The sequence below is a fragment of the Macrosteles quadrilineatus genome, unplaced genomic scaffold (assembly GCF_028750875.1).
Source record: "Macrosteles quadrilineatus isolate MER2022 unplaced genomic scaffold, UCM_ALF_1.0 Scaffold_2__2_contigs__length_208266976, whole genome shotgun sequence".
Classification (NCBI taxonomy): Eukaryota; Metazoa; Arthropoda; class Insecta; order Hemiptera; family Cicadellidae; genus Macrosteles; species Macrosteles quadrilineatus.
Window position 1 is genome coordinate 197,065,644 of NW_026542595.1, and position 144,179 is coordinate 197,209,822.

Consider the following 144,179-nt stretch of genomic DNA (forward strand, 5'->3'; position numbering starts at 1 on the left):
CAACAGCAGTATTGTAGTTTGAGAAATGTGTAGACATACACTCTTGAGATGACCAGAATGTGCTGACGTAGCCACATATGACACATATAGAGTATCTAGTATCTATTAAACTTTGAAGGAGGGTCACCAATAGCAGTATTGTAGACTAAAATTGTGTGGACATAAACTGTGGAGATGAACAGACTGTGCTGATGTAGCCACATATGACACATATAGAGTATCTAGTATCTATATAACATTGAAGGAGGGTCACCAATAGCAGTATTGCAGTCTGAGAAATGTGTAGACATACACTCTTGAAATGAACAGTCTGTGCTGATGTAGCTACATATGACACATATAGAGTATCTAGTATCTATAAAACTTTGAAGGAGGGTCACCAATAGCAGTATTGTAGTCTGAGAAATGTGTGGACATAAACTGCGGAGATGAACAGACTGTGCTGGCGTAGCCACATATGACACATATAGAGTATCTAGTATCTATAAAACTTTGAAGGAGGGTCACCAATAGCAGTATTGTAGTCTGAGAAATGTGTGGACATAAACTGTGGAGATGAACATACTGTGCTGACGTAGCCACATATGACACATATAGAGTATCTAGTATCTATATAACATTGAAGAAGGGTCACCAATAGCAGTATTGTAGTCTGAGAAATGTGTGGACATAAACTGTGGAGATGAACAGACTGTGCTGGCGTAGCCACATATGACACATATAGAGTATCTAGTATCTATAAAACTTTGAAGGAGGGTCACCAATAGCAGTATTGTAGTCTGAGAAATGTGTGGACATAAACTGCGGAGATGAACAGACTGTGCTGGCGTAGCCACATATGACACATATAGAGTATCTAGTATCTATAAAACTTTGAAGGAGGGTCACCAATAGCAGTATTGTAGACTGAGAAATGTGTAGACATACACTCTTGAGATGACCAAAATGTGCTGACGTAGCCACATATGACACATATAGAGTATCTAGTATCTATTAAACTTTGAATGAGGGTCACCAATAGCAGTATTGTAGACTGAGAAATGTGTGGACATAAACTGTGGAGATGAACAGACTGTGCTGACGTAGCCACATATTACACATAGACCATCTAGTATCTATAAAACATGAATGGAGTACCACCAACAGCTGTATTGTAGACTGAGAAATGTGTGGACATACACTCTTGATATGAACAGGCTGTGCTGACGTAGCCACATATAACACATATAGAGTATCTAGTATCTATAAAACTTTGAAGGAGGGTCACCAATAGCAGTATTGTAGTATGAGAAATGTGTGGACATAAACTGTAGAGATGAACAGACTGTGTTGGCGTTGCCACATATGACACATATAGAGAATCTAGTATCTATAAAACTTTGAAGGAGGGTCACCAATAGCAGTATTGTAGTCTGAGAAATGTGTGGACATAAACTGTGGAGATGAACGGACTGTGCTGTCGTTGCCACAAAATATATATCACATAGACTATCTTGAATCCATAAAGTAGCGACGGAGTACTACAGACATCATACTATATCATTATTGGTATAAAAGGAAATTGGTGAACATAAATTGTTGAGATGACCTAACAAATGGTAAGGATACTGTATATGTGCATTACGTAAACATATATATTTTATTTTCAGTATCCAAGATTGACTAAAACTTGTCTTTAGGATAGGTGTAGGCCTATAGTTTTCTCGAAATTATTTCGTACCCAAGCTATGACTGAAATTATACTTACTATAACTTAGTTTGAAGACAATTGACTACCCAACAATATACCTTTCATTAATGAACACCGTCGTATCCATCCATAAACACAAACTATACTGTTTTAAACAATATATGTGGTTTATACAGGTAGTTCGGACTGTGAATCTGTTTAACCAGGGGAATAAAAATAAACTGAACTGATTGATTTAAAGTTTGACATTAAGATATATTATATTATGTTATATAGGGTGACAATTAAGTCTTATAGGACGACTATATAACTTTAAGATGAAAAGATATATCATAACTAAATTTAGAATAGATATCATAGCTTGTAATAATAAGTTAGGCTAATTAATTAATAGAACGTTGGGGTGCGAGCTTGTCTAGTGGTTAGAGCGGGGGACTTCGGTTCCTGAGGTCCCGGGTTCTAATCCCACCAAGTCACCAATGGATTTTATCTAAGCTATAATGCCGCAACCCCTGGGTCTAGTCTTAAGTAATGTGAAAAACAATCCCGGACTCGTGCCTAGCGTCCTAGGACAAACAAATAGTAAGTTACTTGTTAGTGTAGTTGGTGAACCTATAGGGGGGGGGGGGGTGGCTCATGGGGAGTTAGTTGAAAATCTTTGAGGTAAGCATAGGTTAATATGTACATCAAATTAAAGGTATTGTTAACCTAAAACAATAGCGCCAACTGGACCTCAAAAGGTTTATTCAGTCGGAAGTTATTGTTGTTTAAAAATGTTTTAATACGACATTGTAAATAAACGATAATAAACGGTTACAATTTGAAGGCAATACTTACTGATCTTCATTCAAAATATCATGTCTACTTTGTTTTATACCGTTTATGGTTACATTTTCAATCTTATTTTACCAAGCAGCTGATCTAACTAAAACAAAGAGATTTGTTTAAGTAGTACCAAAGATTACATATGCTTTTAGCATATGTAATCTTTGGTAGTACCATTGACTATTGAAAGGTAGTACCTACAGTATAGTTGAGTGAGTCCACAATCATATTTATGACGTGTGTTTTCCTCAGTACATTTAAAGAAATACATTTTTTCTGGGTCCAAATCCCGTTGCGAATCAGGGGTTAAATACTAACTATGAATAATTTTTAGGTTTCCTCAGATATACTTGCTTATTACCAGTAAATGCCTTCTTTAATGAAACCTGTTTTACAAATTATAAGCTTGTAGAATTTAATTTATTAAAACCTATTTATTAAAAACTATATTTTCTATACTTTCTCAATTACAGGAACATGCAAATAAAACAATTCTCCTGTTTTTCTTCTCAATATATATCCTGTTTAGTTACATAGTCATAAATTGTATGTGTGCTTGGAGCATAAACTTTCAAGAGGAAAACAAATTACTAAATATTTACATGGAAATTGCCCGCTTCACCCCTTTTTATACAACGACAACTTCAACGTTTAAACTGACAATACATGAATATTTATAACACATTTTCTAAACAGTATTTCTTTATAATTTTTACCTCTATGGATGAATTACTTCTTTATAGGAATGTTCTACAAAATCGATATAAACTAATATTCTTCAGTAGCTTCCTCGTAAAATAACATAGGGTAATTTTCTTAAAACTCTTAAATAAGGTAATCAATTGAATTTATTTTTTTCTTATTATTTAATTATTTAGTCATTGAAATATGTTAATTTAACTATTACTCTTACAAAATCAACTATTTACCACAGATAAATATACTGGTTAGTATATGTACGTGCTTAGTCAATGAATTCTTTTATTTCCAAACCTAAGTGCTGGTTGAGATTTGGGACTTATCAATGGTTTTTTCTGACCAGGAAACAGCAGCATAGATTATGCGTCCAAAGAAATCAAGGGGTTGTACCTGTTAGGTATAAGGAGTTCACCTGATGTGGTAGAGCTAAATAAGAGAGCCCTACCAAAAACTAAAGCTTTCGTGGATCCTGACGGGATTGGTGTATTATTTTTAAAATTCACTGCGTTGAGATATTTTGGTTTTAGTTACGTATCTTACCTGTATTAAGTCCATTGAAACCTTATTTTCATAATAATTCAGACTTTTGAGTTCATAGCTTAAGGCTTAAACGTAGTAAAATTATTAGTTCAAAGAGGTTTAGTAAGGACCTAATTGACATTTATGAGCCATAGTTATTCCATCCTAAAAGTTTATACTTTTTTTGCTTTTTCTACATGTTTATTTATTTACGTCTTCAATTCTTATTTTATAACCATAACATATTTTTTACTTTTCAACCTTTCCTATGCTAAATAAATTCGTAATAAAATGAAAATGTGTATTTCCCTATTGTGGTCTATGTTTATTCAGTAGGAGTTAAGCTAAAACCTTGTTTAAACTTTTAAACAACCTGTCGAAATGCAATTAATATGCAAAACACCATTTACCATGTTTTGGTGGGCAAATATTTTTCTCAGAAACTTCTTTGGGATGCAAATTCACACGAATGAAAAATTTACACATCATTTCGCATTACTTTTTTTGTTTGAAAATAAAATAATAGATGGGGAGAAATGTTTTGTTTTATATTTGTTTGTATGCTTGCAGAGTTTTCTTAAACATTATTCTTTCAAGTCCTAATGACAATACAACAGTTTTTATCAATAAAATATGTCGGAGCAATGTGTTCAGAAAACATTGAAAAACAGAGACGTTGAGCAATCACTAACACTTTTTGTAAAATTTGTTCACAGTGAATATAGTTCAATTTTTCTTTTCAGCTTTTTCCCACGTTCGAATTTGGGGCGTTAGTGTTGAAATAACCACGTAAGTTCATTTGAAAGCAATGGTTGAACACTAATTTTGAATGCATAGTTGTATGGCAAATTTACGGGAAATGTAGGCCTACGGTATGTTGAAATTTTTTTAATTTTTTAAACATTTTTTAGCTACTATAAGTTATCTATATCCTACGCAGAAAATAATGAGATTTTAAATTCCAAACTGAATTTTGGCAGAATATATTATGCAGGAAATGAAAGAATTCAATAGGATGGTTGATTCGATTTGCCCCGGATCTGCAGGAAATCATCTTGCTCTCAAAGAATTGTTTATTTGCGATCTTTTCATGTCAGTGTCTGACAGAGGCAATTTAAATCCATACTCCTACACCTACATATTCAAGTTTTCTTTTACTTAGATGTAGTCATAATAACATTGGAGATTACTTTTCTCCACTATAAAATGTTTACGTAATGCTAATAACTATGATTAAGTCAACCATTCTGAGGATGAAATATGAAACTAACTATTACTACCCACTCACAGTTAACCTAGACTATGTAGTTTATGCAGTGTGTATTTTTTTATCGCTTACCATCCTTAGATTACTGATCAATACGAAGATAAACTTATATTGCTTACACAAACAATTGAAACAATATAAGGTTGTTAAGGTTGTATTTGAGGTTGTTGGTTTTTTCGTGTTTCTTTTGTACCTACAGTTAAAAAAATAAATTTCAGTTTTTATAAATTTTTTTTTACAAGTTGAAATTAAAATTGATCGATAGGACAGTTTTGAAATTTTCTTTTTATGTATAGCTTAAGACAACTATGCATTGTTCTAAAAAATAATTGAGCAGAGCGAAGCGAATCATCTTATACTACACTCCTGGTTTTGTTTTACAAATACTCCTCCTGAATGGCTGAACCCATCAGCACAAAATTTAGCACAGTCATAGTAACCAACCATGGGAAGGTATAAATCTGAAATGGTACAAATCGCACAACGGGTCTTTCCCCTATTGACTTTGGTTACTGTAAATAAAACATTCTAATTATGTAAACCACATACATCATTGACATTGGATATTGCAAGTATATATCTCAAATGCGATAAACAGATGTAGCATTGACTTTAAAAAAGTATTGGATTAATATGCTAGCTCCGCTCAATATTGCAAGCAGACAACTGCATTGTACACCTAATTTAGTATAGAGGTTACTTACTGTATGGCAAATTAATTACAGATTTGTTTTAATTTTATTTTATTTATCCATTACAAAATCAGAAGTTGTATACATTCCAATTATTAATATGTTTCTTATTTGTTTAAGATTTGATTGAGGATTTTCTGTTGTAAGAAAATGTGTCATCTTAGGGGAAATGTATCTTAAAATGAGTATTAAATTTAATATTGAGTTTATGAAGATAGTTCTCTTCATTCCATCAAAATTTCTTAGCACACCTGCAAATACCCATCATACCTTATTAGGAGTATCCAAAGAGGCATCCGAACAACTGTTAGTCTTATCGATAGTTTTATCATTTCCTGAAATAGGTCTGGTATTAAAAATCTTGTTTACAGACCACTGGTTGAAATCATCTTTTCTATTTTTCAATATTTTAAAGTCTATTAGTCGACCCTTGTACTTTGAAAATTGCTGTTTAAATTTCTTAGTGAAGCTTTTGGAGTTTGCTGATTCTTCAAAACGGTGTTTACCATCAGTTGATACAGCGGGACATACACTATATTTATCTCTTATAAGAACATCATGCGGATTTAACATTTTCTTTGGAGAACCCGGTTGATCAGCAGGTGTGGTTAATTTACTTGAATCTTTAAAATCTGGTTTAATATATATTGTCTGCATACTCTCTACTGAATCATCGACCTTTTCATCAGACATTAAACTAACTTGACTAGGATTTTTCTTCTCACTCACTTGTGTACACTTAAGACAATGTGGAGAGATTTTTCCATTGAAATTTACAGATGTGTTATTTATGTGGAAGTCACAAACAGATTTCTTGACATCCTTTTTGGTGATAGCTTGATCACAGATAGTACACAAAAAGTTTGGTTTTCCTTCCCCAGAATTACTACTTAAGAACTTATCTGTGTTTTCCAAATTACTAAAACAACATTTAGTACAAGTACAACTTCTTAGTGGCATTTCTGTTGGATACCTGCCAGACTTCTTTTCAGAGTTATATTTTTCATCCACTGAGGAAAAAACGTCTTTGGGTCTGATAAAATTGTGAACACCAGATCTTCTAAGCCCTAATAAGTTGGGCATTGACTTAGCTTGTCCTTTGTATAATAAGACAAACTCTTTATCTTCTTCTACCATATTCCTTGCATATTCTCCTGCGTTATTTTCAGGCAATATCTTTCTTTCATTTTGTTTATTTAAAATCTTTGGTAGTGAAGTCAGTGCATTCACTCTTTTTGGTAGATTTGATGTGTTAAATTTTGTTCGTCCATGTCCTTTGTCATATACCTTAATAGTCTCTGAACCACCAGTAACTGGCAGTTGTGGAAGGATTTTCATTGATTGTATGGCTAAATTTAGTCTCTGCAAATAAACGGTCGTTTCACTTAACTTCTTTTTTATGTGCATCAGTGATTCGTTACATTTTTCACTTGGTATTTCACCCTCAACTTCTTTTGAAGCTGGTAACTCTGTATGTCCAATTAGTGGACTTTGTGTAGATTGGTTAAGAGATGACATCAGACTTATATCCATCCCATTTATGACTGACCGTTGACCACAGCACGAATCATGAATCTCCGACTTATCAACACTAGTATGCTGTGTAATTGAGTTTTCAAACGGTTCATCAGATTTTGGGATTTCACAGTTCAAAAGCTGAATATTCAAATTGGAACCGATGTGTGTTTGCAATGAATCATTCTTTTCTTCTTCCATGTCTCTAAATAAAGGAGTGTATTCTGTTTTAAATCCTTCTATGTGGTCAGTTTTTTCCAGAGATGACTTTTCTGAACATTTGCCATAAACTATAGATTCTGTTTGAGTTTGATGACACTCTAAGGACATATTTGAGAATTCAGTGTGTTTAGCCAAGCATTCAAACTCTTGTTTATTATTTTCAGAGCAAGATGTTAATTTAATTGTTTCCTCTTCTCTATACTCTGAATTCCCAACCAGGCAATGGTCAATTGTAGCTAAATCATTAGTTTGAGTAAAGCTATTGGTAAATGATACACAATTTTTTAGAGTCTCTGTAGACTCTGTATTGGTTTCTTTGGTTTTCATAGATTTTTCTTTGTCGAAGGAAATTAAAATATCTTTGCTGTATGTACTTAGTTCACTTTCTTTGCCTATGATTTGACTTCTAGTTTTGGCTGATTTTAGACTGTGGTTCAAACTGATATTGATAACATAATCACCAATAACTATTGTGAATGGCTTCACAACAGATTCTGCTTTAAACTTTACAACTCCGTTTCTGTTGAGAACGCCATGATAGAAAACGTTTCCTAGTTTTGCAGGAATTGTTAAATTAACCGTTTTATCTTTGGCCAATTTTGAATTTGCAACAAATATAATGTTAGGGTTTTGGAAGTACTGTGTTGAGCCACTACAATCTTTATAAACGTGAAAATTAGGAACATTCTGATGAACTTCACTCACATCAGAGCTGATTCCATTTAATCTGGTATTGAGATTTGGGTTTAATTTTGTCGGTGAATGATTCCTATTTTCATTTGAATGTTGATCTTCTGAAAAGTATTGAAAATTTGCAGTTAGTTTTTAGTACTAATAAACTAACATACGCAATTGAGATGAGGATACCACCTTAGGTGCGTATTTTAACCCAAATACCTATAAGTGAAGGATGAGTGCAACTGAGATTATCTGTGTAACTTTGTTACTGATTAGGATCAACTGTTTCATCAGTCAGGATCAATTAAAAGAACATTTACACAGTTTAACTATCTGAACTAATGAACATGTCCCTACAAGAATTTAGAGATGCTCTAGCTTTACACTAGAAGGGTAAACACTAGTAAACCTCCCTTAAAACTATGAAGGATGCGGACATGAATTCAAACTTATTCATACTTTTAAATTTCCCAATGGGGTCTTTTAATAAGAAGACACAATGAAGTAAGAGACACAGTAGGTAATATGATGGACCAAGCCTGGGAAAGTGAATTAAAGATCCCTTTATAGTGCAAGGCAGTCATCTAAATGAACATGCACTAAAGGCTGATTTAGCTTGTCTGCATATGGGAGACTCAAATGGAAGCATTGTTTGATGTGTGTGTTGTTGACACTGTTGATGCTCCATCAAGGCATTCTTAATGTCTAGCATATGAGAGTGAGCTGGTCTTAGGTAGAGCACGAGGCGTCATTCCCCGAGGTTCCAGTTTAAAATTTGGCCAATCACAAATGCTACAACCCCTGAGCCTAGCCTGAATCACTGTGGGAACAGTTCCTGGCTAGTCTCTAGGATGTAAAGGTCATGGTAAAACCATACACTAACCAACACAAGTAGACTTCTCATCCATACGAATTGTGTATATTTATAGGCATGCACTGTGGATGCGATACTCCCTGATGTGGATTAACATCCCCACGAGTGAGTACTACGAGTATCCGCAGTACTATCCTGATAATTAGACCAATTCGTGTATACCGAGGAAAAATGTGGTTCGGATTCCACTATAAACTGTAGGTCCCTTAGTTACCATTAGCTGTATGGGCTATTAATTAACAGCTGTGTCTAAGGAATGTCGGTCTTAATCACTAACAAGACTACAAGATTGCGCCACTCACGCTACACTCATCTCCATTCATACTTGGCTTAAAATACCTACTTTGTTTGGTCGCCATTTCATTGAACAGTATTAACAGTAACATACGTTTATATCCCTCATCGACAAGTTCAATGTATTAAAAATGCAGAATACGACAAAAATAAAATATACATAAGCTTGTGAGCAACGACATGCATCATTTACTCCACTTATCACGAGTGTTGATTCAATTTCCAGGAATGAATTCCTTGTGTTTTTAATGGTTATGGCTGAAAAATTATCAGAAAAATTGAAAAAACTCATACATCTTACAAGTTAACAACATTAAGTTACAAGTTTACAACAACACTAATTGCATAAGATCAAGAACAATTTGTGCAGTTTTCAGAGCAACAAGCATTAGTCTGAGACGAACAAGAAAGAAATGACAGTCAGCGAGGGAGTTTAAAAATGGAGCAGGGATTCCAAATTGTTTAAAAGTGTCAAATTTATTGTTGGATTATAATTACTTGTAATTGTACTATACTATTTTCTGTAAATATTCCACTGTAATTTGAAAATTGAAAAAAGGTTAAAAAAATATTGTATCTTACTAAAAAAAATCTGGCGTTTGACAAGATTTGAACCCAAGCCAATTGGAAAATGTCCTGCATGCAAACCACTAGTCAACTACTTGCGACCAAGCATAACATTTTCTAAAATGTTAAATAAGTACCTAGCAAAATATAAAAACTTAACAGCTCACCTTCATTAACCTGGTTTAAACTAGGACAAACATTTTCTTTCAAATAATCACTGCTGGATTCTTCTTTTCGCAATATACTAGAGTCTGATGAAAATGTTATCAACGATTCAAACCCAGTAAGTGAGTCAACTGTTTTCACAATAATTCCTGTGTCTGTCTTTTTCATATAAGCGTTGTATCGATTTTTCTTCTTAGAGAACATTTTAAAATTTAAAAACAACTAGCCGCAAGGATTTAAACAAAATTTATAAATGATTATCCATAGCTAAAACTCAATAAATTAATCCTTTGCTTTAGTAAATGGACATTGATTTACCAAAGTCCCTTTTTTGACACTAACAAATATTTATTTTGATCAAAATTCATATTTACAAATAAACAATTAAAACATTCCTATTTGTGATAATTCCAGCTGATAGAGAAAAAGACAACCAGGAATAAATACTTGAAACATTAGTTTATGTTTAGAATTGGATCTTATTTAGACTTATTCGTACATAAAATCTCACATTATGAGCAAAAACTACTCATATCATTAATGCAAAACTAAAGCAAAAACTATAACTAAATAGAAAATCCTAAAAAAATATAACAATAAAAAACTTAGCCTAAATTACAAATGAATAAATTAAAATAAAGTACCGGTACTGGTATGGAATTTAGTAAATTAGTATAAACAACCACTATTGAAACTCAAACTTTACATAGCTATACATTTAGAGCAGGATTAAATTTTGAACAAACATCATACTGGCTTATCCAAATAAATTGATTCACTTAATATAATAAGGGTTTTATCTGTAATAATCCTTTTTCACCCAACCTACTTAAATTATATTTTATAGTGTAATTTTAAAGCTTAAATTTTGCAGACATACAAAAAGATGATTTCAATACTTTTAAACAGTTCAACAATATTATGGGGATTTCAACAATAAAATCACGTCTCTTGCTCAAAGTTATAAACCAACTACTCTCCACTGATACTAAGGAAAGTACAGTACTTTGTTTTTAGTTTTAATTGACATTTTCTTTGGTAATCCTAAGGGTGCATATTATCACAAAAATTAAACACAGCTTACTCAATATACTGCTTTAGTTCTGATTTAGAATCGATTTGATTCATTTGCCTTCAATTTACAAGAGATGTTACCCAGCTGATTTATGTCAGTAATAATTAACTAATTAATCTAAAAAGATTATAAATTTTATCTTGAATCTAAGAGCAGTCAATGATAAGTTAGATCTATGAAAAGTTGAGTTTGAACCCTTCCTAGTTCATATTATGTTTCATATTAAAGTTTAAATGCTAACAAAGGAATTTTTATAGATTTTTACAGGTCCAATAAAACATATAAAAATTAATTCCCATTGAGCCTGAGCTGAATAATTTATTTCATATAATATACTTATTATGTATTCTTCAACGCAAGAATCAAGAATATTACAGTATATGCATTATCTCAAGGATGTGAAGAGTCTCAAAGTATCTTAGAGATCTCAATAGCTATTGCACCGGGGATGAAATATTCATCAATAATGGAATAAGTTACTTAAGAACTCAGACATGTAAGATATCCATTCTTGATCTAGGTCAAATAATGTGTCACAGGAACTACTCCACAAATTGGTAAGTTGTTAAGCCCCAACAAACGTCAAAGTGACTGTAGAACATTGATTACTCTGTTGTATACTAAACTATCAATGTTCGGGTCCCACATGAAGCTGAGATGAGCAAACTTGTACTTTGGCACTGAGTAGGCGAGAATTGTGTTTTTCAGCTGAGATGCCAACCATTCCACATCCTGCAACATGAGATATTACTTAATTGAACGTTCAATCTTGAATTATTTGGTGTTAGGTGATAACTTTGTGATGATTAATTGGTGTTAGACACAGGTATAGCTTTGTGTACTTTTTTACTCTAGTTAAATTTTCAAGGATATTTTCATGAGAATAAATTAAAGAGAAATTTACCCCAGTCGTTGTTGGCAGAGGTAACTATATACACGTTATTCATGTTGTTTGTTCTTTGTGGTGCTTTTAGAATACTTACATTTCTTAATGCATTAATAGTGAAATACATTACATGCGTTAGAAAACTATTATTAATCAAATATTTCTCAGAACAGTGACTAAATCATTCGCTTTCACCCCAAAACTATCTTCTGTATTCATTAGGGGGTATTCATCTTCGGCATTTATACAAGAGTTCGTAAACAGCTTTGAGCTGACATAAGAAGTTCACTTTCTGAATTATGTACATGTCCTGCCAACCTGATTCTGTTTAATTTATAGTTGTTATTGATTTGTATGCAATTTCTGTCCAAAGAATTGTATTATTTTCATGAGCTGTAAATTATCCATTAAAGAGAGTGATTCAGTAATTAGAGCGGTTTTGAAATATCTTCTGCAAAAGGCTGATCTGCTGGATACAAATCCTGCCAACAAAAAATGGTTTTTTAGGTATGTAATGCAATTTCTCGATAGTAGATCGCTCACATTATGCTGTGGGTCCCCCTACAGCCAACTAATAACCATTTGGAATTTAGTTGCTAATAATCGTCCGTCATTTACTTTCTGCAAGACTGGTAAAAAGTTGTCAGATATCGCAATTAAAATGTTTAACACCAACTAACCTGGTAGCTGACCATTGTGTCCCAGTGACTGTAGAAGATGGCCACAGGAATATCAACCGAGGACAAATCATATTCTGGAGGAGTCGACCTGTTGTACCTCAACATGTTGTCTTCCGGACCATAGTCAAACATGCAGAATCTACCTGGGGATGTAAAAACTGTTGTAGATCAAAATAACATCAATAGAAGATGGAATCCGACTGGATGTATTTTGACAAAAAAGGATTCAATAATAGGTGTGCAACGGAGTGAGCTTCATTGTATGGTTTTGTTACTGAATGAGATCAGCTGTTTCCTTAGCCAGACCATTTAGCAAGGCACAAAAGAGCAAAAAGACTGCTCAATGAATATTTATCATTTCATCAACCACGGGGTAGGTTAGTCACCGGTTTACGATGCACATCCGATTATAATTCCCACATCAACCTACTATTTACTTTATGTTATCAAACAAACTTACCCTTACAGAATAAACTATTTATAAATCATTCACTTATAACGTAATATATACCATCGGGATAAACAATTGAACATGTATTCGATGGACCCACCATCTTGCTGTAGCTGCAGACTGATGTCCAACAAACTGACCAATCAGAGGCCACTGGGGATTGGGGTATTACACACAATACGATTTCTGGTGCATGAATCTTGCACTGGTGGAAGGAAAAAATGGACCTCAGTAGGAGACAGGTCTGGACAGAACGAAACATTTTCTGCACAGGTTCTGCACTGGTGCACCGGTACATATTCCCAGAACGCGCTCAAAATGAGTGAAGAGTGGATGTAGAATGGATTAAAATGACTTATGTAACTTTGCTACTAAATAAGATCAGCTGTTTTTTTTTTTTTTTTTTTTCAGTCAGGCTAAATAATTATGACAGATTGCTGGGTCCAATCAAAAAGTTACTGTGATATTGGTGATGAATACTGCAACTAGATGTCTCATCTTGTTGTAAAATCTGATAAAATGGGGAATGGAGCAGTTTTGTTGTATTAAGTGTGCTCAAAAGATCTATATGTGTTTCTCTCATATTTTAGTATGAACTTTATATCTTCATCTCTATCTTTTGTTACAATACACGAGGACAAGTAGATCAGATGCCTTACAAATAGTGTCTATATTTTATTCATATATTGTTTTAGCTTGGTTAACAATAAAACACATTAGCTAAACGAATATTGCTTGTCTTTACCTGAGTTCATGATTTGCAGGAAATGCACAACACTTTTAGTGGAACCAGGATGAGGGTAGTGTGCAAAAACCTTTTGCAAAAGATCCTACAACCAAACATTTTGATAAAATATGAAATAAAATGTTATATAGGTACGGTATACTAAATGTTTAACTTAATAAATTCTAGTTTAATAAACTTTTAATTTTTATAAATATACAATGTCTCGAACCAAGGTTCCACAAACTTAAGATAACTTATGGAACAACAGAATGTATGTCACAAAAATTCGTGATCTTGACTGAGAAGTGATCTGTTCAGTAGATACTTAAATATAAGATGAGATACTAAAAGATCGTGCTAGACCCAGCACCTCGACTAAGGTATTGCGGCCTTGGGTTGATTCATCTTAAAATAATTTATCATATTATTAAAGCGATACATATAAATTTTATGTAAATGGTTTAGAACTAAATAAAAATATAGGCATATGGCACATCAAAATGAATCTCAGAGTGTGTAGATTTTCCGAAAAGTGTTGGTATGATCAAATTCTCTTAGGGCTCTGCCCCAAAGGCCAATTTCCAAAGGGCCACGCCTTACACGTTTAAGAAGTTTACGTTACTCGATTGATTTAAAAATTAAAATTAAAATCTTTGATTTTTTCAGGCAAAGTTAGGGAGGGCCCTTTCTTACACTTAACCTGGCATTCAAATTATAACAAAAATAATGTTACATTGGGATAGCTTAATCTAAAACATAAAAATATTTAACAATTCAAGTACCTACATATCTCAGAAAATAAAATAAAAAACATACAAATTTAACAAATAGAAAAACACATTTACACACTCTCGCATACATGCATCAGCAAACGCGCAAAGAAACAGTAGCCCGAGGACAGGCCAGCCGAGACCATCTTCTCAAAATAGAGCTTTTTCAGTGCCGCCACAAACTGGGAACGTTTTTCAAGTGTCTTAATGTGCAGGGGTAGGCAGTTCCACAGACGACAAGCAGTAACAACAAAAGCCCTGCCATAAGCTGTGGTCACATGATGAGGTATACGCAACGTGATTTAGTGAACAGCTAGACAATGCAGTTGACAATAATTTGTAGATTTATTTTTTTTTTAATTTACTTTTATGTTCTTAAAATAGGAGTGGTTAACACCGATACCTACTATTTATAGCCGTTTAATACAAGTGAGTGCTTTGGTGTTTGAAAATGATGCATATGAGACAGAAAATACATGTCTGTTGGTCATCCAAGAGGTCGCCACCGATCTTTAACAGGTCATCGTGAAAGAGAGCGGCAAGTTTTGCTACAACCGTACCCACCTCAGGACGAAGGTATAAAGGTTCCACTGCTTCTAGCATTCCTTCTTATGAGAATTTTTGAACTTATGCCCTTTGTAATATAAATGAAAAATTAATTAAACTTATTTAATGGAGGTTTTTGAATTGTACACCCACGGTTTTACGGATAGAACCTCTTGTATGTTTTTAAATAAAAGATTATTTCTCCTACACAATTGCAATTTCGCAATTTATAGAACCAAAGTGAATTAATATAAAATATATATGTGTACAGTACTAGCTTCAAACGATATAAACCTTTTCCAAATCTGTACACACCTTATTCCATAAAAAAATAATCGCATAACGTACAACACTTGTTCGCGAAAAAGTACTTGAACAGAATGAGTAATTTCACCAGCCTAATAGTTTTTTAAATAAAACTCTCACTTTTTCAATGGTGAAGACTATACTCTCAGTAGAAAACATGAGTGAGGCACACAAGAACGGCCCAACGTGAGGCAAGGAACACATCCAGGCCATGAAGCGGTGAAATACATCCACTCTCATGAAAGGAATCCAGGATACTCCTGAATCTTTTATCAGTCTCTGAAAATAAACATTGAAATCTTTATATATGATATGTGAAGGCAATTTCTACGAAACACTACTCCTCCGTTAATAATGGTCGGTTTTTACAAACTCTGTGTCAAAACTGAGTATTTTCTGTGTAGACACCCCCTTTTACCAATTCCTGTAATAAAATTCCTCGGGTTTTGCCCCACAGACCATCAAAATCCCAAGTATTTATCATGAAGAAAAGATTTTGTTTACTTAAACAGATTATAGCGATGTTTAATCTGAATGAAATAATATCACCACTATATGAACGAATATTTTGATAAGTTTTATTTACAAAAAGAATGAAGAAGTATGTTGAATCATAACATAGACAAAACTGAACAGTTTATAACAAAAAAACAAGCAACAGCTGTTACATAGTAAATATTGCAATAAAGTATAGACTAAAGGCAACACAGCTGTGGCTAAGTTGGCCATTAGATGAATAATTTGTATTCATTGCAGCTGTTCGTAGTAAACACATGATACACACAAGAGCGTTTTTTTCAGAGCGAGTTTGTTTTCAGTTTCGATAACTGTAGTGGAGTGATTGACTACATTATCTTTGAGTTGACTCTTTTAACTCATCGGAAATTGTGACTGTAAATTCGCTTTAAAAAAACGCATGTAATAATTTGCAATTGCTCGAATTCGAGCAACAAGTGCACTAGTTTATCAAAGTATTTGATATTATTATCTTCTAAAGATATTTACCATGCATAACCAGTAGGTATTATTTCAGAATGTCCGTGTCGTCATAGTACTCGCCTTCATATTTGATGGTTATTGGTTCAATCTCAAAAGTGTTCTGGACCTAGATAGTATTTGTCAGCGGGATCAATCATTTATGGTGCAAACTAAGAAAAGGTCAAACCTTTATGTTAGATTATAGCAATATCAGAGTGTAGATGGCTCCCTTACAACAACAAAATAAAATTCAATAAAAAAATATTGTATCACTAATAGTTTTCTGAGGGATAACTAACTTTCTTCAGACACAGTTAAAGAATATATTTTTTATGGAATCCCAACAATTATTACAATCAGTATAGCTTGACCCATCCTCCTTTTCTAACAATATACATTGTGTTGACATACCCTTTAAATGAACTAATCTTTGGTTTTCCTGACAATTTGTGTTTCCTTTTTAACAACCACATTATTATTACCAGTTAAGGTGTGCTACCTAGGTGCTTGTAACCCAAACATGAGTGAAGTATGAGTGTAGGATGGAGTGAGATGATCTGTGTAGCTTTTTTTACCGACTATGACCAGCTGATTCATTAGCCAGGATCATTTAAAGCCTGTTTCGAACCTTCAAAAGTTACTTACTTTTTAGGATAGAACCTGTGATCTTTTGATTACCAGGCGAGCACAATAACCCAGTGGTCAGTAGCAACACCCAGTGGTGGCAGTAGTGAGCAGTGGTGCTCAGTAGCTACAGCTCTCTACATACAATTCTAATAGTTTATTTATTACGATTTTTCATCTTTGGCTAAGTTTGTTGGCTAAGCAACCTTGTTATGTTTTAGGTTTCCAAATCTTGAAACATCACCAATAAAAGTTATTTATAATGGCCACAGTAATCCCTCAAGAGACAAAACAATGATCTGTTCTACGAGTTTTGTACGACTCACATAAACCCACCGCCAGTGAGGAGCCGCTCGTTTGACAATACTCCTTGTGTACTTCAAGCGAGAGGTCGGAGCGAGGAACACAGCTCCAGAGAGCTTCTGGTTGTACTCCGGTCGTAGAGATAAGCCTCCTAGAACAACGTTGCCAGCCATCGACAATCCGACAATCGACACCTTACTGCTGCCTGAGACAGCCAAGACGTAGTCGATGATGGCGGGGAAGTCGTAGAGAGCGTTCTCATCCCAGCTGAAATCAATGAGGATCTTGCCTTTACCCGGTAAAGATTTGTATGGAATTAACTAAAACATACGTTCACTAACTAGCATTATTTTAAAGTTGCTTTCTTTGAAAAAAGCAATAATATTTGGTTATGGTTTCCAAGAGAGATGGATTAGATATATGATTATAAAATATGAGCCTCCCAAAAAGTAGTGATAATAGGATGAACTTACAGCTTTGATTATCATTAGAACTAGACATCCTGTGTTTTTGCCGACATAGTTGAAGTGAGCTACCGACAGATTGCGCTAGTGTAAATGAAATCTTGCAGACTTTAACCAAGTCAAACTGATGGGACGAATTATTGTAATCTGTAGGGTCTTGTATGACACAACGATTTTTCACGAAAATTGAGATAGGAAATAGAATTTCAGACTCTAGCAATCTGTGACTGGCTCACAGAACTATGTTCTTTTTTAAAAGTATTTGTGACAGCTGGTCCATATAGATGAGATATCTGATTCTTTATCACAAAGTCAATGCTTAAGCCGCGATTACACGAGACCAATAGAGCAGGCAGGTTAAGGGGCAAGTTACTTGCCTCTAATGTATTTGAAGTTACCTGAAGCAAGTAACTGGCCTCAAGTAAAGGTGTGGCTTTAGTGTGTGTCCCAATGTACAAAGCTAGCAACAGCCCAGAGGCGGGTTTTGAATTACTGACTTTTAGAATTTGTTTTACTGAATAAACTGATTTGCAAGCTGGTTGAAGTATAAAGTTTTAATGGATAAAAAGAGGAAAGTTGTATTTCATATTTGTAATTTTAGATCAACAATAAGATTAACATTTTATTTCAATAGCTTAATTGATTTCGAGTTTCAAGCAATATAATGTAGACTGATCATAGTGATAAGAAATTGGTAAGTTTATGCTGTGTGTGTTGGCATACACATTTTCCAAGAGATGATAAAACAATCAATCAGTCACCAGTCATAAGACAAAATTTAGCTTAATAATTAAAAACTACTAGTGTTAATTCTCACCTAATTACTAGTATATGTCCCAATACATCTAGTAAATTAACCAGAAGTCCATTTTTCTAGAAATTTTACCTGAAATCCCACGGGTTGTCTTTGGTAACATTTACAGTGAGTTGACTATCTGCGCTTCCTCTCAAATTTGGCAACCAGACATCAAAACCAGCTAGCGACATGAGAAACCCTGTAAGTTTTTAGATGTTATATTTATATGCCTATCGGTAATTCAACAATTCTATTAATTAAAACATTCATTTACTTAACATGTAGATTTATTGATTACTCTAGCTGATGAAGCAGACAAAGGTTTGTATCTGCCTGTAGGGTTTTAAAGAATAAATTAAGATATAAATTTTTTGTTGCTCCAATTTTGTGCAAAGGGAGAAAAATTGAAATGTTCTCACCCAGTCCCTTGTCCCTTCCTCTGATCACAATGTCAGTAGAAGACCCAAAGAGTCCGTGGAAGTAAATGACAACTCGGCCGTTGGCAAGTCTTGTGGATGGAGGAATACGGTGAATCACGAGCAAGTATCCATCTTCAGTAACTATTCGGTGTTCTTCAGCTTGGAATCTTTCCGACTGTATCATGTTAATCTGTTGGACATTAAATTATACTAATAGTAGGACTAGCTTACTCAAATTATTCGTGTGGTACATAAAAAGTTCGGGATTTTGAGGTGTTTACGGTAAAGCACAATAGTTTCCTTGCGATTATTGTCAAATGCAAGATTTCATGCGAGAGTACTGATGATAACAACTTTATGTGTGAGTCTCAATCACATCAACGGTTTTTTTCAACATTTTAACATTTAAATAGAGTTTTAGGTAGGCCTATATATAGTTGGAATGTGTAAAATGTGAAGATAAAACTGCAAATGTTCACATTGTTTCCTTAGAACATAAAATATTTGTCCTAAATTATTTGTAAAAGTATTCCTATCCCTACCCTAGCACTATGTACAACCAAAGTCATGGTTCTGAAATATCCACCAATAAAACAACATAATTAAAATTCAACATAGCGTAGCATTACAAGGTAAACATTTAACTCTTACTTTGTCCAAAACCTCAGAAGACTTACAAAACCATAAATTTTACGACAACCAGCAATTAAATTCTCATCGATTTGTTAATCCCGCTGGTAATTGAGGTATCTGTGTTAAGGTTACAGAGAAGCAGTAATAAAAAGTTACATCAGTTGGCAAGATTTATGGTTTGACAAATCATAAAACTGGTTTTCCTAATTTGAACCGGGAAACGTCAGTCTTTTATTTCTGTCAGATAGCTGCCACTTGAATTTCAGAGCAGAGGTCTGGAACTGGTTGTCCTTGAAGGGTCAGTTAACCAGCTGGATACATGAGTGGTGACTATCGAAAGTAATTGTTACCTTTGTACTTTTTTGTGCAGGGGCATTGGTCGTAAAATTTCCCACACTATGATATAATCTTTTTCGTCAGGGTGTATGACCTCTAGCACACTGACAAGTAAATTTGTAGTGTCGTATTTACTGGTGAGTTTGCGACATTTTTTCTACGGCAGTCATATTGCTACCCTGTTTCTAGATTTTTGTATATGTATACATGCAAATAAATTACTGATGTTTGCAATATTTACCTCAGTGTCTGTGTGTGCTTCTGTGCAACCTTTAGCTAATAACAGCAGTGTAAACTTGTACCGTTTGATATTAATTGGCAAATTAGTTTTTTATTACAAAACTATAATATTTTGTTTAAGTGTAGGAATTCAAAGGAAGACGATTTTCTCACAATCTATCTTCTATCTATATATTTAATTCCTTAAGTAAATCGGTCCCTACGAAATATCTCGAGCTAGGAAAAAGGTAGCATGGCTGTGGAGGATTCATTTTAAACCTTAAGGTCCAAGGTCGGTGGGGAAAATATCAGAAGTGTCCAAAATTACCCCTGTTCTGCCCCACATGCCGTCAGAGATCCAGTAATTTTCTAAAGGAAATACTGGTACAGTGTTTCTATAGGCTGTTTTAAATGTACCAGCTGATGTAAACATTGCGTATTTGTTTGTTTATTGTTTTTAGTGTTCTGTTTTTAGGTTAAAATAGTAATTCAGTGTTGAAATGTCCACGTGTTAGGTAAAGACCGTGACTACGAAGGAGAGTATTTAGGAATGGTGCACAACATGTAGTAACATAGAGAATGGTTAAGGACAGGGCGGAAAAATAATATTGTTTACGGGAGATTCAAACCAGATAGGCATGCAGTTCCAAGCAAAAGAAGGTTCAAATAATATAATATAGCATGCTTAGTATAGTATATTAAAGGGGAAATTAAATATAAAAGTAAAATCTGGAAGTAGTTTACGTTTCTTAAACTAACTAAAATATACGTGTCAATGCCGATGAAAAGAGAATTTGGTGAGTCGCTTCGACAACTGGGAAACGGAACCCTAACCAGTGTCAAAGCCTCATCAATCAGTCACCAAACTGATGAAATTCCATTTAATCATGTTAACAATACCAATTACTAACAGTAATATTTGAATTAAAACAATAAGTCAACCAGACAATTAATGAGCCTTTAGATCATAATTATAACCGTATAATTATACGGTCTTTGGGTATAACAGTGTATGGTTGTTTGGTATTTAAAGTTGATAATTTGCGATTATTTAGCAAATAATCGATGTTCTTTTACAGTATGTACCAGTATTTTAACAGTAAAACATATTTACTCACAAAAAATTACATTTGATGCCTTTAGCAGATTTAAAACACTGGAAGAAATTAAATTATTTATTGAACATTAATAACAAAAGCTAAGACAAAAAAGAACATGTTTTCACTCAAAGGATATGGTGTACAGAGATACCTGGCACCGAAACATTGATAAATTCATTCTAAGTTTGTTTAAGTTATACACTAATTTTCTTTACATTTGAGATTTTTGCGACTTCTGTCCCTACAAGCCACCAGTTGGAGATTATTCCATTAATTTTGTGAAAAATTTGGACGAAATAAGAGTTTTTAATTTCATTTTGTGTTTATAAACGTAGTTGTGTTTTATGCCTGGTTGTACCTCAGTAAGCTCCTTAAAACCAACTTTCTCTTTGTGGCAAACTTAACTCCTTCTTTCAAAAAGAAAAAATATATAATCTCGTGAATTTCTTTTCAAAAATATTTCATAACCAAGTTTTTTGTGTAGAATGGTATCATCAATAAGTTTTATTGTTGTATTGCATCATGAATACTAGTTTGAAAACCAAGAACTTGTATACCTTGATAGTTAAAACTATAACATAAGTAAGTGATATTCTGGTCGCTTGCGGTTTTTGTCACCCAAAGGTTTTGACCGGTTTCAGAGTTTTTATTGGAACTGGGTGGAGTCCAGATGTAGAATTCCAGACATTCTCTAACAAAACATAGCTTAAGGTGATCTACCAGATTTGATCATTTTCGGTTCAACAGCATTTCAATTAAGGAGGCAGGGTTAAAAATGTTTAAAGAATTTTTTAATTTTGATAAGTTTTTCAATTTTTAAGCTCCAGTTTAGACTAATATGTCAGAAAACTAACCAGAAATCTCAAACAGGAAATCATGGCTAAAATAAAAGTACTCTCAGAATTGTGTATAGCCTGGTATAAATAGCTTAGTAGGTTTCTGAAAGATTTTCTCTCCATCAATATGTTTTAAAATCGACAGTTTTATTAGATTTGAGTAATAAATTATTATATTTACATTAGTATTGTTTAAAAGGCACTATGTTCTTTAATTAGACCTATCTGTAGTAGACTTTTGCTATTTTCTACGTATAGATCAATTAAGTCTGTCTCTATATCAAACTGTCTACAGCCATAGACAAACCAACACAAGTATACCTATCATCTAATTCTATTGTAAAACGTCTAGCCCTAGCCTGCATCTCTAGCATATCCAGTTGTTTTTTTTATTTGTTCGAAATTTTGATTTTTAATGGTGATTTCCCCATGAAAACCCATAAAATAACAGAACATTTTGGTTTTCTCAAAAATAGCCCGAATTATTTTGAAAAAAAGTATGTTATAGTCATTTAGTAGATTCTGAACAAAATTGTACAAATCCCATTTCCGTAAAAATACGGCTCAAAAGTTATTGCAACTATTTTGATTTTTTCCTACAAAACTATCTAGTTACTTCCACCCATGATAAATGTTGTTAACAAGCTTATGGGAGAAATTATGTGTCAGATTGCTGATACTGTTTATTTTTCTGCAATTTTAGGGTTAATTTCATTATTCGGGCTTTACTGATTGGTTATATCACTATAAAGGGGACGAGTTCACCCCCAGAATTCACCATTCACCAATGTTATTATCAGAATACCATTAAATCTACTTTTGAATTAGGTAAGACAATCTTTAATTTACTGCCACATAATGGAAAATGCTTAGATGATAAACGATTCAAAGTGCATTTGAAATCTCTATTGATAGAGTTAAGTGTGTATGATGTTGACGAATGTATCATTTATTTAAGGTGTCCAGTTATGTAAATAGAAATTTATTGTAAAATATGACGATGCCATACGTATGTTTTGTATGTTTTACGGCAATAAATGATTTTATTTTATTTGAGTTATTGCTTATGATTAAACCGTTTTATATGGTTAAACGTGGTTTTAAATAACAGAAATAACAAGACATAACACAATTCTAGTGGAACCGCATGGATCTAGCAATACATTTATCATCAATGTTTAATCTTTTGCTACAGCTTTACTTTTAGAGTAAGTTGTCTTATTCTTTATGGAAACAGTTTCTCATCAAGAGTGTATAATGTATGTCCCTTACCAAAATCATTCCTCTTGCAAATTTAAGGAAATATGAATCTGAAAGTGGAGAACTGAAGGATAACCAGTAAAGATGAGGAATATTTTGATGAAGGCTTTCATAATTTTGTAATCATGGGTATTGATCTCAGTATACGAAAATTAAGATTATGATCTTATATGATTTTGCATGAGTGATCGCTTGAACCTTTATCAATTAATAATGTTCAATCGTTGATTATATTGTTTATTTACTCCACAAACCAAATTAATGAAACGATTTGAACAATAGTTTACAAAATATGTACTGAGCTTAAATTTCTAAAATTTTTACTTGTAAAAATCTGAAAAAAAATTTTAAACGAGTACGGACTGTGTTTTATCTATGCGCATACTATCTTACAGTATGTATCATAATTATTTACTTTTAATAGTTTACCATCAGTTGAGTTTTAAATAAATTCAATTTAAAAAACCTTTAAAACTGCATACAACATAATCTTAGAATGGAGCAAAATAATCTAACTAAAATATTCTTTAAATTAACCTTTTGAACCAGTCAGGGCTTTTGTGCTTGTGAACCGATTAACCGATTAAACAAAAGTATTTCAGTAATAAGAGTGACAAAATCATTGGATTAAATGTTACATTTTAGAAGAGTAAACAAATATGTTAAAAGAACAAAATTAAAAAAAATCTATATTTAAAAAATTATCAAACAATTAAGTCATCCATGTTTTACATTAACTAACTTTTTTCTGTTACTTTTTTGCTTCAATTACTTTGTATTTATTGAGATTTAAAATACATCCATAAACAAGCAAATTACAATAGTTCTTAAGAATGTATAGGAATTTTAAATTTACAGTTTTTTTTTATTTCTCCATCTCAATAAGTGTACATACTAAATTATTTATTTATTTTTTAAGTCTACATAACGGGTTTAATATAAATTACTAAATTTAATAAGCACAACGGGCAAAATCTATTTTTACACATAGTCCGATCAAGCTGGTTCACCAACTCATTTGAGTAAATTTAGATTTAGACGTTTGTACTAAATTTAGGTAAAATATGATGACGTTTGTTTCAGTTATGCTAAAGGGCACATGTATACATGAATTTGAGCGGATGATGTTTTTGGCCTTTGGGGACATCAAAACTGAAAAAATCTGTCCTAAATCTAGTTCTTATCATAAAACTTAAGACCTTACCCTACATGAAAAAGCTAAAATTTAAACTATTCTCAAAACCTAGTAAACAAAAAACTTCAACCCAGCTTGACACAAAGTATAGAACATAGATAAAACATACTTGTGTTAGTCTATGGTTTAGGATTTATCAAAATTACTTACAGTTGGGTGTACAGCATGTAAACTCGCAACTGAAAATATAAAACTAAATAAGCCGCAGATGGGAAGGTTCATTTCGGCACACGGCTCCGTCCCTTGCCCCCAACACTCAGCACCTAACTGAGGACCGGACAACCTTGTGACTGTGATGAGACCAAGCTTGTCCTATCAGTTGGACATTTCCTTACAGGTACTGTCTTACCCACCTTTGTTTATTCCTCATTAGTAAAGAATAAATTACCAGCAAAGAAATCGGTTTTACAATGTTTTAGCTATTTATTCACACTCTAAGAGTTTATTGGAGAGGGCCGAAAATGGTTTTATTATGGTATTAACTAAATGGGTAAATGCGTTTACTGATTTAGTACTAGGTGTGTTATAATGTTTATGATTAAATTATTTTCTATGCAGTTAAAAATATGGTGTGTTTGTATGTAGGCATATATTATTTCTTATACATTTTTTATTGATGAAAAAAAATGAACTTGTTAAAATATCGTTGAGGAAATAGTTATTTGTGTAACTATAACTTAGTACACATTTTTCCTATAGTTTCTATAAAGCATAGAAATAATAAGTCTTTCAAACACTAAACAACTTGTTAAATCCAAGCATTGGACAAAATGGGAAACACTGCACCAGCTGATCGTAGTCATAGTATCTAAGTATTGCCAACTTATTTTCAAGCGTAAACGTATTACGTGCCTAATGAAAGCACACTGTTTAGTGTTGTTTGGTTGGAATACTGGAGTGTGGAAAAAATAGAGTGCGGCAAAAAATTGGGTGCGGCAAAAGTAAGATGAGTGTGGCAAAAGTAAGTAAATGTAGAAATTAGCTACTTTGCGTGCTATAATCAGTGCAAGAAAGCTCGCTTTGTCAGGTAAGGAAAACAAAATTTTGCATTGTTGCAAAAAATAGGGAAACACAGCTGATTGTAAATTGCATTACTTGAAACATTGTAATCAATGTGGGTATTTTTTTTATTGATTTAGTTTTTTTATGACTACTGATAGATAAAACATACTCCCTTAGTAGATTTCCCATCCTTATGGAACAGCTGAAGCCAATTTTACTGTTAGTTCTGTCCGGTGTACTGTAGAGTCGTGTTTTGTTTACAATTTGTTTCTTTCAGTAATTTTTCGATACTTCTTCGAATAATAATTCAATATTTCAGTAACATACAACCTCGTTTACCCGAATAAAACTATCTAATCATAAGCAATAACAACTTGTTCACTGTATTGCTATATAACCAAACAGTGAGGCACAAATCATGAGAAACTAACCCTAAAATAATATAAACAAAGTGTAAACAAAGCATGACATCTACCGGACAGAACTAACAATTAATTATTAATTATTGTAATGGAGACAAATCTTTATGTTGCACAGTTGAATTTAAATGTCAAATTCCCCTTCCTGTTTTTATACTTAAATACTAGTTTTTTTTTAGTTACTGTTTTTTATAGCTTAATACTTTAACCGATTGTAAGGGTAAGAATCAAAAATGAAGTCCAATGTTTTTGTTGTGTAGGCTACAGTTTAATCAATAAAACAAACAGTACATCTGTTGACTTTTTTTACATTTAGTTACTTATAAAAATATCAAATTCATCGATTTTCTTACATTGTGTACTTGAACATACTCGAGGACATGACGTGCAAAAATTTAATAGAACTGAGTTATGTATTAATTTATAAATATGTTTATAGTAAATTGAGGGATATTCTTTTCATATTTATTCTTTCCTGTTTTTTTGGGAATAAAAATCATTTCATATCACATTAACAAAATCTTAAACAGAAAGTGAATGTGTATACCAGCTGTATTTTCATATCTTTGGAAACAACAAACAAAAATCATAACATTCTAAAGATAAATCCACAAATTTTGCCATGGGACTCACAATATCCTACCTGCGACTCTCAATATCCCTGCTAACTTGGCTTTTCGCAAAGGAGCTTGTGAAGATCCTGATGGTCGGTCTGGACGCGGCTGGGAAAACCACGATCTTGTACAGACTGAGACTGCCTGTGCGATATCGTTGCTTCGACCCTTGCTTTGGGTACAGTTGTTTCAACCTGGAGACTGTGCACTATACAAGAATATCAGCTTCACAGTGTGGGACGTCGGAGGACAAGAAATGATCAGGTTGTTGGAGACGCTGCTTAGAGTACACCCTGGGACTCATCTTCGTGGTGGACTCCAGCGACCGTGACAGAGTGCCGGAGTGCGAGAAAGAGTTGACCAGGTTACTCCAGGAGGAGGCTCTTAGAGACATCGTGTTGCTGATCCTGGCCAACAAACAGGACCTTCCCGACACGCTGAGTGCTGCTGAGTTGAGCCAGCTGTTGGGTTTGGACAAGGTGAAGAACAGATGAAAGATACAAGAGACTTGCGCCAAGCAGGGTCGAGGCACCGGGCAGAACTAACGATTAAATTGGCTTTATATGTGTTCCATGATGGGTAGCCTCTGGACCATACAGCAACAATAATAACAATAATAATAATAATAATGTTATCCTTGAATAACATTATTTATATGTTCTATTAGGATGGGAAACCTTATAAGGGAGTGTGTTTATCTATGGTACCGGTACCTACAAGTTCATGACGCTCAATTTGGAAAGAAATTAGTATTCTAACCCTATATGTAGCCTACCAGCAAAAACAGAGAAAAGAGAATGAATGAAAAGAGAAAAAGAGAATGATCGCTCATGCATGGAACACTGTTTTTAAGTTTCTGCAGTCAATGATTTCTTCTAGGCAGCTGCATGACTGTGTGCTAACTTTTCATGCAAACTAAACAAGAAGAAGAAGATTGATGAAATAGGATAGCGCTGGGTTCACAACGATATGGTAGGCATTCGGTTAAATATCGAGCTTGTTTTCTACCGGATGACAGACATCGACTATTAGTATCGGCTCTGGCTCTGGCTCACCGGCTGTCTCATGGTGGAAGTAAACTATTGCCTTGGTGCGCTTTGTGCCTTCTGCTGCGCTGCAGCTGCTCCTAACTCCTATGTCTGTCGTCGAACGTCATAATGTGGCCTTGACGACGGAGGGCCATAATTTAATTCACGTACAATATTACAGTGAGAGTGAATGCAAATAAATAAGTACAACATAATATTATCTGAACCTGGCATAAAATTTTCCAATGAAAATGTTTATTATCCAATTACAGTAAGGCTGATAACCAGCATATGTATAAGAACTTAAATTACGGAGGAATCTATCTGTATATATAACTAGCTGTGTACCCGTTCTACGCACGGGGATCTTATAATATTCAGTTGAAACCTTCTTATATAAAGAACAGCAGTTGGTTTGCATATTTTAAGATATGCTGGCCAAACTATTATACATAGCTTCATTTTATGTTGTTTTTTGTTGTTCCGGATCGGTATGACAATCAATAAAAGGTTAAATTACCTCTGTGTCTGCCGGTCGATCCTATAACGGTAGGCTTACTTTTATTTTTACTATCTGATCTCGTTTGCATGGCTCAATCACGTCCTGGTTGAAGTTCGTTCGCTACGCTCACTCACCTGTATGTTGGAGCTCGTTCGCTGCGCTCACTTTCCTTCAGGTTAGCTCGTTCGCTACGCTCACTTGCCTTCAGGTTAGCTCGTTCGCTACGCTCACTCGCCTCCAGGTTGCAAATTAGCTGTTGTCATAAATGTAAAAGAAATAATAGTGCTAGTGCTGCACCCTGTTGGTAATCCTTGTAACTTTAATGCTATTGAACATCACAGAACAGAACCAACTTGTTTAATTGAAACAGCTGTTAAGATTCAATAATTTCATTTCTCATAAGGTTAACATGGGCTTCCAGAAATTCCACGTCAAAAATCGACAAAAACTTGATTTTCAAGGGTTTACTGTTAAATATCTAACTGTCTCATATTCGATGAAATACGTCTAAAACCATCTCATATATGTATAGTATTTGGAAAATAAGTTTCAGGCGGGACAGTGCTATAGTTATTGAGGAGTAGTTGTAATAAAGTGCGTATTTTAGCGTTACCAAGAGAATGACAGATAGACAGACAGACAGACAGACAGACAGACAGACAGAAATTGAGATAAGGTTTGATTCGGTTTCTCTGACCTATGAAATGTAAAAATAACCAAAAAGTTCATTATTCTAAGCAATGTACAGACAAAACTCTAATTTTATTTATATAGATAGATACGTGAAGCCGTATTTTGTTAACGCAACTCCTCCCTTATTTGTGGACCAATTTCAACGTTTAAGGTGTCAAAAGATTCGTCTCAATATGAAGTTTTGCAATAAGGTTTTAGAATTTTAAAATTCCTACTCTGAAGGGCGTGAGACCCTCTCAAAGGTCGGGTTTTCCCCATAAGAAATACATAGGAGAAATTTAAAAACCAAAAACAGCTGTTTATAAAAAGAAACTCATTAGCTTTTTGGGAGTAAATATTAATGTTTGTAATATTCAGTAGGTTAAGACCAAGTTAAACCGGTAATCAGTTTTGTAGGAAGAACAGAAAATGCCTCAAGTTCAAAGAAGAAATATTGAAAACGTGAGTAGGAGACAATTAATAATAAGATATCTTATGCGTATGAGGAGAGTAGAAATAGAGAGGCCTGGTCTAATAGACACCCATCCAGATACACATTCACTTGGTGATATGTATACCTAATATTTGCCAGTTCTGCTATACATTGATGGTTCTGCTCAGCAACTCACTTTGGAAGTGAAAAAATGTACGAAGCACATAGTGTTGTCACGGTGGTAAAATAAACTTGCCTAATGTCAGATCAAATGAATGCATGCAAGAAATGTTTACTTCTGACAATGACAAAGCAAGATATTTCAAAACATTTAGTATAAACTATATTTAATGCCTTGACTATAGTTCAAGTAGTAAGATTATACCAAATCTTGGCGGACCTTATATTTTTATTGTAAACTTTTGTATTACTCGCTCTACTTCAATTGAGAAAAAACACAAATGGATTGTTAACTTCTAGGTTATGTTTCCAGTTCCTCGGGAAAACTTATACAAGGTCTACTAACTGAATTTACCAACACAACCCAGACATTTCAAGTCAAAAATAAGAAGTTTGCTACAACAACTCATTTGCTATTGAAAGTTTTAGAGGCAATATTAGACCAAACATAAGTGAAGGAATTAGTGTTTATGTATTCAACGATCAAGTTGTTACGGTCAAGTTTATTTTTATGATTTAGGAAAGGCAAATAATATATTACGCTGTTCAAAAAGAGAATTGCTATCCAAATCATATAGCTACAAGAGTTATCCAACCTATTTCGACAAATGAATCCATACTTTCAAAACGTTGGGAGTCCCAACGTTTTGAAAGTATGGATTCCCAACCAAGTATGGTGTCCCAACTTGGGACAGGTATTTAGAGAAACTCCACTGAAAAACGTGAGACTGACAAACAACACGTTGAAATATGTTAACCAACTTTCAATGGTGTTGCTGCTTTAGCTAATTCAAAGCCGATTATGACAGTTAAGTTGGCAAAAAATGGACCACATGAAATAGTTGATATCACCTAACTTTTCAGGGTTCTCCACGAAGAAAATTTGTTTGATTAGGGGGATGTCTCAAAAGAAATAAAATGACCCAAATTAAATTACTAAACACTGGTTATCAGTAGGCCTAAGGCAACAGTTTTCTTTAATTCTCAATGCTGGAAAAACTTTTTTGCAACATGTTAACTCGAATTGAAGCAGATTGTTTAGCATTCATTAGAAGTTATCAATTAAAACTGAGAGCAGAAATAATGTAGGTGAACCTTGACGACGCAAACAGAGATATTTAAAATTAGTTTCTAACAAGTGTTTAAACAACTCTAAGCTGTAGCTACAATTACTCGAATTTAAGCATAAAGTTTTCCTCGGCGTTATGTTTCATACTATGCGGCTCATTGAGCCGCACGGGTTCTCTAGTTTTAAAATTAATATTCCAGTAACTTACGCAATTAACGCCAGATAAATTACCACCCCCTTACTTTTAAAAGCGTTTAGATGTCCTTTGCATATTTCCTCCATAATAATGCACCATGCACCATAAAACTGATCAAAAGGAACAAAGTTGGAATAAATTAAATAACATAATTAAATAAACTATTTAGCGCTATGGAATTTTGGTTGGGTGGCGCTTTGGAAGCCAATCGATTTACGATATTCGATAGTAGTTCTTTTCAGACTAAGTCGATCGATACTTAACCGTATGCCTACCATATCGTTGTGAACCCAGCGCTATCCGATGAAATATTGTTGTTAGTTGTTGTTGTAGTTAGTAGTTGTAGGTTATGTCATGTCGTCGTCGTCGTGTTGTCGTCGTCAATCGTCAATCGTCAATTCGTCATATAAAAACTAAAAACTTAGCTTAGGTTATGTTCTTGTATTCAAATTTAAACAAACCCTATCTCATCTATTAAGTTAAGTGACCGGTAATGAATTCGTTTTGCGTGTAATACATAGTTTTATAATCGAAAAATGAAATGATGACTTGAAACTTTTAAAATTAGTATTGTAGGCACCCATATCAATAGGCCTACTTCAATCACAATGTCTTTGTTAAATCCACCGAAATTGTTGTTGGGTAGATGCATATTGCCATCTACTCACCTAAAGGATGTTTTCAAGTGGTGCAGTATTCCAATTAAACTGTCTGAGGTAAATATTTTGATATAATTAAGATACCCTAGATCCTTTAACAGATGTAAAAAAAGAGGTGGCGGGGATACACTTCCATACCTGTTGGCACAAACAACCGAATGAAAATATCGCTCGATATATCGATTATTTGATACATAGTTTGGTTAGTTAGGTAAGGTTAACCTAACCTAGGACCTAAGTTTAACTAACACAACGATATGGACCTATAGACGATAGGCCTACTTAACTTACCTGTATTGAATTAAACAATTGAATATGCGGCTGCACTTTACTTGACGTCCTACACTCATTCGATTGGTTTTTTCGATTCGATATTTTCATTTGATTCTTTCATTCGATTTATCGTTTGGTTAGTTAGGTTAGGTTAACCTTACCTAACTAACCAAACGATATATCGAATGAAGTAATCGATATATCGATCGATATTTTCATTCGAATGAGTGTAGGACGTCAAGTAAAGTGCAGCCGAATATGCTAATAAATATTACTCATTCGGTTGTTTGTGCCAACAGACATGGAAGTGTACCCGGCGGCTGCACTTTACTTTACGTCCTACTCTCATTTGAATGAAAATATTGATCGATACTTGTATCAATTATTACTAGCAATGGTAAATGAGGGAGAAATTTGATCTTTCTTGAATTCTCTTATGTAAAGCATAACTTGAATCACCCATTGATTGAAGAAAGATCGTCAAGGGCAGGCAAATAAAAATAGGACTACAATAGACTGTTAAATAACTTGATTTCAATAGGCTTACATATCTTTGTAAAAATGGTATCATCGTTAAACAAATAAATTAACAATCGCAACTGAGCTAAGCTATTTAAAACAAAACGTTCAATCATTTGTAATAAAGTACCGGTAAGTTATCAAAACTGCTATTAAACATGGCTTAGCCTAGCCTAATTAGATTATTTGTCATACAGCTAAGTTAAGTTTAGGTTTGTTCAAGCTTATTTATCAGCACGTAGGCTACTTATTTACTGTAGCCTATAAATTACTATCCATACTGTTTAAGTGGCACGAACTAGAAAATAATTTGCAATCCTAAAATCATTTAGACCCAACGACCCAGACAATAATGGTCTGACCAAAATGAGTTAGTTAGCCTACACTTATGATTTCCTCAAAGGTTATTAGACTACTTGTTTAGTGTCATTTTATAAGTTATATGTAAATTTACTGTACCAGTACTGTTTTATGGTTTCAGAAACTATGCACTACTGCAAGAGCCGAAGAGCAAGATGTAATTGACAATATATTTCCTGATGTTAAAGGAACAGCACAACCAATCCCAAAAAATTATTTCAAAAAGTCAAAAAATTTGAGGTCTGGCAAATTTGAAAACGACCCTAAAAATAATAGTCCAGGTGAACTTGCAAACAACTCTAATAAGGTAATTAGGTACCGTACTGTAATTTTAGCCAAAATAATTAGTAATACTCCTGAGGTAGGCCTATGTCAACATGTGCTATGTCTTCAAATGTTTGTTTGTTTGTGCCCTAATACTTTTTAAGGGTAAATAGTTGTAGACAGCAAGGATATTTGGCTGCATCACAGAGAAGTAAGTTAGTAGGTACAAATAAATCATTCAATGGTATAATTAAGTGGTTTCTAGCACTAGTCGCTGATGTCTAAGACAAAGTCCAACACTGCTTCTCTTGCCCTCATGTAGCCCACTACAAGGTTCATGGTGGAAGAATACCCTGTGCCACGATGTAATAGGAATTCCCGCATAGTGCTCACCGCTCGGGCTCTTCCTTACTCATTCCAAGTATATTTCCAGCACATTATACTTAAAGCTAAAAAAGCACTCCATAGGAAATGTACCTTACATCTCTGTGACTGCATCAATAGCCTCTCCAAATTGCACAAAAGGGGTGTAAGTTTCTTACTTTAAGTTAGTCAGTTATTGGCCAAGGCCTGAGGTCTTCAGTAAAATAGTAGACTGCTGTTGACCAAAGTGGTCCACTCAGAACCCTGTATCCTGTGGAAGTGTAGACAGACAGGTACGCCAAGGAATTTTCTTCAAGGATCAGACAGTAGACTAAACTTTTTCTAAAAGAGTTTAGCTTTATTTAAGGGGAATCTTAAAGTTCTACTAAATTTGTGCTGGAGCCTATTGGACTAAGCAACAGCTAATGTAGGAGGGTAAGATTTTGAAATATATTATTTTTATATTTTTCAGCATGCAATCATAGAATGTAAACACAAGCGTTTAAATCACTACATTAATCAGAAGTATGACAAGCTTGCTGCCATACCTCTGGCATCCAAGGGATGGTTTAACAAAGAAGCGAGAGGAGACTATTTTAAAATAAATATTCTACCTGAGGTGAGTCTAGATTCTATAGATATTTTACCCCTTTTAGGTATCATCCTTTATGGATCATAATCATTTCAACCTGCTGCCCGTATGTTTAGGTCTGGTAAAACTTGGTTCATTGATGTCTCATCGACATCAGGTTCATTGACACTATTGTAATTCTTAACGAATGAACAATAAAGAATATTGTATTGTATTGTCTTTGTGTAATAAAAAAAAATTTAAACTTAAACTTAAGTTGAAAAACTAAGTTGAACTTGCAACAACTATTGTTCAACCTCTTATATTATAATCAAAGACTATAGTCCTTAATGTAAAATTACCCTAAAATATAAGGAAACATTTAAGCCTAGTTGACATAAATGTGATCAAGCGTTTATCAGACTTGAAACTTATGCCAAAAGATGCTTAAAACTTTTCCATAAGACACAAGCAGAGTACCCGTCCTTCGTCATGGTTGATAATAGTAGTTAGGCTTAATTTAAAATTAAGATTTCAAAATGTATGAAAAAGCAATGGTGTGAACATTACTTCTCTAGAACTGGCAAAAATTTACAAAAATATCTTTGTTTTGAAGGAAAGAGACATTACCGTACTTCATAGCTTAGTATGACTGTTAAAATAAAAGAACAAAATATTAACCACAGGAAATCAAAATGTCCCAGAAAAACATTTTTTTATTTATTAACAGTAGCTTACTTTGTGAACGTCATAAAATCCAGCAAAACATCAATAACTCGACTCCCAAGACTCGACAGTCAAGAGCTAACACAGCGCTCACTCATATTTGGGTGTAGAATAGAGTGTGATGATCTGTTTAGCTTTGTTTACTGACTAATATCAGCTTTCATTAGCCAGGATCATTTATTTAAAGCCCAATGATCAGGGACCGCTGGATCCAGTTTCAAACCATCAAAAAGCTACTGACTTTTCTCAGGATCGATCCGGCGACCTTTTGATTTTTATAACCACTCAGCTACCCAGCCAGTTAATTCAATATCTTGTCGTGCCCAGACCCGGGAATAGAACAAAGACGATATTTAAGTCTCTAATACGAGGCATATTTTTTAAGTAAGTACCGTTTTTAAACTTCTCCGTTCCAGCGCTGCGATTGGCATTTTGGACATTTGCGCTGTATATGTGCATCTATTGGCAAGCTCTAGCCGGAAATTCGACAACAATCGGCCGTGTTTACCTCCGGTATCGAGCATTCAAAATGGTGCCGCCAATTGAGACTGCCGCCGACTGTGACTTGCGCGCTGTAATTAGATTATTATGTTCTAAAGGTGTGAAAGCCATTGAAATTTGTCAACAGCTTATTGAGGTGTATGGCGAGAACATTTATGCATGACGGAATGGTACAAAAGTGGGTAAGGGCATCTAAAGACGGCCCCACCAACGTTCATGATGAGCAACGCACTGGGTACTGGGGACAGTGACGCTGCCCAGTGCGTTGCTCATGATGGACGTTGGTGGGGCCGTCTTTAGATGCCCTTATGTGTTCGCTGGCCCTTACCCACTTGCGTACCATTCCGTCACTCATAATGTTCTCGCCATACACCTCACTAATCTGTCGATAAATTTCAATGGCTTTCACACCTTTAGCACTTAAAACTATAATTACAGCGCGCACTTCACAGTTGGCGGCACCATTTTGAATGCTCGATACCGGATGTAAACACGGCCGATTTTTGTCGAATTTCCGGCTAGGGCTTGCCAATAGATGCACATATACAGCGAAAGTGTCCAAAATGCCAATCGCAGCACTGCAACGGAGAAATTTAAAAACGGTACTTACTTAAAAAACATGCCTCGTATATTTAGGCGATATTTAGTTATTGCTAATGAATTTTACACTTTGTCTAGGTGGCATCCCCATCTCAAGGATAGCCTAAGGATAGACCTGTTCTCTGTATTCTCCTATCATTCCACGTCCCTCATAATCATTGCCTTCATTATCCTAGGATTCTCTCTTCTTACATTCTCAACATGCCCAAACCATCTTAGTTTAGCGTTAAATAATCTCTCTCTTAAACTATACTCAATTACCGGTATCCCCCTTCTGTTCTCTTTATTTATGTTTATATGCTGCAGGCCTACTACTTATTTGTTTTATTTATTATTTTTATCTGTACAACCCTAATAAATTTGTTTCCCCTGTTTTAACACCTTTATACATTTCCAGGACAAAAGAAATGACGTTTTCTGGTTCGATGGAATCGATTCTTTTGGCTGTTTGGGGTTGGATAAGAACATTGTTGAAACTTTAGAGAAACTTGGGTTTAGTAAACCCACTTATATTCAAGTAAGGATAAAAAAATACACAAAAATTATCTAGTATTATTATTTTAATCTGCTAGTAAGTTTCTTCTAGGCTTTAAAGAACCATTTTTTTTTCTGTAGCCGTACTACATCACAAATCTTGGAAAAATCTCTTAGCCTAGTTAGGTTGTGAAATTTTCGTCATGGCTTTGTTGGTCTACTTTTTAGCAGATGTAAAAATCTTAGGTTTCAAGTTTCAAAGTTTTATCGGTCCTTTTATTTACACTTTGTTTACATTACACAATAAGTTTTCCAACCTAAAAGCTAGTCTGTTTTTACAACCTTCACGCAAAGATGAGTCAATTTTCTTTTAGTCGTAGGTTAAGAAAATTGGAGTACAAAAGCCTAGGTGTTATGGATTGTTGTCAGAAAAACTTGCGAAGCATCCTAAAAGCAGTGAACTTACCACACAAAAATTATGTAGGGCCTAATATATCACTGACACTGGTACCTAAATGAAAGAGGATGAGCCATATTTAGATGGATGAGTATAGAAGAGGTTTATCAGAAAACCCGAGACTAGAGTTTCAAAATCAATATTAATGTTAATTGTAAATTATGATTGATATTTTAAAGAACTTTAAATACAATGTCTATGTGGATTAATATTTTATTTGGTTAACTTTTGTGGTTTTAGGCGTTTGGTATCCCGGAGGTGTTGAACAACCAGAACACGCTGTTAGCCGGAGAGACGGGATGTGGAAAGACATTAGCCTACTTGATACCCCTTGTGCAGGAGATCATGCGATGGAGGACCTTCACACCTAACCGTAAACTCAATTGTCCCTTGGCCATCGTGCTGGTTCCTGGCAAGGAACTTACCTTTCAGATAGCGGTGAGTGACTCAATTTAATTAAATGGTTATTATTTAAACATTCACCTTTACAAATCTGTCTCTTGATAATTCAACACTTAATATTCAGGACACGCTGTAATCTCACACTGGGATTAGGATTAGTGTGAGCATATCTGGCCTCACGGACAAAAACTTTACACTAGGCCTATGTACAAAATGATTAGGTTGGAATGTTTCACTTGTACTAGTTTGGACTCTTTCCCATTCAGACAAGCCTTATATGCTCTCACAAATCCTAATTGCAGTGTCACATTTAAATCCTAAATACCTAGGTCCTTGTGCTCCCCTATATCATCAACTATGATTAGCAAGTCATAGGGCAATAACTGTAGGCCTACAATAACAGAATTTGATTCTTGTCTTAACAGCAGTCTGACGTCCTTCTAGTCTCGTTGTCCACTTGATTGTTAATAGTTTTAACTTAGACCTATGTAATTTAGGAAGGTGATTATCTAACATGTGAACCCAATAAATACATTAAATTTGCTCAATTAGCTTCAAAGATAAATCAGAGTAGCTTTAAGAAGCTGCTTAAGCGGATTAAAAGTGTTTTCTGGACTGGAATGATGATGGAATCACTGACAAAGTGTTACAATTTACAATCTATCAGTTTATGAGCTAAATAAATTTTAGTTTTACAAATCAGTTTGATCACGCAGGATGTAGCGGATCGTCTAGCCAAGGAGCTCCTGTTTGACATTGAGGTCGCCGTTGGTGGCCACACTAAGAGGATGATATCACATCCCAATTTCAGACCTGTGGATCTTTTCGTCTGTTCTATAGGGGCTGCACGGAAACTTACAGCTGCCGGTAAGGTGTTAGGTCTCAAATACCAAAAGCTTTTTTTGTTAGTGCGTAGGCCTAGTTGAAGGACTCAAGTAAGGGAAAGGTGTAAAAATACCAAACCGTAGCGGTATGTGGATACATTACGCATCAAACCTGCCAATGTTTGAATCCTGAGATTTTACATGTTTTGAATTATTGACTAAAGTAATAGGCCTATTTTATAAAAAATAACCATTTGTCTAACCCCTCCCTCCTCTCAAAAGATCTATGTTTGCTGTCTATAGACCCTATATACTAGGATGAGTTGATTGATGAATCCATTGCCTATGTCTATTCTCATGTGTCATAAATCTTACCAGTATTTTATTTTGATAGGGCTCAGTCATACTTGATAGTTATATTTTGCTGTGTTTTTTACAAAAATCCTATCTTAAAATTAAAATATCCCTAGAGAGAACAATTAATTTATAATATACGTAAGAGAAAGTTTCACTGTTTATATGTTCCAGGTATATTCAACATGTCCTATGTGCGCCATGTGGTACTTGATGAAGCCGATACCTGCCTAGATGACAGTTTTAATGAAAGTCTTGTCAATTATCTAAAGTATTTTCCTGTAAGTTGAGTGAATCTCTGAATAAATACCGAGTTCTTAAAAAAAACATACGCAACTTCACTCCCACATTTTAACTAGGCTATTAAATGACACCCTATAAGAAACCCAATTAAATGGTCAGAGAAGCAAAAGCGGGGGTCAAATTAAAGAAACAAGATCAAAATATTTGAGACACTGATCAAATGACTTTTGGTCTGTGTAACCAACTATATTTTTCTTATGCCATTCTCTCTGTTAACTGATGAAAAAAAAGGTATACACAATGTTTACTTTAAAAATAACTCTCAGTCTTAACCTAACCTAGAAAATTAGCCAGATTATAAGTTAACAGTTGTTTCCAAGCAATCCAATTGATCTGTAACAATTGAGTAAATTTACAGTAGACAGCCTCCTATCAACATGACAAGCATTGTGGACTATTGCCGTGATAAGTTAAAGTAATTTGAAAACCGTTTCATTTTTTGGTTGCAAAACAAAAAGCTGAGCAAAAAATAACCCGAAAACAGTATATAGTCCTACTTTAAATTTTCTACTAAGTAGATCGATAGAATTGTTTGTTTAAGTTAAAATTGGTTGTAGTCCTTCAGATATTTGTCAGTTTGCTATGTATTACAAATTGTTCCGTTTGTTAACTAGATTTCCTTCGGAAAACACCCAGGAGATGAAGTGAATAGATTACCTCAGTTCAGTAAGCTGACCTTAGCCAGTGCTACAATGCCCACCAGCATAGCCCCGATATTGGGCAAGATAATACAAGTGAGTTGTACCATTGGTTATATACACACATAAATGTAAGGCATAATCCATCGTTCTTTATTCAAAGTAAGTAGTGACTCAACTCATGTAACCAATGAGTACCTGCCGATTTTGCTTGTTGCTAATATTTGAGTACCTTTCTCCTTGAGTATTGAGTTGATTTCAACTTTAAATCTGTAGGAAAGCAAAGTCATACCTCTTAACTAGTGATTTGTCTATTCTCGATACCACCGATACTTGGACATTAGTATCGGTATCGAGAATTGGTGTCAAAAGATGATGTTGATACCCGACACCAAAGAAAACATACTACTATAATCCAGAATGCCAACCGCAGTCAGAATAGCAACGCTGGTGGCGCTGCCTACGAATTGACAGGCAAAACTCTCCCAAAGTACTTAAAGCTTTTTACCATGGGGTTGGCATTATGGGTTATAGGCTAGTAGTATGTTTTCTGTGCCGACACCTACAAAAAGATCGTGCTGTCGCAAATCTGGGTTTAGTTAGAATTTGTAATTGCCGCATTGATTTTCTTTAGGCTACTTGAACTATCACCCCAAAGTTACTCGATGGAAGGACATAAAGATGATTGGTGTAGTATAACCAATCCATATAGGAAATTCGGTAAAATTAAAAGAGAATGGTATCAGTAACGTGAATAGATTTTTCATGTAACGGTATTGGTTTTGTGAAATGATAAATTTTGTTATGAAAACATTACTACTCATAATGTTGTTTTAAATTTTAAGGTAACTATGCGGTCTACATAATCTCAATTCTTTTTAGAACAACAACTGAAAAGACGATTTGGGGACTTCAAGGTTCCAAATAAACAAATTTGCATAACTTTAAGTTATCTTTTATTACCTTGTGAATCTTTCAAACCTTCTAATTTTTGGTTGCTTAAGTGTTTTTTTTTTTTTTTAATTTTTTGACCTCCAATCTTCAAATATCTCGTAGCCTACAGTTCTATCGGTAATTAATAACTTTCAAATATATGGCTGTTGGTGGGTCTCGAAGTCACGGAAGTCTAAGTTGACTGTAACATATAAATAAATTTTTACTGACCATATTATGTTCTAACTAGTTAAAACATAATAGTAGCTGTTACCATAAACTATTTGTTCAAAGTGCCAATTAATTATCAAATCATTTCAACATAATAACTACATAATACTCCATTCTTTTATAAAGCAAATAAATATCTTAATACCGGTAGCCAACATTATTTTCCAATTTTTTTTGTGCAAAAATTCAATTGAAAATATATCATTTTTCATTTCAATATTTTCATGTTCTGACTCTCCATAGCCTAGGTTATTTGGTGTCAAACCCTCTTTCCATCAGGCCTCTTTTATTTTTTTAAATTGTTAGCAATATTATAGTATCCCCAATTTTAGATTTAGGCCCAATTTTATTTAAAAATATGAATGAAAAACTATTACTTACGTGAATGAAATACTTTGTATCGGAAGTCATCTATGTATTGCTCATTGTAAAATACAACCTTGTCGATACTAGCTTCAGGGGAACCTCTCTCTTGAAGCCATTTTTTCCTGAAAATGTTTTTACTTGTTATTTGTTCAAGAATCAAGAAATTGCTTGAATCAGTTGACTTTCTTGGATTCTTATAATGTTTAGTTTGTGACTACAATTTAGAATAAATTGAAGCTATTAAGAGGTCTATCATTTAGATTTGATGATTTTCTTAGATTAGTTCGCTTGTTTGGATGTAAGATTTTTAACTCAACATCCTAAAATGAAAACGCTTTTTCAAAGGAATTGTAACAAATTAACTTTTTAACATTACAACACACTCGTTTGAATATATACTGTACCAAACCTTGGCTAGAAAAAACCTTAAGGCTCAAACTTCTTCTTATAAGCTTGGTAAGAGTTGAACAATCAAATATCAGGCTCGCTGGCTAGAAACAATCACACCATCTATTGTATCTTACATGTAAGGTACGTAGTTAGCTGGTCCTTCAACATAGCCTCTCACGGTGTGGTTCTTTGTGTAGACCACGTAGCCTCGGAGACTGTACTCTTCTGCTACTCTTTGGGTGTACTGTAAAGGACTAGTAGTTCACATGATACACACAACTCGCAAAACAAGGTTTCAAGCACTTGAAAAGAACACTTTTAATGATTATTAACATTAAACATTTCACTACCTCTTCAATGGGATTAAGGGTGAAGTTTGCGACTAGTATACTAAACTACTAGCCTGCTCTAAAGATCTTCTCTTGGAGGGATTGAACATCATGTTAAATGTTATGAATTTTTTATGTGTTTAACACAGTTTTGGATGGATCTTAAATTAAACAAATTCAAACATTGAACTAGTATAAATTTGTTGGGATCTTTTTGCTTTTATTCAATCCAGATTTCTATACAAGCTGTTTATTTTCAACAATTTTTGTTGAGGAACTTTGGATTTACAGTAGACTCCCTCTTACCCGGCACCTTATAACCGAACATTGGTTTACTAGGACTACACATTGGCAGGAAGTGGGCGGCACAGAAACAATTTTTCTCGTAGGAATGATTTGAGGCCAGTGATATAGTTTCTAAATACAATGCTCTCCTAAATTTAAGTAAAATATTTGGGTTAGTTTTCAAGTGATTGATGTATTATAGGTTCATAATTCAACAAATTTCAAGGGTGTCAGTTTAACCTGCAAACCCATTATTGGGACTGGTCTCGGTTCCTAGGAGTCCGGATAAGAGGGAGTATACTGCATTAACATCGTTCTATGAAACTCATACAATGATCCATGATCTGATGATTCATTAAATCTATATGACACAAGGCTTAGGTGCTGGGTTAACACTGATATACTATTTTGCTCCTAATTCAAATCAAATCCTCATATTAGGAGATCTTCAACTGTGGTAAGAACCTAACATATCAAACACACTCCCCAGCCCACACAGAGTTTAATTTAGGAACATGAAAGTAAGAATACATTTGTTTTGAATAATTTACTTTTCTAAATAGGTCAAAAGTGAAATCCAAAACTAAAATAAAGACAACAAAACTTACAATTCATCCCAGTCTAAACATTTCTTAAAATTTACTTGCCTCTTTGAAATTCACATCTGAAATCAAGAAATTTCATCAGATACTAACCAATGTGATCAATAAAATTAATTATGGTGTTGTGCTTTCAAAACAATAAGGCAATATAAAAAAAACTTTATATTCTAAATAGCTGTACTATATTGAATCAAATTGGCAAAGCAAGCAAACTTATTTAGTTTGCTTACATCTCTACTTCTGTAATTAAACTCTTATTGTAACGGCAAGAGATTAGTTTTGTAAATCCTTCTTACTTTGAACATGGCCAAATACTTCAAAATGGAAACAAGCGATTCTGTAAGGCTTTGGTCCGGGCCATCTCCAACTAGAAACTCCTTGTAACAAAATACAAACAAAGCCAACCACTGACACTACAGTACATGAATGTAACACTGGGTTTGACATTGTTGCATTCACAAAACTGTACAACAAACGACATCTGATAAAGAGACACTAATTGTCAGTTACTACATCACTGTGTCAAATGTTGAAGTTAAAGTTATATTTGTCAATAGGGGAAGTTCATTGTTTGCTTGGTTGGTTTGCACCGTTTTTACTTTGCCAAAAATAAATTAATAAGCTTGTAACTAACTTGTAATATAGTTCAAACTGGTATTTGCTTCATGGAGTACTTAATTAACTTCTTACATTAAACTACAGAGTTTTTAAATATTTTAAATTTAAAATTAATCCATTCTAAGTTTTATTGGTTACAAACACACAACGGTTCTTTATTAAATCATATATTAAGGTATTCGTATTCCATTTAGATATCTCTAATGATAAACTAATGAAAATCTCTTTTTCCTACAGTCACCCGACAAAGTTGGCTTCCTTGTACTGTTTATAGTACAGAAAGCTGCTAATTGCTGCATATTTATACTTTGCCGTACGGTTTATACTATGCCGCACATCAGGATTCCAACGAAACAACACAAAACAGCGTGGTTCTATTATGCACGTAATCCGTGTAAGCTTGGAAATAGGTTGGCAACACTTAAAGATCTATGAGCAGCTGATTGACTATTATAACTACGATTTAACCTGTCATTTCGTGTTTATAGTTTCGGTATTTCTGAACTTTCTGGACTTTTCTTTTAAACGTTTTTAAAACGTTCCTACGATCTTAATAAACAAGAAAATACCTTTAAAGCATTTTTTTAGGCGCGGAAACCACTTCAAATTACAAAAACATACGAAACTATATTCTCAAAACGCGGAGCACATTTCTTGCCGAGGAAAAATAGCGGAGTGATACGGACCGCGGGTACTACTTTCTCTAGGGCACCATTTGTGTTGCCAGCTGAACCTAAAAACGTGTTGTATAGTGTTTGAAAGACTAATTATTTATATGCTTTATAGTGACTGTAGGAAAAATATAATGTGTAACACAAGTGAAAAAGGCCTTTGCTGCACTCGAGATCAACAAACATTGCTCTCGTGTGCAGCAAAGTGCCACTTTCACCACTAGTTACACAAATAACTATATAGGGTGGATTGCATATTTATTTATGCCTTTTAGTTATCTTTTGATATTTCAGCTAAACCGCTGCCATTTTAGTAAAAAAAAAAAAACGTTTTAAAATATTGCTTTAATGCTTATGTTCTGATATTATGACAAATTGTAAATGGGTATGTTATTTTAGTGATATCTGTAAAATCTACCCTATGAAAAATAAGAAAAACACCTTTTAAAAATTAGTGGGCTTAAACATAGCAGGGTATGAAAGGCATGATAAAACTGGCTTCAGATTCTATATTAGGATAAGAAGAATACTTTTGGTATATTCAATAAATGAACTCATTTTAAGAGTTGTAATCGTACATAATAAAAGGGCGACGTTGGATATTAACAAGAACAGAGTTTAGACCCACTCCTTACATATAACTGATATAACGTAAAAAATGTCAATAATGTAGGTAAACCCAAAATAAAAATGAATATGAGTGATCATGTAATTGTTTTTACGGATAGTAAATAAAAGATACGTCTAATAACACTTGAAACATATATTTACGCTTATACTGTAAACTCACAAGAAGGTAAATATACATAAAAGATGGTAAGTGTTGATCAATTATTTCGATTGGACACTCCAATCATCAGACCCAATATGCGAATTTTGTTGGTTAATATATTTTTTAAGTGATACTAGACGAATCTTTTGTTTACTTTCCGTCAATTTACTAACACGTACAATGCTAATCAAGAAGTTATTTAATTGTTTTTAGTCCATACTTGGTGTCTATTCTCACCATTCTGAAGTACAATTATCTTTGTTTAGCCAGAGTCGCTGGTCACTGTTGAGTCCCCCAGACTGCACCAAGTGTTGGTCCATGTCCCTCAGATCTTCCACAGACTGGGACAGTCACAGAAACCTCCAAAACTGTTGGAGCTCGCTAAGAAAAACGCTAAACAAGGGAGACCAACAATCATTTTTAGGTTAGTTTCTTATTTTAACCTTTAAGACGTTTTAACTAGATTTTGTTTTAATTGAATAAAGATTTTTGTTTTTTTAATTTTTAAGGATTTTTGTCTTGTGATAAGCTTGTAAATTGTGAAAAAAAGAAAATGTAAATAAAGCTCAACGTATAATAGATATTCTTTGCCAAATCAGCATTATCAATTATCAATTATCAATTATTTAAGATGGGGACGCCACTATGTGGGTATTTTAACCCAAATATGAGTGAAGGATGAGTGTAGAATGAGTGGCGCGATCTTGTAGTCCTGTTAGTGACTAAGGCCGACATATTCCTTAGACACAGCTGTTAATTAATAGCCCATACAGCTAATGGCAACTAAGGGACCTACAGTTTATAGTGGAATCCGAACCACATTTTTCCTTGTAATTAACGAATTGGTCTAATTATCAGGATAGTACTGCGGATAGTCGTAGTACTCACTAGTGCGGACGTTAATTCACACCAGGAAGCATCGCATCCACAGTGCATGCCTATAAATATCCACAATAAGTGATCTCCTAGTAGCTGGATTACAGATTATATCCTGTTAAACATTTACTTTGTTTATCCAGTACACATAAAATATTTAGATGCATAAGCCTAAGGATTTTTTAGTAAAAATACAAGGTTGTAAAAATAAAGATAAGGTAAAATACAATACTTACATGCAATGATTAGAAATACCTCTCACCTAGGCTACTGCTGGGCATGAGAGATTTCTTCAGGAAACATTTGAAAATAAGAACAAACGGAGAAATTGGTAATAATTTAGTATGAAAAATGATTTTCTTATTTGGATGATTGGTTCAACTGAAACCCAAGCAAATCGAGGCAGGACTCAGGAAAAACCAGAAGGCAAAATTATACCATTTTGCATTGTTGAACATTTACCATTTTATCTTCACTATACACAGTTAAACATTTGAAAATCTGTTTTTCTTATTAATTATCTTGTTCCGCTGAATATTAACCGTTCTGTCATCATTATGTACACAGTTGAACAGATACTTTAGACATTAAATAGCACCAAGACCATTTACCACCATATAAAAGTGCAGGTGGCGTGAAGTACTAATAAACTTTGTTGTTAAACAGTAACCGCTCTAAAGTGTCTGACTGGGTGTCCATGTTCCTCAATGAGAATGGAATCAGCTGTGTGAATCTTAATGGAGACATGCCTGTAGACATTCGAGCTGGCCGCTTCGACCAGTTCCAACGAGGATTTGTCGACTTCCTGTCATGCACAGATATGGTTTCTCGTGGGCTGGACACCATCAGGGTAGGTTGCTGTGTTTCAAATTTTAGATCTCATCATCAAACCAGAAACAGCTCCCTAGCGATTTTAGGGAGGAAGATGATTCTAAAGACGACAGGCAGTGACGGTAAACGCTCTTTATATAACCACAGTTTATGACAGTTTGTGGAATATCTGCCATGAAATGTCTTGTTTATTAGCCATTCCCGGTTAGTGGCAGCACAAAAAAATATGTTTTCGTTCATATAGCCATGGTTTGGTTTATCCTAAGGGACATGTACACATACAACATTGTTGACACTCCGGCATGGTTCAAGTGGGTTGACTGCACTCTGATGGTTTGCTGCATTTAACACATTTGTCAACTCCACATACCCACCAAATATACTGCAACCCCTCATGTCTCAGTATCAGTGAAAACAAATCCATGATTGAGTGAAAATGTATCTCTTTGAAATTGATAATGGCTTCAACGGGAAACTTAGTAGTTTCAGGTTCAATAGAAAATAAACTTAAATCCTTGAATAAGTTTAACGACAGAGAAACCACTAGTTTAATAATTTTTACAATGGTTCCAATATTGTTTTTTACTTTTACGTTTTCCGACCATGCCAAGACTATACTGTGTAGTTTATAAAGTGTGACTTTGCAGGCAAAACATGTGCTCAACTATGACTTCCCAGTGTACATGGCAGACTACATTCACCGCTGTGGCAGAGTGGGTAGAGTGGGACACATTGACAACTGTATGATTACCAACTTTGTAGCTAGCGACTCTGAGATTGAACTTGTCCGAAAAATTGAGGTAATACGATTGGTAATAACTTTTATCAATATTTGAGGATTGTTAAGTTATAAAAACTTATTTTGAGTGCCTAACTGGCCAGGAAACCTGGGAATTGTATGTGAATTTTGATCAACAGGAAACTCAGAACAATTCCTGATAGACTATGGTCTAGTGTCCGTTCATTAATAGGGTTTTATGTTCTCCTAACTTTGATGTGGTAAGATACTGCAATCACGGTGTTGTCGTATTTGCAGATGACAATAACGGATGCTGCCACTATTCAGGGTCTGACTTAGGGGAGGTACAAATGAGGCATTTAGTTCAAAATTCCTCCGTGAACAGCGCTGTAGTAAAGAGCACTTTGGCAATGAAGGTTTACTAATCGCAAAAATAGTTTTGTTCATAAAATAAAATTATAAATGCCTAAAATTCAATTTTATTAATTTTTAATTATAAAATTAAACTATCATAACCTAACCGAACTAACCAAACTTGCTGATAAAGAAATAATATAACAAAAGTTTATAGTAATCGGAAAAATAATTCTGTTTATAAAATAAAACTAGAAATTGCTCAATTAAAATTTTATAATGACTTAAAAATAAAATTAAACTGTAATAACCAAACCAAACCAACCAAACTTGCTGAAAATAAAAAAAATCTTGGACAAAAAGTTAATGCCACCGGCGGGATTCGAACCGGGGACCTACAGTTGAACAGCCCGGCACGCTAACCATTAGACCACCGAAGCCGATGGCTATCGATCGTTTTGTTACGGTAATGGCGTTCCCTCAGCTAATAAGAAGCCCTCAGCTGTCATCGTAGCCTCTTCTATACCTCCCCTGAGTAAATACCCACTATTCAGGTGATAAGATTTTGTGAAAATTGTGGAAATTCTATTTTGCTGTGGGAAACTAGAAAGACATTTTCTGAACTGGTGCAAGATTTATGTGGTCCTAATGTTGTGGAATACTTTAAGAGTCCTTGGAGCCTAAACGTTCTAACACCAAAAACATCAAACAACTACAAACAAAATTTCTAATCCCTCAGTGCACTAGATATTTACACTACCATCACTTTGGTTTGTTTGAAAAATATTTTTTGTTTGCGATAGTAATTATAATTAACTCTTCAGCAGCTGTTTGAAATTATCCAAGATCTAGCCTCCAAGGACTCTTATGGCTTATTCACCTGTGGCTTTAGATTGGTCAGTTATTTCTGTATCAGGATTCAGGAAGAGAGGGTCTTGTTGAAATCGTCCTATTGGGTTGGGAACTTATAGTAGTGCTTGAAGTAAGGAACGTTGGTCTCAGATTTGAACTAGGTTGCTTGGCGGCGATGGGAGCTCAATGTAGACTTTAATTTACAAACAACCCTCATATAAAACAAAATAAAATTGTTAAGGCAATATAAAACTGTTACAATTGTATCCTTGTTAACTTCTATTTACTGTTAATTATGTTCCAGACTGCAGTGAGAACCATGAAAGTTCTGCCCAATGTGAATGCAAACATTACAAGGGTAATTCACCATAAAATAATGAAGAACACACTACCAAAGTAATATGTCACGGAGTTTTTTGTAAGTGACTGTAAATACATTTAGCCTTATAAATGATTGTTTATTTCAATATTGCTACTTCACTTTAATGCCCCTATCTAATCGAAATCAGACTTCAGTGTATTTTACATGATTGTAGTATTTTTTTTACTATAGGCCTAAATTCATATATTTACTATAGGCAATGAGCAAAAAAATAGAAAAGAAAATTATAACATTTGAAAACAAGGTTCTCAGGAAAATATATGGCCCGACGCTCGAAGATGGAATATGGAGAATGAGACACAACATCGAGATTAGAGAGCGCTATAAAGACCCTGACATCATAGCGGAAGTCAAGAGCAGAAGATTGAGATGGTTTGGTCATATTTCGAGAAGAGAGGAAGACTCCACTACGAGAAATGTACTTCATAGAAACCCCGAAGGCAGGAGACCACGAGGCCGTCCCAAACTTAGGTGGAAGGATCAAGTGCATAAAGATGTAAGAAGACTGGGAAGGAGTGAAAATGACACCAAAGACAGAGACATCTGGAGGCAGTGTGTGGGCGAGGCCAAGTACCTCTTAGGGTACCAGTGGCCACTCCAGTAAGTAAGTAAGTAAGTATAGGCCTAAATTCAAACTTCAAACTTTGTTGTGAAATTTCAATTGCAAATCTCAGTACAAGGTTTTCTTTATGTATACATTCACATTTTTTTATTATAATCATTACCTATCACGTTTTTAAACACTGTAAGTAAGATATTGGAAAACAGAGTTTCTTCTTTTTTTTGAATCTTACAATACTCAATTGATAAACTCTTCTAAATATAGTAAGTAGGGATGGACGAGATTGGATTTTTAGTTCGAGACGAGACGAGACGAGATTTTTTATTTCTCATAAAATTTCGAGACGAGATCGAGACGGGATTTCCCTTCTTATACACAACGGGAAATGCACGTTCAAAATTTTTACCTGATTTTGTAACATTGTAAGATGACTGTTTAAATACAAAAATAATGATAATAGGCAAGAATATTTACAATATTTTATTGAAAAACATCAGCATAACATTTTTTTATTAATCACGCCTAACTTATTAAAAATGCCTACGATTAGGAAACATAGTGATATCAGTTAGGATAGAGTTCAACTTATCCTAAAATAAAATATAGTTTCAATATAGCGGCCTTTTATAACCTTTAATGCCAAATTTCATCAAAACCGTAAATTTTAAGAAAATTGTTTTTCGAATCAAAAAGATAAAGAATTTAAATCCAAATCAAATGAGACCTTGTTTGTTAAAATCAGATGACAAACAACTGAGTTATCAGTTTTTTCTAAATTCGGTTCCGCAATTTAAGGGGACTTCCATATTGTTTATTTGTTATTATTTGCAACTTTGATATGAAATTTGAAATAGCGTATAGTTTATATGGTGCAACAAATGTTACTAAAGAAAATATTAAGGGCCTCCAAGAACGCATTCACGTACCTCACAATGGTGCATATAGAGAGAGCAGAATGCAAAACAATATTTGTAATTTTCTTGCGGCTCCCTAACAGTAGTTTTTTTTTGTTTGTATTTATGTTAAAATTCAAACAAATTATGTGGGTGGGTGTTGTGGTTAAAAAAATCAAAATATATGTTTTCCCCATTTTCCCCTTAAAACAAAACATTTGGCAATTTCTATCCAAACTATTTTGTAGAGCTTAAAAAAAATAAATGAAATATATAGAAGCGTTGTTGTAAGTCTATCAATTACAAAAAAATTTTAAAAACTTTAAATTTAAAATTCCCAAGTTGGTTTTATGGAGAATTTTAGCAAACCTAAGTACTCATAAAAATTAATGTTTAAAAAAACATTTACCTGACTATTTAGGGGAATATTTTTGTGAAAATCCAACAAGGTAAATGAAAATTTGCTTAGTCGACAGGTTTGCTGCGGGGGGGGGGGGGTTATTTTAATTTATAGTTTTTTTCCTGAGTTGAATCTTTTGATTCTGCCACACAGTTTGATGCAAATACACAAGAGATTTTAATCTAAAAAAATCAATGAGTACGATTGAGATTAGCCTGTATTAGTATGGTAAGTGTGTGTAACGGTTTTTTACAGCTAACTTTGAGGCCCACATTATTCTCTTAAGTATTCTAATCCCGATGCCAAGCACGGGCGGAACAACTAGTAATGTTTAAAAGTATAGGTTAGCTATGTTAACGATAAAGATAAATAACATAGTAAAAAATACAAACATATGTCTGCTTGCAAAGAAATTGGGTCAAATCAGAGATGTGGTTATTTGAAAAGAAATGAAACTAGGCCTACAGACCCATCAAATCCTTCTTTATTTACATTTAATATGAGTACATCACATATATGTACCTAAATAATCATAAAAACTAATAAGAACAGGCATGACGACAAAATAGACAGCTCTTTTATCTTACAAAAACTGTTCCAAATAACACGCATATACAAAATGATTCCTTACTAGCCTTTTCATATCACTGTCAAATTTAAAAAGGCCTAAGTTGTTGATCAATAACTTAAAACTCTTCTCTTTTATTGATTTATTTTCATACTTAATCATGATTATGATTAAATTAAATTAGGAAAAATTCCTAATGTTTTGAAAATAATTAACAATGTTTGGTGTTGAAAGATGTATAACAGCAATTAAAGTCCCAAATTCTGTAAACAATTTGTTTTCAGCCTCTGGATCTTAAACAATATAGAGTACTGTCAGGTGATCCTGGCTTTCAATGAAACCAATTGTTTCAAACCTAAGGCCTCGTTTAAAAATAAAAATACCCGAATCTCAGATGAATGCAAGGTTAATCATCCCCCTCATTACTGAGGGCGAGTCCTCATATAAATTATACACACACAAGCCAAAAGACACCAACTTTTAACATAGCTTTTTGTGTGTGACTGTGAATGTAGTAAATGATGACTCTTCAAAACCCCAGTGATAAAGAGTTACCCCAGTCAGCCTGGTATTATACTTGAAAATTCACCAGTAGGTTTTAACTAAACCAAAACCATATAATATCACCAAAATCAGCATCACCTGGCTTACTCTTCAACAAATTCTTGCTAGTTTTCAGGTAACTAAAAATAAACATACTAAATCTAAAGTTTATTCTATCCTTTGCAAAATCTTGCATAAATTTTGTTTGGCAATGAATTTTCAAGGAAATATTTACAAATTACGTGTGAAATCTCCGAACAATTAGCAAACCTTCCTAAGTGTTAACTTCAACTTTATTCCAGTCTTTGGCACAAGAACTGTGTTTGGAACTACGATCAGTTCTTGCCTGGAGTGAAGTGATTGAACTTGATACTTGCGCAGAATTGCTGACAAAACGGTTTTCTCTGCCAGCACTGCAAACTTTTGTCCTGTAAGAGTAAAGTTGTAATTAACTGTTTTAGCCCTGAAACTTAAAAATATTGACTAATATGGATGTAAAATACCTTATCAGAAGCAGAGAATTTTAAATTTTGTTACTTTGACATATTGGTTTTTCTGTGGTAGGCCTTAAATTTAAAAAGTGAATTTTACATTGTTTTTTTTTTTTTTTTTTGTCTGTTTCTTCGCTTTACAAGATTATTCTTATTTTTAATGATCTTTTGAAACTCCTTAGCACCAAAACAATTTTGAAAATCGTGACCGGCCTGATGAATCAGAAATGAAAATGTTGTTTTTTTGTAAATGGGTTTGAATGAAAGCATATTAAATGGGTTTTTATCCATGGCGTGTTGAAATATCATTTTCATTACGTTGAGCCATTGACACAATGCTGGATATTTGAACTCAAACATGAGTGAAGGATGAGTGTGCAATTAAGTGTGATGCCTTGTGTAGCTATGTTATTGATATTGACTAAGTCAGCCTGTTTCCTTAGCCATGTCCATTAAAAGCCCAATGATCACGGACAGCTGGGTCCAGTTTTGAATCATCAAAAATTACTGATTTTTCTCGGAATCAAACCGATGTCCTACTAATTACTGGACACACACTATAACCACTACCCTATACTATCCTATGTATGTGTGAGTTGTAATTTTAAATTTATCAATTATCAATCATTGAACTAAAAACAATCAGAACTAAAAAGTATATTTCAGGACAAATTGTGTTAAAATAGTTAAGGTTCAAACACTGATGTATTTTTAATATAATTTTTTGACACTATTTAAATGTACCTATGTGCATGAAATAAATAAAGAACTTTTGATTTGATTTGATTGAGATGGAGACGTCACCTAGGTGCAAATTTTAACCCAAATATGAGTGCATCAAGGAAGCTGTTTTTGTAGATTTTATGATTTCGCTCATCAACTTCTCTTAATTCTCTTAACGTCTACTTACTCTAATATTTTGGTATTTTGCAATTTGTATTTATTTTCATTGATTTTGACTATATTTATAATTAAGGCTTTCAATATTTTTTTAAATCCAACTATAATTTTGTCAGATTTATTTTCTTTTATTTGGGAAACAAAATGTTTAGCTTCAGATCTTTTTCAACGTAGTTAGTTTATTGTATTAATTTTAAAATGGCAAAATAATAATACTATTTGAAAAATAATTTTTTTCTTAATATCTGTTTACTTGCTTTGTTAAAAATATTTGGATCAGAAGTTCATTAACTGATCAAATATTTGGGTAAGAAAATAAGGACACTTTTAATTTAAAACATTTTTTGTTGTACCGGTACTGTAAATTTTAGTAAACTTACCAATGCAGTTCCGTGGCCCAGCACTAAAGGGGATGTAAGAGTAAGGATGCCTTGTTTTGACAGCCTCAGGCAGGAAATTGTCTGGATTGAAGCATTCCGGGTTCGGAAACTGCGAAGAGTCTCGATGCAGAACGTACGGCAGTACTAGTACATCAGAGCCCTTCGGAAGTGTGTATTTTCCTACAAAATACATTATACCATTAACTTTGAATACTGCAAGTAACTTGTCGTGAAACTACACTGTGATACAGGGTAGAACCATGTCATTATCACAACGGCTCATGTCATATAAGAAATGGATGTCATAAGACATAACAAGACATGTTTATTTCCAGTAGACATATTACAAATGTATTGGAAGAGTCAAACATTTTTCATGCAGAGCAGTTGTCAAATTGAGAAAGGGTTACAAAGTGTACTTTAAAGTCTATGAAGAAAAAAAATGCATTTTAAGCTAAGTGTCCTAGAGCTGTAAGATATATAGCTAAGATTCATATATATATATATATAAGATTCAGGTACTGCTCCAAATTGCATAACTCCCAAAGTCACTGCTCAGAAATATATGTTCAAAGTAGTGCCTTTTCGAAACGTGCCTGGATGTGCACATTGCAGTAGCAGTCTGTTTGAAGCTATGCCATTCAGAGCAATTCCGCACATCAAACGTGGGGATGGAATGTCTATTTCTCTGTAGTTAAATCGCTACCTAAAGTGCCGTCTCTTGTAGAGTGAGCTGGTCTAGAGGTAGAGTTTGGGGCTTAGGTGCCCGCAGTCCTAGTTTCATGTCCCACCAATCACTAATGGATTTTGTGTATGTGATAATGCCACGACCCTCTAGGACTAGCCTGAAGTAGTGTGTAAAACTTTTCCAGGCTGGAACCTAGCGTCCTAAAATGTGATGGTGGGACGTTAAAAAAAGTGTTGTCCAAACCATTAAACAGATTCATAGAGAATGAGTCCGCTGAATAGAATCCCTGAAGAAATTTGAACATCCATAACCTTAAATTTACAATAAAAGAATGCATACTTTTCGATCAAAATATTTAGTTTAAAGAAAATATAGTCACCAAATACTTCATCCTCAGTCAGTTTCCTGGCTATGACTGGAACACTGGGAAACAGCCTTAGAGCGTCTTTGATGCAGTTCTCCAGGTACTTCATACTCTTCAGGTCTTCCATCGTAGGTTGTCTGTCGGAGTCTCCGAAGATATTGAGAAGCTCCTCATGCGCCTTGTCCTACAAATGGACAACCTCAATCACAACAAGTCTGTTAATTAGTATTACTGATCTATATATGATACTAGCTGTAACTCGCGGGCTTTGCCCCGTTTAACTTCTTAATTTTCAAGATGATCTCGTTCGCATGGCTCAATCACGTCCTGGTTGAAGTTTGTTCGCTACGCTCACTCACCTTTAGGTTGGAGCTCGTTCGCTACGCTCACTCACCTTTAGGTTGGAGCTCATTTGCTGCGCTCACTTGCCTTCAGGTTAGCTTGTTCGCTACGCTCACTTGCCTTCAGGTTAGCTCGTTCACTACGCTAACTCGCCTCCAGGTTGAAGTTCGTTCGCTATGCTCACTCACCTTTTGGTTGCAAATTAGCTGTTGTCATAAATGTAAAAGAAATAATAGTGCTGCACCCTGTTGGTAATCCTTGTAACTTTAATGCTATTGAACATCATAGAACAGAACCAACTTGTTTAATTGAAACAGCTGTTAAGATACATTAATTCCATTTCTCATAAGGTTAACATGGGAAACTCCAGAGCCACTGGGGCTGAGCCGATTGGACGGATCACGAAATTGATGGTGTATAAACCTATTCCATGAAATTCTACACGTATGTACCAAGTTTCGTGGCAATCGGTTCAGCGGTGTCTGAGTTTATCACTGTATATATACAGTGTGTAAATTAAGTCTGGCACACATTTTTTATCTTTTTTCTATAGTAGATAGAAGAAATCAATTTGCGGGACTGATTAATAACAAATGTTAGGCACATTTTACAAATTTTGAAGATAAAAACTCCCTTAAGGGCAAGGGGGGGTAGGGGGTAACTAAAAATTTTCAAATGACAACCCCCATCTTGTGACCCCTCATTTTAAAGGTCATTGGAAGAAAAATCCAAAGATGTGTCTGAAATTTTTTTTTGCACCCTATCCAAGATGGCGATTTAAAATGTACTTAGGGTTGAACGGGTAAATTAGGTATGGCACACATTTCTTATCTTTTTTACTCTTTGTAGATTAGAAAGAATTAATTTGCGGGACTGAGTAAGAACAAATGTTTGGCAATTTTTTGTATAATTTTGAAAAAATTCCCCTTAAGGGTAAGGTGGGGGTGGGGGGTAACCAACAATTTTCAAATGACAACCCCCATCTTGTGACCCCTCATTTTAAAGGTATTTGGAAGACAAATTTAACGATGTGTCTGAAAAAATTTTAATGTGTTTCAGACTTAATTCACCCGTTCAACCCTAAGTACATTTTAAGTCGCCATATTAGACAGGATGCAAAAAAAAATTTCAGACACATCGTTAAATTTGTCTTCCAAATACCTTTAAAATGAGGGGTCACAAGATGGGTGTTGTCATTTGAAAATTTTTAGTTACCCCCCACCCCCACCTTACCCTTAAGGGGATTTTTTTTTAAATTATGAAAAAGTGCCAAACATTTGTTCTTACTCAATCCCGCAAATTAATTCCTTCTATCTACAAAGAGTAAAAAAGATAAGAAATGTGCGCCATATCTAATTTACCCGTTCAACCCTAAGTACATTTTAAACCGCCATCTTGGATAGGGTGCAAAAAAAAATTTTTCAGACACATCTTTGGATTTGTCTTTCAATAACCTTTAAAATGAGGGGTCACAAGATGGGGGTTGTCATTTGAAAATTTTTAGTTACCCCCTACCCCACCTTGCCCTTAAGGGAATTTTTATTTTCAAAATTTGTAAAAAGTGCCTAACATTTGTTATTAATCAGTCCCGCAAATTTATTTCTTCTATCTACTATAGAAAAAAATATAAAAAATGTGTGCCAGACTTAATTTACACACTGTACAAACATCCTCTTTTATACTTATAGATAAGTTAGTTAGGCAAAGGAACAAGTTAGTTTTTTGTTTGATTCCTATGTTTAACTGCAACCTACCTGAATTTCTGGATTCTCTCCCAACAGGTATAAACAGTAGTTTATTGCCAGCTGTGTTGTATTTTGACCCTGAAAACAAAATTTTCTTTATCTTTGAAGAGTAAATGTGATAAAAATCGTCATAAATAAATAATCCTATAAAACTTTTGTTCATATAGTTATAGTACCTATAGGTGCACTTGACGTGGTTTTGAATGTTGTATTGTCATATTTTTTAGTGTTAGATTTTGATTTTAGCTATAAGCAACATTTTTGTTGTTGTCTAAGACGCTAGGCACAAGCCTGGGATAGTTTTTCACATTACCTTACTTCAGGCTAGACCTAGGGGTTACTTAGATGTAATCCATTGGTGATTTGGTTGGATTTGAACCCGGGACCTCAGGTTTATGAATTAGAGCAATTTGGTCCTGCGCTCTAACCACTAGACGAGCTCGCTCCTAGTGATAAGCCGACAATTAATTAATTGATCAAATTATATTTTTAGATGGTGATTTTTCCAGATTGTTAGATTGTTATCAGTTAGCCCTTGATCCAGCATAGCCTATATGCAGTAGCAAGTTATTGATATTTAGACAACATACAGCAAACATAAACGTGTTGACTTCTTCTCGAATGTCCTGGTCAGATAAGAGTTTTCCTCCTTCAGAACTTGCTATCAACAAATCCATGAAGATGGCCCGCTTTCTGGTATCTGCACAAAGTATTGAGTATGATTGAAGTTTATGGTTTAATCGCTCCTAAAATATTCCTTGCTTCTTGGAATGTCATAGGATATTTTACCTCTTCTGAAAGTTTTTGTTTAATTCATTGTTTTCCAGTGTCTCTCAATCTAAATAAACAATACCATCCAATTTTTACTTTCTCTCCCTTTACATAGTGCATGGACAAAGTATTGTTTTTGTGTATTGGGTGATATTATTTTCAAAGTGAATGACTGTGTGTGTGTGTGTCTTTATGTGTTCAGAGATACAGATTACACCTGTGGTGCGATTGTGATGAAATTTGGTATGGTGCTATATTCATCTAACTAACCTGAATTAATTATGTCTTCACTATACTGCTGTTTTGCAAGTGCTTGTCTTCTCATTTGTATTACCTGAAATTAATTTACCTGTAAATACAAGATTAGCTATTCATATTTTCATTTACTAAGCTACTATTCCTGATTCTTTAAAATCCCAAATCTAATTAAATATGAGGGAATTTGACTTAGAACTAAATACGTTCTAAGTCAAATTCCCTACAGAACATATACAATATACATACATTATACATTACAGAGCTCGTTTATAAATCAGGTCATGTAACTTCATAGAACATAACAAGACATTTAGACAGAGGGCACCATTTAGTTAACACTTCTGAGTCCAAGATGAACTCTTTTTTCATCAAAATGTTTTCCTTTACCTGATAAAGGTACCGTACATACTATTTTATCTTATAGCAAAGTCAGACAAATTGCACTAAGAACTGTCACTTTTCCCTCCTACCCAGAAGCCTACAACTTCCTCTTGAGTCTTTTAACATGTTTTTTAGGATCATTCGTTAAAACAGAATAATGTAACATAACTCATGAAAACAGATAAATTGTAATTCCTTGTGCTGCAAGATGTATTGTAAAGCCGCGTCCACTCAAAGCTAGTTAGCGGACAGGTTACTTGGTTAAGGTAACTTGAGATACACCAGAGAGGGCCTGCTCTCCCTAGTGGAAGACATCAATAGAAATCAATAGAAAAAATCTATTGATATCACTAGATGCTTAGTGATATCAATAGATGTTTATGGATATCATTACAAGTAAATACAAACAAATAGACATCACTGAAAACTTAGTCAATACATATCACTAGACATCTATAAACATAAAATATATCAATATAGATCATTAGAGCAAACAAATCGTTCATTGATATCAATAGAGAATATTTTTTAAATATGTTAGATGTAAATATAAATCAATAGACATCAATACGGATAAATAAAATGCAAAATATTTCTAAAATGTATCACATATGAACATTATGGATTACGGTATACAAAATACCAATGTAAACTTTGTGAAATAAACAGTAATAAAAATGTTATTTTTTAAAAAAAGGAAAAACTCTAGTTCTAGGTCATAGGTGTTAGCTGAGGTACCTAAAACTCAATATAGGTAATTTAAAAATATATAATTTTAAAATTGTTGTAAAACAGTTACGGTACAACTTTTATTAAAACATATTTTTTAAACTGCCAAAAACTGATTGCTAAAACATTAAAATTGTTGTAAAACAGTTTACAACTTGTATTAAAACTGATTTTCTTAAACTTCAAAAAAGTGGTTGTAAAACAATTTTAAAATTGTTGTAAAACAGTTACAGCTCGTATTGAAACTTATTCTTTTCAACTCCAAAAAACTTATTGTTAAACAATTTTAAAATTGTTTAAATCTTATATCAAAATTGTTGTAATATGAATTTTAAATCAAAATGTTTGAAAATTGTTATACAACAATTATTGTAATACAGCTTTCGACAACTTTAAACAATATTTTGCTTATTGAGTTATCGTTAGGGATAAAAATCCCTCACAAATTCATTATTGAATTCCTTATTTCTAGAAATCAATAAAAAATAAATTGTATTGGCACTATTCATATCACCCAAGTAGCAAGAAAACAGTTTGAACTGGTAATAAAACAGTTTTGAAACATGTTAAAGGTACATGTTGAAACATATAGGTACATGCTTGAAATGACACAAATGCCATTGAAAATCTTTTTCAAGTTAAATTATGAGGCCTAACACAGCTTCTCGCATTCAAAATGGCTATCATTACTCAGGCAGACATGAAGCGTCCGTGGTGTAATGGCCAAGGCAACAGGCTTCCATGCTGGAGTCCCGGGTTCAAATCTCGGGAATCCACTAAACTTTTTGTCAAGATTTTTTTTACTTTTTAATTTTTATTTTATTTTTAGTGCATAGTTGATATTATTTAATGTTTTGAAACAAATTAAAAATGGTTTTTTAACAAGATACAAATTATTTTCAAATAAGCTAATGACTCGGATCCTATTTACTTGTATTGATATGTATTGATGTGTATTGATGTGTATTGGCCCAAATACACATACGTATCAATACGTATCAATATACAATTTTTGTATTGATATATATTGATCTCTTCCACTAGGGCTACTGGCTTCGTGTAAACGCCAGCCTTGAACTTACTTGGTCGGTAAACTGATGGAGAATTTTCTTGTACTTTTCTTCCTCTTTTCCTTTGACAGTGAAACGGAATATAAAGTCAGATAGTAACCAAGGCCGAACCATTCTGTAAATACCAATTTCTTCGAGCCTAAAAAATACAAAGATTTAATTATACTAAGTGCACCTGTTGCTTGAATTTGAGCAATTTCAAATTATTACAGGCGTTATTTAAAAACGAATAACAGTCATAATTTCCGATGACTTAAAAGAGGCAACTCAAAGATAATGTAATCAATCACTCCACTAAAGTTATCGAAACTGAAAATGAACTCACTCTGAAAACGTATGCTGTCATGTGTTTACCATGAACAGCTGTAATTAATACAAATTATTCGTCTGTTTAAGTAAACAAAATTTTTTCTTCATAAGAAATACTTGGGATTTTGATGGCCTGTGGGGCAAAGCCTGAGGACTCTTATTTAACAGGAATTGGTGAAAGGGGGCGTCTAGACAAAAAAACTTAATTTTGACACATCGTTTGTAAAAGTCTGTCCATTATTAACGGAGGAGTAGTGTTTCGTAGAAATCGCCTTCATGTATTATAAGGATTACTTACTTTATTTGCTTTTTAACTTTTTAGAAATGTACATAAATCACCATTTACATTAAGCAATATAAGTACAAATATTGTTTTTCTTTTTTAGCATTAAAAAATATTTTTAAATACAGTATACTAAACCTATTTTGCTCGACTGAAAGATTCAAACATAGTACAGGCATATATAACATTAACAAAAGTTAATGAAAAACCACATGTAAGAATGTTTGAACTAATAATACATGGAGAAGAACGAGGTTTGAATAAGAATATATTTATTGTCATTAAATACAACAGAACACTAGACAACATCAGAACAATCTTACCTTTGATAAGGTCAATGTCAATATCGGTCTGTAGCGCCAAGCAATACAATTAAGTACCGGTAGGTTGTCATTCTAAAATGTTATAAACTTTGAGCCAGTAAATTCATAAGCTTACCTATGCATGGCGTTGACTATTTCCGTGTGCTCGTAAGTGTTTGTGTCTGCCGGAGTCCCCATTGCAGTCTCTAAAAAATGTTCAGTTAAATTATCCTTGATTAGTAGCCTACTTTGATTAGAATACCCAATTTCTCCTTGAGGTTTTTTTACTTGTGTTTCTATGCCAATATGATTAGGATAATTGGTGATTCAAGTTTTAGATAGTTGCAAGTTGTACTATTTAATCATTTTAACAAGTTGTAAATCATTTTCCTTTTTTTATTTCAAAAAAGTCAAAATTGTTACAAAATCAATGGAATGACAGGAATTATTGTCTTTTGAACCCATTGTTCTATAAATTGCTTGGAACTCCTTTCTTAGGGTAAAAACACGGTGGAGCAGGGCAGGTAGCTGGTAGCCTGGTGGGTCGCTTAATCGCTTACTGGGATGTAGAATTAAAGCACGCGTTGTTATGGGTACGCACACAGTCGCGCCTAGCTGGTAGCCGAGAGGGTAGCAGTAAGCTAGGCGGCAAGCTAGAAGAATTGCCAAGTCGATTGTTTGGGAGCTTCAAGCGGGGAAGGCTCGACTGGGGCATGCGCAAATAGCAGAACTTGACAGCCACTTGTTCTCGAGTTCTCAAGTTCCACGCGGGATCTTTCACTGCGCATTCTTTGTATACGGAGTGTTGTTTGTTTTAGTTGATTTATCTGGAAGTTGTTTTGTTTACATGGAATAAAATAATGGACGTAGACAAATTCATATCAGAGGTTTTTATCCATGTGCCTTTGTGGAAACAAGCCCATCCGAACCACCACAAACGTCACGTACTTAACGATCTGTAGAATGAAATAGCGAATGAACTAGGATTCAAACCAAAGTTTATCCTATACCACTAATATTATAAGTGATAATATTAGTATCGGCGGCTGACAAGCGACTGTACTGAGCGCCACTGTGTGTATGTCCCAGCTACCCTCCAGGTAACCAGCAGTTAAGCGAGTAAGCGACCAGCCAGGCTACCAGCTACCTGCCCTGCTCCACTGTGTTTTTACCCTTAGCTGAGATTTATCCATTATTTCTTCATTAATATATTCCTAAGCCAAGTGCTTTTTCCCATAGAAAATTTATGTTTTTGATGAATTATATTTGAGGCATTGCACTCCTATTTAAAATTAAAGGGATTCACTTTCATGTAAATTTAAAAACACATCAACTCACCATCATCAAAGTTGTAGCCTTAATTTTGAAGAAATTAATATAAGTATTAAAATATCCTTCTTATTGTCTATAGAGTATAGTCTGTTTGTCTGTATGTCTGTCTGTCTGTCTGTCTGTCTGTTACATATATCTTGAAAACCAGCGGAAGGATTTTGTTTAAATTTTGAAATTAGGGACTTACAGCCCTAAAAACGTGATTGGCCTCCCTGAGGAAAATTTGTATTTCACTAAACAACTAATTGGAAAATGTAAAAATTTAACATTGGCCTTATGGGTTGCTAAGTATAACTATCATGGTTGAATAAAATAACAAGTAAATAAAAACCCCGCCGCAGCAAACCTGCAGACTAAGCGAATTTCCATTGGAACCTGATTAAAAGGATTTACACTAAAATGCCTCCATAAAAAATATCACATTTATTTCCTATTTAAATTAAATAGAATTATTTTAACGAGTACTTAGGTTTGCTGCATCAGGGAGGGTAAAAAAGTGTTTTTTTTGTAAAATGTTAATAGTTTAGTAAGAAATGAAAGTATTTTCCAAATTCAATCAAAATATGTTCATAAACAAGCAAACTACAGCAGTTGACTTATTGTCCATAAGAATAACATGGGAATTTTAAATTTACAATATTTTAGAATTTTCTCCGTAACCATTAGGCGCACAACAACGCTTCAATAAACTAAATTATTTGTTTTTTTAAGCTCTACAAAATGGTTTGGAAAGAAATGGTAAAATTTTGTGTTTTAAGGGTCAAAAATGGGAAAAACCAATTTTTACCCCATAAAACCCCATATAAAACCCCGTTCCCATAGTCCGATCATGCTGGTTCGCGAACTCGTTCAAATAAATGTAGGTTTACACGTTTACACCAAATTTCATCAAATTCGGATCATTTTTGCTCGAGTTATCGCGCTAAGGGACACATATATATATAAATATATATATATATATATTAATAAGCAAATCAAAATACCACAGTACCCTAAAAACATTTTATTTTATATTACTTACATGTTTCGGACATTAATGCCATGATCACAGTATAGTATATAACCTATTAGTTTCTTTTATTTACAAACATTATTAGATATTTCTTATTAAAGAACAGGTGATAATTTTTATGTTAAGGGAAGGAGGTGTTTTCTTTAAGATGTATAATTTCATTGAATATTACATTTTGATTTTGAATTTGTGTCAAGTTTAGTAAATTGTCTTTGTCATTAATATGATGAGTATAAATATAAAAGTCTTCTTTTGTATTCATTTTTTCACCTTTATTTTCAACATCCAGAATGTGCATATTTTTATTCATTTCTGAGTATGTATGGTCGGTCTGAAGTATATGTTCGGCGTATGAGGATTTTTGTGTTGTCATATTGTTTGATCTGATTGCCTGTATATGCTCTTTGTACCTGACTTCGAATGTTCGACCTGTTTGACCAATATAGTATTTTTCACAGTTGTTACATGATAATTTGTAAATTCCTGATTTCTTATATAAATTTGGTGGGTTGGGTCTCGGATTTGTTCTTTTTTGAATGATGTTAAAAGCGTTATTCCTTGTTTTATAACTTAGTTTAAATTTTGAGTTCGGTAATGTCTAATAATGTTTGTAAATAAAAGAAACTAATAGGTTATATACTATACTGTGATCATGGCATTAATGTCCGAAACATGTAAGTAATATAAAATAAAATGTTTTTAGGGTACTGTGGTATTTTGATTTGCTTATTAACATTTAAAGTAGCCCTCATTGATGTATACAATAACAAAATATATATATATATATATATATATATATATATATATATATATATATATATATGAATTTGAACAGATGGTGTTTTTGGCCTCTAGGGACCTTAAAACGAAAAAGTAAATCGGTCCCGGGTCCAGGTCTTACCATGAGTACTACGGTAATAGCTTATTCCCTATATGGGAAATTCGATAAAAGTAAACTAGACACTTGTAGCATGTGTTTATAAAAATCTATCCACAGTCTACTAGCTAATTACACTATTAATACTGTACAAAGGGAAAAAACATCAGTTGTATCTATTGAGCAAAGAATACACCAAAGATTTGATTGTTTGTGGATGTTCTAACTATGTATTTACAAATTAGGGGAAGAATATGGTTGTAATTTTACAAAAAGATGATTTTGGAGCTAAGAAATTTATTGGTGGACCAGTAGGCTTATCGCAGGGAACTGTGAAAGTTACTGAAAAAACTAATTTAATTTTTTTAACTAAGTCTTAGCACTACACTTATGAGGACTTAATTGGCAGAAATAGATTTGATATTATCAATATAACAATATGCCAAGTAAATTAACTACATCTGGGGGTTTTACGTTTTAGTTGGCATAAAACTATTATGCTATGCTAAATCCTAATGAAAAAAAGACAGAATCTTAATGTCTTTAAGTGGTATCACAAAAGCTAACATCGTTGTGACAAGCATTTTAAACTAATATGATTTTGTTTATACTGTATTATACTCTTATCTACTGTCATTGGTGAGTGTAAAAGTCCAACAACGGGTTTCAATGACTAAAGGAGAGAACACTTAAACTTAGTCAAGATCATAAAAGTGTATCTTTTTTTGATTAAAATCGCATACTTTTACAGAGTTGTTTCTTACTTCAAAGATCAAATGTGGTTTATAATATTTTTTTTTTTTTTGTAGATTTTAAAATGTGTTTGTTTATGATATTGTTTTAACGATTAAACCCAATTATAACCAATAAAATTCACCGAGCAAGCCTCGGTCCCCCGGTACTTAATATAATGCACATATCACTTACCACAAATGAAGTCCAATGTTAGTTTTCTGGTGTATGGGCTGATGTCTATAAATTTTTCTTCATTTTCCTTTACGGAATTGTTTAGCTCCATCATGAAGTCTTGGGTGCGAGCGACAAAAACATCAACAAAACTTTCCAAAATATTGAAGTGAAAAGTAGGGGTGATCAACTTTCTATGACTGTGCCATCTTTCACCTAAAAAATCCACAGATTATCTTTTTTGTTATCTTATTGTGAATTCTAAACTCATTAATCGTCTTAAAAATTATTGTAGCAGGACCAGGACTTAAACATTTAAAGAGAAGGGTTGAAAAATGTCACAGACACTAAGAACTGTTAACAATGAATTAACATTTGTAAGCTAAATATCCGGTTAGTTTTTGCCCATTTTATTTTTCTTGGTGGACTGCTAAGTTTTCGTAAAACAGGAATTTGGATTAGCAACATAGACTTATTTTTGTTAAGGTATAGATCTTTTGTTTTATTTATGACTTTTTTCAATTAGCAGAGGTGCATCAAACAAAATCTTTTACAGCTTTGATTATCTTTGGTGGTTGTTTGAAGAAGCTGTACATACATATATTTTCAACTGCTGTATGTGGTAGTTTAAAAGTTAAAAAATAAATAAATAAATAAATAAAATATACTATAAATAAAGAGGTTCCATCATTAATACCCTCAAGCTTAAACAAACATTGATATAATATTTCATAGTCTTCAGCTGACCTACAAAGGACTGTGTTAAGATCTAAGATGGAAACCAAAATCATACCTTTACTTGTTATTAGACCCTCTCCTAGAAGTGGCTTCAGTCCATGGTAGATGAGACCCTTTTCATTGTGTTTATGTTTACGACTCAAAACTGCCTGAAAACTAAATTGTTTTAAACTCTTGAATGGGTACTTAACAGCAACAGGTTTGATATAGGTGTTGGTATCCTTCATTTACTGTGTACTCCATTGACAGGAGTCACTGAAACTAATTGAACTTGTCAAGGCCACAGAAAATTGAAGAAAGAATTACAAAGCTGTATTTGCTTTTTTTAATGATTTAATTAGGCGATACAAAATTACATTTTACCATGCATTAATGAATCCTCACATTTTACATCATAGATGTCAACTAATGGTTTTTGAAATTTAAGGATTTTTTCATATTATATGAAATGCAATTACAGGAAAAGGTCACTGAACAGTCACAAAGTGTGTTATTGATGTGAACTATGCGACACTTAAGTATACAGTATTAATGATCTGAAGACTTTGTTACAGAAAATTTAATTTCTTTGTTCAATTGTGGAGTTAAATTATCAAACCACATAAAATTCTATGTCAAAATTGAATTTCCCAGTTCAACACTGACCTGTACTGCATCTGGCAACTGAACAATGATCATGGGATGGAACAATATGAATGTCTTATGGAAGGCTGGGAATTCATCTCGCCACTTGGCAGCATACTGGAAGAATCCTGGGATCAATAGTATACTTTTTAACAAGAACACAATATAACAGGATTAATTCCTAATTCCTACATGTTCAGCCAATGTTAACAATAGCCACAGAGATGTAAGGACTGAGAAAACCTGCTTGATTTTGGGACCGCACGCTTCAGCTCTAGAGTGTTTTGCCGGAAATATACTTGTGATAAGCGAGGAATAGCCTGAGCGATGAGTACTGCAGAAATTCTTAACGCACAGGCCTACATGAGAGCGAAGGGCGGTGTTAGACTTTGCCCAAGACACCAGGACAAGTGCTAGACACCCCTTAAGTGTACCATTGAGTGTTTATGTACCTTACTTCTCTGTGCCATAGCTAACTTCCCATTTTGTGAATGGATTACAAACTGTCAAAGAGTAATATATTTCGTTAATATTAAATCAATAAATTTCAGTTAAAGCTGCTTCAAACAATCCAAACAAATGGAATAACTACTTTAAATTTTCTTCTTTTCTTTGTTTGTAATTTACTTTAGATTGCCAGTTCATTTAGAAAAGTTCAAAATTATTGGACCAGCGTCGATCATTGACCATTGTGCCTACCCAGACAGCACACTTTCTCCTCAGGACATCCCACGGATATTGCGACAGGATATATCCCATAGTGGTCCTATGGTCAACTTGGGATATCACAGGATATCCACAGGAATGCCTAATGTCCCCGCCCGGGGATGTCCTACGGATAAGCTCACACGCATATCCGTGGGACATCCGAGGTCATCCCAGGGTAGTCCTCAGGACATTCTCAGGACATATGGGACTACTATGGGATGTCCCTGGGATAAAGTGTGGTCTGGGCCTGAACATAAAAAACACAAAATAATATAGATTTAGTATGAAAAGCTTAATTATAAGTTTAGTAAATTGATTAAATAGTTAATAAACCGAAATTTGAAGAAAAAAACGAGAAAAAAGTTTTTGGCCCAGACGGGTTTCGAACCTGGTACCTTCGCCTTGTGAGCCTCTTACCTTACCTCCTGAGCTATCTGCGCTTGTTGATGATGGGTGTTTTCAAGTGGTTAAAGAGTAGCCGACAGTTGCAATGGTCGCAATACTTAAAATATTTTTGATACTACAGTATAGGCTATATATGATTCTGTTAATCTGTTTAGGCCTCAAGTAGTTGAATTGTTTTTCTGGTAGTTGGAGAGGATACTGGTATTTGAATATAGATTATTTAATCACCATTAGATTAGCACTGTAATAATTGATTGTTATATGATTAAAATTAGTTTTTTGTTGTTTTATTAATTTAAAGTTAGAATTAAATTCACATTTCACACAACTATGATAGAACTCTAGTTTTCCTGAACTCAGTGGTAGTAATATGTCAGTAAAGTAAAGTCAACCCTTGCTAGCCATAGTATTAACAAGACATATTTTCAATCTGGGAAACCTTAAACTTTTAAAATAAATTATAAAACCTCAACATCTTAATGCGTGGGAATCTTATTTTTAGAAAAAAAAACAGACCAAAATTATTTGTTAAATAATGAAGACAGCCCAATTATAAATTCGGAATTACTGAAAATAATTACATCAAGAACAACACTGTAACATATCCAAAATTCAAAAGATTAATTTTTCTAATATTTTTTTTTATTTTTCCAATATCCTTTAAATCATCTGTTTTAACTTTGTTTAAAATTAATTTATTAAGTAAATATTTACTTTTTGTACTAGTGTAAACACAGCCTGAAGATGGAAACCAAGTTTCTGAAAGCACTAGTGAAAAAAAACAAATTATTATACCTATTGGCCTTGTTCTTGTTGAACATTTAAATTTAGATATACTGTACATTTCATCAGTAATAGTATTTTTTTTCTTCAGTTTGTTACCGGGACATTACAGGATATCCAGTGGATTTTGTACATGTCCCGGGATGTCATGGGACATTCTGGGATATCCTATGGCATTCGTACATATCCCGGGACTTTACAGGATATCCTGAGGTTAACTTACAAATCCCGGGACATTACGGTATATTGTAGGATATCCTGTGGATTTCGTACTCGTCCCGGGATTTTGCGGGATATCCTGAGGATAGCGCACATATCCCCAGACATTCTCAGGACATATGGGACTACTATGGGATGTCCCTGGGATAAAGTGTGCTGTCTGGGATATTTCGTTAATATTAAATCAATAAATTTCAGTTAAAGCTGCTTCAAACAATCCAAACAAATGGAATAACTACTTTAAATTTTCTTCTTTTCTTTGTTTGTAATTTACTTTAGATTGCCAGTTCATTTAGAAAAGTTCAAAATTATTGGACCAGCGTCGATCATTGACCATTGTGCCTAAATGGCTGCTGATCTTAGTCAGTAATAAGGTTATAATTTCACTTATTCATTCATCCTTCACTAATTTCTGCCTTAAATTATGAACTCAGTTGTGTTTTTACTGTAGTAAGAATCTAGACTAACCAATGCAACTAAACTATTTATGATTATTTTATGACCGAGATACTTTTTTTATTAATTACTAAACTGTGAGTGAAAAAAGGGACAGACTTATTGGCCTTACCCAACTGTCCTAGGATTGTAATAAATGGTTTTGTTCAAACAGCTGATCTTAGTCAGCAACCCAACAATGTTATAATTCCATTCATTCAAACCCATTTCAAAATATAAACTCTGATGTGTCATCTAACTGTAATCTAATCATGCAACCATGCTGTTTATGTTCAGTAGGCTGAGATATTTTCTATTCCCTATCATACTAACTGTGGCGGGAGAGGTATTCCTTGGCGTTGCCGTACAGTGGATGACTCCTCGGCCCTGGTAACTGTTGGACTCTCAAGAACACCCTGATCCACCCTTGCAGTGCTGCTGCCACCCAGCACAGACAGAACAGGAAGCCACTCCAGAGCAGGGTTACCAACCTACCCCTGGCTGTCTCGTCCTGCAAGTGGACAACTGGTGTTAGCGTAATCCTAAGTCATACCCCAAAATTTTTTTTAAATGTCCAAGCTAGGCTAGAGCCATTTTGAAAGAAGAGAATACATCTTTTGGAGAATTTTGTTTAAGAGAAACCCAATGCGCAAAAGTATTTTGGGAATCAAACCCGGCGTTTCCAAAGTCCATGACGCTAAACACTATGCTATTCGGCTATAGTTCGACCGCTTAGAAAACGACCTGCGCGCCAATGCTAGAGAAGGTCGCTTTCTAAGCGGCCGAACTATAGCAACACATCCTGGGTAGATAAAAAGACCTGACCTGTCCTTGATTATTGGGGGTTTCAATAAATCATCCTGGGTTAAGAACCAGCTGACCTTAGTCAGCAACAAAGATGTCATCTCATTCATTCATCGTCCTGTTTCCTCACTTAGGAATGTTGATGTTGGAAAAATCTTGAAAATGAGTTTTTCAAATATCATAGTCAATACACAAACACTGTGACGGTACTCTCACATGGGCGTGTTGAGCCTGCAGGTCACTAGATGGGCATGCTGAGCCCCAGGTACCGCTGGACAGGCGTATTGGTGTTGAGCCCGCGGGTTACCTGATGGGCAAGCTGAGCCCCGGGTACCGCTGGACGGGCGTGTTGAGCCCCCGGTACCTTATTCTAAAAAGCTTATTGGTCTAAGAAAACAAAGTCCAACACTATGTCTGTCCCGTTAAATCCTTGATGGATTACATATCAGCCTCGTATAATTCGTATAGCACAACGTTTGTACCCAGTTTTATTTTGACCAATTTTACAATCTGATATTTTGAAAGCTATTAGAGTTACGTCTGATACCACTACGGTTCTGACAATATCCCAATTACTCGAATAAGATCTCAGCCCCTAACTACTTCAATTCGATAGGACATTTAGTATTCATACAGCTCTCTCCAAGGCACTCAAAAGAGCAGTACACTCTCAAATATACGATTTCCTCTTTCAAAACAGTATGTTTGAAACGCATTTCAGACAGGTTTCCGGCAATCTTATAGCACTGAAAGTGATCTTTTTAACATAACTGATGACACGTTTTGCTATGGATCTAGCCTTGCAATGTACAATATTATCATATTATTTTGATTTTAGTAGGTCTTCCAATACAGTTCACTTCAGCCTTTTAGCGAATTTCCCTATAGCTATTACCGTAGGTGGCACGGTAAGACCTAGGCCCGGGACCGAATTACTTTTTCATCTTGATGTCCCCAGAGGCCAAAATGGAAAATGAGCGAGGTTTGAAAATACACTTTTTGCCCGTCTGATGAACTTTACTATATCGATTGATTTATTACGTTACGTTTTAGCTTATTGTTGTATTCTACAGTCAATGATTCTTGTCAACATATCGATGGCATAATGTACAGTAACACAATCGTAATAGACAAAATTATTTATTTATTGAACACCAACGGCAAACACCATTTTACATTAAGTAGCTACAAATAGGAAAATATTATAACAATTTAATAATTAACAGAGGAGTAGAAAACAACATTTAAAACTAATTATTACATGGCAAAACAATGGATATTGATGTTACAGAAAAATATAACAATGTATAAAAAATATAACAATAACAAAATATAACAATGAATATATCAATAACAAGAATACAAACAAAATAGATCACAAAATTAACATGAGAAAAATCAACAACAAAGGAACAACAACAACAATGCTTTTACCGGGTACCCTCAAGGATGCTGTCAGCCGCAGAACGCCGAACCACTCCCAAGAGGCAGTTATGGTCAACAGAGCTGCTTATCACATTCCCGAGGCGCATAATCCGGGGAATGGGGACTGGATCTGGCCTAGTTAGTCCCAGTATGGTCAAGTTCAAATACACGCTGATGTCTTGTGATTCTCGAAGGAAAATGGAAGTTTATCCTTTGTTTCCAGCAAGAAGGGGCAGTTGACTTGGTTTTTATCAGTTTGTAAAGAAAGGTCACATCAGCCACTCGCCTTCTGTTATCAAGACTCGGAATGTCATACATATTAGAGAGCTCGTCAACCCGGACGTCACGAAAGTCAAGTCCAGCACGACATCACAGGAACCTGATGAAGCGTCTTTGTACCGACTGAAGATGGTAAATATGGCCAAGATGGTAGAATTTAATTATCATACCAAAATAATTGTGGTGACCAAACCAAGGAAGCATACTCGAGTAGCTGCAGGATGAGAGACTTGTACAGGATAATACAGGCATGGTTGCTCAAACCATGTCTAGCAGAGCGGAATACCAATCCTAGCATACGAGAGGCCCTGGTGCATATTTGGTTTATGTGGGCTCCAAACTCGAAGGAGTAGTCAATTAGAACACCAAGATCCTTTATGGTATTGCATCTCTCAACCCGGTTACCATCAAGAGAGTAGTCAGCTAACACTGTATTTAATTTCCTACTGAACGTGATCAATTTGGTTTTTGTGGGATTCACAGCCATGTCATTGGAGAGGCACCAGCCAAATAGGTAGTCGAGGGCGTCCTGCAAGGACTGGCAGTCATGATGGGATGCAACTTCAACGAGTAGCTTAATGTCATCCGCAAATAGAAGAAATGGGACTTTGATGACCTTCTTAATGTCATTAATAAAGATGGAAAACAAGAACGGTCCAAGATGAGACCCCTGAGGAACACCAGAACTTGCAGCGAAGAAAGAAGAGACTTCAGAACCAAGGCGTACAGCAAGCCGTCTATTGGTAAGGTAGCTCTTAAACCATTGTAGAATCCTTCCAGCGAACCCATAGCCTTGGAGCTTTGCAAGCAGATGACTATGATTTATCTTGTCAAAAGCTTTAGGTACTATAGTCAATGTAAATGGTGTCAACTTGATTTCTTCGACCAAAGGCTTCCAACACCAGACACTGGAGAGATAAAAGATTCGTCACAGTGGAGCGACCGGAGGTAAAGCCATGCTGCTCATCAATTATGATATGTTTATATAAAGGCTGTACGATGTCTAAAATAAGCCCTTCAAAAACTTTACTGAGGACGGACTGGATTACTATGGGCCTGTAATTTGTAACATCGCAACGATCACCAGCTTTGAAGATTGGAACCACATAACCATATTTCAGTGTGGAGGGAAATGTGCCTGTAGACAAACTGAGGTTGAATAGGAAATGGAGCTGATGTACCAGCTCAGAGTGGCAGAATTTGAGTACTCTTGGTGTGATGTTGTCAGGTCCACTACCCTTGGTGGGGTCCAAGTGAAGAAGCTTCTTATTGATATCTTCTAGGGAGATAGCACATTCTGAGATGGTGAATGGAGTATCAAATGAAGGTACTGGCAGCTCATCAAGGGATGCATGAGAGTAGACGGACGAGAAATATTCAGCAAACAGCTCACACATCTCATGTGGGTGGGAAACCTCAGTTGGACCATGTTTAAGGAAGCAGGGCATGGAAGATTTTCGATTGAGATTCTTCGCAAAACTCCAGAAGACCTTGACATTAGTGGAAATGGTAGTATTAACAGGGTTGACGTAGCTCAAACGACAATCCCTGGATACAGCCCTGCATCGGTCCCGAATGACGCTAAAGTTGTGGTAGTCAATCATGTTGAGAGATATCTTATATTTCTTGTGAAGCACCTTCTTGAGAATAACAAGTTCCCTAAGCTCTTTGGAGAACCATTTTGGAAAGACGGAGGGACTGACAGACTTCCAAGGAGAGTGAGATTTGATGAGTTCGCTGAGTTGACTGCAAAAAGTGGAGAATTGAAGATTAACGTCGCTGCAATCATAGTTGAGCTGAATGGCTCCGTCCTGGAGGTCAATTTTAACCTTTTCAATGTCACGCTTCGAATGTTCCTGATGAAAGTAGGGTGCTTTGGGCGCTCGATCGATGGTTCAGGGATATCTGCAGAAACACACAAGCTAGGATGGCAGGGTCCTTGGGCAAGGAGGGGGTCATTAGCAAGTGACACGGTAAAGACGTTGGATGACCCAAAGATCAAGCCCAGCTGAACTCCCCTATCATTCACCACATCACTAATCTGATTGACACCAAGATGTGCAGCCAAATCCAAAATGATATTGAACGGTGGAGTAGCAGTTGGCAGTTCGGGGTGAAGCCAGGTAGATCAGTTGAAGTCACCAGCAATTAGTATGTGGTCATAGTTGTGGTAGACGGACAATACTTCCACTTCCACTAGTGACTCAGCAAAGTTTTTGATTAACGTGGTAGTTCCAATTAAGTTTTTTGTCCAGCCATACTCCAAGATATTTTATGGCCTGGTCATCAGGGTTCCAAGGTAGAAAGTTACCATTTATTTGAATTTCATGTGGCAATGTATGTTTTTTTAAGGAAAATATTTTGGTCTCACATTTAGTTGAATTTAGGCGAAATTTCCACTTGTGTAGAACCAATCAATGACGAGATCCACAGAGAATTGCAGGGAATACAGATACCATGTCACAGTGCAAGCAAGATAAATCATGATTTCTAGCCAGCCAGCACTCAGCAGACGAAAAACAAAAAATTGAAGTACTGATTCAGCTGTAATTGAATCACTTACCAAACAGCTGCTTATTTACATTACTGTAGCAGAATTGAAAATAAGCTTAATGTCGTTTTGAGAGGTTATCTTCATATATGATAATTTATTTTTGTAAAAAAATACAACCGACTTCAAATGCTCTAAAAAGAATGAAATAATTTCAATAAAGTAAACTTTTGTATTAGTCAAGCTCTCGTATTTTAAGTCGGTGCGGCTCTATGATGATTTTTGATACAAAATTTAAAGAGGATGTCCACATTGCAGGTGACTATCTATAAAGGTGATTATAATCTTATAGTGGTATTAACGAGTATCTTTAAAAAGATTATAATGTATTTACACATTTCTAACTTGGAAAAGTAACGTTTTAATTTTAAACTAGCTTCTTTTCCCTATCATAAAATCAAAATAAATTATTTTCCTATTCATATAGAACACTAGCTGGTGTACCCGTGCTTTGCAAGGGAAGAGGACACAAAATAGAAAATTTTAATCTTACATCTGTTGCATATAATAGTTACACATCCGCCAACGCTTTTGGAAACAAAATTCAACTTTTATTGCCTTAATAGAAATGTTTAAGTTATGACTTTTAAATCTGGTAAGTAGTGGATACCACCATTTTGGTTTTGATTAATTTTAAATATTATGTAGGCTGATATGAGAAAACTGACCAAATCTTTGAATAAAACTTTGAGATACATGATTTACCTTCATCTCCCTTACTTACATATCTTTTAATTTATTATTGTAATTTTAAATTTGAATTTTGAAGTTGCAATGATACTAATTATTAAATTTAAATGAACATTTTTTTAAATTTCACTCTTCTTTATATTAAATCACAAAACCTTCCATCTTCAGTTTGTTCACTCACAATAAATCATTAGCAGAACTAAGGGCCGCTTTCCCCAAATCAAGTTTTAACTCTGATCGCGGTTTAAACTCTAGTTTAACCTCAGATTCACTTTCCCCAAAATAATATCTCCGTTTAAACTAGGTTTAAGTTAACCCTAGGGGGGACCCTAGTGAAAAAAATTTTCTGGTCCAGGTTCTGGCCAGTACTGTCACAGAACTGACCAGTTCTGCCACAGTACTGACAAGTACTGGCCAGGTTCTGGGCGAGACTGGCCAGGTTCTGGGCGATACTGGCCAGGTTCTGGGCGATACTGGCCAGGTTCTGGAATGATACTGGCCAGGTTCTGGGCGATACTGGCCAGGTTCTGGGTGATACTGGCCAGGTTCTGGGCGATACTGGCCAGGTTCTGGAATGATACTGGACAGGTTCTGGAGGGTACTGGGCTGATACTGGCCAATACTGGGCTGATACTGGCCAGGTTCTGGCGAGTACTGGGCTGATATTGAAGTTTGTATCTTTATTTTAATGGGTCTGGTTTTACTTGATAGTTTTAGTGACTTATGCCCAGTTCATTTTTGTATTATTATGGCAATAAAACTATATTCTGATTCTGATACTGGCCAGGTTTTTGCTGGTACTGGATGATACTGGCAGTGTTCTTGGCTGATAATGGCCTCTGGTCCAGAATTCAGACACAATTATATGTGTTTGTTGTTTTTTTACAAGTTATTCACTTTGGTAAATTGGAGATTACTGATAACGATTAATTTATACATAATGAGCAAATCTGTACAGAGCTACAGACCACAAGTGTTGCCCGATTGTGATGAAATTCAGCAAGTAATAAGTACCAAACCATGGGTTTTCAAAGTTTTAACTTTTTTGAAATTTTGTTTTTTAATGGTGATTTTTCCATAAAAACCCATGAAATAATAGCAAAATCTTATTTAAAAAAATTGGCCAAAAATTTTTTATAAATAACAAGTATGTTAGAGCCCTTTAAATTCAGAAAAAAATTTTACAACGCCTATTACTGTAAAATTACAGTTTAAAAGCTACTGTAACTTATATGTTATTTTATATATAATAGAGGAAAACTGTGTTTTTTTAACCTATATTGATCAAAATTAGTATATTTTGGTCCTTATAATTTAAATTTAAATGGTGCAACCTCTCAGTGTTGTGAAAATTAGGGTTTATATTTTTTGCAACTTTTGTGATTTTTTCCTGTAAAATATTAAAGTTACTACAGTACTACCACATACCCATACATAGGACAAGTATGTGTCCTAATTATCTCTACAACCAAAATAAAAGATTGATTAAAATAACTACTGTATTGTTTTTAAAAATTGAGCAAGATTTAAATTTTAAAAGAATTTTCGCGCCAGACTGAGAGCTAATGACAGGGTCCAGTGCAGTCCGTGGCAGAGGAGGGGAGGGGACTGATTTTTCTGTTCCAACTCCAACTGTCAAAAGATCGGCGTCGCCATCTTTGCTTGGCTGTTGTGCCTAACCTCTTGACTTTGCAAAAGTATAACTTAGTCCTTTCAATTTAAAATTAAAATGTAATAGTGTATAATCGTATCCATATTATATTAGTAGCCTAAGATTTTTGTTGTTAGGTAGTTTACCTTCAGTTTTTTAGTTTTCTTTCACCAAAGAATATCGTTATTGAAGAGGCTGTCTCCCAAACCAAGGTAAGGAATTCAAAATAACATTAGGCCTACTTTAGTTAATAAGTTTCAATGTGAGTTACACATCAAAAATTAGGTTCGATAAAAATTCTGCAACATCTAGGCTAGTCTTTCTTTAAACTGATTAAAGTTAGGTTAAGTTATAAACCGGTAGTTAAGTTAAGTTACTTATAGAAAACGAACCTAAATGAGTTAGCCAGGCTTTGGCTTACAGTTAAATAAGTTTTTAGACTACCTAACAAATTTGCATTGGATTTAATCTTAGTACATTTGTTAGTAGGCCTATAGCCTTGATGGGGCTTTCTTTGAAAGTTTGGTTTTTACTTGAACGGAGTCCTAACGTTTTACTGCATGTCCTAATGCGATATCACTTTTTAACCTTACTTAGGTGAACCATTGGCCACAGTTTCAAATCTGCAACTTTTAACAACCTATATAGGAATATACCTAACATATGCCTACTACAATCATTTTCTTAAACCTATGCAGTCAGCCTTAGTCAAAGCCTAGATTAAAGCCTGGTTTACACGGGTAGAGTTGTGGGTAGAGTAGAGTTTCTAGTATAGTAACTCTACCCGTGTAAACACCCACTGGCGCCTAGTAGTAGTATAGTAGATAGTAGGTGGTAGAGTAGAGTTACTAGCAACATGTGGCATAGTAGCTCTACTCTACTTCCCCCACCACTAGCAAAATTGTCACTCTCCTGCACACTATACTTGTGTAAATGAGATCCGCGGCAGTAGAGTAGAGTTTCTGGTAGAGTGACACTGTCTTGTAACTGGTTTATAACACTCATTTTGGGAATGGAGGTGGAACAAACAGTTCACAAACTATCATCAACACTCTACTATGTGTGAACAGTCGCTTGCTTAAAATCGGTAGAGTGGACAAGAAAGTAGCTCTACTATAAACTCTACACTACCAACAACTCTACCCGTGTAAACCAGGCTTAAAAGTTAGGTTACAAGTTAAATATCTTAAATAGTCTACCGTAACTCAATTGTTAGGCCCTACACCTAAATAATTCTTACACCCTTAAAGGATAGTTGATTTCATAAAATAAATTCCTTAGGCATAAGTTAAAAATAGGCTACCGGTACTGCTAGGTAGGGTAGGATAAAAATAAAATCGAGCCAAGCGCAGTAAATTAAACTTAGGCTAGGGAGCATAAGCTAACCAAAAATAACTTCCAACAAACCGAAAATGTACTCCTATCTAACGTATTTGTTTGACCAATTCCTAGAATAACTTAATTTGTTATTTACTGTCACACTATGGATGAGGCCTTTTTTATGTTATAATTAAGTTATTGGTAACATTTCTCGACTGATAACTTACCAATAATTTATTCATACGGTATTGACAGTGACAGCCAGTTTGTTCTAATTTACCTGAACTTTGCGACATTTTACATATCCTAGGTTAAGTTAAGTATAAGTAAATATAAGTTAAGTTCTAGCTAACCAATTTGCGTCAAAATCTGTTACGTTTCTTCAGCGGTATGGATTTTTCTAGGCCTGTTTACTTCTTAACTGAAAGTAAGTTAGGCTAGAACAAATTTTATGTTGTTAATAAATGTATGTAGCCTACATAGCTTGGTTATTGTATCCATACTTTTGAAATTTGTGAAAATTGAATGAGAATCGGCTGCGGCACATTTTATGTGCGTGGGTTATGCTTGTCAAAGCACCTTATTGCACCATGCCGAGTTTTGTGAACTGTACCCTATTTAAGCATGAGTAGATCTGGGAAAACTTTATTATGGTTGATTTTTAGGCCCTTTTACAGCATTGAGAAATATATTAAGCTGATTTTGATTCAATCAAATTTATTTATTCCCAACGGCAAATCACCGTTACATGAGATTGCAAAAAAATAAAGTTAAAAAAGTGTGCATGAAGTTCTTGTCAAAGGTTTAACTTCTTTTTGTCTGTCTTCCCCATTTAAAGTTTTGAATCTAGAAATTCGCTGATGGAACCTTTTCAAGCTGAAACCTTTTTCAAAGTTTTGGTGGTTTTGAGATTAGATTTTGACACGTTACTAGTGCTACATAGCCTACTATTAATAATAGCAAACTTCTTGTTATTTCTTACAGAAGCTGTTTTTCAACCAGTTTCCAGAGGCCAAAGAAAAAGAAACATCGAGACGGTGACAAAAGATTGGCTAAGACCGTCATGAAATCGAATTGTAAGCAAGTAGGAAGGAAGGTAATTTGATACCTAATGATTGATTAATAGATGATGTTAGTCACCATCAAAGCAAAATGTAAAAACTTAGCCTAATGTTTCATTTGCCTTACAGAGTTGATGCTTGATTTATTTGCACATAGCCTATCTCTCTAAGATATCAAAACTAATAGGTAGGCCTATAGACAAACAAATTAAAACCAACACTTTTTTTTATTGGAAACTGCAACATTTTCTCAACCAAAGCAAAATGATATGTTTAAGGAGTTAATGGCAAAAAAGGGCTCAGTAAATTGAAAGAAGCCAGGTGTTCTGATTCTGCTTTAGAATAAGAAATCTGTTCATGAGTCATCTCTTAAAAATTTACATCCAACACCAGTTGAATATATTCAATGTTAATAATATAATGTTACTTTTTTCAGGAAAGAAACGACTGAGGAGGACGAAGACTGCATCCCATAAATGGCTCATGGACTCAATCTTTAGATAATCTTTATGTCTTTAAAATTCATTATTATTTATAAGTGCAAAGATCTAATGTAATATTTTTAAATACATACATGTTGGAGTATAATGCTGAATATTGATTAAGGCCTACACATTTGCTAATGAGGTAATTTTTCAAATACCTATGGATAAACATTAACAAAATTAAATATTTTGTAATGGATGATCAATTTAACAGCAGTATTACCTTGCTGACTAAAATAGAAGAAAATTCACAAATAATAATTCTTTTACCAACAAAGGAGCTAGTAGACCTAATAATCCTGTGTTAAATTGTGCATTGTCTTTTGATTTTGTCACTAAGGTAGGCCTAAGATTTATAGGCCTACATAAAAAATCGATAAAATGCTGGCCTAAAGCCATCTTTACAAACAGTTTCAATAGAAATTAGTTAATTTAACAATCAATATTGTTAGGTATATTTTAAAAAGATAATTAACCTCAATTACAAATTGTGTATCAATCCGTAAAATTGTCTGATATTAGGTATGATTGAGATTCATGTTAATATTAGACATGTAATGTTAGATACATTCATGGTAATATTAGATATGTATTTGGTTATTTTCATTTTGTTTGACGGTTTGAATAGCACGGAAATAACAAAAAAGGTTTTTTTTTATTAGGTATAACAGTGTCTATTGTAATTGAGTACCTAATCTTACATAAACTGCAGAATTATAGGGTCCTCAACCATTTCAGTAAGAAGTAATCATGCTCATGTAAAGAAAAATAAAAAATTCTTTACTTATATTCAAAATATACTCTTTACTTAATTGATCATTCCATCAAATAAAATCACCTCACACCTTTATGTAATACAATTTAGGTATTCCATACAGGTGTGAGTATATCAAAAAGTTGCCCCCTGGTGGGGTTTTAATGAATTTAATTTATATGATCAGACAACTGAGGACCAATCACAGAGCTGCGCAGTGGAAATAAAGATGTTAAGTGTGGGCCCTGTAATTAAATATCCCAGAAGTCCGATTTATGGACCGTGAGAGGTCTGATATGTTGTCCTCCTTCACACCTTCTTCAGCTTAATTCTAACACTTCTTAAAACTAATAGATGTGTCTATTTGAACACTCCATGAATTAAAATGTGCTGTTCTGATGAAAGATTGTGATATGAATTGATACTCTGTAAAACTGTAAAATTGCAAATAATAATATTGAAATATTGATTGAAAATATTTGTGAAACTGTTTGTACAGGAAATATTTATCAAAAGTATGACTTCAAGATGATATATATATACTGGATTCGGTTAAGCCGATTACTCATGAATTCAACAACTTGATATTAAATATTATGAACTGAACCTATAAAAATTGTACTGTCAAAATATATTTATAGAATGTAAACATCAATATTCTTTGTGTATACTTTGTATACTTCTTTCAGTTAAGCCATTTACCTCTTTACTTTACCAGTTTTTATACTAATGATACTAACAGCTGAAACACAGGATAATGAAAAGATGGTGATATGTAAAAATAATGTATAATAAACCAGAATCATGAGCTGTGATACAAATATTGAATATAAATAATGTGATAACCTTTTTGTGCACAATTTAACAATATTTTGAAAGAGAGAGTGAGAGAGTTGATTGTAAGATTGAACGTTCAAATTGGCGGTTTGTTCATTTTTAAAACTGCAAAGTCTCGGGAAAACCTAGCCTTGATGATTTTATTTATTTGTTTTGGATCACCAGACTCCCCAAAGATGTTCGTAATTATCAAACTGGCCAGTTTACAATTTAATCAAACAGGGACTATTATGTAGGTTTGTGATCTACATCACTCCTTGCTGATCAGTGCAACGGGGCCAATCGACTGCTGAGTCGATTATTTGATAATTTTTTTAGTATTTAATATTTATGAATTTAATGGGAGTCTATCCTCATGACCCTTTATCAACCCTAGCCTTCGACCGAGCACTCTGTTACCCCCATTTACGTTACACAATCAAACTCTCACTATTAAAAAATGTAATACTGTTCAAAAATTATTCTACACATGAAATACAAACGTTTTAAATAATAATACTGATGATGATAGAATCTGACTGTACATAGAATACAAAAATAATAATATCACAGATAAACATTGCTCTTTAAATTAATACACCATTTCAATTCAATTTAAGAAATAATTTTCATTTGACTAGGTTCACTATTATAACTTAAATCCTTTGTATGACATGACCAAATTTAATAAAACATTTTATCCTGAATCGTGACCATGTGCTCTAAGTAGACCAAATGAAACACGAAAATCTCAGACCAAACAAAACATGATTCATAACTTGTAAAACGAGTGGTACATGTGAAAAAATGTGGCAGATTGGCAAGACTATTTTAATACTAAAACACAAATAACACAAACATTTACTTACGTACACATGTCGACACATTAACATTCATTCCGACGAAGATTCACGCGTACCGAACATTTAAAAACTGACTCGTGGTAATTTTGACTTTTTGTCTGACCGAGCGGAATATCACGACACGGTTTTTTCTGATGTAGGACTTATTAATTCTTGTTTTTTCGAGCTGGCGTTTAATGATTCAATTGAAAATACCGTCACGACGACCCGCGATTCGCTAGAAACTGACATTTGCTATCGATATGATGCATGTACGAATTTTCATCACGAACGCGAACAATCAATCCGGCATCTCAACTGTCTCGACTTAATACTAATAAAACACACCCCCAAATGCAATTCGGCGAAATTTTGACAATTGCGATCGTTTGATGCACGTACAATTTCCGCCCGAACGCTAATTTCCGAGCTACGAATGAAGATATTAATGAATTTGTCCTACACCAGTGACAAAACGCGACTTCACATGTTGACTACGCGATTGCTGAGCCACGAGTGACGACGAGACGATTGCACACGGCACGGCTCCCAACGGTCTTCCAGTTCGTATCCTTCCGCGTTACGTCATGTTGGACTGACTTGTCCATTGCCTGTCGCGGATTTTAAATCTTTTGATTTGAAAATCGGCACACTCATCAATAACCATGGTTTAGGCCTATATAAAATTAATGAGTCTTGCCATTGATTTCAGTAAGTAGAAAAGAGTGGAAATTGTGATAAGATAATGGCAGTATTTGTCGTCTGATTGGAAAGTGTAAGTCAAGAGTGTGACCCTTTACAATCATTTTCTACAAAAGAGTTATATAAATGGAAATAACAAACAATCGTCATGTACCAATAATGTAAAAATATCAGCATACAAATTTAATTTTTTTGAAAACCCGTCCATAAATTCCTTTCCCTCATGTCAAAAGGTAAATATTTTTAACGAGTTATTCACGTAAAATACAAAAAACTATGGATACAAAAACGTTACTGTATTTTAATTTGAGAAAATGTGAAAGACGTGATAAAATACTAACACAATTATGTTTTTTCACATCATTCTCATGTCAAAGTGGGTCGTCTTCGCAAGCTCAAACAACCAATACATTCTGGAACAGTAAGCCTACTGGCCAGGTTCTGAACCAGTACTGGCCAGGTTCTGAACCAGTACTGGCCAGGTTCTGGAACAGTTACTGGCCAGGTTCTGGACCAGTACTGGCCAGGTTCTGGAACAGTACTGGTCAGGTTCTGGAACAGTTACTGGCCAGGTTCTGGGCCAGTACTGGCCAGGTTCTGGAACAGTACTGGCCAGGTTCTGGAACAGTACTGGCCAGGTTCTGGAACAGTACTGACCAGGTTCTGGAACAGTACTGACCAGGTTCTGGAACAGTACTGGCCAGGTTCTGGAACAGTACTGGCCAGGTTCTGTAACAGTACTGGCCAGGTTCTGGAACAGTACTGGCCAGGTTCTGGTTCTGGCCCAGGTTCCTGCCAATTCTGGAACCTGGGCCAGAACCTGGCCAGTAACTGGATTTTTTTCACTAGGGGAGGCTGGTTAACTGGCGATCCGTGGGTTAACCCAGGAGAGAAGAATAATAGCTTGATTTTGATTGGCTCTTGGCTGACTGGTTACGTTCGGCAGACGGCAATGGCAAATATCCTTGTTTGACATTTGTTAAACATAACCTAAAATAAATTGAACTGGAAATAAATTAAGAAATAACAAACCAGAACCTATGTAGACAATTAATTGATGACTATTTCAAATTTAAAGATATAAGGCTACAGATATACAGTAATGGTTTTAAGGTTTTTAAATGCGTAGAGTAGGCCTAAATTATTATATTTTCGGTAGGTAGTATCGTAGTTGTGTAGGGCCTACAATCAATAGGTTACCTTGTCCACAGCAACGCAACAGTGGTTGGAAAGTTTGCTCATAAGAAGCCTTTTGGTTTTATTTTATTTTAACACGAGTCTTACATTACACAAAAGTAAATATTAAACATTCGGGCCTAACCACTAGTCTATTATTATCATGTGTAAATTAACAACTACTGTAGTACGTCTAAAATTAAATTTAGTTTAGAAACATCGAACGTGTCTAATGCTGAGTAGCCTAGGCCTGCCATTACAAAACGTCCATGTCACTGGCCCGGCCATGACGGAACTAGTACATAAGAATTATGCTAATATTTAGTACCTATTTCGTACTATTTAGTACCAACAAACAAAAAATTAGTACCCCACTCGGTACCGGATAACTAATTAATTTAGGATTCCGGGCCAGTGACATGCTGGCCCGGCCATTTTCGAATTTGATCTTAATATGTATACCATCATTTAGTACCTATTTCGTACTATTTTGTACCTCCATTAATATAATTTGTACCTCAAAGAAAACCAAGCTACGGGCCCGTTAACTGTACAGGTCAATGACCCCTCAGCCCGGCCATATCGGAACCTATGGTTATAAGCTATACTACTATCTAGTACTTATTTCGTACTATTTTGTACCTCCATTAATATAATTTGTACCTCAAAGAAAACCAAGCTACGGGCCCGTTAACTGTACAGGTCAATGACCCCTCAGCCCGGCCATATTGGAACCTATGGTTATAAGCTATACTACTATTTAGTACTTATTTTGTACTATTTTGTACCTCCATTAATACTTCAAAGAAAACCAAGCTACGGGCCCGTGAACTGTACAGTTCAACGACCCCTCAGCCCGGCCATATCGTAACCTATGGTTATAAGCTATACTACTATTTAGTACCTATTTCGTACTATTTTGTACCCCCATTAAAATAATTTGTACCTCAAAGAAAACCAAGCTACGGGCCCGTTAACTGTACAGATCCATGGCCCCTCAGCCCGGCCATATCGGAACCTATGGTTATAAGCTATACTACTATTTAGTACTTATTTCGTACTATTTTGTACCTCCATTAATATAATTTGTACTTCTAAAAAAACTACTAAAAAAACTGAAAGACAAATAATTTTGAAAACTAGGGAATGTTGAAGCCATAATTTTAGTTTAGGGTTTCAGTTTTTTAGAAGATAAGTTTAAAATTGTAAAAAGTCTAGCAGCCGACGCTAACATTCTACATTCTAGAAATATTGATATTACTTCAGTTTTAGTTGACTACTAAATTCCCGTACGTAGGACGGGCCAACAGCTCGTTAAGTTTTACAACATAAATTAATTAAGAAAAAAGAAAGAAAAAATTAACAAAGTTGTGAACTTAATGTTGAATGAAATAAAAAAATCACCACAGTACCCTCGCACCAAAACAGCCTAAACCTCGACACATTGATTACCGTACTTGGTTTGTATGAGTAGTACATATTGTTTAATATGAAGAACTAAATAGTTGGAGATAACCACCAAATAACTGCATCACTTGTTAATTATTGAGTACTAAATAATAGCATACCTTATAACTAGAAACTGTGACATGGCCGGGCTGAGGGGTAATTAACCACTAACAATAACATGATTACACATACAATATGTAACATAAGTAGTTTGTTTATCTTTGAGGTAATTTTATTACCTCGAAAGGTACAAAAAAGTACGAACAAGGTACTAAATAGTAGCATAGCTTATAACTACAGGTTCCGATATGGCCGGGCTGAGGGGTCATTGACCTGTACAGTTAACGGGCCCGTAGCTTGGTTATCTTTGAAGTACAAATTATATTAATGGAGGTACAAAATAGTACGAAATAAGTACTAAATAGTAGTATAGCTTATAACCATAGGTTCCGATATGGCCGGGCTGAGGGGTCATTGACCTGTACAGTTAACGGGCCCGTAGCTTGGTTTTCTTTGAGGTACAAATTATATTAATGGAGGTACAAAATAGTACGAAATAGGTACTAAATGATGGTATACATATTAGGATCAAATTCGAAAATGGCCGGGCCAGCATGTCACTGGCCCGGAATCCTAAATTAATTAGTTATCCGGTACCGAGTGGGGTACTAATTTTTTGTTTGTTGGTACTAAATAGTACGAAATAGGTACTAAATATTAGCATAATTCTTATGTACTAATTCCGTCATGGCCGGGCCAGTGACATGGACGTCATTACAAAGGATAGGCTCTAGTTTTTAATCCACAAACATTAATTTTGCGTCTTTCCCAACATTTTATTTTCCCATGATTGTAAATGCTTTTATTTTATGCGTACAGTAGGCCTACTGTTTAATTAAGTTTGAGCATAAACACAATAAATGAAAATGCTTATAAATTAGCATCAGTACAATTTATTAGCCTGCAAATAAAAATGTTTCTTTTTAATGTCAACAATTGGAGACAATGACACGAAACCTAATACAAATAACCAAAACACGAGAAAATTAATGACAGATATGTCATAGTGGGGAGCTAAACAGCTAATATTGCAGACAAAATTGCATAACAGTGTTGCCAACATTGTTGCTTGCAAAGAAAAGCTAGGTTAAACTAAACTTTCATGACAAAATAGTGGGGAAAGCCATCCTAAGTTTAACCCACAGATTAAAGCTAACCGAGATTAAGTTAAACTTGATTTGGGGAAAGCGGCCCTAAGTCAGCTGTTATAAACCTTAGAAATATTGCTGTGCCTTATCGATCTTTTGAAATATTAGAGAAACTATATCTATAGGTACTATAAAAAATTTTAAACAAATAATTTAGCATTAAACACAGCAGACAAAACTAATATGATTATCAAAGCATCAAGGACTAAAAAATGTAATAGCAAATACAGTATGTTTCATTGCATCTCAGATTTTACTCTACAAAAATATCAACAAACAACTTAATATACAAACCAGATCTTTTAATCAGTTCCATTGTCCATTGCCTTTACATTTTCACACTTACCATTAAGCAAACATAGTAACAGATATTTCATTGATTTTAGAAACAAAAGAACACTGTGTACTGCTTAGTTTTATGATATTTTCCTTGGTTTAATTTAATCAGTGGTGTGGCCAAACACATATAATAAATGTATCAAATAAAGTAAATGTGAAGTGAAAGCTATGTTAAAATAAAATAAGAGTATTTTGTATTACCATTTCATAATTATGATATATATAAACAAAACAGTTCAGTATGTTTTTTTATATATGTATGTTATCCAGCTACAACTTATTGATTTTCAAAATACACTCTCAATATCTTTTATTTTATTCATATTTTTGCAGTTAGAGCCGCGCCGACTTGAAATACGTGAGCTTGACTAATACAAAAGTTTACTTTATTGAAATTATTTCATTCTTTTTAGAGCATTTGAAGTCGGTTGTATTTTTTTACAAAAATAAATTATTTCATGATTTTTAGTGACTGTATATTTTGTTACTGTATATATTAATTACTTGAAGTTTTTTGATAAGCAAAACTGTTTGAAACAATCAAAAGTGCAACAGAACAATCTTTTTTTTAACTACTTGAGTCATCTGTTCAGGTTACACAATCAATGGGTATGAAAATTAACATTTTTGGATTTTGCTTAAAAAAAATACTAAGAGTTGTCAATTACATTAGGCTTAGTGAAAAACTAAGTCTTTCCTAGAGACATTAAAATGCCAGACATCATCGTTTCCTGCAATTGGTGTATTTCTACATTATAAAATGAAATACAGTAAGGTCTCAAGCCTTTTGGAACAATAAGAAAGTTATTCCTCAGCCACCAGCACTAAAAAATTTCTTAAAAGTAGAAAATTGGTTGTTATCACGTATATTACCTTTGAAAAATACGTATATGAAAGATTGACTATATAGTGGTTTAAATTACCTTGTTACTGTCAAAACGATCCTTTGTAGTTAGTAAGACTACAGCTGTTTCGTGCTGCGAATGGAGCACATCATCAGGTCAGAAGAATGTCAAGTAGTCTTCATATTCCTCGCAGTGGAGTTCGTCAAAAGTTTAATAATAAATAGAGAACAAAACACATAACACACGGAAACACGAAACATTTAATATTGGTCGACCAGACGACGGTAACAACACACGTGATACGGCGCCGGTTGAGGGTGAGTCGCGACTGTCACGTGCCGTCGGTGTTGACCCCTACCCCTACTCCAATGTTATCCTTATCTCGTTCCTTTGCTTTCTGTTTATTGTGTATATGAATAGCGGTGTTGTAGATGATGTTTGATTCGAATGATAATTGTTCATTTAATATATTCTGTGGTTGTTCTTTTGACGCCTTGTAGATTTCAAACTCCTCAACTGTATCCATGTATCGTCCTTTATTGCAGAGTTGTACTATTTCTAAATTATTGTCAATATTTGTGTAATTATGGTTGGATGAAATTAAGTGGTTTGCATACGCTGATTTGGAATTTTTCTTTGGCATATGTTCCTTGAACCTGATGGAAAAAGGTCTTGATGTTTGGCCTATGTAAAAATTGGGACAATCGTCACAAGGAACATATGCCAAAGAAAAATTCCAAATCAGCGTATGCAAACCACTTAATTTCATCCAACCATAATTACACAAATATTGACAATAATTTAGAAATAGTACAACTCTGCAATAAAGGACGATACATGGATACAGTTGAGGAGTTTGAAATCTACAAGGCGTCAAAAGAACAACCACAGAATATATTAAATGAACAATTATCATTCGAATCAAACATCATCTACAACACCGCTATTCATATACACAATAAACAGAAAGCAAAGGAACGAGATAAGGATAACATTGGAGTAGGGGTAGGGGTCAACACCGACGGCACGTGACAGTCGCGACTCACCCTCAACCGGCGCCGTATCACGTGTGTTGTTACCGTCGTCTGGTCGACCAATATTAAATGTTTCGTGTTTCCGTGTGTTATGTGTTTTGTTCTCTATTTATTATTAAACTTTTGACGAACTCCACTGCGAGGAATATGAAGACTACTTGACATTCTTCTGACCTGATGATGTGCTCCATTCGCAGCACGAAACAGCTGTAGTCTTACTAACTACAAAGGATCGTTTTGACAGTAACAAGGTAATTTAAACCACTATAATATAGTTAATTCAGACGATCCAGAGGCCATTCCACCATGAAAATGAAAGATTGGTTCAGCTAAAAGTGGTGTAAGGGGTAGGTGGTTTTGTTTTCTCAAGATGTAGTCAAAATTGCAAATCAGCTTCCCATTTCCGAAGCAGGCATAATATTATTAACAGTGAAGAGTATTAATAAACATTCCACATCTTCAAATGCATGTTTAGTAATTAAAATATTTAACACTTTACGATTTACACATTGACGATTTACGATTATGCAATCTCACACCTCTTATGTCGTTTAAGGAATAATTGCATCTAATTTATATTTGGATCTCTTTTACGAATGCTTTGGTTTTCACAATACACCTTAAATTGTCAATATCATACAGCTATTCACTATGTTTTTATAAGTCAGAACATTCAATGCTCAAAACAGAATCATACACAAATCAGGTCAAACGTTATAATACATTTTTTATAGTAACCAAAACAAAATGCATTTTTTCAATGTAACTTATTTAGGCTCCATGGCAAGAAATAGTTTATTATTCAATATGAAGCAACTGTTTCATGAAGAATCTGTCTGTAGCTTCATTTAAATGGTTTTAACTAACAGCTGTAGGAATGTTATTATTATTTATTGCCCTCTCTGCAAAAATAAAACAAAATAATGGTGAATGTTTGATGTTTTCAGCATTTTTCACCAAACAAATATTTTTCTTAAACATAATACTATATATGGTACCAAATAGAAACTCTCCTGGTTATTTTGGTGGTGGAACCACGCTGATCGGTAAAAGAATCACAGAGAAATTGGTGAACATACATATAAAAAAAAAACATCACCACAGTCAAATTGAGAACCTCCTCCTTTTGTTGGTAGTGGGGAAGTCGGTTAAAAAGTATTTTTGTTTTCTATTTCCTAGCTTAGTTTGGTGATATCCAATATGAACAAAATATCGTTCATCACACGGACAAAAATTCTCTTATCGACACAAGCTTAAATTTTACGATCGAGGCCGAAAGGAGTCACTTGAACATTAATGAAATATACTATTTCATATCTCTTACCATAGTAATGTTTTTATAATGACAAAATACACTAAACTGCAAGAAGAATAGTTAAAAGATGACCAATAATATAAAGTAAATAATATCTGAACATGCACTCTAAACCAGTGACTAGACTGCAATAGATGCATCACACAACTAACTTAGTTCAAGGTCAGGGTTCGTATTACTTATTGATAAGACTTGTGTGTCTGTTTATAATATAGGGAAGAAGATACTTGTTAACTGCAACTGGTTAATAACAGGTATTACTTTCACAAACATCTGGCCCAAAATAGGCCTATTGTTGCAGCTTAATGTTTAACAATAAGTTATAGCCCTATTCCTATTATTATTCATTGACAAATCAAATAAGAACCAGTTAATCAAATAGCTTAGACATATTTATTTGAAGATATAATTTTACTGCTGCCAGTAATTAGGAAAAAAATTGAACACTTTTGTTCGACACATGCGAAGAAAATCTGCAAAACACAGAAATGAATAGCGTTCGTCAACTTGTCAAAGGTTTACGAGGGAACCGTGGAACCGACGATCTAGACAAGATGAAAAATCCAGAATATTTGATAGGCAAAGTAAGAATGTAATTGAATAAGCAAAGTCAACAATTCCATCAAAGGCCAAAAATGTAGTTGTAAATGGGATTATCTATTGAAAGAAACATACCCAACTATCTGAAAATACGGGCGAATACGACAACATATAAGATGGCTTTGTAAGGATATTGGAGCAATCTTCCTGGATCTAGGAAATCAGTAAGAAATGTCTATGGAAAAGACGGAGTTTAGTTTGGAAATTCAATGTTTAATAAAGTTATAGATGAAGTGATTTCTATTTATAAGAAAATGTGCCTGATAACACTGAATGGAGTAAATAAAAAAGGCCGTAACAGAACACAAAATGGAAGACAATCAGATGAAAATCAGGTTGCTAGTCGTAAAATCAATTTCCTCAATGACAAGATAAAATATTAAAGTAAAATATAAAAAAGTGTGATTAGAGTATAATTCTCAGACAAAATTCTGATGACTTGGCGAAAGAGTTGAACCCACATATACACTTGGATATACACTTAATACAAAAAGGTGTTCCTCTGTAACATCCATTCTCCAGCCGAACTACTTGACCGATTTTTACATTTGATGTGCCATTTTAATGATTATGATATAGCCCAACTACGAATGTTAATTAAAAAGGTAAATTTCTCTCAGGGTTTCGTCCTCCTGACGTTTAATTTATTTCTATAGTCCATTTTCAAAGATCCAGTTATGCTGACCAACTTCTTTTAAAACGGTTGAAATGTGAATTATAATTCAACCGCTGATCTTCCAGTTGAACTTTAAACTATGTCAGATTGTAAACAAGATACGAAACATCTTTTATGGGAATTGGTTTTAAAAGAGTTACTTTTTGATAACTGTGGACTAGCCTGATTGAGTTAGGTGTAAATCACTGTTCATGGCGTATTTATGAAATCAACGAATCATAAGTTAGTAGCTTTGTTCCCTTAGTAACCGTCTTAAAAGAACATTTAAAAGGTAAAAGGGTATTGTGTTGGATTCACTTTGCCTTGGAAAGTTTTGAACCCTATTAAAGTGCGGAATTTTCGCAACGGCCCCCTTGAAATATGCATTTACAAAAATAAATACTGTACACTAAAATTCAAAACTTGGCCCCAAAATTTAAAATTTCGGAAAACAATGATCAGCTGATCTATTGTATTAGCGGTGTTGCCAACTTGTTTCGCGTACTTCTTGCATGGTTGTTATAATTTATATTAAGCGTTTTAAGTTTAAAACTTGAAGTTTTCCGAAGTGAAATAAGGGTGCACAGGGAATTGTTCCCTATAACCAATGTAAAAAGCTTAGTGAAATATATTCCACATTAGATTTAAAGAACTTGTTATTCTGTTTTGCTTCATCACTGGCTAAAGCAGCTGGTTTTTGCCAAGAATAAGTATCGAAACCATCTTAAAGACCAAAATAAAACAGTGACAGTTCGATCTGTAAATTGGTAAGCAAGTTCCTTTCTGATGCAAAAACTCAAGGATAGGGAACAACAGATCGCCTCCGCCCTGTGCAAAAACTAGACCTTCAGATCCCTGAGTTGAGTGTGTGCCAGACCCTACTGTGGTGTAGCAATGTTATTCTTATATGATAATCACGTGGGCGAAAGAGAGAACTCTACGTTACAATACATTGAAAGAACAGTAAAAAATAGAAGTCACGGTTAATACACCAAAGTCATCAATGACTTTTTTGACATTATATTGTGAACTCAGAGGTAAAAAATTGTTTTTGAAGCTGTTAACAACATCTTGGGGATAAAATATTTCTGATTTAAACAGTGAAAACATTTCGAAAAAACCCCAGACTTTTGTTTATACTTGTAAACTCCTGTGTAAACGCGGCATAAGAAAACAAAAATGGTAAAGAGCGGTAATTACGGTATGTGTTCGTAATTCACACAAGATTCTTCTTACCACCATAATTAACTTGTCATCCATATACGTTTTAGTATATTATGTTCACGAAATTAAAAAGTAGGCTTTTTACGTATGTAATTGTACTTTATTTCGGGTGCCGCTACAATTGAAAGGACTGAAATACCCGTATAATTTCCAACAACAAAAATAATTCTAAAAAATTTGTTAAGTGACTTACAATTAATATTAATATGTTCATCATCATATTAAATTCTAAAGGAATTGCCTAACTATCTTGATATAAATTCTATTTATTGAGTTACGTTCTTTTGTTAAAAAGAAAATGTTCTTTTTTGTAACATATTTCATATCTTTACCGAACTGAATCTCACAGGAAGAGTATTTTAAAAAACACATCATTTGTTTTTCGTAATTATTGTTGTTGCCTTGTCTGGGTAACCATCGAACACCACTGTAGCTCTGTACATATTTTGACAGGACAAAAAAATTTCTCACAATTTCTCCATACGTTGCATTATTTGGCCATGCAACAATAATGGATGAGAAAACATCCTTGGTCAACAACTGTTGCAACTTTAGACTAGGCTGCTCAACAATTCCTTCTGAAAACGATTTCACCTTGATCGTGTACCTCTCCTGAGGGGGGGGGGTGCATCAACAAAACTGGATGGTGGTAGGGAAGCTAATTGCTGATTCGTATTCTAAATAGGGTTTTCTTTATCGGGACAATCGGTTACACATAAAGTTAAGAAATAAATATGTTGGATGTTAATATTAACTTTAGGTGTTCAAAACGAAGCGACGATTAACGAACGACGATTGACGATAAATGAAGTATACTTGGATAGTCAGCTGGGATAGTTATCTTGTCTTTCCTATTTACACCGACCACAGAATAAAAAATGTAATTTCATTTATTTTAATTATGTGGTCGCTGCCTATTTAGTCTTAACTCCACGACTTATGTTTTTTGCAATTTTGCGACGCAATGGTAGGTTAGAATCGATTCATCTCCCAACTAGTTTTTTTTTAAACATGTATTTACAACATACATTTAATTTTTGATCTCAGATCATGTACTCATACATGGAATTAAACACCTTAGCTACTGTAACACATACACATTACTCACATATAGGTATTCAGAAAAGTCTTTACTAAACTAACTACAGAACGTTAAATGTGTTCTACAAGAAGTAGCAAATACATAAGCCATTTACGTAAATTTATTTCATTGTAGTGGCACATAAAAAAATACCCTAGTCCTGTGAAATCCATTTACTGTACTATTTATATTTTGAACACTATACGCAAACTAACTGTTATCAACAGTAAATTTAAAGCTTAAATTGCGTACTAGAAGTTTTAAACAAAACATAATGTAGTACGGCCTCATATAAATATGCTACAAAGAAATGTTCCATAACATTAAATTATAAAAATATACTTTGAGTATGTTTGTCTTACTTTTTTTGACGAAACTATGAATATTAGGCTGCTGTGGTAAGGATTCTTTTGATAGGAAATCTTATTAAAAATGAATTTAAAATTGTTCGTCGATTTCAAGTATAAAGTCTTAGAGATATTAAACTAATTTAAAAGAAGATGTGAGGAAAGCACAAGGGTGAGAAGTGGGGACTTTTGGGAAATACACATATCAACATGGTCTAACAGCATAGAAAAATCCAGCTTTCCCATAATTACTTTCCATACAAAACCTATATTGACAGGGCTAGAGCAACAATTATAGCATAAACCTGGCTTAGCTACTCTTATTTGTATTATTTCTATTCTGTTTAATCTTTATCTCTTCTTTTTTGTTTTATTTACAATATTGCATTCATCAATAAGATTAAGATAAAAAATAAAAACTTTACTATACAAAGAGCCAAATGGTCCCACAATTATTCAGCTGAAAAATTGTGAATGTTTCGTTACTTAAGAAAAATCTCCAAAGCTTGTAACTTTAACTTGATTTTATATTATGTATTTATTGATAAATCGTATGTATAGGTAATGTTATTTTTTATATTCTTTTGCAGTTAGTAATCATTTATACATCTAAATATATTATATGTAGTTAATTGACAATGTTATATTTATTTTTTGTAAAATTATGGACTTTCCTTAAAATAAAATAAAAACTAAATTAATTACGCAATGTCTTGAGTTACCTATACTTTCCTATTCCTATATCGAAAATCCTAAATACATCTGTCTGTTTTATTTATTTTCTAGATAAAAAATATATAAAATCTGTTTTAAAACTATTTTCGATAAAAATTAAATATTTTAACAATGTTTTATTTATTTTTTTACCAAAGGTACAAACGAAAATATTTTTTTTATTCAAAAAATACATATTTACATCTATTTATTTTATGTCAAGTTCAAATCAATTATTATGAAAATGTTTTCGTAAAAAACAAAAATTAACTTTTTTACTATTTACCAATGAGTTCCTAAATACAAAATAAATTCCCATTGTAAATTACCTGTTCTTGCATCCTAGACCCCGGCAACACTACTGGGGCTGTATGCCCTCGAACGTCTATATACGGGGCAAGTTTTTGGGCGGTTTTTGAGACACGCTCGCCTTGCGTTGTCTCTTGTCTTGTTTTTTGACAAGGGAGAACAATCCCAAGGAGTGGGTAGCATGTGACTATGGTAATGCTAGAGGTAGGGCTGATGAGGAAAATGTTTTAGTTAAAAATTTTATTGTAAACCTCAAAAATGTAGTTGAGTTCATTGGATTGTTAGTTTATTTTCAAATGTCATCGCTATATAAAGTTATGAATTTACATATAGGCCTACAAAATACTAAAAATACAAAAAAAATTAAGACAATGTTTTAAGCTTTGGCTCACAGCATAGTTTTTAAATAAACACAAATAAGGTGTACGCTATGTAGGAGCTTTCAATGGCATGCTGATCAGTTAATACATAGGGGACAATGATTAATAATGAAGTCTTGTCAGTAATCTAATTAACGTTACCAACCAGATAGATGTATACTTCATCTCTAGGTCGTGAAATGGAAGTTTTTCCCCGTTTGGTGAACTATATTTTTCTTCTTGATCAGCATTTTACGTGTTGTTAAATTTACGGAATGTAAATAAAAGATACGTCTTGTAAAACTTAAATTAAGTGAAGTTTTAAGTGTTATTAGACGTACCTTTTATATTCTTTACGCTCTTATTAATTAACAAACTAAGCTAGAAAACTAGAATACTTTTTATGTAAATATAACCCCTCAAAACGACTTCCAGCTTGTTTTAGCGGATTTTCCAGACAAGGAATAAGCTATTACCGTAGTACTAATTGTCTGGACCCAGGACCGATTTGCTTTTTCGTTTTGAGGTCCCTAGAGGCAAAAACACCATCCGAGCAAAAATGATCGGATTTTGATTAAATTTTTTATAAACGTGTAAACCTACATTTATTTGAACGAGTTAGCGAGCCAGCATGATCGAACCTTGGTTTATGGAGTAAAAATAGATTTTATGGACAAAAAAAAACATTAAATTTGGCAAATTCTTTCCAAAATTTCTGTTTAAAAAAACTTATTTGGTATATTGAAGCTATATTGTGCGCCTAATGGTTACGGAGAAAATTCCAAGAAATTATAAATTTAAAATGCTTGTGTTATTCTTATAGAGAATAAGTAAACTGTTGTAGTTTTTGTTGTAACAGTGTAAATATTTCTAATTTCACATATAATAGGGGAACTCGGGGCGGAACGGGATACTTATTGTTTACATTACCATACACAGTATAAGGTGTATAATAAATACGATTTAAAGGTAGAAAACGAAACCTTATTTTATTTTTTACAAAATAGTAACATTATTAAAGGTTAAATTTACTGTTTTTATTTTTATTTTTCAATTTTAAATATTGTTTTTAATTAATGTTTTGAGGCTGGGGAGTTATCCTTGTATAGAAACAGGTTGGGAGATTTTGTGTCATTGCGTAACAGATTTTGACAATGTGTAAAAAGTTATATCAAGCCTACGCTATCAACGTGTTTGTTTTTAAGTGTCCTTTGAAAATATGTTAAAATAAGTTAATGTGTTAAAATATGTCTGGTTTATTTCAAGTTTATTCTTACTAAAGATATTTCCTTTTTGGGTATTTTTATAAAAGAATTAAAAAAGTACCTTGTTTAAAGGTTAAATGTCTTTTTGGTCCATTGAAAGGTGTATTTCCTCCTATTTTATTCACAATCGGTTAACAACGCAACTGTACAATTGAGAAAAATATGCAGGCGGATTAAAAATGTATACATTTTTTCAAACGTAAAACAATTTTGGTTAAATATAATTTACAAATTGCTGATTAGGCTGAAAGCCTAATTTTAATGTCTCCTTTACGTTTCATGGTAATCTTAAAACTTTCAACATCCTTTTTAACGATTTATTAGTTTTTCACTATAGAAATAAGTAATGAATTATGGATTTCACTAATTAGTCATTCAATTAATGAATACGGAGTGGAACTACAACATTACATGCAGTGTATTTATGTTTTCACAGAAAACAAAACACTTAAGGAAAGTCCCGCCTTGAAAACTGAGAAAGAATGAGGAAATGTCAAGGTTAAACTGAAGAATACAAATCACTCAGCATTAAAAAACTGGTCCGACACACGTGTGATTTAATTAATTAGCTTTGAATTTAAAAAATAATTATAGTCCTAAATTGAAAAAAAAAAATATGGGAATAGGACTGTTTTTAGTTTAGCATATGTAAAAGCGTGTATGTCGTGGAATCCCCAAAAATTGTCTTTAATGTTTCAAAAATTTCAACCGGTTTCTGTTACAGGTTTGATTTGACAAATTACTTAATTAAAAAAAATATAATTTACGAGAGGACCAATGCGCAAATTAGGCAATTTAATTCCGTTCAAAACTCGTTTCAAATGCAAAAGGAATAATGCAAGTTAATTTTTATATTGCAATATTATGGTTATTTGACATAGTTATTAGGTGAATAGAACTACTAATACAGTAAATTGAACGTTCTTTAGATACACACCATAAAGAGTTCACACTACCTCAATCAAGTTACAATTGACCAGTTACAAAAATAACCTTTAAATCAATTTTTATAAACTGGTTTGGTTTAAAATCTGTGGTTAAATAATCAACTGAAAGATCCGCTTTTAACATCTAAATTCACATCTAAACTGTTGTCAAAAAAGTTTGTCAGCATCACTAAATCTTTTGAAGCAGCCTATAAAAATAAATGAAACACATAAGGGGCGAAGCCCAACAGGAAATGCCATTTTTAGTTACATTTCGTCACATCAAGTTCAAAAACCGATAAAATAAACAAATGCCTAAATGTTCATTTGAACTTAAACAGACCCTCAATTTATGTAAATATAAATTGTAAATGAATAACTATATTGATGGGTACTAACAACGTTATTAAACTATCTTCGGTAATCAATGGAAATAACATTATTTGTAACGCACATGTATAAATGTACTGTTAAAACTTTTTTTTTACACAATCGTTTTATTTTTCAAACAATTACATTATTTTCTAAGAACTATTTAAAGAATGGATTATTATTAGAATATCAGTAAATCTATGTTCAAGAAATTGTAAAAATCTTATTTATTAAATAGTTGGTTATAAATTGTTTCAAATGTTTTTATTCTTAATTAATTGATATAAATAATTTTGTTTTGATCTTAGAAGTATTTTTCCATAAATCGATGGATTATGTTTATTGTAAGATTTTTACCTTGTCAAGCATGTTATTTCAATCTTCAGTATAGGCTACATAACAATTAATTAATATATTTATCCTTTACTGTACGGTAATGATCCTAAAGCAAACTCACTGTACTAAGTGATAAGGACGTAAACCATTTCATCGAAAAGATCACATCTTTCAAACAAAATTAAGAAAACAGTTTGTTTTAACAATTTAAATCAAAATAATTAACTTCTCATAAAGATAATTAACTTAAGTACGTTATTGTGAGTTATAATAATTTTATTGTGTTACCAATTACTATTACTTGTATACCAATATTTTTTTTTTCAAATTACCAATAATTGAGTTTTAAAAATGGAAAAGTTTAAAAAATGACAAACAGCGCAGCCTATTGATGCCAGAGTAAACTACAATCTGCTTTACCGACTCTTGATGGGATTATATTGTGATATTGTACCTGTTTAGATTCTATAGTGATAATAATCATAGACTAATCAATCAAGTGTTTAAATGTATTCGTAGTAGTTAAAAATAGATTAACTTTAGGTGAAATGGATATATTTCCAGAGATTATATAGCCTACCATATACCGAAAAAACTATATACAATTTTAGTATATAGTCAATGATAGTCTATTACTAATATAAATTATTACATAGTTATCGTGATATAACATTCGAACTTTATAATGTGATATACAACTTTGCTTTATTAAAGGTCGGATAGTATTTAACAAAACAAGTTGACTATTTTTCAATATCAGAAGGATATCTTAAATATTATTTAAGTTTGATGATAGTGGTTTTATTTTTTGAAATATTTAAGTAGAACTAATTAGAATGGTACTTGAACAATTTTTTTAATTTATGTCCGTTCTTTTAATTATCACGATCTTTCGTTCTTCTTTAACGAATTGGTTTAGTCTTTTATAGCGCTCTTTCTTTTGATTATTTCCTGCATATCTCAGGAATAAAAATTTCTTTTTTCTTATATAAGTAGTTATGAATAAATTTGAATTTTATCTTCATACAGTTGACAACATTTCACACAATTAATTCATTTGAAAGAGATTGGTTAATGTGTACAATTGAATTAAAGAAGCATAACAAACATTTGGTAAATTCATATATTAAAGTTTACCATATTATATTTCCAAGTTAAAAACGTGTAGGTTTGTTTTCAATGTAATTATTAAATCGTTTAACTAAATCGTTAACACTGAACGTATATTAAACTTTAGTAATTAAATTAACTTTAATAGTTGGTTTGGTTAAAATACTAATTCATTACTTATTAATTGCTCATAATCTCCGAAGAAAATAGTAATCAAATCTCTAGATTGAATCATTCTGGTGTTTTCTACTAATAGCATCTGATGAATGATGAAAACCAAAAGAGTGATTTATTTATAAACAGCTGACTAAATGGGTTTCACGAAACAAGAAACTGGCATGAGCCATTTCCCAAAACAAAACAAGTAAGCCATTCTAATAAACACAGATGATTTACAAGTAACGTTGATATATATTACTAGCTGTAACCCGCGGGCTTTGCCCCGTTTAACTTCTTAATTTTCAAGATGATCTCGTTCGCATGGCTCAATCACGTCCTGGTTGAGGTTCGTTCGCTACGCTCACTCACCTTTAGGTTGGAGCTCGTTCGCTACGCTCACTCACCTTTAGGTTGGAGCTCGTTCGCTGCCCTCACTTGCCTTCAGGTTATCTCGTTCGCTACGCTCACTTGCCTTTAGGTTAGCTCGTTCACTACGCTAACTCGCCTCCAGGTTGAAGTTCGTTCGCTATGCTCACTCACCTTTTGGTTGCAAATTAGCTGTTGTCATAAATGTAAAAGAAATAATAGTGCTGCACCCTGTTGGTAATCCTTGTAAGTTTTTAATGCTTTTGCATATCATAGAATCAACTTTTTAGTTGAAACAGCTGACTAAATTATTTAATTCCCTTTTAAAATGAATACTCATAAGGTTAACATGGGGAACTATAGAGCCACTAGGATTTTCGAGATAAGAATATGCCTATATGTTAATCGGGAATGTGAGCTATCATCATGCCAAATTTCAGCAAAATCCGTCCAGTGGTTAATGCGTTCACTTGTCACAAACATACATCCATACATACATCCATACAAGTAGTGTAAAAATGCTATTCACTGGATGAGGTGCAGCACGAGCAACCCCCAATTGTACCATAGCACCTCACCATGTGTACACGATATTTTACGTTTCACCTGTTTTGGATACATATGTTTTGGATATATATGCTATTTACTGCATGAGAAGCAACGTATAAAAAGGCTATTCACTGCAGGAGGAGCAACCCCAATTGTACCATAGCACCTCACCATGTGTACAGATATTTTACTCATGATGTTTCACCTGTTTTGGTTGTAATGTATATTTTATGTACACACACTATTCACTGGATGAGGAGGAATAACACCGTGTACTGTTCATAGTTAATGATAGTTCTTGCACTTCACAAATCTTATTACTTGATTGCTTTGCCTTGAATATTTATTTTGAGTGAGGTATTGGGATTATCACCGTGTAGTCTACTGTTTATAGTTTATGATATTTTACTGGGTGTTATTGAACTTAATAAATCTTTTTACTTGATTATTTTGGTTTGAGTATATATTTTGTGTAAAAACGCTATCCACTGTATATGAGGAGCAACACCGTGTACTGTTTATAGTTAACGATATTTATTGAACTTCACAAATCTTGTTACTTGAGTGCTTTGCCTTGAATATATATTTTGAGTGAGACTGCTATTCACTGGATGATGAGCAGAGAATATATAAATACCGTGTAATCCTTACTAAACTGATAAACAACGAAATCATTCAACTGCTACCAAGCGATGAGAAGGTTTGCAAAAATTGAGCTCTGCCTCCTGGTACCTTCTTCCGATTCTGCGATTCTGTGTAACGGTAACACTCCCGTTAGATGAACGGTAAATTCGCAGTAGATGGAGGCAGGTCAGCAGTGATCTTCGCAGTTGCGAATGATTCTGTGTAACGGTAACACTCCCGTTAGATGAACGGCAAATTTGCAGTATAAAATGGAGGCAGGTCAGTGATCTGCGCAGTTGCGAATCGCATCTCCTTGCCGACACTAGTGTCCCAGCACATCTAAGGTATGTAACTCTTTACATTTGTCTGATAGTTCTAACTCTATTCAACCTTTAGATTATCTTGTTACATTGGACAATTCTCGTGCACAGTGATTTCTTAGCTGATTTTGATTTTAATTGTACAAATTAAATGAGGAAACACTTTTGAGAAATATGTTATAAACCCTAACACTGTTCGATTTAGAATATTTCTGGGTCTATTTTTTATTATTCCGTATAACTATACACTAATACTATATAACTGTAGTACACTGTGTACTGAATATTAATGTATTGAATAAGAATGAGTTCTTTGTTACTGTCATATTTTTGAGTTAGGGTTAAACCTTTATCATCTTGAGAATTTTATTATTAACTAGCAGAGTACCCGTCCTTCGTACGTGGTTGGCATCAGTGTAAAATGCTTATTGCAGATAATACTCTTACTTAGCGCTTGCAATGGGGGAGGACACAGTTTAAATTTATGGTATAATATTTTATTACACAACTATCATAGCCATCATGTTCCAGTACTTTACCTAAATAATAGAGAAAAAGAATTATTAAAGATTTCAAAATATCATAAATTATTCATGAAATTAAAAATATAAAATCGCTATAAACATGCCTACTTTGACAGTTAGTTCTCACTGGGTACTACACTTTTGTTGCTACTTAGTTCAAATTAGCGGTTGTCATATATAATGCTGCACCCAATAACTTTTTAAGTCTTTTGCATATCATAGAATCAACAGCTGAATAAATTCTTTAATTCCCTCATAATGTTAACATGGGGAACTACAGAGCCACTGGGGCGGAGATCTTTTAGATAAGAATATACCTATATTGGGAATATGAGCTATCATCATGCCAAATTTCAGCTCAATCTGTCCATTTGTTAATGTGTGATTGAACTTCAAATCAACACACAAACTTTCACATTTATAATATTACTTATTACTTATTGTTGAGTTGACATAAAATATTGATATAATATTTTATTTCAGTTTATGGTTGGAGAGTGTCTCATGTACCCTGTTTTCAACACTACCTATATTATTTGGTAAGTAACCGTTTTCTTTTTAGTCATCTTTAGAATCCCTATTTTCTAGTATGTTAAAGGTAAATTATTGTAATTGGCTTCATGTTTTGTTGGAGTTTTTAATTGGATACCAAGTTACAAAAAGTTTCATCATAGACATTTTACATGTTAATTCCAGGGGAATGAGCATTGCTCAAGGTGTTTAATTCGTTTAAGAGGTTGAATAACTCAGTCTACAGATAATTTTGGATTAATTAAGCCGTTCTCTCATTCTTAATTATAGAATAAACTCTTTCATGTGGATAAGTTGTTGACCGTTATTGCGTTAGTCACTGGTATCACTGGTATCGTGGAACAATGCGTCAATTTTGTTTAAAAATACAAAATGTCATCTAGACATACATAAACATTATATTCTAGTTGTAAAATTCCCTTAAAAATCACTGGGGTAGAACCATTTTGACGGGTCTGTATCAAACTTAACACAAACCATCCTTGAATGCCTGAAAGTTTTATTACAAATTGTCAAGCGGTTTCGGAGACCATACTAGGGTATATACATACATATTTCCTCTTTTATAGATATAGATCGTGTATATTTGAACAGTTCTAATTACTCTTTTCTTAGTAATACATCATACATACCAAATGTATCATTCATTCATAGGAATGTCATTTTCCTTTGTAATGTCCTACTGATTTGTTACAATTTAGTAAAATATATTAAAGTTTTCAACTAATATTCCCAGAACAGAGTCTAGCATAGATATTTTTTACAATCATAGGAGCTGTTTTTATTGAGATTATTATGTGCAACCGTTAGTTATTGACTATTAAAAATGAGTGGTATTTTGCTTATAAGAGTGATATGTAAATATAATGAATATAATGGTGTGAAATTATTGACTCATTTTTTTTTCAGCTAATATTTTGCTACAACTTCCACCACAATTCAGTAATAGACCTTCCTCCTATATGTGGTAAGTAAACATTAAACATGAATAGTTACTAGCTAGATTTCTCATCCTTATGGAACAGCTGAAGACAATTTTATTGTTAGTTCTGTACGGTTTATGTAGAGGTCGTGTTTTGTTTACAATATTACAGTCATTTATAACCTCGTTTAACCAAATAATACGATCCAATCATGAACAATAACTTGTCCCCTGGTTATATAACTAAACAGTAAAGCACAAATTAAGAAATTAACCCTAAAATAATAGAAACAAAATGTTGTCGACACTAGCGCCCAGTGTCACCGTACATAAACTAGACACAAAAATGTACTTTAAAATTTACAGTGGAATGAGAAGTCTAATGTTATTAGTTTGCATGTTATTTTATACCGGGTATAATCTTAGAACATAAAGGTTGTCTAAACTAAATTATAATTGGTTTTTTTTTTTTTTTTTTTTTTTTTTAAATCTAATACCAGTTTGCACGATGGGCCTTATGGCTATGCTCTAGCCAACGTGTCTTAAAAGGGTAATGCGATATTAATGATTTCTTACTACGAACTAGAGAGATTTGGAGCAAAGTCGAGTTACAGGGTCGGGTGAGTTGAGGTGGGTCGGGTCATTGACATAAACCGGTTCTGAGTCCAGTAACGGGAGGGCATGCTTTCGTTTTCACTTTGCATTAATGAGCCTCGACTGTGGGTCATCATTCTCTCCAATGTTTGTTTTATTTTGATTCAAAACCTTCTTTCTATTTCGTTCTTTTTTTTTCTTTTAGGGCAGATGGACGACCCACAACCATCTACTTCTAGTTTCGGAGATACTGGCTTTTTCCCATGCTCATTATGTTCAAATGCATATGCGACGAAAAATGAGCTGGATAGTCATATAAAAATTGTACATAAAAAGTTTATTTGTGACATCTGTGATTTGGTATTTAATAGAAAATCTAACCTTAAACGCCACAAAGACCAATCACATAATTTTCCATCCTCAACATTCAGCTGTGACACATGCCACAAAGCATTCAAAGATAAATCTAACTTGAAACAGCATATTGCTCTTAAACATGTAAGAAATATTCCTGTATATAATTGCGAGATTTGCGAAGAAACATTCTCACGAAAATCTAATTTGACACAGCATATTGGTCTTAAACATGCAAGAAATATACCTGTATATATCTGTGAGATTTGTAAAGAATCATTCTCACGAAAATCTAGCTTGAGACGACATATTGCTATTAAACATGCAAGAAATACATCTGTATATAACTGTGAGATTTGTAAAGAATCATTCTCACGAAAATCTAACTTGAGACGACATATTGCTATTAAACATGCAAGAAATACACCTGTATTTAACTGTGGCATTTGTGATGAAACATTCACACTCCAATCTAACTTGACACGGCATATTACAAATGTACACTCCAACATTAAAATACTGTGTAAACTGTGTACTCCCCCAAAAATATTCAAGAATCAAAGGAGCATTGTTTTACACAATAGATTGAAGCATAACCTTCCTAAGAGTAGATTTTACTGTCCAAAGTGTACGAGCTCATTTCATCTACTTGACAACTTCAAACGTCATTTAGAAGAAAATCATGAACTAAAATCAACCAATTTCCAATGTAAAAGATGCCCTAGAAAATTTGTAACTGAGAAAGGTCTCCTAGCTCACCTTGGAACTAAACATCGGTTCTTACCTAAACGAGTTAAATGTAGGTTGTGTAGCAAAACTTTTGCTACCAACAGTTCTTTAGTTTTACATCTCAAACTTATCCATAACATGGCAGGAGGTTGTTATTTCTGTCGCATATGTAGTGACAAATTCAAGACTAAAGAAGATTTGGAACTTCATCAGTGCTTTAGTGAGAAAACCTTAGACACGAAATACATCCAAAAATCTCCCCCTGAACTAAACAGAGAAGAATCTTTTAAGTACGCAATTTCTTCTAAGGATAATACTACTGTATTTGAATGGGGGGAAGATGTAACAGACTTTCCTAGCTTTGAGAGGAGAAATTGTGTTTCGCTGTCAATTTTTTCTATTCATGAAGGAAAACTAATTCCTGCGTATATCACCAGTGTTGGCTTTGTAGATGAAGATAAACACTTTGATTTGATTAGAGTGGGAAATGTGTACCACCTAATCCTGGACTTTGAAGGATTGCTAAGGAACAGGATATCTAAACATCGACATTTTGTAAAAATGTGTAGAAGATGTAGGGCTTATTTTTACAACACACCTAACAAGAAAGCAGAAGAACAGCTCAAAAGACACGCAGAATTTTGTCAAGGAATTAGTGGCGGCCCATTGTTTAATGACACTCCAAAGGGCAACAAATCTAAGCTTTACTTCAGGAATTTTGAGAATCTTAGAAAGAAACGATTCACAATTTATCTGGATTTTGAATCATTGACAATACCTGTTGAAGAACCCGGATCTAGCAACACTGTTATTCTACAAAAACATATCCCCTTTTCATTCGGATATTTAGTAAAAGATGAAGAAAGTGACATGCTGACCAACTACAGAGCCTACTGTGGTCTTGATGCTCCAAGCAAGCTATTTGACATGCTAAAAGAAGATGTAGAAAAAATTGAAAAGGTGTTATATACAAAGAGAATAAGAGATGTCCCTGAACTTACCGATCAACAACAACATGAGTTTGACCTAGCTACTACATGCCACATATGTTTAAGAGGAGGTTTTGATGATAGAAATAAAAAGGTACGCTCACATGATCATGTCTCTGGCCGATTTTATGGAGCAGCCCACAATCGCTGTAATCTTTTTTACAGAGACCAGAGGGTTGTAAATGTCGTCGTTCATAACCTCTCCCGCTACGATGCAAATTTCATTATTCCAGAATTAGGAAAACAAGATGGTAAAATCACGGTCATTCCCCACACAACAGACACTTTTATAAGTTTCACTAAGAAGATGGGTGGCATGACTGTTCAATTTATTGACAGTTACCGATTCCTCTCTTTCTCTTTGGATAAACTGAGTAGCTTTCTCAGTGATGATAAAAAAGCATTATCACGTAAATACTTTCCTGAGGACGAAACATTCAATCTTATAACCACTAAAGGCTTTCTACCCTACGACTATCTCTCTTCACTCTCTAAACTTGAAGAAACATCTCTCCCTCCAATGGAATCATTTTACTCCATTTTAACAGATGAAGACATAAATCCACAAAATTACGAACACGCAAAATCCATTTGGCGAGTTTTTGAATGCAAAACCCTAAAGGACTATGTCATGATTTACCAGATGTGTGACGTTTTACTATTGGCAGATGTATTTGAGGACTTTAGAGCAATGTCAATGAGGGAATTCCAACTCGATCCACTATACTATGTAAGTACTCCAGGACTGACCTTTGATGCCATGTTACGTTATACAAATGTAACAATTGATTTGTTAACTGACCTAGAAATGGTCAAGTTTGTTCAGAGAGGAATGCGTGGAGGATTAGTGGGATGCTCACACCGCTTAAGCCGTGCAAATAACCCTTATATGGAACACCTCTACGATCCCACAAAACCAACCTCTTATTTATGGTATATTGATGCCAATAATTTATATGGCTTTTGTTTATCGAAACACCTACCAATAAGTGAATTCACTTGGGTTGAGGGGAATGACGATTTAGTGAAAGAAGTCCTACAACTACCCCCGGACTCAGACACCGGCTACTTTTTGGAGGCGGACTTCCAATACCCCGATCATCTACACGACACTCACAACGACATGCCGTTCCTACCCGAGGTCCAAGTGATTGATGGACAAAATATGCTAATGGAGACACTTGGCTCGAGGACGAAGTATGTCTGTCATTACCGAGCTCTACAACAGGCTGTGGAACACGGACTAATTCTCACCAAGATCCACAGAGGAATCAAGTTCAGGCAATCCCCATACATCGCTCCATATGTCGAATTGACGACCAAAAAGAGAATTGAGTCAGGCAACCCATTTGAAGAGGAATTTTGGAAGCTTATGAACAATGCTTTATATGGTGAGTGTCAATTAACACCTAGATTTTCACACAATTTTTCAAGTTATGTCAATTAACAACTAGATGTTCCACACAAATTTTACAAGTTATGTCAATTAACACCTAGATTTTTACACATATTTTACAAGTTTTGTCAATTAACATCTAGATTTTCACACAAATTTTACAAGTTATGTCAATTAACATCTAGATTTTCACACACATTTTACAAGTTATGTCAATTAACACCTAGATTTTCACACATATTTTTCAAGTTATGTCAATTAACACCTAGACTTTTCACACTCATGTCAAAAATTCATGGATAACTAGTGTACCTGTTGCTTGAATTTGAGAATATTTTGAAACAAATAACAGTCATAATTTCTGATAGTCGATTCAAAGATTATGGAAATACTCACGATGTACATAACAGTGTAATATGATCAACACTTATTATAGGCTAAAAATTATAATGGTCTTTTCTAGAAATGTTTCCCACTCATAGCCGTATTAGGTTGTCCATAATAACGATTATAAATCATAGTTTACAAATCGGGTCTTTCAATGATTGCTCAAGAAATTCAGCACAGCGTTAATTCAGTTTTCTTTTTGACCAAACATTCTCACTTTATTCCATTGTAATATTTACATCAACCCAAATTAAAATGTTTTTTTTAAATATTTCATTTCTGTAGCACATGTTTCCTTAAATATTAACAAAAATTAAATTATCTAGCTGACAAATAATATGGATAACACAGGAACTTTAAAAAAAAAACACTGAGATATAAGGTCAGTTTGCAAATCTACACTCTTTGATGGGGGTTAAATCTTATTAAGAATTTAACTATTTCCCACCCTAAAATGTTTGCTTTTCTTTTTCAGGGAAGACTTGTGAACGAGTGGAAAAACGGATCCGAGTAGTAGTCCCAACGACTTGTGAACAGGCTAGCAAACTATCGTTTAGCCCGCAGTTTATAGACAGTTATGATTTTGGTGAAAGTCTTGTTATGTACAATATGGCCCCAAAGACAATCGTGTTTGACAAACCCATCTTTATTGGTGCAGCAGTCCTTGATTTGAGTAAAGTCCACTTATTTTCTTTTTACTATGATGTTCTAAAACCTAAATACGGGGACAACATACAAATCAACTACAAAGATACCGATGCATATGCTATGACGATATTCACTCAAGACCTATACAATGACATAGCTAACGACCCCAAAATTTTGAATGAGCTTGACACCCGGAATTACGACCCTAAACATCCTTTACATTCTTTAAAAAATAAACTGGTCCTTGGTAAGTTCAAAGATGAACTAGCACCCAACATTTTAACGGAGTTTGTCGGTCTACGCAGTAAGGAGTACGCCACCAAGAAGTTTGATGTAAAGAAGAAAATCGAAGAAACAAACAAGAAGAAAAGCAAAGGAACACAGAAGAGAGTAGTACAGAAAGAGGTGGACTTTGAAGACTATAAAGATAGCCTCTTTAACACACGACCTAAGGAAGCAGAAACTAAAACTGGACTATGGTTAGATAATGTACGAATATCATCTTCAAAGGGGGCAGTATCCCTAATTAAACAGAGAAAGCTATGCTTAAATCCAGATGATAAGAAACGGTACATTTTACCAAACAAAATTGATACTCTTGCGTTCGGACACTATGCTATCCCAAAACCCGACTAAGATTAATTATTCTAAATTTTTCAGATATATAAAAAGGAATGGAGTTAGTTCTTGTTAGAAGTGCATTTCAAGGAAAGGTGGAGAGATGGAGTGTCCAACACATCGGGGAAACATGTAGAAGTATGGAAGATTTTCTTGAGGACCTGAGGGAGCAGATTCAAGAAATACTAAGGAAGAATGTAGAGAAAAACAAGGTAGTTAGATTTCAATTTTACATAGAATCCCAATACACAAAAGATGGTGATGTTAGTAAATTGAATTTTAAAACTAAATCAATCATCCTAACAGTAGAGAGTAGTATAGCTAATGAAATTGAGAGTGGTTTCAATAAACTTTTAACGGAGCGTGGGGAATGTGAGGCCAAAAATTCAGGACAGTGTTTTGAGAAAGTAGTTAAATTTGAAATGAGAATTAACAAATAAAAAGGGTCTATATGTATGTTCTATCTTGTAATGCCAGTAAGTAGTTAATTATGTTTGTTTATTTTGAATTTCCCACACTTGGTGCCACTAACTTGTAATAATGATTTTGCCAGTACGTAGTTAATTATTACTTTCAAGGATGTTTTTTATTATTTTTCTTGCTCTTGGTGCTACTGAGTTCTATCTTGTAAGGCCAATACGTAGTTTATTATGATTGTTTATTTTGAATTTCCCCGCACTTGGTGCCACTATCTTGTAATACCATTACGTAGTTTATTATGTTTGTTTATTTTGAATTTCCCACATCTAGTGCCACTGAGATATATGTATTTTGTTGTTGTATCTTGTAATCCCAGTACATAGTTTATTATGTTTGTTTATTTTGAATTTTCCCCGCACTTGGTACCACTGAGATATATGTATTATGTTGTTGTATCTTGTAATATAATCACGTAGTTAATTATTACTTTCAAGGATGATTGTTTATTATTATTATTATTATTTTTTTTTTTTTTATGTTGAATTTCCCACATCTAGTGCCACTGCTTATCAATCCATTGTACTAGTGGGGTGTGTTGGTTCCTTTGATAATGTTTGTTGTACAGGGTTGTATTATATGTATATTCATGTACAGGATCTAAAGGATACTAGAAAAACATTATTCATTAATTTGTTATATCCATTTATTTGCTCTCCAGATGTCGTCAGATTGCGTGATTTAATTAACCATCGTTAAAGACTCAATTATTACATGTGTTTTCCAAGGAATTACAAAGTACATAGCTTTTAATATTATGTAAATATATTAATTTAAAAGTAAACTAACTAAACTCAAAGAATGATTTTGTATATACTTTTAAAGCAATTAGAATCAATTGTTAATTTTATATGTATCTAAACTACTTGCCACATGTTGTCAGTTTGTCTGATTTAATTAACCATCGTTAAAGACTCAATTATTACAAGTGTTTTCTAAAGAAATACAAAGTTTTTGATATTATGTTTTCATCAAAATGTAACAATTTAAAAGTAACTAAACTCAAAGAATGATTTTGTAGGCCTTTACACTTGAAGCAATTAGAATCAATTGTTAATTTTATATGTATAATGATGTGAGCATAATTCTATACTAAGCTACTCCTGCTGAATTACTGTTCATATATCATCTAAATGGTTATTTTGAGGACAAATTATAGAATTATTAGACATTCATTTTGGAGTTATTATTAAACCCCCACCCATCATTTTCATGGCAGCACCAATAATTATATTCAACTGGTTAAACTAAAATTTATTTTCTTTAATCTATTTCACTTAGAATAATAGTGTCATTGGAAATAAGGATGGAGGTCACGAGACGAGAGAAGGATGGTGGGTCTGGACAGCTGGCAGGACCCCTTTTCCTTTCACTAGTCAATGTGTAGATGAAATCAATGAACACACAACAACGTATTTAAAATAGAGAATGACAATTTGGTGAGAAAGCCCCTACAAAATATATATTCAAGGCAAAGCAATCAAGTAACAAGACTTATAATGCTCAATAAATATCGTTAACTATGAACAGTACACGGTGTTGCTCCTCATATACAGTGAATAGCATTTTTACACAAAATATTTATCCAAACCAAAATAATCAAGTAAAAAGATTTATTAAGTTCAATAACACCCAGTAAAATATCATAAACTATAAACAGTAGACTACACGGTGATAATCCCAATACCTCACTCAAAATAAATATTCAAGGCAAAGCAATCAAGTAATAAGATTTGTGAAGTGCAAGAACTATCATTAACTATGAACAGTACACGGTGTTATTCCTCCTCATCCAGTGAATAGTGTGTGTACATAAAATATACATTACAACCAAAACAGGTGAAACATCATGAGTAAAATATCTGTACACATGGTGAGGTGCTATGGTACAATTGGGGTTGCTCCTCCTGCAGTGAATAGCCTTTTTATACGTTGCTTCTCATGCAGTAAATAGCATATATATCCAAAACATATGTATCCAAAACAGGTGAAACGTAAAATATCGTGTACACATGGTGAGGTGCTATGGTACAATTGGGGGTTGCTCGTGCTGCACCTCATCCAGTGAATAGCGTTTTTACACTACTCATACATCCAAACTTTCTCATTTATAATATTAGTAGGATGGGACCTCAGCTTCTACAGCATACAGCAAAACAATACAGCTTTGCCTTATTTCTTGGCCTGTTTTCATTTATTACTTTCCAAATACCTTTAGTTTTACTGTCTGATTCTTCGATCTCGTCAATTTACCATTTTCGTCTTTAAATCTCTAATTAGTTCCCTATATTCATTTTTTTTATCTCAGATAGTCTCTCAGATAGATTCTCAGATAGAACATTATCAGATTTGAGGTGCTTTGTCTTCTCATAGTATAAAAGACATGGCTCTTTTAGCTTTAAAAGTTCAGCTGAACATAAAATTTGTCTTTTGTTTTTTGAATTGAGTTTTTAAATTCTTTTTTGAAATTAAATGTCGAAATGATAAATAATTAATGTACTTTTGAAAGCATTAAACTTACTAACAATATTCTCAGCTTCGTACAGATCTCTCCAGTTCTCTAGCTGGTGGCAGAGTAAGGTTTAAAGGTATATTGGTGGAATTAAGGCTCCTACCGTACGTTAAGTTCGCTCCTAAACGATCAGTAGGCAAGTTAGTGTTGAACAAAATTGATTGAGCATAGTGGTCGGACAGACAAGGTTTTTATGACATCGCTCTTGAGGTTTTCATTATCGTTTGAGAATATGTGGTTTGGAGAGTAAACAGTATAATTGTAAATATATTATTAAAAGTGCTATTTGAAGTATTTTTGTACATTCAGGTAATTTAACAACACGTACGATGCTGATCACGAAGTTATTTAGCAATAATAACCAACAACAATAAAATCTAGTAAAAAAATCCCTAAAGTATTTCTTGTCAGATTTATTCAGTTCCAGTAAATCGGTTTCTCTATTCCATCTATCCCACGTGTCGTGGGAGGCAGCAGGATTTTCACTTTTATGAATGAGGAAGCAAAACTGGGAATCGGAGAAAGGTAAGTCACAGGGGGAGGGGGCCTCCATTCATGGAGCGGAGCGAGTGAGTGGAGAGTGGTCCGGAGTCAGTTGGCGAGTGGCAGCTATGAAGAGTGTACGGATATGTGTGTATTTGGCCGCGCTACTGCCCTTAGGTGAGTACAAAGTACCATATGGATATACTTGTCTACCAATATAACCCCATGTTGGAGATTACTTTTCTTAAATTTAATTTTTAAGTGACAGCTGATACAGTTTTTGTATCAATGGTGTTTCAGCCAGGATGATCACCAAGAATTAATTTTTTTAATTTATGAAACAGATCTCACTATAAGGGATGTATAAGAAACGCTATCATAATTATGGTTTTCAAAAACTCTCCAGATAGGTTGGTAAGGGCCTCAAAGTTTTTATGTATTTGCAGCTACATTTCCTACACTATAACAACATTTGTGGTCTCTTAAAGCTAATTTTACGGTCTCTATTGTCGCGATGTTTTCTTTCAAATTGATGAAAGTTTCACAGTTAAGGGACGTATTTGAGAAAATACAGTGAACCTGGTCATCAGAAAAAGGTGAAAACATGGTTTGCATCGGTCTCAACGTTTTCGAGTAATTGAAATGTATCAATTACATGTAAAAGTTTTTTTATAGCAAAACAGCTGATTCAGATTCCTTTTCTATGGTGCTACCTTCAGCCTAAATCGTTATCAAAATGAACGTTTTATAAATTTTTTGCTGTAAGCGTTTAAAACGACTTTTGTAGACAGTTTCTTTTAGTATTACGGTTGTTGGAAACAGCACAATAGATACGGATTCTGAATGTTTTATAATCAAATTAGAATGTGGAAAATGTTAGAAAAAGCTATAATTGGTGAATCACTTCAAAGAAGTGCTTGTTTTCAATTACTGTAGCTTATATCAATATTCCTTATCACGTGATTTTGCATTTCATTTTTTACATTTTTATGTCCCACCTTTATATCCTCGGACGCTAGTTCTAGTCCAGAACTACAAGTATTATATTGTCTGTGCCAGAACTTTTAAACATTGGGCTAGTCCTAGATGATTGCGGCATTAACACACGGATTAAAAAAAACCAATGACCAATTTGGTCCATTGGTTTTTGCATGTACTACCATAGGGTATATTATAATAATACTAATGGAACAACAGTTACACGAAATTCAAATTAACTGTTTGTTAAGGACGATGAATTTGTAAAATGACAACCGTAGTTTACCCGGCTTGCTAAACAGTTTGAAAACTCTGTATATCCAAATTTCAAGGTTTTCGTAGCTTCAAACATCGAAAAATAATTTTGAGATACTTACTTTCTATTTTGGTCTGTTATTATAATAATATAGCTACAAAACCGATTTGTTACGTTATTTTATGTGCGGTACTATTTTTATATAACATACCTCGAGTAAATATGGCATATTACAGGATGTAGGCCTATCTGCAATCAATGTTGTCATTGCTTAAGACTGGAAGACTTTTAATGATGTTTACTACGTCTGAAGAACTATTGTTTAGGAATGTGGAAAACTACTCAAGTTGTATACCACCAAATACTAGCTTATCCGGACAATAATAAATGTTTATAACTTTGAATACCAAGAAAACTGTTTTTTTTTTTTAGTGGTGCATATTTATATAATGGAGTATCTTAAGCTGGTTTACCTAACTAGAATTGAATTTTGTATTCATTTCAAATAAATAAACAGTTGTCTATCTTACATTAAAGATGTTTGAAAAATATGTAGGCTTTAATGATGCTTGATAAATATTTAAAGTGCAGTTTTATCCAGCCAGTATACAATCACCTCTTTCGTAAAAGAGCAGTCTCATTGATAATAAATTTTAATTTTAATATTAAACCTTGAGTATATACAATCAATGAATGTATCCTTGAATGCGGAAGGTAAAAATATCCAAAATAAGTTATTATTTTCGTAAAATTCATATACGATACACCTTATTATTTTTTCGTCATGTATTGAATAGACATTCGATTCTGCTGTAAAGGCGTTAAATTTATTATTTTGTTTATGCCTGTATACAAATGTACAAAATGTATTAAAATTTATATTTCTGGTCCCTGGACTACTTTATTATATTTAGACAACAGGTTTTTACGGACCTCCGTAAAATAGTCGAATGATTGCTCAGTAGCTTACATGTTTCGTTGTGAATACAACATTCTCAAGGCTTGCAACTCGTCAAAAACACAATTTAAACAAATAACATACAAACAATAAGTAATATAAAAAAACATAAAACCTGTACGTATACATGAAAAAATAAGTAATAGACGCGCTATCATGATACTGATTTAATCTGGCGCAGCGCGGGGTTGGTGCTACCCGACCAAGGAAGTAAAAACGCAAGAAACGGGTTGTAAAAACCTATTATTGTGTCAATTATTTATGTATAAATTACACAGGCAACATCATTAAGATCATCAGTTTCTTCAGCCAGGCTAATTTATCTAATACCGGTACTCAAAAACAAGCGCGTGTACGGGCAAAGTTTTTTTTCGTTAGGCGATATTTTTTGTAGAATATGGGGTATTTAACCACGGGAAATCGATTGGAGTTGGTCACAAGGCTGGCAAAAATCCAGTTTCCGTCCTATAGTCCTTGAGGGCCCATGTTATCGTCAATATCTGTTTAGCTGCAGTTAACCAAAACAGCTGATTCAGGTTATTTTATTGTCACCATTTGTTTTTGTTTGATGTGTAAACAAGAATAATTGTATTGGTAAGTTTGGACTAACGTGTTATTGAATTTAGTTATAGTTTAGCTAACTAGGTACATAATTGTGTAATATTTTCTAATAATTTTCAAGATTAAAACGAAATGCTGAAGACTTAAGAAGCGAAAATATATACATAATTTGCAAGATAGAGAAGCTATTATCGATCGTCGGGAAACGAATTTGACCTCCTCGTCTATAACCAAGCCAGTTCCAAACAGCCCAGAATGTCTCAGAACCTCGGTCAAGTCGAGAATCAAAGAGTAAAAGTAAAGAAACAATTTCATATTAACTAGCCCAACAAAATTATAAACGATCCGATCATCTTGAGTAGGGGTAGACGGTTGGAAGACGCCACTCCTCAAACCGAAAGTCGCCATATCAGCAGGTGTGTTTTATTAAATCCAATCAAAGCTTGGTGTCGATCCTGGTACTGATAATTAACATTTAGGTTCACCAAAATGTATTAAGTATTTTCTTAGGATCATACCAACCTTCTGATATCTCGGCGAGCGAACAGTATAATCACTCATACAGTATTAGCAAATTGTTATATACACAAACAAAGTATGACGCTGTTACAAAAGAGTGGTCGGATAGATGATTGATTTATTCTCAGCCTATTAAATAGAATTTCTTCATGACAATTTGTACTCTCCCCAATTGATCACACTCCACACGTTCAAAAGGAAAACCATTTAAAAAACAACAGTTTTGTACAAAGTAACTACATTGTAAAGCGAGCTAACATGTGTGGCCTCGTCGTATTCAATCTTTAAATAGCCTCTTTCCCACCTTCAAGTGTTAAACGCATATGAAAGGCTGTACGACGCTCCATAAACTGTTCTATTATGCATGTCTTTCTTTTGGCAAACCGAGTTATTTCCTGCGCCCACACAGCATGTCAGTCACAGTTTAAATATCTTGCCAAACCAAATAGTCTTGGGGGAATTTGTTTTGGCACGATAGAATATTGTCCTTCTTTGATGTTTTCTCAATGTTTATGTCCAGTTGGAAGAGTGTCAGTGGTTGAGAGATTTCAAGAAATGCTTTCTAGACAAATCACTTTGAACCTCTTAGCTGTCTTTTGTATTACTGGTTTCTTTTAAATCGTGAACTATATTTCCCCTGAATTTTTCAACTCCTCATTATTGCTTGGACTGTTTACAAACGTTGTAAACCAACAGCAAGGTTTAACAAAACGTTTTCACAACCATTCATATACAGTCTGACCAGTTTATCTTGGCACAATAAAGCATGGTTTTACCTTATTTGTTCACAATGTTTACACTTGTTTCAGGAGTGATACATTATGTCTAGGATAGATTTTAGAATATACCTTTTTAAGCTGTTACCTTATATGTATTTTTATCAACCCTCTTGAACACCCCTCCCATTCTTGTCTTTTCCCTTCTTGAACTGGATATTCTGAACTGTAACTAGATAGATGGAACTGTATGAAACTTTATTTGCCAAAACATGTATCTAGTTTTTGCAATATATTTTAATTATATTAGACAACATTGCAGTTGCTGGTTTACAGTGTTTGTGACCAGATCAATGATTGATCAATACTCGTATTTGGGACGGTTCCTAGAAAATATTGTTTTCTTTTTAAGCTCCAGCTATTCTGGTTCAAACTTATGTTCGGAAAAGATTAAACTATATAGGTACCTATGTGTGTCGGCACAGTTTAAGTTTATTAGGAGAGTTAAATGGATATAGATCTGTGTAGATTTGTTGCTGTTTCTAAGACTGAATTTGTCTCTAGTCGGGACTATTAATTAAAAGTGTAATCATACAACTGTTTGATCCATTTTCCAACCATCAAAATCTACTAAGCTTTTCCTCAGGATCTTGTTGGCGACTGTCTGAAAGTATGTTAGCACTGTAGCACCTCAGGTACCCTTCTACAAAATACTGCATTGCATGATAAAAATACATTTTAGTTAAAATCGATTTTAAATCATTCCATGATAAAAGAAGAGGAAATTAATACAAACGAAAGCAACATCATGATTAACAATGCTTCATAATCCTGTCTTCAACCAATGCTCCAGTTTTAGTAACCGCTTTTCCATTGCGAAACTTGAGTCCACTATTCAATCACTTAATAACCAAAACCTTAATTTCATCCGTTTACAACCCTTCACAAACCGCCTCAAATTCATAACTTCAAATCCAACAACCTTGCTGATTCCTAAGTCGCAATTCTTCTATTCTCGATCGACGTGGCATTAGGCAAGGTATATTTGTACAGGGTGTTCTATAGTTGCATTGGAATGCACATTTCGACATAGCTTGGCAGTGACACCTCGACACTCAAGGGCGAGAGACCGCTTCGTCTAACCAACGGATGTCTAACGGTTGCCGTTACCTTGGAGCTGAATCACCGTTCTAGGCATGATCTCTCGTCATAAACTTCCATACTAGGTTCGTAACAGTTGCAATGGAAAATGGATCTTAAGGGTCTAGATTAGTTTTAAGTTTTATATATTTGTTATGTAGGCCTACAGATATGGTTTCTGGATTCATTTTTATGGAGTTGTACGAACGGAGGCACCATAAATGTTTGTGCATTGAAGGTTTCCACACTTTGCATTAGGCCTAGGACTCCCATTTGTGTTAAAAACGTCAAATATGGCTTTCCGTTAAGCACAATTTTTTATGCAGATACATCTTTTCTCGCCTTCAAGAGTTTTTTTACATACGAACTACACCTTGAGGTTTTACGTAATCAAGTTGCGGTGTTGTATCATGGCTTGAAAGCAATTGGTAATTGGCAAGATTCTAACCCAGGCCACTATAACATAAGTCACGAGCTCCAACAGATCAATCCGCTGAACTAATCTGGTTTCTTGATCCACTATGAGCTAGAGTATTAGAAGACTCTGATAGAGCTAGGGGGTAGAGACTGGTAGAGTTAGGAATGTTGTCCAGACCTTGTCCTGCCGGACATGAAGTCGTACAAGACTACACATCATAAGTCTTATGGCAAAAAGTGTGACCTGCAAAATAGTCCATCTACCAGAAAACCGCTCTGCAACTGATTTTACTCGTCTATTTCAGAGGACATGGCAATGGCAATGTTTCAAGTAGTCATCTCTCAAATCAATCCGCCAACTGGACAAGCTTTGAGCCAAGGGCATGCAATGCAATTATAAATGTTTACCGTGACCCTGTGTAAGACGAACTATTCAACGCTCATTTCTACTTGCACAAGACCAGATTGTCGTAAGAAATATCGGCTGATACGAATTAGACAACTTAAGCATATCCTACATCAACCCAGAGCACGTACTGCAATATTTTTGTAGCAGGTTAAAAGGACGGAGCACGTATACAAGGTTTCTTCCAATGTTCAGCCTCAAGACAATGTTTCATGTAGACATTTTTTTCCAAAGACAAGCTTCAAATCAACTACACAAACTTTTGAGACAAGGCAAATTTTATCGTAAAGTTCGTACACTTCATATCCTCAAATGGACAATCATTTGAACAAAGAGCATCAAAAGCAATGTTAGTAGACCTATCTTTTCATATCCAACATTAGAGAAGCCTTTGAATGAAAAGCATGCAAAGCAATGTTTCAAGTCACCATCTATACTGTACTCAAATCCCCAACTAGACGATGCTTTGAGCCGACAGCATTCAATGCAATGTTTCATGTGGCCAACAGCCTCGAAGTGAGGCTGACTGGTATGGCTAGTTGTTGCCTTGTTTACAGCTCAGCTCGAAACAAAGCAAGTCGTTCTGAGACATTCGTTCTAGTCGCATTCTACTCTTGTTGTCCAATTTGACCGGCGGCCAAGCCGTTTGGCCTCTCTCCTGTCCCCCACTGACCACTGTCCAGGCACTCTAGCTCTGGTAACGCTGATAGTATTTCTCGTGATTGAACTTCTGAAAAAATATATCTCAGTGGGTGCTTCAAACTTTGTTGTTTGCTAAAATAATTTGGGAAAGGGAAAAGTTAAACAATTGTTATGTTGACGATGATATTAGGGTTTATAGTAGCTACGGCTGATTATATATAATTCCCTACTCTAATTTTATCTAGACCCCACGAATGGTACTTAATGAACAGATAGTTTTAATGAACTATAATTGTAAATTTACACTGCTTTTTTGTTTATTACTTCACACCAGCAAAACAAACATTGCACAGATTTCATACATTTTTTTATTCCACCTTATTAGAAGAGTTGAATAGTGTGAATACTTATACAGTAATACAAAAAATTATATTATGAATGAAAAATTCAACGCAAAAATAATTTCTCTAACCCTTTAATTAGCTGAGCTGTCACAAAATAGAATGTTAGCGGTTATTTTGGACCACCTGTTATAACATTTAATTATTTAAACAAAGCGTGAGCTGAGGTCAGGTTAAATCTTAAATTTTAAAGTTAAATGATTGCAGAAATTGAAAACGGCCATACATAATCTCAAATAAACTTAATACCTTCGACCTTGATGCTAATGGAATAAACACAAAAAACACTTGGGGATTCAGTTTTAAATTTTTGCAAGCCCTATGAAGTTCAGTTGGGAAAAATAATAATCGAAGAAGTCAGATTAGGTTGTTAAAAACGTATAAATCGTCAGTTGAAATTTTAAAATAGCAATGGTAAATTTCATATATAGCTCATCATAACTTATCTCTCGATCTTTACACATTTTCCATTGATCGAATTCAGTTATCGATATCAAAATAATAAAACTTTTGTCCTGATAGATACCCGACCAACCTTTAACCATTAACAACTCCGCCCGCCCAGAACAATATTGTTTGAATTCCAGGCCAGCTTTCTCTCTTGGGTCAATTTTCTTTATGCAATAACTCCCACACTATGGGGATGCAATGGGTCAACAATTTTTATCGTAGGCTTGCATACTTACATAAGAGATTAAATCGTGTGCTATTTACTTTGGTTAAGTTCTGGATCAAATATAAACCGCATTAATAATAGAAAGTAGGCGTATGAACCCAACCAATTCTGATCTGAAACGTTTTGTAAGTTCAATAAATGTTGGATATATGCGTTGAAATAAATGGACTCTAAATAAATTCTAGCAATATCTGTTCCATTATACTATTACGTCTTCTATATAGTAAGCCTACAGACTTTTGTACATTCTAGGAAACTGGATTCTTCCAGTTCATCGCAATTACATTCTTATCTGTAAAATTTATACGAATTGAATCATTAAAGATTTTTTTTACTGTACTAATGCATAAAATTATATGTTTATCCTTTATGGGATGCCATTTTGACTGAAGGAAATACGTATTACTATTCAATCAGTGGTGGTACACGTTTCTTTTTATTGTAGGCTTTAAAGGATTCATTTAAGTGCTTTAATCATTCCTAGTCGACAAGTACACCTACTAGTTCTAAAATAAACATATTTGAAAACTTTGCATCCAATCGCCGTTTTGCATGACACGATCGTCCTATACAGAAAACATAAAGGTAGTGTACACGGTTCAAAGACCTCTTGTTTGCTATTCAAGACATTTCGATAGACCTCAGCCATTAAAGGAAAAGGAGGGGAAATTAAATGCATTGGGGGATGCAGGAAATTTTCGAGAAAGGCTCTACTTCTCGCAAGCAAAAGCAAACTAGTGCAGGAAAGTTAGAAAGAATTACTTATAAATAAGTACAACGGGATAGTCAATTAATTATAGACCAAAGGTTAATTACAGGTTAAATATGTTTTTTTCAAACCCTTGTCAGTCTGTAAAATTGGAATTGCCCTTTTTTGTGATCTGACTGAAATTGATGAGTAATTAGAGGCTTTCCTTTAACCTCTTGGAGAACACCCAAAGTAAAACTAATCTTCTCAGTTGGGTTCTTTCTATTGTTCAAGCCAAAAACGATTTGTCTTGATTTGTACAAAAGAGTTCTACACAATCTGTTAATTTTATGTTGTTAATTTGGACACAGTTCGTGTTCCCTCAATGAGTTCATTTATTTTACTTGTATTTCTTGGCACTTATAAACTACAGTCAAACATTTATAGTCAATCGTTTGATCTTGAGCTTGTTCAACCTAAACTATCATCCGATTATAAGAGAGACATTCACACTTTTGAAAAATCTATATTCTTTCTGATCACATCAAGAAGTATTCAGTAGTCTAACGTTAGTGTCTTGGCGTTAAATTGATCAAATCCATTATTAGATCGAAGACAGAACCTAATGGAAAGTCCCTTAAAAGTGTCCTTACTCAATGTTAATTGGTTAGTTACTTATATGCATAAGTTGAAAACATAACACAACTAACGTAAAATACACCTTGTAAACTTATTATTGCAAGGAAAATATCACATTTCTACGAGAAAATGAAATAGAGAGTTACTTTGTTGAATTTCGTCAGCTCTACTTTCCTAGTGTCTAGTTGTATTCTCCGAACTTAAATTTAGTAGACAAACTTTAGACTACTCGTAAATTATAATTGCATTAATAAATTTAATGTATGCAACGGAATATTATGGAATTAAAAAATTCTATAATAGTTAAAACAAAAGTTTGCAAATTTACCAAGAAGTCCATGCCAATTAAACAAACCCTCAACGCTCTCATCAATGGAATTTCTGTTTAAAGTGATTAACTTTTTCTCGTCAAATACCAAAAGTTCCTTTACATATATTGCTTGTTTATATCTCACCAACTACTCGATATCTTAATACATGTAGACAGAGTTTTTACTTGCATATTAAAATTTATTAGGTACCTGACATAGTGAAAAATCAATACAGTATAGACATTTATTGCTTTTCATCTCATCACACATTTTCCATTTCCATGAGGAGATTATTTTTTCTATAAAACTCCTATAGGTCTATTGATGCTTGTTTTCTTGTAGAGTACTTTAATTTACATTTTTACACGGAAGGACACTTTAGGCTTGATATCCTTGTGCTGATTTGCAGAAAGACTGCAGGGCATAATTAACACAAATTACTATATTGAAGGTCCGAATATTTCATGTTTTGCTTTCAGTTGTGGCTATCATTTGACAGATTTTAAAACAACCTATATTGTCTTTAAACTTTTGAAATCAATATCATATCAATATTTTAAAAGTTTGACATATAGATTCGCAAAGCCGTTGCATACATGGTATGGGTCATAAACATAAACAAATGACGTTTTTGGCCCGAAAATAAACATTATTTAACATTGCTTAAATGGAACTTCCAAAACATACGTGCAATGCTATTAGTATAGGATTCGGGCCAACAACGTCATTTGTTTATGTTTACGATCCATACATACTAACACTTTTTTTTATTTACACATGACACAAAATATACCAGGATGTTTTTATGTTTTTTTTTTCCAAAATCTTTATACAGTATTGACATGCACCACTATACAAGTTGCTTTCTTCAATAAAGTATTTTTTTATGTGTATCTGTGTATCGTTCAACACAAAACTTTACGAAAACTGTACGTGATTTGTAGTTTTTCAGTCACGGTATTAACAGTTAGATTGCTTATACATTTACAGCTCAAAACTAAACTGCGTAGCTCCATGTAAAAAAAAATGGGCTGCACAACTCTATTCTTGAAAATTAAACTGCGCACTGTAGCCTCATTCTAGAAATTGGAACTGCGTAGCTCATTCTAGAAAATCAGTTTTTTCTTCGAAACGTCAGGAAATAGCGGCTAGCGGCGACTAGAAAGAGACTCACAAACAAGTACTCACTGGCCATATTGACCCTGACCAACCGGTTTGTCTGAAACTGTGGCACTGAGAGTGAAAGAGAGGACACCCAGTCTCATTGGTAACTCGCGTTTCATCTGCGCATGAACAGTAATCTGGATCCAACAGTACTGCGCATGAGCAGTAATCTGGATCCAACAGTACTGCGCATGAACAGAAATCTGGATCCAACAGTACTGCGCATGAACAGTAATCTGGATCAAACAGTACTGCGCATGAACAGTAATCTGGATCCAACAGTACTGCGCATGAACAGTAATCTGGATCCAACAGTACTGCGCATGAACAGTAATCTGGATCCAACAGTACTGCGCATGAGCAGTAATCTGGATCAAACAGTACTGCGCATGAGCAGTAATCTGGATCCAACAGTACTGCGCATGAACAGTAATCTGGATCCAACAGTACTGCGCATGAGCAGTAATCTGGATCAAACGGTACTGCACATGCGCAGTAATCTGGATCAAACGGTACTGCACATGCGCAGTAATCTGGATCAAACAGTACTGCGCATGAGCAGTAATCTGGATCCAACAGTACTGCGCATGAACAGTAATCTGGATCCAACAGTACTGCGCATGAGCAGTAATCTGGATCCAACAGTACTGCGCATGAACAGTAATCTGGATCAAACAGTACTGCGCATGAACAGTAATCTGGATCCAACAGTACTGCGCATGAACAGTAATCTGGATCAAACAGTACTGCGCATGAACAGTAATCTGGATCAAACAGTACTGCGCATGAACAGTAATCTGGATCCAACAGTACTGCGCATGAACAGTAATCTGGATCCAACAGTACTGCGCATGAACAGTAATCTGGATCCAACAGTACTGCGCATGAGCAGTAATCTGGATCCAACAGTACTGCGCATGAACAGTAATCTGGATCCAACAGTACTGCGCATGAGCAGTAATCCTGGATCCAACAGTACTGCGCATGAACAGTAATCTGGATCCAACAGTACTGCGCATGAGCAGTAATCTGGATCCAACAGTACTGCGCATGAACAGTAATCTGGATCCAACAGTACTGCGCATGAGCAGTAATCCTGGATCCAACAGTACTGCGCATGAACAGTAATCTGGATCAAACGGTACTGCACATGCGCAGTAATCTGGATCAAACAGTACTGCGCATGAGCAGTAATCTGGATCCAACAGTACTGCGCATGAACAGTAATCTGGATCCAACAGTACTGCGCATGAGCAGTAATCTGGATCCAACAGTACTGCGCATGAACAGTAATCTGGATCCAACAGTACTGCGCATGAGCAGTAATCCTGGATCCAACAGTACTGCGCATGAACAGTAATCTGGATCAAACGGTACTGCACATGCGCAGTAATCTGGATCAAACAGTACTGCGCATGAACAGAAATCTGGATCCAACAGTACTGCGCATGAACAGTAATCTGGATCCAACAGTACTGCGCATGAGCAGTAATCTGGATCCAACAGTACTGCGCATGAACAGTAATCTGGATCCAACAGTACTGCGCATGAGCAGTAATCCTGGATCCAACAGTACTGCGCATGAACAGTAATCTGGATCAAACGGTACTGCACATGCGCAGTAATCTGGATCAAACAGTACTGCGCATGAGCAGTAATCTGGATCCAACAGTACTGCGCATGAACAGTAATCTGGATCCAACAGTACTGCGCATGAGCAGTAATCTGGATCCAACAGTACTGCGCATGAGCAGTAATCTGGATCCAACAGTACTGCGCATGAACAGAAATCTGGATCCAACAGTACTGCGCATGAACAGTAATCTGGATCAAACAGTACTGCGCATGAGCAGTAATCTGGATCCAACAGTACTGCGCATGAACAGTAATCTGGATCCAACAGTACTGCGCATGAGCAGTAATCCTGGATCCAACAGTACTGCGCATGAACAGTAATCTGGATCCAACAGTACTGCACATGAACAGTAATCTGGATCCAACAGTACTGCGCATGAGCAGTAATCCTGGATCCAACAGTACTGCGCATGAACAGTAATCTGGATCAAACGGTACTGCACATGCGCAGTAATCCTGGATCCAACAGAACTGCGCATGAGCAGTGCAGTTTGAATAAGATTTTATTCGAGGTTTTTGATGATGGAATTGATGTAATTACCTGTAAAATCCTAATAAGGGATATAATCTCCATAAGCTATGCTATAATCCCCAAAATTTTAGTCTGCCACTACTTATATTTGTTGACTCCACTCCACGTAAAGAGGAAAATAAACCTTATAACGCATCTACAATCGTTGCTTTAATCCACATAGTACGTTTTTTATATACAGGGTTAGTAAAAAGTGTGGAGACCCCCTGTTATTTTTTTAACGGCCCATACTACAAAAACTAAACTCGGCACACCTTTATGGCATGTTATGAAGTACTTTTTGTGCATAACCATCACTTGGTGTATATCCCCAAAATGGGGGATTTTGGGGGAAACTCAAAAAATTCAAATACAAAGACCAATCGAGTGACCCCTCATTTTGAAGGTCCTGGTAAAAGAAAACCAACAACGCAAACTAGAGGTATTTATCTCAATCCAGTAAAAAATGGAAGCCAATTGAAATTCTCAGAAGTTGAATTTAACTTGCAGCTTTCCAAGTCTGGAGACCCCCTGTAAATTTTGTAGCGGCTCACACTAGGAAAACTGAACTCTACACACCTTTTTCTCATGTTATGAAGTACTTTTTAAGCCTAATAGCCACTTGCTTACCAAACCCAAAATGGGGGATTTTGGGGGAAACTCAAAAGTTTTAAATGATAAGCCCCATCAAGTGACCCCTCATTTTGAAGGTCCTGGTAAAAGAAAACTAACAACGCAAACTAGAGGTTTCTATCTCAATCCAGTAAAAAATGGAAGCTGATTGAAATCTTTAGAAATCGGAAATAACTTGCAATTTTATATTCAATTGGCTGTCATATTTTACTGTGTTAAGATAGAGACCTATAGTTTGCGTTGTTCGTTTTATTTTATTATGACCATCAAAATGAGGGGTCACTCGATGGGGCTTATCATTTAAAATTTTTGAGTTTCCCCCAAAATCCCCCATTTTGGGTTTGGGAACTTATGAGAATTTCAATTGGCTGCCATTTTGTACTGAACTGAGATAGAGACCTCTAATTTGCGTTGTTGGTTTTCTTTTACCAGGACCTTCAAAATGAGGGGTCACTCGATGGGTCTTTGTATTTGAAATTTTTTAGTTTCCCCCAAAATCCCCCATTTTTTGCCCCACTAAGTGGCGGTTATGCCCAAAAAGTACTTCATAACATGCCATAATGGTGTGCCGAGTTTAGTTTTTCTAGTATGGGCCGTTAAAAAAATAACAGGGGGTCTCCACACTTTTTACTAACCCTGTATATTTCCATCAGCACACTTATTGAAACGGTTCAGCTTTCAGTTAACATTTTCTAATGAGCTAAGTGGAGCAGTTTGTGTGCGAAGTCTTCTGTTTTGTTGCAACACTGTCATCAATCAAGGGCAGTTTGAGACTGTCTAGTCTGGTCGACAGTGTTGCCAATTTGTAAAAATACTCGAACATGTGGGTCGACGAAGCACACCTGCCCACCTACAATGGCTACCGATTATTGACCACTAGCTATAACTGTACACCGTTATAATAAATAATTGATTTCCGACTCTAATGTGCGTGTTTGGGCGTAAGAGATCTTTACCAAGTTGACTGAAATTTGACACCAAGTAGAATAGATCGAAGGCGAAGCCCAGAGTAAAAAAATCTTAACGGTAAAATGTCCATTGTTATCTTGGATACATTAGGCTTCTACCTTCCACTTTGTTAAACTGGATCAGTAGTTAATAGACTATTAAATTTTTGCGTGATGGACGAACTGACAGGAACCAATGTAAGAGGTATCACATTTGACTAGTCAATGGTATGAAAGCTTTCAGGATAAACAACTTGCCTACATGTGAAAAAAATAATCCTTAAAATTAGTGAATCATATACAAATATCATGAATATACCGTTGACTGTTCCACCTAAATTCACACATCCCTTGCCAAGCTTTACGAACCAGACCGTTCTCTAACCAAAGAATATAAGTTATAAGGGGAGACAAACATTCACAAATGCATGTAGTTTTAGGATTTTTAGGCTACTACTAACAGTACTAGTAACCGTACCGTGCCGTGCCGTGCCGTACCGTGTCGTACCGTACCGTACTGTACCGTGTCGTGCCTACCTTGTCGTACCGTACTGTACCGTGTCGTGCCTACCGTGTCGTACCGTACTGTACCGTGTCGTGCCGTACCGTGTCGTACCGTACCGTGTCGTACCGTACCGTACTGTACCGTGTCGTACCGTGTCGTGCTGTACCGTACCGTACCGACATACCGACGCGGCGGTAGCTTAAGTGACAGATTTCACTCAAGGTCCACAGCTTTCCTTTCTCGCCTTTTACTTTAAAAATGTCTTAAACTCTTCTGAGAATTGATTACACTTCTACATACGGAAAAACTTTCATCAGCTGTCTGGGACTCTCGGTGAAAGTTTGGTTTGTTGGATCAGCTGGCCAACGTTTGTTTACATCTGGTAGTTTTCTGTAACTTTATCTTCGAGTGAAGTTATAGTTTTTATCAGCTTATTGTTAATGAGTTTGTAGTTTTATTTGTGAAACGTGTGTGTGTGGGCCATGAAAAGTTCAAAGTAACGGGAAAATAGCTTACCATTATCACCATTTCAAAAATGAATGTACCATTTAGTTTTGCAAAATACAGTATTAGTGGGGAGGCAAATTTAGTAAAATATCTAAAATAACAAAGTTGGCTCACCCCGAAAGGTAACCGGTGAACACTATGCTAGATGATATTTTATAGTAGTAGAGATGATATTTTGACCGGTGTTCACTCTGTATGAGTGGGACTCTCTTTTCTGGACGCCATTTTCCAAAATGGCGGATGTCACTGTTTGATCTTTGTATAACTCGAGCAAAAATGAACCGATTTTTATGAAATTTGGTATAAACGTTTAAACTTACATTCATTCGAACGGGTACACGAACCAGCATGATCTGATCATGGGAGCGGGGGTTTATGGGGGTTTTATGGGGGGTTTTATGGGGTAAAGATGGGATTTTCTTATTCTTTGCCCCAAAGTACAAAATTTTTCTATTTTTCTCTAAACCATTTTAAAGAACTTAAAAAACAAATAATTTAGTATATTAATGTATTTTTGTACCCTTATTGGTTACGGAGAAAATTCAAAAAAGTGTTAATTTAAAATTCCCATGTTATTCTTATGGAGGATATCGTCAACTCTTGTAGTTTGCTTGTTTATGGATATATTTTGATCATACTTGGTAAAATTATTTATTTATATAAGATATTAATATTCTACTAACATTCACGCTTTATTAGCCTCCCTGTAACAGCAAACCTAGGTACTCGTTAAACCTAATGTTATTTAAATTGAATTAATTTAAAAACGAATCAGGCAATTGGAAATCCACTTAGTCTGCAGGTTCGCTGTGACGGGGGTATTTTATTCTTGACATTTCTTCCTATACCTAGTGGTTTAGGAGATATAAGCAGTTATAGTTGGGGTTTCCTCCATGTTGATTAGATTGATCCGTTTTAACTGTCAACCTAATCCTAATGTATTTCCTGTGCTATTTCGTTACACTTTTGACTTGACATATAATAACAAATCTAGATTATCAGGTACATCTCAGATTCGCCCGATGCGTTAAAATACTTGGTATGCGGCTTATTGTCTGCCAATTGAGCGGAGTGAGCATTGATATAAACAAATAACCTTATTTACAAATACATTTTTTTATAAAAAAATATTATAGATTACAAAATAAAAACATGAGTAAATGTTATTGATCAATAAACCTCATGAATTTAACCCATCGTTATAAGCAATTGCCATCTCTTTTTTCTTTACTTACCATTTGCTTCTCTTATGCTTTTCACTCTGTCTATATAAAATGGCTCAACATACAAACCCTAAATTGTTCTTAATCTTGACAATTCAACGTAATAGCCTTGACAAGTCTACCTCAGCCTGATTTACAGTACATTCTTGACTGCAATGTACCGAAATCGATAGATAAGATTCATTGGATATTGCCTTTGAGAACGTTTTACACCATACTGGTGGATAGGCAACAAACAACCCGTTGTACAATGTCGGTCCAATTTATTTTTCAAAAAATAAATGTGTGGGTCAAATTGTACTAAAATGCATATTTGGAAATCTTATAGTTAATTTTCTGTTTCGGTAAATTTGTACATGAAGCTACCGTACTTATGATAACATTACGTATGCCTGTAGTAGTCCAAAGATTACTCTGAAGTATCACACGACAACCTTTTTAAATGAAGATGTGTTTGTTAAGGGCTTGGCATATAAATTACAACATGAATAAATCATATACATTAATAATAAACTACAAGAAAATTATTAAAACCGATATAAAATTAGTTTCTGTATTAGGCTACACCATTTAATTTGAGTTGTAGAGACTGCACTGTGTTAGTGTAAAACCTATAGAACTGGATTGTAGTAAATTAACCTGACATAAAAATGTCAACATGCGGCTCTGTTGGCTGTAACAATTCTTCTAATTACGTGAAAGTAGAAGGAATATCATATCAGAGGGGTATAAGCTTAGTTATTACCATCGATGGATAAAACTATAACATTAGTTAGTTTTATATGTCGATGGTTATGACTGGACTTCAGTACGAATGCGATTCGTTTTTAAATTAATTCAATTTAAATAACATTAGGTTTAACGAGTACCTAGGTTTGCTGTTACAGGGAGGCTAATAAAGCGTGAATGTTAGTAGAATATTAATATCTTAGTATAAATAAATAAGTTTACCAAGTATGATCAAAATATATCCATAAACAAGCAAACTACAAGAGTTGACGATATCCTCCATAAGAATAACATGGGAATTTTAAATTAACACTTTTTTGAATTTTCTCCGTAACCAATAAGGGTACAAAAATACATTAATATACTAAATTATTTGTTTTTTTAAGTTCTTTAAAATGGTTTTGAGAAAAATAGGAAAATTTTGTACTTTGGGGCAAAGAATAAGAAAATCCCATCTTTACCCCATAAACCCCCCCCCCCCATAAAGCCCCCATAAACCCCCGCTCCCATGATCAGATCATGCTGGTTCGTGAACCCGTTCGAATGAATGTATGTTTAAACGTTTATACCAAATTTCATCAAAATCGGTTCATTTTTGCTCGAGTTATACAAAGATCAAACAGTGACATCCGCCATTTTGGAAAATGGCGTCCAGAAAAGAGAGTCCCACTCATACAGAGTGAACACCGGTCAAAATATCATCTCTACTACTATACAATATCATCCAGCATAGTGTTCACCGGTTACCTTTCGGGGTGAGCCAACTTTGGAATTTTGGCCATTCGCCTCCCCACAATATATTCATTATTCGTTTTAACCATCTGTGAGGCAGTGATAAAGTATTTCAATTTCAGTCCTTACTATTTAAGTAAGCCAGGGAAACGAATCCTAGGGAGATTTTAAGATTGCTTTAAGAAGACCTTAGAGTAAGCTTTCCAGACATGCATAGAGCGATTTCTTTAAGTTTGATAGCAATCAAACGGATGGTTTGTTAAGGACAAAAACACACAGAAATATATAACTCGACGTAAATACAGTACCGGTACTTTTATATATAGACTATCATTGTTGAAATTCAAAACTTACTGATTGAAACTAAAACAAAACCAAATTTACAACATGTTAAACAGTAGAAGATTTTTACCTTCCTTAGTGAATAGATTTGATACTAACAAATTGTATGAAACCTTATACGTTGAAAATACAAATAACTAAATTAACCTAAGATTCATAAACATTCACTGTGAAGATAAACCGAATAAAACTAAACCCTAACACATACCATACTATAACCGTATAAAATATCGAATTGCAATCTACTCCGTTTACTAAGGATGAAAACAAAAGTAGTTGATCTTGTGTTTGGTGGCCGGTCGTGGGTGAAAGTCCACAATTTGTCTGTAGAAAGTATAACTTCGCACGATTATTTTCGTGAGTATCAAACTTTCCACGCTAACCACAGACATTGATTCTTCGTAGTTTCGTGTCTATGAAAACTATAAAACAGGGAATAATCTTTTGCTTTTGCTAGCAATGTTTGATTTCAAAGACAGTTAAAAAGCCGTGACGTGTTTTTGCTGCTTATAATTCGTTGGCACTGAAGAATTACAAAATGAAGTCATAGGCTGTAGGCCTATTAAGTCCTTACAGCTCTTGGGCTACACGCAAAAAGTAAACAGTTTTAACCTGAAGCTTTGTAAATTAAATTTTAATTGGTTCCCATAGAAGTAAAGAGAAAACCCAAAATATTCTCTTTAAGTGTATTTAGGCCTATATTTTTTACTCCTGAGATACGGTAACTAATTTCTTCAGGAACAGCTGTACACTTGTGCAGACATTCCACTACGGGTTCTGGGATGAGCATTATTTACAGAGCCTACCTCAAAATTATGAATGCTGTTTCGGACGTAATCCGTTGGAATTTCGTTTGCGTTACCTTTACGCAAAGACTCACTAGGGAAAATTTTGTTTGGACGACGATATTTCTACGACACCACGATCAACTGTACTTTATTCAGTGTCCGGTCAATGAACTTGAGACCATCACATCATTGAAGGCAGTGCGTATTCCGCCCATGTGAAGCATGTATCAACTTGGCAAGCCAGTTTGGCTGGCTCAGTCTTGTCTAGTATTAACTGACGAGTGATGCCTTGTTGACTGTGTGATGTTCTGTCTAACATCAGCCAATGTATACAACATGTGATTTGTTGTTGCTGGACTTGATGTTTTGAATCATTTGATGGACGCTAGAAAAGACTTTAGACAGTCGTTTAGTACCAAGGCTATTAAAGCCTTGGTTTAGTACCACATTGATGTTCGTCACACTTGGTGGATTTTCAAATGCAATGTTTAAAATCAGAGTTAACTGTTATTGATTGCTTGTCTTTCTTTTGTGAATTAGGAGTTATTTAAGGAAGGGAACCATTATTGGTTCACGGATACAATATGCTTACATATGGTTTGTTGGGCGTTGAAGATAGATGCAGTTACGAATTTCTTTTTACATCAACGATTGGTACTTTTTGAATTATCGGGCTTCAAATTGCAAATGGCGTGGCTGGTCTAAGGTTAGAGTGCGGAACTTGTCTCTTTGAGGCACTGGGTCAATCTGGAGTCTAGACAATCAAAAATCCATATTGACTGTGAAATTACGTCACGATCTGTTGGTTTGAATCGAACCAATTCTACAGCTTTCGTATTTTGAGGGAAATATGAAGAAAGTATGACTTTAAAATGAATTAGATAACAGCTCAGTTCTGACAAAAATCAGTTGATTATTAAATCAAGTCCACAAAAGTCCAATGATCAGGGACAGCTGTGTCCAGTTTACAGCCATCAAAGGCTTTTCTTAGGATCGATCTGTCAACCTTGAAACACTATAATCACCCAACTACCCATTTAGTTATTCTCTGTTGGACTTCAACTACAACAATATGAACAATTGTGTGTTAACTTTTTATTTCAAGAGACTGTGGGTGGCCTGATCGTTACAGTTACAGTTTACGCTCTACAGAACCAGTCTGATTGCATAAACCGGTTAACCCACTTCCTAAGCGACACCTCTTACCTCACTGCCACCATCACATCTTGTGACGTAGACGTAGGGGTGACTGTCAAGTTACTTGGAGGACCACATCTAGTTGATAGTAGTATACTAGTATACTCACATTCCCATCTTGAAGGTTGTTTAGGCTCTCGTTGTCATAGGAGGCTAACCAATGTTGGTCCTCAGGAGAGGACCCTGTTTTTGAATTTGCAAAGAAGGAATTGAAAGTTTGTTCCTATCGCCTCAACGCAGCTAAAACATTGACCACTATCTTCGCTAATCCAACGTGTCCCAAATACCCTCCATTATCATGTAAAAATGTAGACAGTTAAAGAACGAAAGTTGGCGTAGTTAAATTGATCCATGGACTGAGTGCGTTCTGTCAATGGCTTACAATTTCTCACTCTGAATGGGATGTCGTATACGTAGTATCCCAAAGTCAATACAAACATATTCAATACTGATTTATGTACTTTTAGCTCCCTCGGGTTAAGCCAAGTGATAATCTAAGGTTTTTAAACTAACTAATGATTGGTATCAATACAAACCACAACGATAACAATTATATTACTTATTTAATTTTTAATAAAATTAGTTTTGTTTACTGTGTACCACACATAAAGATTATATAATTTAAACAGGATCACTTTGTGGGATTAAATGGTTCATTGAGTTTTCTTTATATAGTGATTTGTGCGGTTGTTACTTTCTACAAAATAAAAAAAAACCTCAAGCTCTTTTGTGATCTCTCAATCTTGTGAATTGCGGGTGAAGTAATTATTTCACAATATAGAATGGGCACAAAAAATTAAGTAAATTTTAATCTTGTTTTTGTAATTGAGAAAAACCTAGGTTTTAACGAAGCACGTAGTTAACTAATTTAGCGTAGATAGGACTGAATTCAGTTAATTCCCACAGTTCGCGTAAAATTAAACACCACCAGATTGTTTCCACGCACAATGCATTTTGCCACATCATGGTCCAAGATTTACAAGTGTCTGAGGATTAGACATTGAAGCGTAGGAGTTCAAAGGACCATGTACAATCAAGCAGTCCGCTATTTGCAGACAGTCAATAACCATTGCCAAGCCAGTCCGTTCTACTTAATTTGTAGTTTATTTTTGCTACTCCATGGTGATTGGGTCTCAACGTGGCCTACTTGGCCTAGGGGTGTTTCTATCGGGTGATCGGCATTTATGAAATTCACCAGTCAACAGAGGATTGAACTGTGTGGAAGGGATTGTTGTTTGAAGTGTTTCGTACATGTGAGTTAAAGGTGTCAAGAGAAGTGTGGCAAAACTTTTTAAAATACATGTCTAGAAATCGTTATAAAAATTCCAATGTGTCTTTACTAGGTACGTAAAACGTCCAAAAAGATAATTACTAGCCCAATAAAATATTAGAAATGTAAATAAATGTTTTTCCCCAATTTGGATTTTATTCCAGTACATAAATTATTCTTATAACAGATACGTTCTAACCAACATAAAAAAATCGATGTAATGATGACAATAAATATTCTTTTAGTATCATATCGATTAAGTATGACACAAAAACATCTATAAACCGACATGGATCTTGTATGGTTTGAATCGTAAAATCAGAAGGCATTTTGAGGTGGGGACGCAGCTAAGGAGCATTTTAAAATCAATAATTAATTTTAGATGAATGTGAGAAAAGTGAACATGTGAAGTTTTGCTATTGACTGACGATAAATAAATCAGCTGTTTTTCAGCTAGACGATTTACTAAAAGTGATAAAGGACATGTGTCCAGTTTTGAACCACACAAGCATTGAACCTGTCCGCAACAAAAACAAGGCGTTTTCAGACGTTTTATTCTTCTTCTTGAATAGTTAAGTAACTTAATTAAGCTGTGACCAACAAAGTAGCCTTAGTGTTATCTGAAACCTCGTCACTTCTGAGAGCTAAACAATAGCAGAGTGGCATTGGCCTAAAAACTCAGTAACTCTCACGAGAGGACATCCGTTGGGTCTCTTGATCCTGAGTTGTCTGACTTATCTCTGATCATACGCATGCCACATGATTGGCTGTAATTGAGAAGGTGATGTTTCAAATTAACAAAATTAATGTATATTTTAATCCCTTTTCCCCTCTCTTATAGGGTGTTTTTATACGCAACCCAAATACCTTAGTTGCAACTAGGCCTACCGTGAGACACTTTTTTACGACAAAATTAGTTCATATGCTAAAATTGCTGTTTTCTTTACTTCATTGCCATTGCCATTGCTTTCAGCTAATATGAGTTATTGTATAGATTTCCATGAGAGTGTTGTTGAGAAGTTATTGTAAATAAGACTCAACATGGTATTTCCATGAGCTCAAATAGACTATGTTTTGTAGGTCTACGTTTTTTTGGTGCTCTACAAATCGGACTTCCCTAAATTTTAACAATATTATGAACTGTTGATTTTTTAGGTTCTGGAATCACATTTGGAAAATTTAATTCCAAACCTTTCTTGACATAAAACCAATTATTTACTTTTAATGGACAACAAATTCTCTTTGAGCTTGCGAAAACGTCATAATGAGTCTTATTCACAATAAATCAAAACACTGAAGAGAACTATACAACAATGCATCAGCTGATTAGCAATGTAACAAGGAAAACAGAAATACTAACTTACATATGAGATTGTTTTATCGTTAAAATGTGTCCTACGGTACCTATGTACTTATAATTTTGGTTGCGTTTAAAAAACGCCCCGTAAATTCGACTGACACCAAATCATTGCTATTTATCGTCACGCCACTTTCAAAGAAAAGAGTTTTTTTTTCAATTAATTCCTTCTCGACTAATAGATATATCTTTTTTCTCGATATCACTCAATCAATTCTTGTAGATTGCGATTCACACTTTGATTTATCAATTATCAATTATCAATCGTTGAGATGGGGACGCCACCTAGGTGTGTATTTTAACCCAAATATGAGTGAAGGATGAGTGTAGAATGGTGTGTGATGACCTGTGTAGCTTTGTTACTGACTAAGATCAGCGGTTTCATTAGTCAGGATAATTTATTTAAAGCCCAATGATCAGGAACAGCTGATGTTCATTATGAGCTGAGCGTTAATGCAAGGGCGGCAGAAGAATTGAATGAGATGATTTTTATATTCAGAACCATAAATGAAAATACGGACGGCTTGTCAAAAGATCAAAATCTCAGGATTGAACCTGAGACTTCTGATCACTATGGGAGAGCAATACAGGGTGATTGATATACAGGGTGATTGATATAAGTGTGCCAGCCGTTTTATTCGAAAACTATAGGAGATATAAAAAAAAGTTAAATGGTAAGTGCCTTGTATTTTTTATTTAAAAAATTATAGTCAAGTCCAAAAAATTATTTTAGCCGCCATTTTTCTAATATGGCCGCCAACTTTGATTTTTCTTACGGAACACCCTGTATTTTATGATGTATTCTGGTAGAAAAAGTAATTTTAAGACGATTTTATTCTTGTCATTTTTTTCATAAACCTAACCGTTTCAAAGATAATAATGGTTTAATTTGTTAAATTTTGAATGGTTTTCGAACAAAACAGCTGGCATGCTTGCTTAGGCCTTTATCGAAACTCTTTCTCATGCAGAAATTTCAAAACTTTAACCATAATTATCTTTGAAACGGTTAGGTTTATGAAAAAAATCACAAGAATAAAATCGTCTTAAAATTACTTTTTCTACCAGAATACATCATAAAATATAGGGTGTTCCGTAAGAAAAATCAAAGTTGGAGGCCATATTGGAAAAATGGCGGCTAAAATAATTTTTTTGACTTGACAACAATTTTTTAAATAAAAAATCCAAGGCACTTACCATTTAACTTTTTTTGATATCTCTTATAGTTTTCGAATAAAACGGCTGGCACACTTATATCAATCACCCTGTAAGTGTGCCAGCCGTTTTATTCGAAAACTATCAGAGATATCAAAACAAGTTAAATGGTAAGTGCCTTGGGTTTTTTATTTAAAAAATTTTAGTCAAGTCAAAAAAATTATTTTAGCCGCAATTTTTATAATATGGCCGCCAACTTTGATTTTTCTTATGGAACACCCTGTATTTTATGATGTATTCTGGTAGAAAATGTAATTTTAAAACGATTTTATTCATGTAATTTTTTTCATAAACCTAACCGTTTCAAAGATAATAATGGTTAAAGTTTTGAAATTTCTGCATGAGAAAGAGTTTCGATGAAGGCCTAAAGCAAGCATGCCAGCTGTTTTATTCGAAAACCATTCAAAATTTCACAACTTAAACCATTATTATCTTTGAAACGGTTAGGTTTATGAAAAAAAGTACAAGAATAAAATCATCTTAAAATTACATTTTCTACCAGAATACATCATAAAATACAGGGTGTTCCATAAGAAAAATCAAAGTTGGCGGCCATATTGGAAAAATGGCAGCTAAAATAATTTTTTTGACTTGACTATAATTTTTTAAATAAAAAATCCAAGGCACTTACCATTTAACTTTTTTTGATATCTCTTATGGTTTTCGAATAAAACGGCTGGCACACTTATATCAATCACCCTGTATAGACTATAACCATTCAGCCACTCAGATAATAAATAGTTGTGCTCCGAACCAACAGGCACGACAAACATAGCCAAGTAAATACCAACATATGAAAATAAATAAATAATTCATTGGCAGGGTTTGAATGAGCTTACACCTCCATACCAGTTTTATCACTTGTATTGTGATAATGTCTGACCATGTGCATACGATATACCACTTTTCGAAACCCTTAGTATCGATAATGCTAAATGCATCTGATGGTTAATGCAGGGTTACTATTTTGAACAAAGTATAAAATTATCGTCGGAGATATAAAATAATTCAAATCAAACATAATACATATTAACACTTATAGGCAAATCCTATTAAGTGATTACTCCTGATAAAACTAAGAACGTAGTATGCACACACACGTTTATCTCTAACACAATATTATTTGGTAGCAGTATAGTCTAAAGTTAAAAGTTGGATATTACTTACGACAAGCAATAGACCAGCGTAAACTCCCCTTTAATCAACATAAAGTTAAAAAAGTGGAAACAGAATGGTTTATGTTTATATCTGGTTAAATGTATGTTGGTTATATATTAAAACGAAAGCGGTCCATTTTCTAAACATTAGTACTTTTGGCACGCAAGTATATTTCCAAGGGCCATAAATTGTATGATAACAACCAAAGTCTTTGTTTCCAAATAGTCTGCCAAATTTTATCTGAAAATCTCTTCAGAATCCATCTCCTTGTTGTAAAATAGGCGGGAATCGTTGTTAATGTTTTTAACTCGTGAAACCCAAACTATAAGGTTATTATTTCTTAATGGAACCGATAGTTTTTATTTGCATAAAATAAGGTTATGAAAAGTTCAAAATTCCAATTGTTTCAACCTGTTTCCTGAAAAAAAAAAAACTATATAGTTCATTTAAGTTGTGAAATTAACTTTAATTGATGCTTAAAAATGCTATTATAACAAAACTCACGTAAACCAAGTTACTCTGGATGAACAACAAGTATTGAAAGTTTTTGATAAAAAAGCAATAGTTATAACTACTGGCCAAATACTGTCCCTGCTCTATGATTTTTATTTATGAGAGGATCTCGTCTAAACATTTTTCATGGTCCTTCGACCTCTTATCACTTGTCTTATCTATGTCACTCATTCTGATATTTTTCTATCCACGTTTACTTTTTCGCCCTTACGTGTTGGTTATCCTGATCGCATTTTTTCCAATGGTGTAAACATCTACCACGAACGTAAGAACAGAAACGGTGGATCATAAACATAAACAAATGACGTCACCGGCCCGAATGTTTAATAGCCGTAACAGTAGATTTGAATTTGTTGAGATTTCTATTTAAATATTTATAAAAACGTGTTTACTTTTCGGGCCAGTGACGAAATTTGTTTATGTTGACCCATATCGTTTATGTTATAATATTTGTGATAGTGCACTTAGCAATTAACTAGCTTCGACACCTAATCTTCAGACTTTACCAGCATATGTCATGTCTATTATTGGATTGACTTTTACACTGTAGTAGTTGAACCTTGTGTTGGCCAAGCAAAGGCTATGCTTAGTGTTGGAATCTGTTCCTGCCCATCCAATCAGTAGATCTTTAACAACCCTAAAGTGACTCCACACCCTCATGTTTTGCGAAGTCAAAGTTGCATTTTCTCACCAGCTGTGAGCATTGATCCAGCATTATCGTCCTCGAACTTGGACAAACAATGCCTGGTGTCACGCCACTCTGAGTGACTCATGTTGCAGCTTTGCCAAAATTTGTCGCCAAACTGCTGTAAAACTACTCCTGACCCGGAACAATAGCTAACTGCCGTTATATTTACACCTCCAAAATGCACAACAGCGAAAACCACTGACACGGTCGTGCCAACGAATTCTGGAGAACTGCCATACACTACGTGGCTCGAGGCTTTCAACACCTGCAGAACATGGAGTGCAAAAGAAGTATTCGTACCTTGCGTTTCCTGTGTTCTTGAAATATTAATTTAGTTATTCTTGATATGGGTGAGAACCACGATTGAGATAGTTTATATTTTTGAAAAGTCATTTTAAACATCCGCAGATTTTAAAGTTCCATACAGTTTACTTGACGAAATGTAAGGCAAGCATCCGTATGTCGTGCATGAGTACAAGACAACGGAATTAAAGAGAGCCGAGAAAACGTTGTTACGCATTATTATTTAAATCAATTGATATTTCATTTGGATGTATAGCGGCCGAATTCCTCTTTCCCAGACTACCGCCGCCTCTGACTGAGCGCTTACCCCGTACAGTAGCTTATATGCACAATTTTCTTGAAATTCCAAACAAGTCCTAACAGAACATGTTGTTTCAGTATACAGTCAGAAGAGGTCAGATGACAAGAAGGAAGAAGTAGCGTTTGTCTGCCCAGAAGGTCAAGGAAACGGCAACTTTGCAGATCCTGCCACATGCAGACGATTCTACCAGGTAATCCTATATTTTATGATCATTACCCAACACACATCCAGGCTAATTATTTAATATTAATCTAATAACACCACCAACTTTTCAACTATGGCAAACTGAAAGTTTAACTTGTAAATAATTATAGAAACTTGGATGTCTTCATCTGTCATAATGTAAAAATAGAAAAGAAAATAAAACTTTAAAAAAATTTTAAAATTAAAAGAAATAAATAACAGAATAAATAAATAAAAAAGATTTAAAAAACCTAACTAAAACAATAAATAATTTAATAAAATAAATAAATAAAATAAAATAAAAATAAATAAAAGATTAAAATAAAATAAAATAAAAAATAAATGCAAAATAGCACACTCTTTGAGGAGATTGTTTGAGTATGTTCTTTTGAGTGAAAATCACTATAAAAGATGGAGGCATTACATTTCCGTATCCAAATTCACAAAAATTATATGGATGCCAGACAGGGATGGATAAAATCAGTTTGGTTAAATAAACAGATGATATTTTAATTAACATAATTTAGCCGCAAAGCTAACACATAGCCTGTAATTCTGTTGTATCCCTTAGATTATTGTGTATTTTCCATGTAGAATCATAGGGAATAAGCTATTACTCTAAGTCTCATGGTAAGAACAGGACCTGAAACTGATTTAGCTTTTCATTTTGGATGTCCCCAGAGGCCAAAAACACCTTAAGTTCTAATGCATATATCGGTAACCGTTAGCCTGATAAAAATCATCCAATTTTGAAAAAAGATTTTGTGCAAACGTGTAAACCTACGAGTATTCAAACAAGTTTGTGAACCATCATGATCGGACCATGGGAATGGGTTTCTCGGGGAATAGGGTAAAAAATGGGTTTTCATACTGTTCACCCTCAAAACATAAAATTTTCCAATTTCTCTGAAAACAATTTATTTCAACAAGATTCAAAAAACAAATAATTTAATACAATAAGGCTATATTAAAGTGTTTTTGTACAATTTTTAGTTATGGGGAAAATTAAAGAAAATTAAATTTGAAGTTCCCATGACATTCTTATGGAGAATAAGTAAACTAAGTGCATCTGTAGTTTGCAAATCAACACATTTTGACTGTGGCTCAATTAAGTCAGTGACAAATACAAACTACATTTATTTTTATTGTAAACTGGCTACATTTTAAACATGATAATTTAACTACAGTATACAGAGCCTACCCTAACTCAAATGGAGTGACAAATAAGACAGCAGGTGAAGCTGATAACCAATTGACATTTTCTGGGGTTGCATAACTTTCTCTGGACATTGAAAGTCAAGATAGATTGGGTTGAGATCTAAACAGAGTGACAAAGACTTTCAAGATGACATTCTTGTCCCTTGTAGGGCAATAGTGGAGAGAGTAGAGCTATGACAATCCTACACTTTCACTGAAGAGCACTGCCCAACATGAGATGAGGCCTGTCATTGTTACAAGAAAAATGTGTTTTGTAAAATATCTGTGCGATTTTTAATTTTTATTCACCTTTTTCTGCACCATGGGTACCCAACCTGGCCTTTCCATTTAATGTCAAGCTTTTGTAGATAGCATCTTTAACTAATTGATTTCCCCATGATAAAGAGCATCGTTTGTTACTATATTTTGTTATATTCATGCATTATTATTTGTATAGGCCAATGACTGAAAAATAAACCGAACCTGAGATGGAACCAGCAACTAGCATTAATAGGTGCTACATGTAATTGGTCTCAATTTAAATAAAGGGGTTTTAACCATTGTTTTCCCAACATTTAAACGTTTTAGCAAAACAGTTACATTTTTTTAAATGGTATTAAGAATACATGCTCACGGTGGTAATGAAATGAAAATTAAATTATGAAATAAATGAAATGAAATGAAAAATGTCTTTATTTAAGAGGCGAAGTTAGGGCTAGCAAGTCCTCTACACGGAATGACAGCCCAGGTCTTGGGGTATGGAATATCCCCCCCCCCCAGAAAAAATGTGGAATTTAAAGCCTAAAAACATATTTTTATACATATATTTAAGCTCTAAAATATGCTCAAGCTAATAGTATGTTAGCTAATTAAATATAAAATGCGACCGCCACTTTACTTTGTGTGATGACAACCAAATAAAATACAATTTGAGAAAACTATAAATTTCTTAGAAATTCTAGTAGAAAGTGGTTTTTGATTTTTGATTTTGATTATTATATTGATTTTTTCCAATTACTCCTATATCTTTGCTTGCAAAGACTTTTTTCAATACTAGAGAGATCCTAGATTTTAATTAAATCTACTACAATATGCCATATGATATGATTATATTGTCTGTTTCAGTGTGTGGACAACTACCCCTACCTCAACAGATGTCCCTCGGGACTTTATTTTGACGATATCAACAAACTTTGTACATTCAAAAATGAGGCACGCTGCGGCCCACTACCAACTAGTAAGTTCTTACGATATTGTTTGTACTCTATCTTTAACGCACAAATAACCAAACACATAAGAAAGATTTTCGAAATTTTAAACATTTGCAGTGATTGGTCTAAATTGTTATTATTTGTTGTATTCAACTTTTACTATTTTGAACTGGGTCGAAAGTAAATTTTCAAGAAAAGAACTAACTTGCAATCCTTAAATTTTGTTCTCAATTTATACCATTTAAGTGATATGGTACAATTTAATTCTTGATTACCAATACCAACTAACACCTATTATAGCTATATCAATAATCTCCAGCTCAAAAATCTCTCCAACATTAAAATAATGATAATTCAATTTCTGATTCTTAATTTCAACCCCTAGCTTCAACTCCAATCTCTAGCTCTCTAAATAGTTAATACCAATTTCAAACTGTAATTCCTATATCTCACTAAAAATTAGAAACAATAACTAGAGTTAGTGATTTCCACAAACCTTTACAACACTTTTTACCTCCAGCACCGAGACTTTTCTCCAAAGCACCGATTGCCTACCTTACGGTTTTTTACCATATCTTTGCACTATTCCAGCTCCCGCACCCAGCACGGAACCTCCTCAAGATCTCGCCCAGAAGTGTGACACAGCCAAGTGCCAGCTGCCATACTGCTTCTGCTCTCGCGACGGGACCATCATACCCGGCGGATTAGAACCTGAGGATGTACGTCGATACAAAAAACGACGCAAAGCTAAGCCTTGAAACGCGGTGGCGGTGTTGGGATCTTAATTCATAAGACGTTCAGACTTACTTTATAGCTGTGATGGTATTGGTGGTGGTGTTTTGTAAATAAATAGTTGGTACTTCAATCTTCATCGTTCTATTCCTACACTTCTTGGTTTGGGAAGGTGGTATGATATTAAGTGAATCTATTGGTGGAGGGCATAGCACTCTTTAAACTTGAAATTGTATGAAAAAGTTAATATATTTGGTGAATAGCTTTGGCAAAAAAAATAAATATTGCAATAGAAAGCTTAGTTACAGATTCTTATAATGTTTTGTAACAACTGCAATGGCTTGACTCTAATCCGCTGGCTGTGAAGTCAGCTGATGAGGATTTGTCAGTATTTATTAGTCTGACTTTGACACCACCAGCTGATTAATAGCCAAGAGAAATGAGACAAGGAGCAATAACTGTTGTCTTTACCAGGGTCTCTTCTAATACAAGGCCGTTCGAGTGTGGCAATGTCGCACCAGCCTGTTTTTTGCAATAACAAAAGTAATAAAAGTTACAAACAACTAGTGTAATAATAAGCTATAAGTTGAAACAAGTAATAACAGTTACAAGTAATAACGCTCCATTAGGAGGTAGTACAAGCTGTTACAGTAGGCTGAAACTGCAGCGCCACTTTTGTCCCTCCGCGACCTTGTATTATAGGACCTTTTACCATGACCTTTGAAAACTATAGAAGACCAATTGTAGCCAAAATGTTTCACTAAAATAGAAAGCATTTGAATGAGCTACCGGTTCTCACTTATATTATTTTTATTTAGGTACCGTACTTGGAGCTAAAAAAGTCATTGTTTATGACGGAAATTAGTACAATTTACAGTGTATCAAACTCTGTTAATGATTCGATTCAAGTTTGTCCATTTACATGTTCTAAAACTGGCTATACCTAACTTTAACAAGAACAAGATGAACACTTCATTCCATGGTCAAAAGTTTTGGTTTGTTTAGTTTGCCATTACAAATTTTTTATTCAAAACTTAGAGATCTGTTCTAAAAAATGTGCAGCAAATTTAGAATGATAATGAAGAATGTATGTGCCTATTTTATTGCAGCCATTATATTATTCCTGGAGGGAAAAATAATTAAACTGTATTTTCAAGCACTTATAAGTTGCTATATAATGCTTTTGTCATAAGAAAGTTTTCCAGGAACTTTTGGCACTTTTTCTCATAGTATGCAAAATTATAATTTTAAAGATCAACATAGTCATCAGAATTAAAACACCAGGTAAGGAAAATGCTTTTTTGCTAAAAAAATATGCTGTTTTGGTGTTCATAATAACATTTACTGATTCAAAAAACCACACTTACTAATATGAGATTACAACACAAAAACAATTAATAACATTATAAATATAAATTTTGTTTTGTGCTATCGTTTTAAGATCTACTAAATTATTGTATGTTCTATTCTCACCTCTTTTCTTATTTTACCCCTTTTATTCTTACTAACAATTATCTTTTTTAAACCATACTTTCTCTTTTGAGTCTTGCATGAATGCATGTTTTATGGCAAAAGGTTAAAATGTATAGTTTAAAGGATATTTTAGCAAAACCATAGGAAAAGTTTAACCAACAATAACAAATATATCACTATCCCAAACTGTATATTGAAGTTACTACTGGCCTTTAAACCAGGTTACACCAGAAATGTCAAGCTTTTGATGGAAATAGTTATCACATTTTAGTTTTTTAAATCCTACCAGTTTAGTTTGGTTTTGGATTTTTTCCATCCTATGATTTAGACTTTACCACAAAAGCTTATAGATTAGAATGCACACTTTCTAACCAGAGGGTCTGAGTTCGAACCCAATCAATCACCAATATCATTGTGATGATCCTGTGAACCAACGGTTCTGAATTCACCTTGATCCTTGAACTATAGGTCGTCCTAACTTATCTAGAAAACAAAAGAAACTTAGGTCTCTAAGGCAAGGCAAATTATTTCCTCTGTATCAGAGAACCCTACATTAAAATACATAAAATAAATTGTTTCACTTAAGACAGTGTCTTCACCCAATTTTGTTGCTAAGTTTGTCTGCCAATCGACCTCATCTGTCAAAAAATCAAAACAATTGGAAACAAAATTTAAAACTCAACAATCAACTTTTTACTTCTAATCGCTTTAACGACTCACATAAACTTTGAAATTCCAGACTCCGCAGATGATCTTGGTGACGTTCGATGGAGCCATCAATCTTAACAATTTCCAGAAGTACACTCACCTCTTCAACTCAAAGAGGAGGAACCCTAATGGTTGTGAGTTGAGGGCGACGTTTTTCATCTCC

General features: G+C 34.2%; 6 protein-coding genes, 2 long non-coding RNA genes and 1 pseudogene across 10 annotated transcripts in view; 5 read left to right on the forward strand and 4 right to left on the reverse strand.

Annotated features, from left to right (window-relative positions):
• Positions 1 to 5,726: 5,726 nt before the first annotated feature.
• LOC128986848 (uncharacterized) lies at positions 5,727 to 10,328 on the reverse strand. The gene is made up of 2 exons (XM_054407405.1): positions 10,010 to 10,328; positions 5,727 to 8,223 (listed from the first exon to the last, which is right to left on the reverse strand). The coding sequence occupies exons 1-2, from the start codon at positions 10,209 to 10,211 to the stop codon at positions 5,957 to 5,959; spliced, it is 2,469 nt and encodes an 822-aa protein (XP_054263380.1). The 5' UTR covers positions 10,212 to 10,328; the 3' UTR covers positions 5,727 to 5,956.
• A 1,051-nt stretch (positions 10,329 to 11,379) lies between these two features.
• Positions 11,380 to 19,216, reverse strand: LOC128987209 (lipase 3-like). The gene is made up of 7 exons (XM_054407955.1): positions 19,033 to 19,216; positions 18,704 to 18,812; positions 17,377 to 17,620; positions 15,569 to 15,727; positions 13,845 to 13,929; positions 12,649 to 12,791; positions 11,380 to 11,814 (listed from the first exon to the last, which is right to left on the reverse strand). Exons 1-7 carry the CDS (start codon positions 19,214 to 19,216, stop codon positions 11,665 to 11,667), a joined length of 1,074 nt encoding a protein of 357 aa, XP_054263930.1. The 3' UTR covers positions 11,380 to 11,664.
• A 7,438-nt stretch (positions 19,217 to 26,654) lies between these two features.
• On the forward strand, positions 26,655 to 27,191 carry LOC128985257 (ADP-ribosylation factor 2-like; annotated as a pseudogene).
• A 3,894-nt stretch (positions 27,192 to 31,085) lies between these two features.
• LOC128985587 (probable ATP-dependent RNA helicase DDX28) lies at positions 31,086 to 51,624 on the forward strand. Of its 3 annotated transcripts, XM_054405208.1 has the most exons (13): positions 31,086 to 31,442; positions 32,659 to 32,844; positions 33,637 to 33,783; positions 35,960 to 36,079; positions 36,734 to 36,931; positions 37,612 to 37,762; positions 38,248 to 38,354; positions 38,991 to 39,110; positions 44,478 to 44,635; positions 45,754 to 45,937; positions 46,566 to 46,718; positions 48,168 to 48,281; positions 51,514 to 51,624. In XM_054405208.1, exons 1-12 carry the CDS (start codon positions 31,335 to 31,337, stop codon positions 48,261 to 48,263), a joined length of 1,728 nt encoding a protein of 575 aa, XP_054261183.1. In that variant the 5' UTR covers positions 31,086 to 31,334; the 3' UTR covers positions 48,264 to 48,281; positions 51,514 to 51,624. The 3 variants fall into 3 exon arrangements, with proteins under 3 accessions (XP_054261183.1, XP_054261182.1, XP_054261184.1); XM_054405207.1 differs by lacking the exon at positions 51,514 to 51,624 and having other exon boundaries at positions 48,168 to 48,330; XM_054405209.1 differs by lacking the exon at positions 51,514 to 51,624 and having other exon boundaries at positions 32,659 to 32,839; positions 33,635 to 33,783; positions 48,168 to 48,330.
• LOC128985589 (uncharacterized) lies at positions 40,027 to 41,180 on the reverse strand. Its single transcript, XR_008490044.1, has 3 exons — positions 41,069 to 41,180; positions 40,560 to 40,666; positions 40,027 to 40,149 (listed from the first exon to the last, which is right to left on the reverse strand). It is a non-coding gene; the product is annotated as an uncharacterized LOC128985589 (long non-coding RNA).
• On the reverse strand, positions 50,567 to 72,168 carry LOC128985258 (cytochrome P450 4C1-like). Its single transcript, XM_054404649.1, has 14 exons — positions 71,953 to 72,168; positions 70,965 to 71,441; positions 68,597 to 68,774; positions 65,735 to 65,841; positions 65,145 to 65,238; positions 64,373 to 64,567; positions 60,361 to 60,430; positions 59,343 to 59,469; positions 57,163 to 57,226; positions 56,712 to 56,821; positions 56,131 to 56,199; positions 54,050 to 54,218; positions 52,983 to 53,162; positions 50,567 to 51,639 (listed from the first exon to the last, which is right to left on the reverse strand). The coding sequence occupies exons 1-14, from the start codon at positions 72,166 to 72,168 to the stop codon at positions 51,473 to 51,475; spliced, it is 2,223 nt and encodes a 740-aa protein (XP_054260624.1). The 3' UTR covers positions 50,567 to 51,472.
• Positions 72,169 to 75,584: 3,416 nt separating this feature from the next.
• Positions 75,585 to 78,906, forward strand: LOC128987176 (uncharacterized). The gene is made up of 3 exons (XR_008490201.1): positions 75,585 to 75,875; positions 77,968 to 78,079; positions 78,481 to 78,906. It is a non-coding gene; the product is annotated as an uncharacterized LOC128987176 (long non-coding RNA).
• A 25,211-nt stretch (positions 78,907 to 104,117) lies between these two features.
• On the forward strand, positions 104,118 to 108,035 carry LOC128985259 (uncharacterized). Its single transcript, XM_054404650.1, has 2 exons — positions 104,118 to 106,359; positions 107,227 to 108,035. Exons 1-2 carry the CDS (start codon positions 104,118 to 104,120, stop codon positions 108,033 to 108,035), a joined length of 3,051 nt encoding a protein of 1,016 aa, XP_054260625.1.
• A 3,523-nt stretch (positions 108,036 to 111,558) lies between these two features.
• The window catches only part of LOC128987313 (chitin deacetylase 1), a 40,017-nt gene continuing 7,396 nt past the window's right edge, over positions 111,559 to 144,179 (forward strand). The window contains exons 1-5 of the mRNA XM_054408088.1: positions 111,559 to 111,666; positions 138,590 to 138,702; positions 141,018 to 141,129; positions 141,695 to 141,822; positions 144,048 to 144,179. The exon at positions 144,048 to 144,179 is cut by the window's right edge and continues 74 nt beyond it. Of these exons, the coding sequence (XP_054264063.1) occupies positions 111,618 to 111,666; positions 138,590 to 138,702; positions 141,018 to 141,129; positions 141,695 to 141,822; positions 144,048 to 144,179 (534 nt within the window). The 5' untranslated portion in view covers positions 111,559 to 111,617. The remainder of the gene's footprint in view (positions 111,667 to 138,589; positions 138,703 to 141,017; positions 141,130 to 141,694; positions 141,823 to 144,047) is intronic.

Coding starts and splice junctions, on each gene's coding strand:
- LOC128986848 (XM_054407405.1), bottom strand. CDS start 10,211: ATGTTCTCTAAGAAGAAAAATCGATACAACGCTTATATGAAAAAGACA. Junction 8,224..10,009: donor TTTAAACCAGGTTAATGAAG/GTGAGCTGTTAA, acceptor AATACTTTTCAG/AAGATCAACATTCAAATGAA.
- LOC128987209 (XM_054407955.1), bottom strand. CDS start 19,216: ATGATACAGTCGGAAAGATTCCAAGCTGAAGAACACCGAATAGTTACT. Junction 15,728..17,376: donor CTCACTGGCGGTGGGTTTAT/GTGAGTCGTACA, acceptor GTTTATTTTCAG/AGACTGATAAAAGATTCAGG. Junction 12,792..13,844: donor CCTGCAAATCATGAACTCAG/GTAAAGACAAGC, acceptor TTACATCCCCAG/GTAGATTCTGCATGTTTGAC.
- LOC128985587 (XM_054405208.1), top strand. CDS start 31,335: ATGTCTTTGTTAAATCCACCGAAATTGTTGTTGGGTAGATGCATATTG. Junction 31,443..32,658: donor TTCCAATTAAACTGTCTGAG/GTAAATATTTTG, acceptor TTATGGTTTCAG/AAACTATGCACTACTGCAAG. Junction 44,636..45,753: donor AGACCAACAATCATTTTTAG/GTTAGTTTCTTA, acceptor GTTGTTAAACAG/TAACCGCTCTAAAGTGTCTG.
- LOC128985258 (XM_054404649.1), bottom strand. CDS start 72,168: ATGTGTGAGCTGTTTGCTGAATATTTCTCGTCCGTCTACTCTCATGCA. Junction 65,842..68,596: donor GGAATACCTCTCCCGCCACA/GTTAGTATGATA, acceptor TATTGATCCCAG/GATTCTTCCAGTATGCTGCC. Junction 54,219..56,130: donor GAGAGAATCCAGAAATTCAG/GTAGGTTGCAGT, acceptor GTCCATTTGTAG/GACAAGGCGCATGAGGAGCT.
- LOC128985259 (XM_054404650.1), top strand. CDS start 104,118: ATGGCAGGAGGTTGTTATTTCTGTCGCATATGTAGTGACAAATTCAAG. Junction 106,360..107,226: donor TATGAACAATGCTTTATATG/GTGAGTGTCAAT, acceptor TTTCTTTTTCAG/GGAAGACTTGTGAACGAGTG.